This window comes from Rattus rattus, chromosome 14, assembly GCF_011064425.1.
Source record: "Rattus rattus isolate New Zealand chromosome 14, Rrattus_CSIRO_v1, whole genome shotgun sequence".
In the NCBI taxonomy this organism is placed as follows: Eukaryota; Metazoa; Chordata; class Mammalia; order Rodentia; family Muridae; genus Rattus; species Rattus rattus.
In genome coordinates, this window is record NC_046167.1 from 68,213,270 (window position 1) to 68,328,844 (window position 115,575).

Below are 115,575 nucleotides of genomic sequence, written 5' to 3' on the forward strand. Positions count from 1 at the left end.
TACTATGTGTCTATAATTATGGCACTTGGAATGTAGAGACAGGGAGATTGGTAGCTCAGGGTGATCTTCAATGTAGGCTTCTCTGGGTATCATGAAAACAAGGCCTCCAAAAAGGGGTCGGGGTAGGGGCGGGAGCTGGGCTGGCTGTGTTGGTGTGGTGCACAGTGAGGGTGGTACTTGCTACTTTGTAGACTGAAGCAGGGAGATCCCTTGAACCCGTAAACTGGAGGCCAGCCTGAGAGAGGCTGTAAGACCCCCACTCCCCATCGCACGAACAAATTAAAGACCCAACTATAGGGTTCCTGGTGACTTGGGATGACCATCTTAGCTATTTGGGAAGCTAAGGCGGGAGGATCCGAAGGCAAGACTAACCAACCACTCAATGAAACAATGTCTCAAACTGAAAGTTAAGAGGCTGGGGCCACAGGGACAGCCGGGAAGTTAAAGTGTCTGCTGCTCTGGCAGAGAACCTGGGTTCGGTTCCTGGCAGCCACATGGTTCACAACTGTCTGTAAGCTCTACTCCAGGGGATCCATTGCAAATGATTTCTGTGGACACTAGGCACATGTACGGTACACTCACATACATACACACATTCATATACATAAAATAACTAAATATTTTTAAAATTTTATACATTGCATTATGGGGTGTCCAGCCTCGGCCATCTTGATTAACACAGGGCACCAGGAACCAGTGGTTCCTTAGAAGAACCCAGAGCCTTTGGCTGTCCATCCAAACCCTGGTTGGTGGACTGAAGGTCTGGGAAGAGTTGAGCTGTTTCTGACCAGTATCCAGAGCCACTGTGGCAAAGCAGACCTGACCAGGAGCTGAGGCCACAGGACCCACAGAATATTGCTGACCCTGCCAGCCCACATGCCACTGTCCTTGACCTCTGACCTGGAAACCTGCAGAACATAAGGGCATCAGGACAAAGGTGTCCGCAAATTAATACCTGAGCATAAAAAATACCCAGTGTCTTTTTTTTTAGCTCGTGTGTGTGTGTGTGTGTGTGTGTGTAGGTATAGATATACATATACATACATATACGTACACACATGTATTCATTAGAGGGACAGTGTGACTTCTATCCGGTAGATGGCTGTTTATGTGTAAAAAATGATAACCATGGCTTCTGCAGGCTTTCTTTCACCTACTTCTTCAGGCTCTTACTCAGGGTACAACATGTCCTTCATGCCTCCAAAAGGAGAGAGGACAAAGTTAACTTTTCTCAATGGCCACATTCCAAACTGTAGGAGACTACAAGTGCGTATAATTTCTTAAAATTATGTGTGCGTACACGTGGAGTACAAGTGCCCACAGGAACCAGAAAAGGACTTTAGATTTCATGTAACTGGAGCTACAGGGGGTTAAGAGGCACCCAACAGGCATCCTCTCTGAGAGCAGTGTTCACTCTTAATCACTGACCCATCTCTCTAGCCCTCTTTCTAAGGGATGGATGGGATCGCATGGGCTATGGTGTCCATGTAAAGGTCAGAAGGTAACCTGCAGGAGTTGACTTTTCTCCCCACCACGTGGCTCCTGGGGATTGAACTACCAGGCTCTGCGGCAAACACATTCACGGACTGAAATATCTCACGGCAGTGGACGAGATATACTTTTAATTGGCCAAGACGAACTTGGGGCTCTGAAGTGAGTGAGAACCGGAGAGCCTGAGCTACAGTGAACTCAAAGTTCATTTTGAATTTACATTTCGAATGATGTAAATTATGAGGTACCTCCAACCAGGTATGCATTGCGTGCAAGCACACAGCTTCCTGTAACAAACCATTCCCTTCAGAGTGAGGCCTGAGGCCAGTAAATTAGGGTTTTCATTTTTCATTTATTTATTTTTAAAGACAGTCTTCCTACGTAGATCAGGCTAGGCCTCTGTCTTGGGGTGAGTTGCTGGGATTACAGCCCCAAAGGATGGTGAGGTAACTATCTGTATTGCTGAAAGTACATTATTAATATTTTAATATTCTACTATGCAAAACTATATCTGCCTAAAATGTCTGAGTCTTTTTAAAAGAACCCCGGTCATGTGATGGCTTTCTTGGGACCTCAGTTTCTTTCTACTTAGCTCTGGCTATCCCAGAACTATATAGAGCAGGCTGGCCTGCCTCCTGAGTGCTGGGATTAATGGAATGTGTCATCACACCTGGCAGGGCTAGATTTTATGAAACCGATTTGACAAGTTGCTGGCTTCCAAGCGATTGTGATGGCTTTGACTTGGACACTGAACTCCTAACCACAGGATGTTAGGTAAGGGCTCTACCACTGAGCTGTAGTGGGGTTTAGATTTTTGTTTTGTTTTATGAGATATGGGAGGAGGGAGGTCTTGCTATGTAGTCCAGGCTAGCCTCCAACTCCCAGCTCAAAAGCAATCTGTCTCAGCCTCCTGAGTGGCTAGGACTATGATTGTAAACCCAGCAGATGTATTTTTTTAAAAACATGTCTGCCACTTCTGCTTTCCCACACCAGTGATGCCCAGCTGACTGGGGGTTTCCTGATGAGTAGAATATGGGAAGGCAGACAGCTTTCAAGGCAGAAGACCGTAAGGCAACACCCTCCATCTGGAGCTCACATTGTATCTCACCTTGGAAATCAGCCTCCAGGCTATGAGGAAACTGGGAATTGGGAGGTGCCTTGGAAGGGAGACTATTCCCACTAAGACTTCAGAAGGTCCCCACTGACCACCAGCAGCAAACACAAGACCTGTGAGTAACCAGAGCTCAATGACTCCCGTGTCTCCAACAAGCTCAGAGCTCCAGGGGGATGATAATACGTGATCAGTTTCATGACAACCGGATTGGAGGATTTGTTGGGATGGCCAAGTGGACAGTGGTTTCTACCTTAGAGTGAGTTTGTTTATTATTTATTTATTTATTTAGACAGGATTTCCTGTAGCCCGGGGCAGCATTGAACTTACTGTGTGGTTGAGGACGGCCCTGAAATTCATATCCTCCTCCCCCCGCCTCCCAAGCACTGGGATTACGGGCCCAAGCTACCTTGCCTGGTTTGTACGGTGCTGGGGTTATTGAAGCCTTGTTCTGCATGATACTCGAGCATTCCACAAACTGAGTTGCATTTCCAACCCCACTCTGTTTTTATGCAAAGAAAACACATCTACTTACCTCACCTGCAATTTACAGATGAAGTCCTGGGGGCCCCTGCTTCCAGGCGGTGCACCCCTGCCCCAGAAGATCATAACCTGCAGTGCTGATCGTACTTTATTAATATTTTCATAGTCTACTACGCAAAACTATATCTGCTTAAAATGTCTGTCTCTCTAAGAAGAACCCTGGTTGTGTTGACTTCTTTGGGACCGCACCCCAGTAGCAGTTCAATGAGCAGGTCCCGTAACGGCCACAGAGGTCTCCTCCAGGAACGACTGTTCCCCACTGGAGCCCCAGCCTTTAACGTCAGCTAGGCTCCCAAAGGCCCCTATACCTGGAGGTGACTACCCTGGTCGACATCCAGCCGGGCAAATGTTGAGTTGCAGGCCTCTGGCTAGTGGGGTCACCCCGGAAGGTACGCTTTGGGCCTCGTGGGGTTTCCAGGGGCCAGCCCTGCAGAGTTCATTGCGTGGACCATCACGTAGGTGTGTGGAGAGCTGGAGGAGCCACCAGGGCTCGGAGCTCCCATCTTGAAAATCCAAGGGTCTTTGTCCACACTGCGGGGCACACCGGGCTGCTCTCTGATGTCGCTGAGGTCTCTGAGGGAAGAAGAGGCAAGAGCTGGGGAAGAGAGTGATGAGCCTTTTGGGGCTCACCCAAGGCCTTAATGAGCTCAGGCTGGACCACTGCCCAAGGGGCCATCTCCTGTTAGAAGTGCCACCCCCAACCCCTGCCATAAGATCTTCCTGGATCTCAGCTCTCTCATGGCTGCTCCCAGAGAAAAGGAACTTGCTGGGTATGTTTCAGTGTCTATAAGAATCACAGGAGCCCAGCTCCCTGACCAGGACCTGGGGATGTCTCAGGGAGGAAAAGATATCACCACCTTTCCTCGATATGTCTCCTTTGGAGGCTGATCCACCTACCTTCCCTTCTATATCCCCAATTCCCTTCAGCTCCCTCACAAGCCAATTCTCCAGACTGAGGAGCTGGCCCTGCCTACCTGTTGGCCTCCTTCCAATCTCTTGCTTCTGGACTCCAGGCCTCTGCTCTCTTCAGATTGCCTAGCTACCCACCTCTCCTCACATATGCCCCCTCCTAAGGTGCTGTCTCTCCCTCCTCCCACAGATAGACTCTCCTGAGCAGTCACTTCCAGCATCATCTCCTGGCCAGGACACACTCCCAGCCCAATGCTCCCTCTATCCCTCCCCCTATGAGGAAAATCACAGGTAGAAGAAATTAAGCGATGGTCTAGTGGTCTTGTGAACACATGAATGAAATAATAAGAGCTAAGATCACAGGCATGTGATGCCAAGTACAGTTTCCACAGTATTGGGAATTGTAATCCAGCCAGGGCTTCGAGTATGGAAGGCAAGCCCTCTGTTGCCTGAGTTATTATATACTATATTCCCAGTCCTCGGCACAGGTTTCTTTACTGATGTTTTGTTTTGTAACTCTGGCTGACCTGCAGCTAGATAACTAGACCAGGATGGCTTCAAACTCACGGAGTTCCTCTTGCCTCCAGAATGCTGGGACTACAGGTGCGTGCCACCATCGCCAGGTAGCATTAAGTTTTTTTAACCTTACAATAAATGGGACAAACTCAATACCTTCACTTAGGAAGACAGCAAGCATCTGGAAGAATTTAGGATAGTATCATGTACTAACAGCAAGGTCAGAGGGCAGTCGTCTCAATAACAAGGCAGTGTGGGCCTTGCTAAAGGGGCAGATGGCCCAGGTCTAGAGCACCCTTCTACCTGGGAACCCAAGGCCAGGGGCTTTGAAGGTTAGGGGCTATACCTCCAACTGGGCAGAAAGCCCTTTCTGAGCCCAACCCTCTCTCATCCTTCCCTGCTTCCTGCCTTTTGAGCTATACCAACTAGAGCTGACTCTCAGGGTGGCCATCATCTTTCTTGTGGTAGTCCCCCTCTGCATAGAGCATCCAAGTCACCTAGAGCTCTCCCACTCCCCTGGAAAGTGTTCTGGTGCAGTCTCCTCTGAAACTGAAACATTCTATCCTGAAGGTTAGCTCCTTAAGCAGGAAGGTAAACAATTCAAAAGAACTTCAGGAAGTCCCTGAAACTGACAGATCCACTAGGCCCTCCCCTGCCAAAGTAAACAATAAAAGCTTAAAGTTCCCTCATCAGACAAGAAAGCTGAGACCAGACCAGTTGCCTGGAAGGAGCAGAAACCAGCTGAGCTGCCTGAAAGAGGTTTATATCAGCTTGAGTCACTGGGATGGGACTCTCTTCAACCTGCTGAGCTGCCTACTGGCTGTGCAGTGTGCTCCAGGTTCCTAACTTTTGGGAGCTGTCACCCATGTAGGCCTTGGTGATGTAGTTCTTTGAGTCATTTCTGCATTGGTGCACCAAATTGGACTTTGGTGGTATCTGTTCTTGGGGTTTTTGTGTGTGATCCCTATCTGGGATGAGACTTGTGTATTGTGTCTCCCCAGGAAAAGTTCTTCACACAACAGGCAGGTAAACACAATTCCATACACAGTTCTGTAGCCTCACTTGGAGACAACATTCCTCATAAGAATTGGCCAAACATGAGGAATTCTTGGACAAAGAATCAAACTACTTGACTTAAGCAATCCACTCCTAGGATTAGTCCAAAGAGGTTACCTAATAAAGAAAAAAGAGCCAGGTAGACATCTGTAGCTCCAGCAACTCAGGAGGCTGAGGCAGGAGGATTCCTTAAGTTCAGGAATTCCAAAACAGCCTGGGAAACATAGCAAAACCAGAAGCCAGGCAAAAACAATCAAGGATAAGACTTCAGGCTATCATGGTAAACAGGACCTGTCATAAGGCCGAAAGCTGAAGGCAGACCCAGTTTCCAACATGATGGGATGACACAGGAAAATGATTTCTTTGGAAGCATTAGACCTTGTTACATCATACGTGACATGGAGTCATATAAGTGGCCATCTCCATGCCTCAGTTTCCTCTCCTACATAAGGACAGATGCAGTTATAACAATGATGACCAATATTCCCTGAGATCAAATGAGCCCAGGGCAAACAGTATAGGGTACAAGTACCCTCTTGATTCCTGCAGTCAAGGCAGATGAGGTGTGGAACAGCCAAGACCCCAGAGAAGAGCAGGGCTCTGCTGCCTTAGGTGACCTAGTAGGACAAAGAACAGCATCGGGCTGGCCCAGAATGCACATAAGCCCAAGTTCAAAGTACATCAGAAGAAGCCGAGTGCAGCCATGCAGGGCTCCTGCTGCTAAATAAGCCACCAGAGCCAAAGAAAGCGAAGGACTGAGGAGGAGCAGAGGGCGGCCCTCCAGGGCAGACACAAATTTTTCCTGCTGGGCGTGGTGCCAAATGCCTATAATTCCTGCACTTGGGAGGTAGAAACAGATGAATCCTGAGTTCAAGTATATAATCAACCACCTAGTGAGTCTGAGGGTAGCTTAGGCTACATGAGGCCCTGACTCAAAACTATTTTTTTTTCAATGAAATGAACAGAGAAAGAATTAGTGAGCTTACTGTGGCTACTCCACAAGAACACCAGGATCTCAAGTCAGTGCACCACCTGGTAACCCCCAAAATCACAGAAGGTCCAGGAGGATCACTTTGGGCTCTTAGCCTATGGTCAGAACCCCCTCATGCCCCAATAGTAAAGGGACCTAAAGGACTCAACCTCAGGTCAGAGACCATAGGCTTGTCTCTGGCAGTCTGACTCTGGTGCAGTGGTTCTCAAGCTTCCTTTTTTTTTTTTTTTGGAGCTGGGGACTGAACCCAGGGCCTTGCGCTTCCTAGGCAAGCACTCTACCGCTGAGCTAAATCCCCAACCCCTTTTTAAAGATTTTGTTTATTTTATATACAAGTGAGTACCCTGTCACTCTCTTCAGACACCAGAAGAGGGCATCAGATTGTGTTGCAGATGGTTGTGAGCCACCACATCATTGCTGGGATTTGAACTCAGGCCCTTTGGAAGAGCAATCAGTGCTCTTAACCGCTGAGCCATCTCTCCAGCCGGTTCTCAAGCTTCCTAATGCTGTAACCCTTTAATGCAGTTCCTCATGCTGTGGTGACCCACCCCCCAACCATGCAATTATTCTCATTGCTACTTTGTAACTATAATTTTGCTACTGTTACAGATCGAACTATAAACATCTGTGTTTTCTGACCCTGTGAAAGGATGGAGAACAGCTGCTCTGATTTGAATGAGAAATGTTCCCCACAGGCTCGTGTGTTTGAACACTTAGTGCCCAGCTGGTGGCGCTGTTTGGGGGTTATGGAACCTTTGAAGGTACAGCCTTGCTAGAGGAACCACATGACTGGGGAAGCGGGGGCTTTGATAGTTTACAGCTTAGACTTCCAATTTGCTCTCTGCTTGCCTTGTACAGTTGAGAGGTTATCTCTCGGCTTACTCTGACTGCCTCTGGCATCAAAATAAGCTTTCTTCTGGAAGCAGCTTTTGATCGTGGTGTTTTAAATCACAGCAACAGAGAAGTATCTGGTAGAAGTCTCCACAGAAGACCCACGATAAGAATTCACAGCTCAGTGTCTTGTGGGGAGGCCCCAGAGAGACAATGGATTTGTAGTGGTTAATTTTTTTTTTGTTTTGTTCTGTTTTTCAAGACAGGGTTTCTCTGTGTAGCCTTGGCTGTCTTGGACTCCCTTTGTACTTTGTAGACCAGGCTGGCCTCAAACTCTGATATCTGCTTGCCTCTGTCTCTGAAGTGCTAGGATTAAAGACAGGCACCATCATGCTGGGCTTTTGCTGGCTAGCTTTATATCAACTTGACATAAGCTAGAGTTATTTGAAAGGAAGAAACTTCAACTGAGAAGATTCCTTCAGAAGATCTGGCTGTAAGGCATTTTCTTAATTAGTCATTGATGTGGGAGGGCCCAGCCCATTGTGGGTAGGACCACTCCTGGCCTAGTGGTTCTGGGTTCTGTAAGAAAGCAGGCTGAGCAAGCCAGTAAGCAGCACTCCTCCATGGCCTCTGCATCAGCTTCTGCTTCCTGCCTCCTGTTCTGTCCTGACTTCTTTCGGTGATGGAATGTGATGTGAAAGTGTAAACCGAATAAACCTCTTCACCCACATCTTGCTTTTAATGGAGGAGTTTCACCACAGTAATAGAAACCCCAGTTAGGGCAGGATATCTACATGAGACTTCCAGGCTAAACTTCACTGAAGGACAGAAGCCTGTCTCCTCCATTTAAAGAGCCCCAAAACCTGATGCTGAGCACAAAGTCCGGCACACCAATGGCAGCAGCAACCCTGGAGGTGTCCTCTACTCTATCTACCACCAAGGTAGCCAGATTCTAGAGTCAGAAAGGCATGTCCTGGCCTGAAGATACGGCTCAGTTGACGAAGGGCTCACCCAGCATGCACAAAGCCCTGGATTCAATCCCTAGCATTGCACAGACCGAGTATGCCAATTTGCAATTCCAACACTTGGAAGGCAGAGGTAAGTGAATCGGGAGTTCAAGGTCAGCCTGGGCTACAGGAGACCCAATTAGAGACAGACAGACAAACACACAGTCCCACAAAGAAAGACTGTGCTTTTACTAATTCAGGGAAAAGAGAGAAAGGGCCATAGCTGATGCCTATCTAGAGCTAGGAGAGAGAGAGAGAGAGAGAGAGAGAGAGAGAGAGAGAGAGAGAGAGAGAGAGAGAGAGAGAATGTAGAGAGCCAGCAAGAGAGAGAGGGAGAGGGGACTGGCTCTGGCACAGCAGACAGCACAGTAGGAGGTACAGGGTCTCTGCAGTTCTCACATCCCAGAGTGTACACTAGATAAGGCAACTGGGAGGGCGAGAGCACTGGAAAAGCTGAGGAGTTGAGAGCTGAGGCACCAAAGAAGTAGGTGCACCAGGGTCCCCAGAATGTGAGGTGGGCAGTGTCCCAGGACCTGTCAGAGCTTGGTCTGGGGAAAAGGTCCCTGGGCCTCTCTCTGTACCCCAGCACACCCCCACCCTATGACTTAGGTAACCTACGTGGTGAAGCTGTGGTTGTCGTGAGCCTGGCTGTGCTGAATCCCTGGCTTGCCGCCACCACCACTGGAGCCACCACTGCCACCACCGACGACGCTGCTGCTGTTATTGTGGTTGTGTCCCTTGAGGCCCAAGTAGGCAGCCTGTACGGTCTCCAGGTCCTCGCCTCTCAGCTGGTACCACAGCTGAGCTGTCCTGGAGGAGAGAGTTCAGGATGAAGGGAGAGACAACCGCTTGTCTCCCCACAGCTGTGTACATGCAGAAATACCTCTACACAACCCATCTTGGCTCTGCGTGGCGGTGGCCCACTGACCAGCAGCAGGTCACTACAGGCGTGAGAACGGGACACCTGTGCTGTTCGGATGTTAAAAGCCGGGGGTGGGGGGAGTGGGTGAACTCCAATTAAAAAGCAACTTAGCAAACAAATGTGGAAAGTTCTAGCATGAGCAGCTGACTGCTGAACTCTGCTTGCTGCGATTGCCACAGAACAAATGGTGCTGCTCCTTAAAAAAAAAAAAAAAAAAAAAAAAAAAAAAAGGTTTGCTTATCCGTTTATTTTTATAGTGCCAAACAGCTAATACAGGGTTTTAGTTTTTTGGGTTTTTTTTTTTCGATAACACTTTTATTTTGTGGTAGGAGGCTCGTGCACCACAGGGCACACGTGGAGGTCAGAGGACAACTTGTGGGAGTCGGTTCTCTCCTTCCACTCTGTGGGTTCCAGGAACAGAACATGAGTCATCAGACTTGACGGCAGGACCTTTTACTCACCGAGCTGTCTCACTTGTCTCAACAGCACCCTTAACGGTGAATAACATGGTGAGTTTAAGTGTGCGTTTTAACACAATAAAACAGTGAGAAAGAGGAGTCAATTACTGCCAGGTGTGGGGTATACAGGTGTGGGGGTGCACAGGTGTGGGGCTGCACACCTGGAATCCTAGGACCACATCTGTGATGCCAGTGATGCCTACCTGATGTGTAGCCCATCTGTGGCAGCCCAAAATGCCACCAACCCAACAGGCTGGCATATGTGTATGCAGGTTCACTAAGTGTCCCCTGTGTATGGACAGGGAAATGGTGTAGTGTGGGAAACATTTGCTGTGCAACATGAGGACATGAGTTCATATTCCTAGAACTCTTTTTTTTTTCTTTTTTTTCAGAGCTGGGGACCAAAAGCAAGCGCTCTACCACTGAGCTAAATCCCCAACCCCATTCTTAGAACTCTTACAAGCAGACAAGAGGTGGAGACAGGACTCCTGATAGACACCCAAAGTTGTTCTGTGACTTCAACATTCATACATGATCAACTGCATATGCACACAGAGACAGAAAGACTACATGCCTGTACACACACACACACACACACACACACACACACACACACACACACACACAGCCCAGCTATAAGCCTCAGAATCCCAGGAGCCACATATCCATGAGAATGTGTACCCATAGATGGACCTGTGGGACACCCAGACACGGCCAGGGTACCTCACAGCCAGGCACACTCTCGGAAGGACGTGAGGCCACTGTACCTGTCAGCACGCCGCTGCTCACTCTTCTGTACACACTTGAGGAGGCAGCAGGTGAGGAAGGCCATGGACATGAGCAGGATGATGGCACAGCTCACAATGGAGGCGATCACTGCCACCTTGAAGCCAAAGGTCTCGTGCGGCGGCACAGCTGCAAGGGAAAAACCACAGCTCCTGGCAGACCTGCTAGGCCCAGAGTCGTTAGGGTGGGGACCACAGGAAGGTCCATTTTGGGGGACATCATTCAGGCTCTAGTGGCTAAGGTAACGATTTGGAAAGAATATGTTTAAAGGGATTTATCAGGGAAGACATTCTCAAGAAGGGGGCATTTCAGCAGGGTTTGGCAGGGTGAGCCAACAGAGGTGGCATCAGCTTTCACATGGCCCATGCAGGCAAACCTCATCAGGGACCTTCTCAGCCCATCTTCCTGAAAGAAGCAAGAATGATGGATGTGGATAACCTTGTACAGGTCAGCTGTGTGACCGCAGCTGTCACTGAGAACATGCTCTATTAGATTCTCCGGATTATTCTGTGAAGAAGATCCCAAGATTATAATTCAAGCAAGCATATATATATATATATGGTTCCCAGGCCATTTTCAACCGCCCCCAACTCATGCTAACCATCTAGAGTTTAGACTCCAGCTCTCAGACACATGACACGCTCTAGCCAATGGCAGATGAAGGGCTGTGAAATGGGAGACAGCTAAGAATCATCCACAAGATGTAAGGGTGTACCCTTTGTCCCCAGGGGTCTCCTAACCCCATAAGGCTCAATCCTGGGACACCTGACCACCACTTGAATTATGTCCTTGGCAGGTTAGCCCTGCCATTTTCAGTTCTTAGTCTCTCAGAACCTAGTCCTTAGAGATACCCTCAAATCAAGAGATTGATCCAACACAGGATGGTAGAGGAAATACTGCTGTGTATACACGTGCAAGCACCAAGCTATTGGCTGTGCACTAATGTAATATGCCCACCTTCGCTTAGGAAAAGTTCTCACGAGGCCCTAGACAGTCAAGACAGGTTCTACACATACAAGCAGACAACTAGAATATGTGTCTTCCTTTCCTGAGACAGGGGATCCAGGGCTGGAACAATCCTGGCCCTCTGTACTCCCAATTCCTAGAATTCTTGGCACCCAGAACATCCGTCAGGGTTTGCCTGAGGCCTTCATGAAGGAAAAGAAGGGTGGGTAAGGAAGTAGGTAGGTTTGTTTCCCCACTTCACAGATGACAGATAACAGAGCGCAAGCTTAGATGGCACTGGTAACCAGTCAGGGGCCAGGGCAGCAGCAAGGGGTTGAAGCTAGCACTGCATCTGTATTCAGACATGAGAACGAACTGGGGAAGAGAACTGTCAATGTGGGCTAGCCTATGGCTGGGGCAGATGAGCTGGGGCAGCTCAGGAAGGAGGAGGACATACCTTTGCACACAGGGCTTCCTGAAGACCAGTCAGCAGTGCTCCCATTCCAGGCGCAAGTAAGGAGGCCAGACCCCACCATCTGGTGGCCAGAGGGGCAATGGAATATGAGCACAGTCCCCAGTGAAGTGCCATCTCCACGGACAACTTGCAAGGTGCCTTTAGGGGGTGGATGGAGCTGAGCACATGTGCCTGGAGAGAAAGGGGGCTGTGAGCCTGGGGTGTGGGCAGCAGAGGGCAGAGAGGCACTGCCACATCCTTCCAGGAGGCCCTCCAGAGCTGGGGGCTGACCAGCTCTATATGGTCTGTAAATCTATACGGTCTGAGGATTGTGTTATAACAATAAATGACGATACACAATGATTAGCAGAGACGGAGGGAGGGAAAGAGAGAGGAGAGAGAAACATGAAAGGTGACCATTCGTTACCTCTTAATAACTGAAAGATAAACATTAACCCAGATGAACAAAATTAGGAAAAGATATCTCAAAAGTAAACGAAGCTCCAATCCCTTTGATTTGCAAAGAGATCTTACCAATGAGAGTTAAACATGCAATTTACTTTTAAAATTGAAGTAATGCGTTAGCAAGGACTGCAAGAGATAAAACAGCCAGTAGCTAGGAAAACATCCTTACCACATAGCAAGCCAAGAAGCCTCCACAAGGTGGCTAAGGTTTTTATTTCTTTTTTTAAATTAATTTATTTATTTATTATATATGAGTACACTGTAGCTGTTCAGACACACCAGAAGAGGGCATCAGATCTCATTACAGTTGGTTGTGAGCCACCATGTGGTTGCTGGGATTTGAACTCAGGACCTTTGGAAGAGCAGTCAGTGCTCTTAACCACTGAGCCATCTCTCCAGCCCCGGTTTTTATTTCTTAAATTATGCATATACGTATGTGTGTTTGTGTCTGTGTGCATGTGAGTGCAGGCACCCTCGGAGGCCAGAAGGGGCTGATTCTCTAGAGCTGGGCTGCAGGCTGTTGTGAGCCACCCGAAGGATTCTGGGGAACAAGCTCGGGTCCTATACGAGAGTAGCAAGTGCTCTCTTGTTGTTGGTACTCATAGAGGCCAGCTGTGCCCACCTCGCAAGCGCTGGGATCGAAAGTGTGACCCACTTGCAAGTGCTGCTAACCACAGAGTCATCTCTCCAGCCCCAAGGTGGCTGGGATAGATGAATAAAAACGAGACGTGGTATCCCTCTGTGGTACAGCACTTGCCTAACACGTACTAAGGCTCTGGGTTCCATCCTAACATGACACAACAACGAATGATGATGATGAGAACCAGTATCCCTTGGGGTAGAAAAGTGACTCCCCAGGTCGTAGTGACAGCCAAGCCTTCTTGGATAAAGTGTGGTGAGTGTGAAGGTAATGTATTACCTTCACCATGATGCTACCTCCATTCCTGTAACAGGATGTTCACCTCAGAGCCTGGCGGAACGGCAAGAAAGTGAAAAACAGTCACATCTCCAGCAAGAAGCACAGATTCACTCATCAAGGTACCAAAAAAAAAAAAAAATGCTAACACGCAGCCCCAAACTATAGCAAAATGCTATGAAGCAGGGACAGCAATATTGTCCTTAAACAGAGATGCAGAAGGGCCAGGGAAATGCTGGCTCGGTCAGTAAATGCTTGTCATGAAAGCATGAAGACCAGTAACCCAGGTAACTCATTGGCTGTGGGTCACTAGCTGGCAGCCATAATTTGAATTCTGTTTGTGTGTTTGTTTTTCGAGATAGGTTTCTCTGTGTAGCCCTGGCTGTCCTGAAACTCACTCTGTAGTAGACCAGGCTGGCCTCAAACTCCCAAGTGCTGGGCTTTAAAGGTATGTTGCCACCACCTCTGGCTATAACTTAAACTCTTGATTCCAGAGTCTCGTCTCTCTTCATGGAGCACCGCTGTCTCCATAAACGTCAGGGTTGGACTGAAGGACGCTGCTCTCACAGACAAATCAGACGCCACACTACCCTTCTGCCTTTGCAGTATTCTGGAACATGGGAATTCACTATCTCCGTAGCCAGGGAAGTGAACATGGGATTTTAGGGCTGTGGTAGACATGGCCAGGCAGACGCTGGCCAGCCTCCGGGCTCTTCCCCAGGATGCCAGGCAGCCAACACTTCCCAGTCCTCAATTTAGAGTGACAACTTCTGCATTCTTCTGCAGCTGAGTTAGCAGAGTGGAGGCCCACCCTCACCACCTGCTGCTAGCTTGGTAGCAGATAGACAGAGAGGAGGCAGGAGATAGCAGTACCCACAGTGGTCCACCAGAACCCACAGGGGTCCACCTGCACAGCGCTTCGCTAAACAAGGACTTCATCAGAAAGGGTCCTGGCTGGTAGGGGTGGCCAGCAGCACAAGTACGTGCCACATAGAACAGCTATGACAGACCAAAGCCTTCCAAGTTGGGCCAGCCCGGGCTGGGGAACCAGAGATTGACATTTGCCCTTATCATGTGGGGACTTCTTACCCTGTGTTTGTTTCATCTTCTACAGATAGAATACCAGGCGGTGTTTCGAGAGGACTGGACGAAATGTCTGTGGCTCATCAAGGAAACCACTGCCGTCCACTTCCCCTAAATACATCTTAGCTGCAGGGCGGGTGGGGCACCTCGACGGTCCCCACTTGGTTCACGCTATGTCTGTCAACAGCCACATCCGGTGCTTTGGGGAGGGCTCTGCTGGGAGGGGGTGCTTGTCGTCAGCTAGAGACTGTAGGCCTTGGTACACCTCACAGCCAGCCAGTCACGAATCTTAAAAGGCAGATTTCCTGCCCTGTCATTGAGCCTCCTAACTGTGGGGGGTGAAGGGTAAAGCCACCGACCAACCACCAGGGAAAAGAGGACCAGCCAGCCCTGCCACACTGGCTGTCAGAAGCCCAGGAGCTTTTGACAAATTAAAGACGCATGGAGCACTTGTAGTGCAAGCCCAACCCAGAGAGGAATGGCAGCCCCCCAGAACAGATCTGGAAGACATCAGGGTGGAAAGAACAGCCTGGATAGGTAAACTGGGAGAGACTTGGGACAGAGGGGCTTCAATTGCTGCCCTGGTCCCAAATATGGCATTTCTAGCCAGCAATCTAGAGGACTCACGGGTGTAGAGCCCCAGCTGCCAACTACTGTTCTTCTATTACAAGGTAAATAAAGAAGTTTGGTCAAAGGAAAGAGGTGGACAATGAGGATGAGCCCTTCCTCCTTGTGTTACTCAAGGAGACTTCCGGTCAGGGACGCCCAACTTCCTCTAAACCGAGCTGAAGGGTGCCTTGAGAGAGTGGCCCCAACTCGGAGTAGCCCGGTCTTTCCAACCCAAGCCCCCCAGACTTTTCCCCTGTTATGAGAACAGAGGTAAACACACGGGCTCCTGGGTCTGATCCAGCAGCAAGTTTCAGCCCACATTTCACACTGACCGCAGACTTCCCCATCTGCAAAATGGGTTTCTGCCTTACTGGGTCACAGGGAGGGTGGGGCTGTGTGGTAGAGACACAGAGGCAGGGCTGGTTCACAGAATTAGTGCCTTGGTAGACCTCGAGTCAGAGTCTCATGTACTCTCTAGACTACATTGAATCAACTCCTAACCTTCCTGTCTCCCTCCATGTTCCCAGTGAAAGGATTACTGTGTGCTCCCACAGTAGGTCTATACCATGCCAGGGATGTGATCCAGGGTATCATGCATGCCAGGGAAGTACTCCACCAACTGAACTACATCCCTCAGGACTTTAAGCAGTATCTCAAACATGCCAGGCCAGGCTGGCAGTACTTTACACTCTCTCTCTCTCTCTCTCTCTCTCTCTCTCTCTCTCTCTCTCTCTCAGTCTCTCTCCAAGTTCACAGCCCAAGGAACCTCCTTCCCCAGACCCCACTGGGGTCTCTTTCACCCATCCCTGGGCCTGCAAGGCCAGTAAATTCTACTCTGGGATGAACACATCTTTTAGAGGAGGAGGCTTGAGGCCCACAGACTGGGTCAAGGCAAACATGAAGGCAGGCACCCAGCCTTCCTCAGCCTGAAAATAAATGTATGGAAAGTGCCAGGCAGGCAGAGATGGGCTGTCTATGAAGCCCGCAACCCTTGGGTGTACCGGCTAGATACTCAGGAGGGTGAAACAAGATAGTGAGTTCAAGGTCATTGTGAGCCACACAAGGAGACCTCTTCCAGGCACACAACTGCCAGAGAGGCACAGGCAGGTGGATCTCTGAGTTAGAGACCAGCCTGGTCTACAGAGTGAGTTCTGGGACAGCCAGGACCTCACAGAGAAACCTTGTTTCAAGAACTAAAGGAATGAACAAAAAGGTACTTGCTCAGAGAAAGAGAGACGCCCTCCCCAACTCAACTTACAGATCCACAGCTATTCCCAAGAATATCTGACACCTCACAGACTCTCCCCATGCCCGGCATCTAAGAATCAAGCCCCATCTGCCCCTCCAGAACCAGACCCAGCAGGCACATTTCCTCACTGAACTAGAAGACACCCTGGGTTCCTAGGAAGACACTTGGCTGAGCTGACAAATGCTTTGAGCCCTCTCTGTGCACGGCCTCTGAACACTGGTCGCTGCATATCTCCCAGCCCTTCACTGTGTCCATGCAGCTGACCCTCCACCCTCTGGGCATGGCACTGGTACAGATTTTACTTTGGGAACCCTGCAGGCCACTTTTTGTAGAAGTAAATCTTCAAGAGAGTGAAAAGCAACAGAGAACTAAAATGAAATGGCATTAATGCTCATGCGAAAATCACACATGTTCCAGTCTGGCCCTCCAGGCTTAGGGGATGGAGTGAAGGGCAGGTGGGCACAGCAAGGCCAGCCCATGAAGGTCTTCAGCTGTCCCATCTGACCTTTCAACCCAGTCCACCTGCAGTAGCTCTGTTCCCAGGCCCTGCCACCCTGAGGTGCCTATAGCTAGATCTGGGAGGGCCTCAGATCTCCTCCCCAGTCCTTGAGGCCAGCTGGATGCCTTGGGAATGAGCCTTGTTTGTTAATCTTTTATCTGGAACCTTGGACCACAGGCAGGGCCAGCATCTTCTGTCCTTCTTGAGGCCCATGGTCCCCTCACCCTGACCTTTTTAATACATTCATCCCCTTTTATGCTGGCAGAGGTTGTGTGAGTACAGTGAAAGGGAAGGCACGCCTCTGGGCAGAGCCTCACCAGGACTTTGGTAGCCAGGCCTGCGTTCCCACGTGCCAGCGAGTCCTTACATAATTTTGCTCTGGGTCTGCATCTTTCCAAATGCCAAGTGTGAATTGTGAGGCAGGGGCGGGAGGGATGGGATTCAAACTTCTTAAAGGTGACTGAAATATGCATACACAGACGCTCTGACAGCAGGACCCCTGGACACCAGCAGCCAGGACCACGTGAGGTCCTAATACTGAGTATGTAAGGCCCATAGCCTGGCTTAGTGTCCTCAGGGCGGTCGTCTGTTCTCTCTGGGCCCATCTTCCTATGCCCCTGACACCATGGGCCATCTAGGCTGGGCTCCATACCATGAGACAACGTGTTCTCTTTCCGTGGCATAACAGATATTACTCTAACCAAGGAAAATGTATCTCTGAATCTTCTGGGGTGTATATGGCAAGGGAAGGGGATACCATGCTGACTCACACAGGCCATCACTAGGCCTTAGTTTCTCCTATGTAGTAATGGGCACAGCAGGCTGCAGGGATTGAAGCTGAGAACACATCCAAAAAGGCCCACCTGCACCTATTCATTGACCTCCTCTCCTTGTACTTGTCAAGGTCCCTTCTGCGGTTAGCAGGAGGTGGCTTCCAGCCACTGGAACCCTGTGTTCCTGGAAAACCTCCCAGACTAACGAGTTCAGGAGCTGCCCTGGGAACAGAGCCAAACCCTCTATCCAGTCTAGATAGAAGACCAGGGATGAGTGGGGGTTTGGGGGATGACAACACTCTTAGTCCTGCCCTGAGTCCGACCCACAGGAGAACACAGACCTCCACAATACCTCTGGCCTACTTAACAACGGGCCCATTCTACAGATTGTGGGAACCACACATCGCTATTGCTTTATCTCCCAGTTATCTCTGGACAACACCAAACTATCTCCACACAGCTTCAGGCCCCTTCTTTTCCCTTCCCTTCCCAGCCCATTAAGCAAACAAGACCGGCCACAGGCTAAGGAAGTCCCACAGATTATTACTCAAGAACAAGGGCTCTCTCTCCAGGTTCTCCGCTAACCCTGTCCATAGCCTAGGGGCAGGAATACAGCACTCACCTTTTATCTCATATGGGAACTGAGGCATGGGGACCCACGCTTGGAAGCTGGGTGCAAAAGACACACTGCAAGGACTAGATCTTCCCTGAAGCCAGGCAGGGCAAGGGACAAGTGAGATACCAGACTCTCAGACTTTCTCCAGAGATTCCTATGCAATTAGCCTTTTGTTTGCAAACTCAGCAGGGCTTCAGGCCACCCCAGGGCCATGGGATAACCTCAGGCAAGGCCATCCACCTCTCTTTGCTGGTGACACCTACTTCTCCAGACCAGTAAGCAGAAGGTACTCACAAGAGTGTCCCCTCTCCCCAGCAGTACCAGACCAGGTTAGCCTCTTCAAATACAAAGGCACTCACTCACTCCTGTGGAGTAACAGTTAGAAAGCCAAAACTAGCCACACTTGTGGGGCCAGCAATGGGTCGGCATGATGGAATGGTATCAAACGAATCAAACCCACTAAGAGTTTCTCAATCGACTCTTTTCACAAGGGATTGTCTAAGACCAGTAGAAGACACAGTTATTTACAATAGGATTTATAAGTAGCAAAACTACAGTTATGAAGTAGCAACAAAAATAAATTTATGGTTGGGAGTCATCACAGCACAAAGAACTGTATTAAAGGGTTGCAGCATTACGAAGGTTGAGAAGCACCGGGCTAGGGTGAGAGCAATGTGCCTCCAGAACTCAGCTAAGCCCTCCACAGTGACAAGGCACCTCCTGGATGCACAGGACTGAGCTGTTGGGAGAAATGCGGTTTTGGTGGTGCTTCTTAGAGTTAGCAAAGCTGACGTCAGCATTGTTTCTCGCCCTTTTGGCTAAGATCAACCGTAGAACCCTCTTCAGCACACTTAACAACCACTTTCCCTCCTCCTGCAGACCTCTGACCTTTTAACAGCCTAGAAGCAACCCGGGTCCTGGTTGCTGGATAACTTCAGCATCTCCTCTCTCACCAGCTCACTTTCCAATTTGTAAAGTGAGGCTGGAGTAGTCACCAAAGATAACAACTCTCTGCGGCCCAGAAGACACTCCGGATCACTCCCTCCAACCCCCGGCCGCACACCGGGCCAGGTGAAGCCGGCTCCAACTTCCGCAGGCGTCTGGGACTGCGCGCAGCGACCGTCGCTGATACCCTGCAAACGCTAAGGGGTACCCGCCGCCTGGTTTCGACTTAGCTGTCGCCCGCTGGATCGGCGGGAAATCAAGAAGAAAGTTCGTTCTCGAGAAGATCCTGGCGGTGCGATGCACGCCCCCTTCCTGGACAGGGTCCCCAGCACAGCAGCCCCTCACCCTTCCACTTCTCTGTCCGTGAAAAGGGCGCCGAGACCTGCAGCCCCAGCCCTCACCTGTCTGGTTTCCTGGGACTGGCGGCGTTGTGTTCCCTGCACGCCCCCGGGGCCTCGCCCGGCCCCGAAGGGTCCCAGACACTCGGCGCATCCTGAGTGCTCTGCAGTGGTCAGTGGAGCCTGCCGAGGTGGAGGCGGGGCCTAATTGAGGGGCGGGTTGTTGGAAGGCGTGGCTGTCTCTAGCCACACCCAGGGCGCGCCTTCCGAGACACTAGTGATGAACTTTAGTCGGGTCCTGCCTACGACTTGCGGTGGGCCGGGCTGGCGGAAATGGGAACTGGACACCTGGTGGGGCAGAGAATGGGGAGCCTCCAGACTGATCGCCCCGAAGTCAGCGCTTGAGCTAGAGTCCTTCTGGCCGTTTGTCTGCACACCTTTCTTCTCCCCGACCCACCTCTGCACAGCCCGGCCAGGCAGGTGACCTTGGAGAGTGCATGTCCTGGTAGATCACGATCTCCAGCGTCCCCACTCTCTTATGGAGTCAGGGTTGGTTACACCCACTAATATCTCCTTTTCACTTGAACTCACGAGTCACATCTGATGTGTCTTTCTTCGATATCCTTACATTGAAATCAAGCTTAGGTCCGTTCTGCCACGTTGTAAAAGGCAGGTTCATCCACAGAACCCTCTGTGATACCAACCCCTCTCCCACTCCCTCACCCCTACCATACTCCAAGACGCCAGAATTCCTGGCCACATAGCCAGAGATCCCTGTGTGGTTCCCTCTCTGCCAGTGAGAGCAGCTGCCTGTAGGCTCGGGGATGGGACTTAGAGGGATCTAAAGTGCCCCTATTTGTGGGTAGAAGCTGTGGAGGATGTGAACACACACCTACCACCGGGTGTAGCTCAGCTCTGCCCCTCCCCACTTCCCCTGGTGCTCAACAGGTTACTGGGGAGGGGGATGCTTCCTAGGCTTGCAGAACAAAGCACTACAGATTTCCACAGAACAACAGAACCATGTTATCTGGTCATACAGGAGGTGGGGCCAGAGATGGGGTCTGGGCAGAGCCAGAGCTCTTCAAAGTCTCCAGGGAGCATCCTTTTTCTCTAGTTTTATTTTACTTTTTTGCGTGCAGGTTGGCCTGCATGTACGTGCACCTTCTGCGTGCCAATGGTTGGCTGTGTGTCACCATGTGGGTGCTGGGAACCAAACTCAGATTGCAAGAACAGTGAGCGCTCTCAGCTGCTGAGGCGTCCTTCTAGCTCTTGTCTTCTTGGTTCTTTACCCAAGTCTCAATAGAAAGATGAGAATTTCACCCCCAAAGCCTTTCACAGTGACTTGAGCCCTAACATTCCATTGTCAAAGGATAAAGGGTTCAGGTAAGCGCTGTCCATGGGAACCACTTGGAATAACTTCCTGATGGTAGGTTGGAGGGAAGGCGATGAGTTGGTTGTGCCTGGGTTATGACCACTTGGCAGTCCTACCTGGCAGGGTGAGTCAGCTCATCAACAACTAGTCCTACTTCAGGTTCAGAAATGATGGCTTGGAGACACTTTAGGGGTGTGCGTGTGCGCGTGCGTGCGTGCGTGCGTGCGTGCGTGCGTGCGTGTGTGTGTGTGTGTGTGTGTGTGTGTTAGGGGGCTGACTACTGAGCAAGCATCTGCCACCTGCCAGGCCAGCTAATGGGGCATAAGAAGGACTGTCTGTCAGGAAGCTGGCTCCTCCCCCTCACACCTGACTGCCATTGGGCGGTGAGGTTACAGGCACTCTTCATTCTGGACTTCTCCTCGCCTGTGTTTTCTGACTTTGCTACAATGAGTGAGCAGATTGCCTAATCAGAAAATAGAAAATAGGGCCAGCAAGATGGCCCGGTGAGTAAAGGTGCTTGCTGCGTACTTGCTGCATAGGCCTGGCTACCTGCATTCCGCCCCCAGACTCCACCAAGGGTGTAAGGAGAGAACCACGGAGTAATCCTCTCCTCTGCCTCTCCCTCTCCCTCTCTCTGTCACAAATACACACACACACACACACACACACACACACACACACACGTGCACACATGTGCACACACATGTACATATGCTAAATTAAAATTTTAAAACCAGGAAACAAATATGTGAGGAGGAGGAGGAGGAAGAGGAGGGAGGGAGGGAAGGAAGGAGGAGAATGTCTGTAGAGAGGCCAGAAGGCAGCAGCAGACCCTCGGAAAGCTGAAGTTACTGGCAGTTGTGAGCTGCCTGATGTGCATGTTGGGTACCAGACTCAGGTTCTCTGCAAGAGAGCGTCAAGTGCTCTTAATGGCCGAACCATCCCTCCAGTTCTAGGTAACAGGTATTTCTCAAAGCGTCATACTCGCAAACCATCTTAAACATCCCCAAAGCCGCTGTGCCTTGTCAGAGAAGATGTAGACTAGTTAATCATGGTGATCCGTGCCTATGACCAACACTTGGGACGTGGAACCAAGAGCAGCAGGAGTTCTATCTAAACCAGCCTTTATCTGAGACCTTGTCTCCAAAACCAAAACCAAAACTAAAGCCAGAAACAAAACAAACAAAAAATCGGGAGGGAAGGAAGGAAGGAAGCTATGAGATGACACTCATTCGACAGACAGGGAAACCAAGGCTGAAAGAGGGGTCCATCTGGTCCAAGGTCACTTGGCTGTAAGGGTTAGCCTCGTTATAGTGATCTGAAGAGTGTGTCGTGTCCTCCCTCCCTCCCCCGCTCAGCACAGCTTTCCAGAGGCAGCCTTGTGTTTTCATTAGGGGGAGGCTGCTCCCAGATAAGCCGGGAGGTAAGAAGGTGACCTGATAGCCCAGGGGTGACCAGAGGCTTAATACTCAGGGGCCTGTTAAGCTTCTTTGATACCTAGCACCCACGTACTGAGAAGGGCTGGCCTCTAGAGCCTGGTTGCCTCCAGACAAGCGTGACAGTCCCGCCCTCCCTCCCCCTGATGCCTTCACACATGCTAGATCCTCAGCGGCTTAGTTCTTAGCAACTGTGGGGTTCCTGTGCTTCATTCGGACTCTTCCTGTCTAGCTGCGCCTGGCTTCCTGGGGTCCGGGGTAAGGTTCCACTCCTTTGGGGGCTCCTGTCTCTTTCTCCAAGCCTCAGTGAAAAGGACAGTTCGTGGCTAGCCAACTCAATGAAGGTATTCTTTTCTGTGCTTTCTTTTTTTGTGGATCAGTGGGTTTCGTTAAGGGCGCCCAGGCACATATCACAGAAGACAATGTATCCCAGTGAGGGGAGGGGCCTCTAAGCTCCTCCTCTTCTAGGGGGAGGGACTCTTGACTCCTCCAGGATAAGGCTTACCGGGGAAAGTGTCCCACTATCCTCTAAGCCTGGTGAGACTCCGCCCCTGAAGATTACTTAAAGATCCCCCACTGAGCAGTGGCCTGAAGCCCAGGAGAGGGTCTGCCCTGAACAATGCGGTTCATTTCAGATCTTCCAAAACAGCCTTTTACTCTTTCTACATTAATTATCTTGGGTGTTTTGTTATAGTGGTAGAAAAGATGATGATCGGAGAGTGATTTGGCCCTAAGCAAATCTGAACCCCAGCAGCAAATTCCATTAGGAATTTAAAATAGCCCCCCCCCTTGATGCTGTCTCCTGAGCCCCCTGTAAGAAGACCCTGCTCACTGGGGCCTTGGTAGCAGTCACCAGCCTTGCTTTCTCCAGCTCGTCTCTGCAGCCCTCCAAGGTCTGACGCTTTCAGTTTACCCATCTTTGCCTTCCTGTCGAAGCTATTCGTGTGTCTCCTGGTGTGACAGTCTCAGAAAAACCTGTCAGTGTCCTGAGTAACTCGTGGATTCCATCTGGCAAGAGCTTCCACCCCTGATATTTCTGGATTCCCTCTCTGTTCTTGGATCTGAGATGAGCCATGACCCATGACCCACATCCTAATATCTTCAATAAAAATGTCCAGCAACACTTTAAACGTGTGTGGGTTTTTTTTTTTCTTTCTTTCTCTTTTCTTTGTTTCTTTCCCCAACCCCCAAAGGTTTTTCTCTGTAACCCTGGATGTCCTGGAACTCATCTGCAGACCAGGCTGGCCACAAACTCACAGAGATCCACCTGCCTCTGTCTGTTGTGTGCTAAGATTAAAGTCAGGGACCACTACTGCCCAGCCAAACCACTCTCAACAAAGCATTTCCTAATTTAGCAAACTGGACAGGCCGTGGACATGCCCCATGACCTCTTCCTTCAAAGTCTCTCTCCTCTTGCCTAACAGTTTCTTCTGAGATCGAATCATTCCATCCTTTTAGGGAAGCTCTTCAAGAGGGTAAACAACTCAAAATAGCATCAGGAAGTCCCTGAAACTGACGAGACTCCCTAGGTCCCTCCCTCCGGAGTAAGCAATAAAAGTTGAGAGGTCATCTCTCATGAGAGGAAGATGAATTGCAAAGAAGACTTGTGAGACCAGACCAGATGCCGGGAAGAAGCAGATACCAGCAGAGCAGCTTGGAAGAGGTTTAGATCAGCGTCGCTTGGAAAGGACCCTCTCCAACCTATTGAAGGCCCTGCAGGCTGTGCAGTGTGCTTCAGGGTCCCAGCCTTTGTGAGCTGTCACCCATGCCGGGGTGGCCTTTGGTGACGCAGCTGTCTTTGAGTCATTTCTGCTCCTGCAAGTGAGCCCTCACCCATATTCCTGTAAGTAACCCCCAGTAAAACTCATTGGTTCACTAAGTTGGCCTTTAGTGGCATCCATACTTTTTGGTCTGTCACAGGCTCCCTATCTGGGGTGGGTAGACATGTGTGTGTTGTGTCACCCCATGAAGTTTTGCCACACATCACTGCTCAGTGATTGCTACGAGCACTTAGAAGAACCAAGGCCCCATCATCCACGCCTGGCCGAAGCAAGCTTTCTTTGGGAGATGTCCTTCATCACTGTTAATGAGTTCTCCCTTCCACCCACACTGTAAAACTGTTCACCCCAACTTTCCGCCACTCTGGAAGAGCACTTTCCATGTAGTCAGTGCCCGTTACACTCCTGCTAGGACCCTGCAGGCACGACACACATCTCAGCATTTCTGCTAATGCGGCCAGCGTGGCCGAAATCTCTCTGTCCCTCTCTACGCTTTACTGAGTCCTCACCAGAAACACATTAAAATAAATGACCACATTTCAACCAAGATAACCTTTTAAGCCAAAAAAAACAAAACAAAACAAAAACGAACAACAAACAAAAACAAAAACCAACAACAGCAAAAAACAACAAACCAAACCCTTACACATAATTATTTTTAAAGTAGCAAAAAAAGTAATAAAAAATCACATCTTAAAATTACCCAGACCCAAAGACTCAGACAACACCAACACATTTTTTTTTTTTTTTCTTTTTCTTTTTTTTTTTTTTTTTTTTTTTTTTTTTTTTTTTTTTTTTGGTTCTTTTTTTCAGGAGCTGGGGACCGAACCCATGGGGCCTTGCGCTTCCTAGGCAAGCGCTCTACCACTGAGCTAAATCCCCAACCCCACACCAACACATTTCTGTACAGTTAGAACGACAGTTCTGAAGCTCTCAAACACTGCACTGGATTTTACACTTTTAGTATTTATACACCCATCTACCATGGGAGCAAATATCCTGTCCCTCCTCACCTCCCTCCTGGCCTTTCTCGTTCTCTTTTCTTCATGTTGTACCTACACGTACATTTGCTTACATATACTCCTAGGGGCCAGGTTCTGCATGTGAAGAACACACATTTTTTTCTTTCTTAGATTGCCTAACCTTGCCTAGTACATCGGCCTGTTTTCCTGAAAGTTTTGTGATTTCGTTTTTATCAGAGCTGAATAGGATTCCACCGTTTAATAAGTAGTACCTGTTAGGTTTTCTAACGGGGGATAGATGACTGAGGTCCCTGTTTAATATTTCAAAGTGGACCCTGCTGACAGGTTCTCCTAGCAGTCCCTCAGTCCCTGTTCCTGGATCCCCCTGGCTGGCATACCCTGCCCCCTACCCTAAACTCTTCCCCCCAGGGCCCTAGTGGCTTTTCTCTCAGCTGTTCTTCCCCATATAATCAACCATTTTGGTTATTTCGTCCTTTTCCTCTACTCTTTTGATACCTTTGGAACTCCTGGCTGCTGTATCTGGTTCCCCTCTCTCTCCTCTCCCTTCCCTTTCTGCTCTCCACATACAGCCCTGTGGTCCAGTCTGTGGACCTATGACCCAGTCTGGTCCTGACAGCTCTGGACTCTCCCAGATGTATCTGCCCCTGGCCATGCTCTCCCACATATCTATAATAAACTTTCCCCTCCATACCTAGGAGCATTCGTGCCCTTCCTACCCTTTTTTTAATTCTTCTTTTCACTCATTAACAGATTCTATTATATGTTAATCTGTTGATGGATAACCAGGTTGATTCCAGCTGTTTGCAATACACATGAGGTGCAAACATCTCTGTGATAATGTATGGAGGTCCCTGGGAATATGCTCAGGATTGGAATAACCGGGTTATATGATAGTTCAATTTTTAATTTTTTTGAGAAATCTCCAAACTGATTAACACCATAGATGTACTAATTAGCACCTCACCAGCAGTGGATAAACAATTCATTTCTCTCCACATCCTCTCTAACATTTGTGTCAGATTTATTGACGATGGTCATTCTAATTAGAGTGAGGAGGTGTCTCAGAGTAGTTAATTTTCCTGATGACTAGGGATATTGAACACTTTTAAAAGTAATTTTGGCAACTTGTGAATGTGTTAATCCATTTAGTGTTACTATAACAAAATAACACAAGCTAGGTAATTTATTTATTTATTTAAGATTTATTTATTCTATATAAGTACCCTGTAGCTGTTGTCTTCAGACACACCAGAAGAGGGCATCAGATCTCATTACAGATGGTTGTTGAGCCACCATGCAGGTTGCTGGGATTTGAACTCAGGACCTCTGGAAAAGAGTAAGCCAGTGTTCTTAACCACTGAGCCATCTCTTCAGCCCCCTAGGTAATTTATAAACAGTGATGGAGTTCTCATGGTTCTGGAGCTAGAAAATCAATACTTAGATGCTTGTGTCTGACAGGGACCTTCTACTTGCTTTGAAAAGTAGTTAAGAAATCACACAGCCAAAGGAAGGGCCTTATTTCAACCCCTGCCTCCTGAGTAGTGGAATTTAAAGTATCACTCCCACACTGTTAACACTGTCGTTAAGCTTCTAACACGTTGTTCTGTCACTGTGACAAAATACCACAACCGGGGCAACTTATAAAAGAAAGTGTTTCCTTGGGCTTATGGTTTCAGAGGGTGAGAGTCCATGATGGCGGAGCAAAGACAGGAGTGGCAGCAACAACTGAGAGCTCACATTTGATCCATGAGCAAGAGAGAGACAACGGCAATGGCAGGAGTCTCTTGAAATCTCAAAGTATCATACTTCCGGCAGCAGCTACACCTCCTCTTGGCTGGAGGAGAATTGGCACTATTAGGGGTGTGGCCTTGTGGAAGAAGTGTGTCATTGTGAGGGTGGATTTTGAGAGAGCTTCCTCCTAGCTGCCTGAGGCTGCCTGTATTCTCCTGTTTACTTTGGAAGAGTAAGGGAACTCTCAGCTCCTTCTCCAGTGCCACATCTAACTGGACACGCCATGCTTGCCGCATGGTGATAATGGAGTGACCCTCTGAACCAGTGAGCCAGCCCCCAATTAAATGCTGTTGTTTTTTTTAAGAGTTGCTTTGGTCATGGTATCTCTTCACAGCAATGGGAACCTAACTAAGACACCTCTTAATCCTTCACAAACAGCCACCAAGTGAGGACCAAATATTCACATACCAGAGACTTAATGCAGGACATCTAGTTCAAGCCACTTTGAAGCCATATGTAGCTCTAAGATTCTCTAAGCTCCTTGCATTAGTGCCTTTTGCTTTGTTCTAAAGAAGCACATGAAGCAGGTGAATTTTATAAAGAAGGGTGGTTCACTCCACTCTCTATTCTGAATAGAGGTTCAAGGATATGACATCAGCATCAGCTCAGCTCTGGGAGAGATTGATGGTAAGCGTGCTCATGGGAGGAGGTCACCCCTAACTAGGGTTTCACACTTTTTTCCCAAAGATTCACCATGGACCTCCCACCAGGATCTACGTCTTAAAGGTCTCACCCCTATCATCATACTGAGGAGTGGGCCTTCAGTAAGCGAACTTTTGGGGTAGTCAACAATAGCCACATTATCGCATACCTCAAAGCTCTCCTAGCCTCCCACAGTATCCAACTCACGAGCTACCCACACACTCTTTAGCTCCCGTGACAGCAGCCCCTCCATCTCTCCTCCTCCCCTACCCCCACGTGTGTGCCCATAACACAGTCAGCAGCATCCTTTTGTGGGGATGCTGTGCAGGGTACCAGACTTGACAGCTTAGGCTCATAGATGCTTACTCTGTGCACTTAGAACCGTGGTTCTCAGCCTTCCCAACGCTGCGACCCTCACGCTGTGACCCTGTAATGTAGCTCCTCATGCTGTGATGGCCCTAACCACAAAGTTATGTTGCTGCTCCCTCATAACTGTAACTTTACTAGTGTTGAGAACCGTAATGTAAACATCCGTGTTTTCCAATGGCCTTAGGTGAGCGCTCTGACAGAGTCCTTTGACTTTCAAAGGAAGGGGGTCGTGACTGAGAGATTGAGAACTGCTGTCTTAGAGAAGTCTAAAGTTGAGGTTCCTGCTTGGCCTCACTCTGGAAACTTTGGGGATGGTTCTACCCGGGTCTTCCTGGTTTCTGTTGATTCCAGAATCTCCCAGTACTCCTTGGTTTACCGCTTATGCAACAAGCACTCAGCCCACTATGCTACAGCCCAGCCTCTCCTTCATGCCTGTCTCAGGCTCATACAATGGGGCCTGCATCCCTCGAGGTATCCTTCCTCAGTTCCTCCTTTAGACCTTGAGCCGATGGCCTCTTCTCTGACTCTGAGGCCCCGACAGCTGCAAAGGTCCATTGTCACGGTCGTTGACTAGATGAAGAATCACCATCGAGACACTTCTGAACGCGTCAATGCAGTAGTTTTCAGAACAGGAAAGACCCACCCCAAATGAGAAAAACACCACCCCAAGGCCTAGGGTCGTGAACTCAATAAAAGGGAGAATGTGACCTGAGGGCCAGCGTTCATCACTGTTGCCATGACTCCCCCACTAGGACAGGTCATGCCCTCAAAACCTGTGCCAAAGCAAACCCTTCCTCTTTTCAAGCTGCCGTAGTCATGTATTTGCCACAGAAGTGAAAGAAGACGCAAATGGAACCCAAGTCCCTGGCCCTCGGCCCTGTGTAGCCTTCAGGTGAGCCCGGCTAGTGTTTTGGGAGACTCCCTCAGCAGCACTGTGAGCCCCAGCAAAGTCACAGGTCCCAAATGCTCTTCTTCCTACAGGCCCCATGAGATCCGCTAAGATCTGGGCTCCGTAACAAACATTGTCTTTTTGCCACTTTGGTGGAAGTATCCCCAAGTGTCCTAGGCCTCCCTGAAGCCCCATACCTCACAAATCACAGCCATGACCTCATCTGAGGGTCCAGGAAGACAGGGATCAGGGGCACCATCAATACCTTGCACCCTGTATTAGCTTTTGTCCTCATCATCTTGCTTCACACCTCCCTTAACTGCATTCCTGAGCCTGTATTGCAGAGTCTGCTCCTGAGAGCAGCAGGCCGCCCCTCTGGATGAGGGGAAAGGCAGAAGCTGCTTCCTGTAAGGCTCTGCAAGGACAGAGGACTCAGTCTCACACGGCCAGGGTTGCTCCCTGGATCTGGGAGGTGGGCTGCTAGGAGATGAAAAACTGTCTCCCCCAGAAATGGATGGGCTTTGCTGCTGTCAGTTTTCCAGTTGTCCTTTGGAGACAGGACTTGCTTTTCTTCAAAAGGGGCAATGGTTTACACCTTTGAGTTTTGATAAAGAAAGGGAAAACCGGGCTCCCTTTTAGATTGGCGACTCATGAAGAAGGGGTGTGTGTGTGTGTGTGTGTGTGTGTGTGTGTGTGTGTGTGTGTGTGTGTGTGTGTGTGTGTGTGTGTGTGTGGTGTTTGTATAGGTTGTCAGGGCCCTGAAAACTGAGTAGGGCAGGTACGGCCCTGGCAGGAGAGAAAGGGTCTCGTCTTTCACAGGAGTTCTGTAATCCTGGTTTGTGGATGCAAGCAATGTGAACAAGACGAGAGATTCTAACAGACATTGCTGGTCCCTGTTGGCAGCCGCTGTGTGGGGCAGGCCAGCTCCTTGTAGGAGGTCTGATTTAATAGGAAATCAATGTTCTGGTGTCTCTGCCTGAGGTGAGATCAGACACCAACCTCCATGAGAACGTCTTCCTTCTGGATCCAAAAAGGCTTGCTCCTTGCATGGTCATAGGACCCTCCATCTTGGGTCACATGGCCACCCTGAGCCAATCCCTGGCACTGAAGGGACAGTACTTGCTACTCCTATCCCTTTGATGGATGCAAAGTAGGGAACCCAATTCTTAGCATACCCTTGGCTTTCCCAGAATTCAGGAGTGCACTGACACGTTCCCAGCCCCCATCTTCCTTGAGATGTTCCTGAGACCCATTAGGACAGTCTCCTGTTGTCCCATGTCACCTGCTGGCACAGTCTCCTCTTGTCTTGCATCTTGCTGCAGCTGGTTAGAGATGGCAGAGTCCAATCCCGGGCCACCTTATCTTGGCTTGGCAAGCGGGAAAATAAAGCAGAGAGGGAACAAGGTTGGTGGACAGAGTGGGTGCCACCCTGAGACATCTGGAAATGCTCCTCCCCAAGGCAACATCTGGGTATGTGTTTCCTGTGACCCAGCAGGGAGAAGTCTTAGGTCCTCCAGATCCAAGGGCAAACCGATAGGTCGGGAGGTGACCCAGTGTTGTGGGACCACACCATTGGTGGCTAAGAGGCCGATTCCCTGAGGATTGCAGGAGGGTGTTAGAGCTCCTATTTGGGAACAGGCACCCAACTCAGACATCCATGTGCTGGGCAGGCCAGAGAGGCCTGGCATTAGTGGTCTGGAATGTGTAGAATGTTGGTGGGGCTGCTGAGTTCTCCAAGTCTGCCCTGATCTGGCTGCCTCCCACCTGGTCTCACCCAGACCTGTAGGTCTGGCGTCCTGACATACCCCCAGCAACCAGAGGTGGAGCTCTGGTCTGGGAGAAGGAACCACGGTCTGGGTGGGTCCCCTCTCCTCCCCCACCCTCTGTCTTCTCCCCAGGAACGCTCTACCTATAATGATGGATGACCACGGGAGAAGTGTTGTGGGCAGGCAGCCATCAACTGTTGGAGGACTGCCTGGCAGTGCTGAGAAGGGTGGACAGGCTTAGACCCCACCCATGGTCAGCTGGCCTCACCCATGCCTATGAGGAACTCTGCAAGGAAGGCAGTTCCGGGTAGCCACTGGAGGATCTAGCCGTGGGATCACCATGCATGACTACTGACTGGATGCAGACGTCTCCCTGCCCTACCGATCCCTACCTAGAGCAAAGGTAAGCACCTCTCTTTCCTGGACACCCACGGCCTGGACTAGTTGTTTAAAGGCATCGAGAGAGGTCTCAGAGTAATTGGTGCCTAATGCCAAACCCCCAAAGACTGCACAGGTGGCCGAGAGGGTTGGTAGCCGGCTGTCTCTGCAGCTGACCTCTCTTCCCTGGGACTGTGTGGAGGAAGCCAGTGCTCTGGGTATAGTGGGGATAGTTGCCGGGTGAGGCGGTCAGTGGGCTGAGTGCCGACCTAGCAGCTGGGTTTTGCCCTGTGTGGGACCCTTCTCTCCCTGGTTTTACACCATGTCCTATGCACTTGGATGTAGACATCTTTTGTGATGTTGGCTTTAACTGTCGCCTAGACCGGTTTCGCAATCACCAAGACAAACACATGCAGGCCTATGAGGGTATTTCCAGAGAGGTTTAACTAACAGGGAGGACACCCTGAATAAGGGAGGCACTATCTCAGGGCTTGGGGTCCTAGACTGAATGAAAAGGGAAAATGGAGCTGGGCAAGCAGCAGCATTTATCACCCTCTGTTGCCTGACTGGATGCAAGGTGACCAGCTGCCTCAAGCTCTTCGTGCCTTCTCCACCCTGAAGGGCCTTAACCTCACACGGTGACCCTTTGTTCTGATCTTTGTCAGAACAAAGAAAAAGTAACAAATACAAAAAAAATGGTGGGGTTGGGGATTTAGCTCAGTGGTAGAGCGCTTGCCTAGCGAGCGCAAGGCCCTGGGTTCGGTCCCCAGCTCTGAAAAAAAATGAAAAAAAAAAAATGGTAGTGGGAGTAGGGCTGTTGCTGTAGGAAACCTGACCATGTACTTCTGAGACTTTTGGAATGAGCCAGCAAGAAGACAGCCCTAGAGCTCTCCATGAAAATAGAGACTAATAGGCCATGCTGGTGGGAGTCTGTAGAACCAGAATTCTGAGAGAAAGCGAGGGGGGCATGGTTCATAAGGTCTCAGAGACTGGGCTACAGGCCATGTGTGATATTCTGGCAAAGAATCGAGTCTTCAACCACGCTCTGTCCATGCCCCAAAAACTTGTGAGTGAGGCTGAATTCAAAGGAGGATATTTCAAGACAGAATAGCATTTGGCCCATGGCTCGGCCACTGTTGGCTCTTCTCAGTCCACCGTCGAAACGGGAGCGGCAAGACATGAAGTGTGCCGCTCAGTAAGAGAGGGTGTGAGGGGGTGTAGAGTCCCATGAGGCCTTGCTGGAAAAACACCTGTCGTTGTTAAAGACTTAACGCCCTTAAAGGGAAACCTCAGATCATCACCAGGACCACAGAGAAGGTACCCTGAGCTCAAGACTCCACCTGTGAAAGGCTCCCACTTGTAGGCTGCAGATCCATTCGAAAGGAGAGAGCCTGGCTGGTAAATACCCCTGGGGTTTCCTGCTTGAAAACCACCTGGAGCAGCGTTCCCTCTGATTCGGCCACCCTGGCACACCTGTGCCACCATAGCTGCGGTAGAAGGAGGAAGCCAGACTACGCCTGGAGCTGGAAGCAGAACTCAGTGCCGGTTGTATAGGCAGCAGGAGTTTCACAGCCTGTGAGCTTTGTACACTGTAGTCCTAGAGAGCGACTGAAGCCAGAGTACTGTGTGGTGTGGTTGGATGTGAGAGTCCATTGTGCGAAGCAGTGAAGGTAAAGCCTAGAGTTGCAACCCCAGGACTCTGGAGATGCCAGGATGGTGAGAGGGGTCTTGGGGAAAGCTTTAGATACGGAGTGGGGTGGAATGAGAAGACAGATTATGTGCTGCAGGAAGCAGAGGTGCAGGAGAGGGCCTGCCCGAGGCTGTGGGAGCCCAGAGGATGCCGCTGAAGACCAGGTGTTCATTGGCTGGGATAGAGTTTTGCTTTGGTTCAAGCTTACTTTGTTGCACCCCTGACGCTCATTTTTACTCGTTTTATTTGTGTGTGTGTGTGGGCGTGGGTGTGCATGTATGCATTCAATGCACGTAGGCACCCACAGAGGCTGAAAGAGGGCATCAGATCCCCTGGAGTTGAAGCTACAGGCAACTGTGAATTCCCTGTCATGCGTGCTAGAAACTCAACAGTGGTCCTCAGTAAGAGCAGTAACCGTTGAGCCTCTTTCCCATGTCCGAATCCTCACTTTTGAAATGGGATCACTTATCCTGTACCATTGCCTATTAGAAGTATCTAACTTGTTTTTGGGGTTTTTCTGTTTTGTTTGTTTTTATTTCACAGGGGCTTGCAGTTAAAAGATTGCCTGAGACTCAGGAGAGAGTCTTGCACAGATGTGTTGGGAAAAAAAATTGGGACTGTGAAGGGTTTGCAAATTTTTAGAGACTGACTAGATGCGTATTGCTATCTAAAACGAGCCTTTCTAAGGCCGGAATGTTAGAATTTAAAAGAGATGTGCCTGCATGTCCAACTGACAAGGGGCGGACCAAGATGGTTGGTATTGTCAACCTGGCAGGTTTCACAATCACAAGAAGACAAAACGCTGGCCTCGTCCTTAGGGTGTTTCTGGGAAAGTTTAATTGAGAAGAGAAAACCCACACTGAATGTGGACAGCCACATCCCGCAGCTTAGGGTCCTGGAATGAATAAAAGGGAGAGAGTGGGTGGGACGCCAGCATCCAGCCCGCCTGCATCCTGGCGGTGGACAGAATACAGACAGCTCTGCATCCGGGGTTTCCTCACCATGTATGATCATGATCGATCACACCCTCAAGCCATGAGCCAAAGAAACACACTCTTCTGCAAGGTGCTTTCGTCTAAGATTTTTTTTTTTTTCACAGCAACAAGAAAAGTACCTTATACACCTTTCTGCTCAGGTAGCATCAGGAGGCCCCAAGGTACAAACTGACCAGTCCATGTCCTGAGGCAGGATGGGCAGAGGCACTCCCCAGGGGGCAGGGTACGCATAAGCGCCTCCTCAGGCTGACTCTTCAGAGGATGAGCAGTTGGAATCCTTGAAATTCAGGGGCCAGAACTGCTTTGAGCAGGAGGAAGAAGCAAAGGACCGCAAAAGGCGGAAGGCCTGGCCCCGTCCAGTGTGTCTGCCATGAAGTGCGCCCGGCTATGGAAAGCCCCTCCTTTGTTGCTTGTTCCACCTGGGCCACCTTCAGCACTGTCCCCCTCGGAACTGGGTGAGGTCTTCACTAGAGTAGGAGCTAGAAGGCGCCCTACGCGTCTCTCCCGGTGTGGAGGCGCTCTGCTTGCTTTGCTCAGTTTCCTTAAGGCGAAGAAGGACCATTCAGCTCAGAGGGTGAGTGCCAGGCAGAGGTGTTTGCAAGCCATCCTGAGGCAGCCCATGCCCAGTCCAGGGGGCTCTGCCACCTCACCTGCACCCCTTCGCCTTACTTGTATCCTGTCCACCTCACCCCTGCCCCATCCACCTCACCTCTGCTCCAATACACTTTACTTCTACCCCATCCTACCTTAGCAGGACTCAAAACTCAGGCCCCCATTTCACATGAGGCCCCTGCTTCGTCGGTGTGTCCCAATGTCACCTATAACTAGCACCCATTTCTGGCTCTACACCTCTTCACCATGTAATGGCCCCTGATGCCCGCCCAGTTGTCCCCACACAGTGCCGTGCTGATGCTAGAGAGCTGGAATCCTCAAGGATCAGAGCTCCATCCCTGATCTCTACATTTCCTACTCCCTGAGGGGCAAACAGCCCCGTGACCTCTGTGACACCCCCGTAACACCCCTACCCTGCTTAGTGATTCACCCACTACCTACAGCATCGGGGATGCAGAACTACTCTGTGTGGCTTGTGCATTTCGCCACCTTGGTCAGCATTCCTCTACCAGCCACCTGCCTTGAGGGGAGCCCTGTAAAGAATGGGGTGGAGGGTGCCAAGGATGCACTCAATTGCAGACAGCCAGCATTTATGTGCTGATGAACATGGCACCTGCCTAGAGAGGGGCCGGTCTGAAACCTCACAAACCTGTCACACGGGTGAGGGCCGGCTCCCCAGAGTGTCTCTGTTTGGGAATGGTGGGATAAGGAGGCCCTTGCTCCTTGCCCTTTAATGGCTCAGCAGGAATAGCAGACAAGTAATGCTTCTGGAGAGGGCAGGGTAGAAGTGAAGCCCAGAGGAGCAGGTCATGGTCCAGGTCACACAGTGTACAGACAGACAAAGACCAGGTCAGGCCACAGACAGCTCTACCTTTCCCAGAGTGATGTCATACCAGGATGGACATGATCACCCCTGGACAGTGCCCACCTGGCCTCCTTGTGCCTTTGAGGGCTGGCGTCATCACTCAGCCTGCTTGGACGACATTGGCTTTGTAGTGGCGGCTCTCCACGCTCTCACCACAGTGCTGGCGCTGGAGCCAGAAGCCCGACTCTTGTCTAAGACTTGTTGAGTAATCTTGGGCCCATTGCTACTCTTCTCTGGGCCACTTGGTCCATCCTCAGCGGTCACAGGAGTCCTTCTTCATTCCTTCACTGGACGTCTAAGGTCACCCATAAAAGAACACAGGCCAAATACGGTAGTGGGAAGGACAGTAGGAGACTCTGCTCATGGGGTGTCTGTGCTTGCTGGGGTCTGGGGCTGTGAGGCCCCTGGGGGTGTCCCCCGGCTGTGTCCCAGCGTGAGGCAGTGCTCAGAGCTTCCAGCCAGCGCTGCTGAAGCTTTGTGGAGGGGGCACTCAGCCACCAGGTCTGTGAGCCCTGATGCAGCTTCCACACGTACCCAGCCTCCAGCCCCTCCTCGGGGTCAGGCACTGTTATATTACAGCCAGACAGTGGGATGCTATACAGCAGTTTGCCAGCCTGCAGGAGAGAGAGAGAGAGGGTCAGTCAGGCCTCCAGCACATGCCAGTGGCCATCCAAGCAGGCCAACATGCCCAGCCCTACACAGTGTGGATTGTCACTAGAACAAGCCACCGGACAGGCTCTCTCAGGTAGGGGCTGGGAGGAGGCTCTCTTCACTTCAACAGACCTCGCCAGACAGAGGTCTTCCCTCTGAACCATGGCTTCCCTCAGAACCCCTGTCCCAGGGTAAGTGAGGTGAAGTAGCCCTGTGACTTAGCCACGGGAGTTGAGAGAGGAAGGCCAGGAAGGCTCAGTAGGGCCTAAATGCATCTATCTGCCTAAGACGTGTGAATGAATGAAGATGTGGATGGATGAATATGTGTGGGGAGGAGGGCCCAACCTCTGTGTCCCCCTCCATGTCTGTTCTCACTCTGACTGTCTTTGCACGTTACAGGGACCCGTCTTCCATGAATGGGAACAGGGTTATTCTGGGCATTGGGAGAAGTTGAAGCCCAGGTCACATGGCAGGAGAGGGTCAAAGAAATGGTCCAGACCTGCTATGGGCATTTCAGGGCCTTGCTATGGGGCCTCTCTCACAGCGCATAGGCCTGGGCGTGAACAAGGACAGGGACACTTACCTGGCTGCCTGCCAGCAGGTCTAGCACCTGGGGATCTGACTCAGGGATGGCTGCCCACACCTCACTCCAGGCCGTACCATTGTCTGACAGATTCAGGGTTCCGCAGAGCAGGCTGGGCCGAGGATCCACAGAGGGAGGCTTCTGGAGGCAGAAAAATAGGTCAGGGGTCATCCCACCTGTAATGATGTCTTTGTCCTCTGCGGAGGCTTGGGCTGGACCAGGGCCCATGCTTGGAAGGAGGCGACTACCACGGAGACATAGACATAGCCGAGGCCTGCATGCAGGCTGGGGCCAGCTTTATAGGGTCCTAAGGGTCACTGGAGGCCAACAGAACAGTGCATGTGGTCTCAAGTAGGGTTTGAGGCTGGGCCTTCTTCAGAGAGGAAGACCATCCCAGGTTAGGACAATGTAAACGTATCAAGGGGAGAGGGCTGGAGAGATGGCTCAGCGGTTAAGAGCACTGGCTGCTCTTCCAAAGGTCATAAGTTCGATTCCTAGCAACCACATGGTGGCTCACAACCGTCTGTAATTGGATCTGATGCCCTCTTCTGGTGTGTCAAGAATAGTGTGGTCATATACATAAAATAAATAAATAAATCTTAAAAAACAAAGTATCAAGGGGAAGCTAGGCATAGTGATGTGTGTTTATAGTCTCAGCTTTTGGGAAGCTGAGACAGGAGGCTGGCCTGGGCTACATAGCAAGGAAAAAAATATATGACTATATACATATATGTGTGTGTGTGTGTGTGTGTGCGCGCACGCGCACGCGCACACGCAAATGGGTGAATATGGATGGAGGGATAGATAGATAGATAGATAGATAGATAGATAGATAGATAGATAGATAGATGAAATTCAATAGCAATTACAGAAATGTTGGTCACAGGGTGAAGGAACCAAGCACATTACAGCCTTCACCACACAGACTATATACCCCCCACTCACCACATCCACATGTACACACACAAACACTTTCCACATCATACACATGTCCACATACACATCCTATAGACCCTGCTTTCTCTTCTTACGTGCCTTAGCACTATCAACGGGAAGAACACGGTTCTGACACATCCTGCTGAAGGTGGGTCCCCCAATACCCAGTGACCCTCCGTGGCCTTTTGCCACAGCCCCAGGACTCCCAGAGTACACCCGAACATGGAGAGTGCAGAGTGAAGACACGTCAGAGGGTGGGGCCAGCAGGGCCGCACCATCGAGGCTACCGTAGCCTCAGTCCTTGATGTCCCAGGCAGATCTAGCAGCCAGGGTGGCAGGAGCTTTAACAGTTGCTGACCCTAGCCCTCTTGGACCATCCCACAGCACCTTTGGGAGGGAGACTGACGTTAGACTCCCGGGAGATGACAGCCACATGCATGCAGTGTGGACAAAGGAGAATGTGGTTTTCCTGGAAAACAGAGGCTTCCTGTCCCTAAATGTCCCACTATTCCATAAAAGGGACTGTGTCCTTTAAGAAGGAAGACAGGAGAAGCAGTAGTGGTGGAGGGGGAGCTGACCCCACATTTTTAACCCAGCACACAAACACAGACAGACACACAGACATACACATACACATGCCCACACACAGACACACGCACACACACATGCACGGTTCTACCTGCCCTATGTTGAAAGTGGTCCTTCGTAGACCTCCTTCACACACATACACACACACACATACATACATACATACATACATACATACATACATACATACATACACACACACACACAGGGCTCTGCCTGCCCTATGTTGAAAGAGGTCCTTCATAGACCTCCTTCACACACATACACACACACACATACATACATACATACATACATACACGTACGTGTACACACACACACACACACACACACACACACACACACACACACAGAGGGCTCTGATCCCTAAGATGAATGAGGTTCTTCATAGACCTCCTTCACACACACATACACACACATACATACATACATACATACATACATACATACATACATACACACACACACACAGGGCTCTGCCTGCCCTAAGATGAATGAGGTCCTTCATAGACCTCCTTCACACACACACATGCATGCATACATACACACACACACACACACACACACACACACACACACACACACACACACACACACACACACACACACACACACACACAGGGCTCTGACTGCCCTAAGATGAAGATAGACCTCAATGCCTAGACTTGGGGCAGTTTCCTGTTTCACCTCCAGTCAGGCCCAGGATGGACCGACACACGTTTCCATCTAACTCCTAGGTGCAAGTGGTTCCCAGGCTCTGCTAGTCCCTGAGATGTCTTTAGACACGCACAGGCTCCAAGCATTTGCCCTGATTCTAGGCCTGTGGACCACACTGAGATGTCCTCTGCCTCCGACCCGGCCCCAGGAGCCGGGGACACCCACCTCTGCATTCTGTTTGAGCTCGGTGGGAGTCTCAGAGCTAGGACTTGTAGGGAGCAGGGGCTCCTCCAGGAAACACTCTCTGCAGACACGGCTCTGCTTACTGTTCTCCGCCTTGAACTCAGAGCACTTCCTACAGATGACCTGCAAGGCAAGACGGCACCTTAGACCATGCATTCTGAGCAGACGAGGAGGAAAGACCTGTGCGCAGTGGGCAAAGATGCTTGTCCTGGGTGCTGGATACCCCATCTAAGGGCAGAGAGTGGCTTTAGTCCCTCTGAGTGTCCAGGGCCTGCTTGCCTTACCTAGACCACCCAGAGTTCAAAAGTCCTGTATGTAAGAAGAAAAGAGCACAGCCCACTTACATAAGAAGACCCATGACACTGCCATCAAGAAAATGTACATCAAAACCATGGGGGTATGGTCCAGTCAGTAAAGTTTGCTGTTCAAGCAAAAGTTGGGTGTGGTGGCCTTTATAGCCCCAGTGCCGGGAAGACAGACATGAACAGATCCTAGGAGCTCAATGGCCAGCCAGCCTAGTTGAACTGATTAGCTCTGGATTCTGTGAGACCCTTGTTCCCATCCCTCACATTCAATGAGAGACCCTGGTGTCCACATCCCCACACCCTCTGTTCCTCAGAGCTTCGTTCCACAAGCTATCCTTTCTCTCTCCTGCCTTGGTCTTCCCTCTGTCTTGGCACCTCCATGCCTCCTCTCAGCACTCCTCCCCTTCCTTTTCCCTGGTTAGTTATACACCTTTGGCTGACATTATCAAATCACACCAGCCTTGGCTTTCTTTTGGCCAAATGAAGGGATTATTTGATCTCAACACCTTCGAGTCTTTGAAACATGGGCTTTTCCCTGGATGCTCATCCCTCTCTGAATGGCCTCTGATACTTCCTGACTCCAACCCACGCAGGTAGTGCCCTGGAACATGGCCCTCTCCCCACTCCTCCACATTAGCCCGCCAGCCTGCCCGGATCTTCCCTCACTTCAACTGCAACCCAGGTTCTGAGGAAAGCAGCCCTGGAACCTCTTCCATTCTTCTTACCAGAGACCACAGACTCCAGTTGCCTCCCATGTGCTCCTACCTCAGATGCCGTCACTGACACCCACTGACTATCTCCAGGAACGCCATGTTCCTTCTGGTCTTGATGTCTTCTTTAAGCCCATGCATCCAGACTGGAGCCACAGCCTATAGGCTATCCTGTACTCTCCAAATCCCTCTGCTTCTTTATCTGGCCATGCACTCATGCTACCACCCACCCAACCACCTCTCCATCTACCATGCACTCATCCAGTTATCAACCTGCCTGTCCATTATCTGTCTGTCTATCCACTGAACATCCATGTACCGTCTGGGAACTGAACTCAGGACCTCTGGAAGGGCAGTCAGTGCTCTTAACCATGGAGCCATCTCTCCAGCCATTCATCTACCATCTAGCCATCTACCATTCATCCATCAACCCACCCACCCACTCACTCAGCCACCTTCCAGACAGCTACCTACATTCATTATCCTTCCATTGTTCATCCTTGTATCTATCCATCAATCTATCATCCCAACTATCCATTGTTTAGATATTTTTTTTTTTTGGTTCTTTTTTTTTTTTTTTCGGAGCTGGGGCCCGAACCCAGGGCCTTTCGCTTCCTAGGCAAGCGCTCTACCACTGAGCTAAGTCCCCAACCATTGTTTAGATATTTATCTATCCCCCATCTACTGTACACCCATCACCTGTCTATCCACCCATCCATTCATCTATTATTATTATTATTATTATTATTATTATTATTATTATTATTATCCATCCAAAGATTCATTCTTTTATCCCTCCCTTTCTCCACCCTAGCCAGCCTGGTGAGATTTTATGAAAATGTGAAATCAGAGAACACTAGTTTTTACATCCTTTGAATAAACAGCTTCAAGTAATTCTGTAAGATACATGGGTTCTCTATCTCCACCTGCTTCAATCCCTCCCCCAGATGCAACTTTCATATTTACATCTAAAAATACCTAGACCATCAGTTTCCTCCTCAGGAATACATTAACGTTCAATAGTAAGCCATGACTCGGTTGCTCATTTTTGGCAGCAAGGGCTTTGGGGTCGAGTGAGGAGGACTGGAACTGGTACATTTTGGGGATACCAGTCAGCGGTGGCCCCTTATTGCAGGATCCCATCAAACCTTCAGCACCACTGAAGCACTCCCACCACAGCCAAGCCCTCCTTCTCCTGCATTCACGACACCTTACACAAGCACACAACATCACTTCTCTATCACAGGACAGAGACACTGCATCTCATGCACTCCCTGTTGGGGCACCGAGGCGAATGTTGTCAGCCTTGGAGTTGCCCAGAGATTAACTTTTGCTTCAGAGAGAGTTGCATGCTAAGGGCATCTGCATCCGGGGGACAGGGCCTTGGTTTAAATGTGAAATGTCGGGCTGGAGAGATGGCTCAGCGGTTAAGAGCACTGACTGCTCTTCCAGAGGTCCTGAGTTCAAATCCCAGCAACCACATGGTGGCTCACAACCATCTGTAAAGAGATCCGATGCCCCCTTCTGGTGTATCTGCAGACAGCTACAGTGTACTTATATATAATAAATAAATCTTTAAAAAAAAAATAAATGTGAAATGTCCCCCACAAATGTCTCTCAAATGTGAGGACACTTGATGGCTGGTGCTGTTTTGGGAGATTGTAGAAAGCATTGCTAGAGGAAGTGAGTTCCCAGGGTAGGACATGATGTTTGATAGCCCATCCCCACTTCCTGTTTCCTCACTGCAGACTCATCATGGCCAGGTACCCCATAGCCATGGCTTTCCGGCCACAGTGGACTGTATACCCTCAAACTGTGAGAAAAAATAAAGCCTTTTTTATTAAATTGATTCCTGTCAGGTACTGGGTTGTAGCAACGAGAAAAGTAGCTAATGCTGACAGGATCTAGGGGCAGCCTTGCAGGGCTGCTGTGTGGCTCACAGAGCTCTCAAGAAGTGCAGGCCACCCTGCACCCTGCTGCCCACCCACGAGGACCTGTGAAGACTCAGTGGGTGGCCACCTGGCCCCTGTCGGATCTACTCCCTCCCTCCTGCCCCATGCTCACCTCTCCACACAGCTTGCAGCGATACCTTCTCTTGGTGATGGAGTTGAAGGTCTCACCACAGCTCTTACATCCCGGCTTCTCTTTGTCGCGTCTTGTTTTAGAGGACAGCTTTCTGGACTCGATCTACAAGGAGGCAAGTGACCATCATCAGCTTCAGAGTATAAGCACAGGATAGCCCACTGTGGGCTTGAGAGCCACAGGCGTGGACAGTTAGCTAAGGATCCTGAAAGCGGCCACGCATGCCCAGAGCAAAAGTGGCCACTGCAGAGGGCAAGAGGCAGAGCTAAGGCAGCTGCACCCCTTCCTGGCCCCTTTCTTAGGGACACCCCAGTGCATCACGCATCATACCATGCAAAACGGAAGTAAGGTTCCAAGAGGTCAAGACGGCTTGGCCAGTGGCCCTATCTGGCGTGTCTGGGGAAATATTGTGAGGCAAAGCTGGAGGAAAGAGGTGTGGGGAGGATGCATGGATGGCATCTGCTGCCAGAGACTGGGGTGTCACTGACTGCAGCTCAGAATGACCGTGTGGCCCCTAGATCCTGAGTGTCATCCTTCACCTGTCACATGCCTATTCTGTGTTGGACACTTGGGGACAGGCACACCACATGCATCAACGTACATGTGCATCCACATGCCTGTGTGGCAGTCGGATCTACCACAGATGCAGAAGCATCCTAGAGGGCGTGTGAGAAAAACAAGCCAGCTGAAGCTGTGTTCAAATTTTACCTCTTGCTGCGTCTCCTGCAGCACTGCCTTTTTCCAGTTTGCGAGTCCCTGCTCCAAGGACAAAGGTGGGAGATGGCCTTTGACCTCCCTCTGCACCTTGTCCTCGGGTCCATGGTCAGGGTTTTGTATGCAGTGGGTGAAGGGCAGGAATTCCAGACCTGACATGCAAAACCCTCGCTCTCAAGGGCTCTGAGCTTTCCTGCATCTGGAAATGCACCCCTCACCTAGCCTCACGAACCCCCAGACCTATACAAGACTTTCTGACTGTACTCTTCTCTTGGTACTGCTGAGGGCTCCAAGTGTTCATTGAGACAGAGAGGATGGGAGGGTCTAGTGCAAGAAAAAATAACAGCTGAAAGAAGACAGGAGAAGGGAAGCTGCCCGTCCTCAGGTCTGCCATAGCTCTCCACCCTCTTGCCCACTTTCAGAAGTCCGTGCCCCCATTTTTCTTGTGAGGAATCTAAATGTCAAAGTGGAGGGATTAACTGGTGACCAGATAGTCCTGACATGTGGTGGCTCTCAGGGACCTCAGGCAGAGACCCCAGTTGTTATTCCTATAGGGTAGTTGAGAATGCAGGAGGCTCTAGGGGTCAGCAGGTACCATGGTGGGACATTTAGGGATGGAGGAATGGCTGAAATGAGCTGGGGTGTGGCCAAGAGCTCAGGCTCTCGGACCAGTGGGACTCAGCCAAAGGGAAGGCTGTGGAGCAAAGCTCTTTAAGACTGGCTGGGGCCAGTCTCATGGATCCCCCGGGTTCTTTCATTTAGTAAGCTTCATTGGATCAGGAAGGAGTTGCCCATCTTTGTGCTCAGACAGGAGCTCTACTCCCACATCACTCCCATGATGCTGAGGTCTACTGCATGAGGTCATCCTCCATGGGACTTGATCTCCAACCGTGCCATCCACAAGACAAGAGGCCTGGTTGGATGTGCAGGTCGCAGACGATCAGGTGTTGAAGGAATGAGGACACACATGAGCAGCTAGAGCATGCCAACATCAACCCGGAAGCTGTGAGTTCCTCCGTGTCTCTGCTTTGGCAGGTACAGAGTGGGGCCTTAGGAAGAAAATGGTGTCTCGCAGGGAGCAACTGGCTTGTGGGTGATCAGGGCCAGTGCTTTGACATGGCATCTTGGATGGGTCTGTGTTTCACTCGGAGTACATCTGGAGCTCCGGAGGGGGAATTTCAGACTCTGTGAGTGTGTGTGTGTGTGTGTGTGTGTGTGTGTGTGTGTGTGTGTGTGTGTGTGTAGACTTTAGTTAAGAGCAACTGGGTCTTTTACTCTTCTTTTTATTTGTTTGTTTTTTGTTTGTTTTTCCAGACAGGGTTTCTCGCATGTAGCCCTGGCTGTCTTGGAACTCATTCTGTAGACCAGGCTGGCCTCGAGGTTCGCCTGCCTCTGCCTCCTGAGTGCTGGGATTAAAGGCCTGTGCCACCACCACCACCTGGCATTGATTCGGAATGAGGAAGCCTTTGAACTGGGCAAGGGTGCTTGTAAAACTTCCCAGATGGGGTTTGGCTTCTCTTAGGAGAGAGGGGCTGGCAGAGGTTGCTCATTAGAAGACACCTAGACACAGGACACAAACCCAGTACATTGAAGGGATCGGTTTCCTCTACAGACATGCTGAGAAGCAGCCTAGGTCTGGTGCCCGTGGCCAAACACTTCGGATTAAAAAACGAAACCTTGCTTTAGAGCAGTGCGTAGGTTTCCTCTGTGCTGTGCCCTATCATGGCACTCAGTGCAGTTCCACAGACGCCTCCGAACCATTCTGAGCTCACCGAAATCTCGGCTCAGCTAAGCTCTGCTCAGGGAAGGAATCCACAGGGAAGCGCGTGGCCACACTCTGCTGGGTTATCTGCTGCTGTGGATCTGTTTGCTGGAGGAAGGGCTGACTTTAGCTTGGTTTGGTAGGGGAAAAAGGAAACAAGGCATAAGAACTGGACACTGGGCTGCTGTGGGGTGAACGCTGTGAAGCTTCAAAAGGGCCGTTTTCTAAAGCAGACACAGGGAAAGAAAGAGGGGCAGACCGGGCATCAAGTATGTCCATGGTACCCAGTAACGAGACCCTGATCAAGGCAGGCCCTGGGTGTGGTTTGAGGCCTTGACTCTGGGGTTCCCAGCTGTCTCCTCCCAATCAAAGGCGATGGGAAGCCAACAAGAATAGCCTGCATTAGGTCACCACAGAGCTTCCTCTACCAGAGGATAGTACGGCTAGGGTGCACGGCACTGGCTTCAATCCAAAGCCAACTCCACTTCCCTCCAGCTGCATCCTCCTAACCTTGGCACTGACCCCCACTTAGCCCCAGCTGGGAAACATCTCACATATAGTATGACACCCTGCTGATGCCCTTGGGCTGCCCTGGTACCAGTGATCCTTAAACAGTCCCCGCCCCTGCCCCAAACCCCCCTGCTCTGCAACTCCAGGAGCTTGAGAGTTCCCTCACCAGGACCTATGAGCTCAGCACGAACAAAGAACTGTCTTTCCTGGGCCTGGATGCCTTAGCCATGAGCTGGTTACAAGCAATGTCTCCATAGGCCCATCCCAGGGCCGGGACAATTCAGGAACAGAGTCCAAGGCATCATCAGTGAAACGGTCATCGGATCCCCTCCCTGGCTGAAAGGTGTGGGGCTGGCTTGTTTCGGACTGTGTGTTCACAAGCCGCTGAGTCTGGCTTGACCAGGTGACATGCATTCCTCTGGGAGCTCAACTGGTCTAAGGCCAGCCTCATACATCTACATTAGCAGCTCAGAAGGTTGGCACTAGGCTATGTGGTGTGAGATTGAGAGGGTCTCATCTCCCTATGGGGCTTTCTGGATGTAGACAGTGCTGACAGTGGGTCCAGAGACCTGGTCTGGTGGAGCCAGGGCAGGCCAGAACACTGTCAATAGGTAGCAGGAAGCAGGCACAGGCAGACCAGTGCAGGAAGCCACTGGGGTGTCTAGATGTTTATTTCCCTCTCGGCTGCCTGTACCACGTTTAGACTTCCTGACTTCTGGTTTCAGCAAAGCTTATCCTTACGGTGCCTGTCTGCTCTGCAGGGGCCAGACAGCAGCAACATTCCCCTTGGTCTTTCCCCATCATAGCCCTGAAATGTTTCCGCTTCCCCTCAAGCCTCACAAGCATTCTCAAGGTGGCCTAACAAATGGCCATCCTGCAGCCTGAACTTACACAATTGAGGGACTTGGGGAAGCTGTGGTCACAGGGAAGGGGGACAGCAATATATTCAGGCCCATCCTGACAGGCCCTGGCTCCATACTCTCTGTGCACGGGGACCAATGTCACACCAGCCCTCCTCTGCTCTCTATCTCAGGTGGCTTCACCCACAGGCTGTCACTCGATTGCTTCAACCTCACCAGACTGACCTAAGCCTACGTCCTCCTCTTTATGGGAATAAAAACCCAACAGTTATAACCTAACCAAAGCCATATCCTCAGAGCTGCAGCTGTTCTGAGTCCCATTCAGGAGGCTCTTTCCCATCTCCAATGCAAGGAGATCTGGGCTAAACATGAGCAACTGAGAGACAGAGACAGAGCAGAGTCATGGGAGACAGAGACAGTGTGAAAGAGAGACATAGAGACAGAGTGAGAGACAAGAGTAAAGGAAGGGGAGGTAAAGAGCAGGCACGCTGGAGGGGAGGCAGGTGAGCAGGAAAGAACACAGCACTGTGCCCCATGTTAGTATCAATGGACCCAGGGAGAGGAGCCCATGTCTGGGACGGGCTAGAGACACGTTCCCCGGGCGGCACCTGTGGCTCTCCCTAATTCAGTTCATCCAGGACTCAGCAAGATGCCAGGCAGTGTTACCGTTCCAGGCTATAAGTGAAGCCATGGCCCAGAGTTGTCCCCATTGCTGTTGCCACAGGTGCTTGTGAATGCCAAGCCCCAAAGGGATGATGTGGTTCAGGCGTGGGTACTCGATCCACAGCAAGCACAGGTATGTGCCTTGGTCTATTAGACATCCCAAATTAAAATAAAGATATGCCCCCATGTTCCCATGATCAGTCCCAGCAGACGGACACATGAACCCAGCTGCCTGGCCCTGAGAACACAGAGAGAGGAGAGAGCGAGAGAGTGAGAGTGAGCAAGAGCGAAGGAGCAAGAGAGCGAGAGAGTGAGAGCGAGAGAGAGACAGAGAGCGCAAGACAGCGAGAGCAAGAGAGCTAGAAAGAGAGAGTGAGAGAGTGAGAGAGCTAGAGAGAGAGCGAGAGAGTGAGAGAGAGGGCAAAAGAGTGAGAGAGAGACAGAGAGAGAGCAAGAGACAGCAAGAGCAAGGGAGCGAGAGAGTGAGAGTGAGAGAGACAGAGAGTGCAAGACAGTGAGAGCGAGAGAGCTAGAAAGAAAGTGAGAGAGTGAGAGAGCTAGAGAGAGTGAGACAGTGAGAGAGTAAGAGAGAGCAAGAGAGCGAGAGGGAGCCCCAGCAGCTTCCTGAAAACCTGCTTACCGTGGGGGACGAGCCTCTTTACATGGCTGGCATATATATAGAGCTGGCACCTCTTTACTGTACATGCTATCAAGGCGAAATTTACACATAGTGAGCTCATAAGTATTCACACTGAGATCAGATGACACATGTGGTTGTGCAATGTCCCTGTGGCTCCTGGTGGCCTCCACCTCTGGCACTCAAGGCACCAGTACCTGCCCTCGGGTCCTGCCTCACATCTGCACTCCCAGGCTCCAAGAACACAGGAGAGGGCAAGCGACTCCTGGATCCTCACCCTCCAGCCTGCCTTGGTCTCCTCTCCCTAAGTACCTCTTCCTGCTAATCCCTGGATATAAGTCACTCACCCCGGGAGTACTCCCACTGCTGTCGGCTACCCCTGCAGGTTCCACAGGGCCGGCACTCAGGACCTGGAAGAGAACAGAGAATGGTGTGAAGTGGTTTCCTAGTCACGCAGCACACCCTGGGAAGCAGAGGACATTTCCTCCGCCAATCACCCTGTGCCTCGAGGGCTCCCGTATGTGAGACAACTGGTGTAGTAAACGCCGGGGCTCCAGGAGCCACGCCTGGACTGAAAGCGCCTGGGTGTCATAAGGTGAGGCTGACTTGGCCCACCTTAATCCGGATACTGAAAGTCACACAGAGTGGAAGGATGAGGTGGCGGTCCCTACGGATGCTGTATTCACCCTCGTGGTCTGTGAAGAGAGTCTGCGGGCTTTCTAATGCTCCGTGCCCGACTGACTAACAACTGCCTGTTCTGTACCCTTGGTCATTCGCCCTCAGGGAGCTTGCACGGTCCTTCCTTTCAGGAGCTCTGTTTCTCCAAAACACAGAAAAATGGGAGCAGACCCTAAGGGATAGGCAGACCCTCTGAGGACAGGAGGCCAGACAGCTGGAGATGGGTGTGTACTGAGGAGTTAGGGTGCGACGGCTGTTCCCTCCAGATGCACCTGCTGAGTGTGATGGTGAGTGTGAGCAAAGCAGCCAGTGAAGGTAGAAAGAGTGTGTGTAGCGGGGATGGAGGGACACACTCCTAGTTTCTGTCCCAACTGTGTCTTCTCGGGGTTGGGATTTAGCTCAGTGGTAGAGCGCTTGCCTAGGGGAAGGTCCTGGGTTGGTCCCCAGCTCCGGGAAAAAAAGAACCAAAAAAAAAAAAAAAAAGGAATGAGCTATTTTAGGGTTGGGGATTTAGCTCAGTGGTAAAGCTTGCCTGGGCGAAAGCAAGGCCCTGGGTTGGGTCCCCAGCTCGGAAAAAAAAAAAAAAAAATAGAACCAACTGTGTCTTCTCGTTGCTCTGGGGTGACTCCATAGGGGATGCGAAATAAAATATCCCTACCCCTGGTGCTATAGGCAGAGGGCTTTGAACCAACACATCAGGGGTGCAGGGTCATTTGGGGAGAAAATAGAACCACAAAAGACAGCCACTTGCTGTTCAAAGCAGAGTGTAAGAAGGGCACTGTGACCTGAGGATGTCACAGTGGTGAGGTGGCCTGGGAGTGTCACCCAGCCCCTGAGCCCCAGGTTTGGTGAGGAAGAAGATAAGGTCCCTCCGTGCTCATGGCTGCCTTGCTGGGGGTACAGAGATGACAAAACAGCACGAAAGAAACGCTTCCTCTACTTGGATGCTAACCTGCAAGGCAGCAGGTCTGTTGGGTGCCATGGAGCTCAGTACAGGGCCAGCAGGGAACTGTGTGTTTGAGCAGTTTGCATCATACCCCTAGGCCTCTCTCCCTGGCCAACAGCTGACTCCTACTTCCCCCTGTCCCAGGCTGCTGACTCACAGGCTGGTCTGGAGACAGGCTGGGCTCCTCTTCCTGGGTACAGGCACCGCTGAAGGCCCTGAAGGTCTCACTCTTCTGTTTGTGCTTCTCCACAGTGGCCTGGATGACCTGGACACACAGCAAAGCCACAGGCCGTCAGCTAGCCCGGGAAGGACACTGAGAACTCAGGGTCTAGGCGTCCACAGAGCACCCCTGGCCATTTTACCCTGACTCTCTGCCCTGGATCCAACAAGACCAAAGAGACTGGGTCCAGAAAGACAACACGTAGCCCAAGGCCCCCCATGGCCCTTTCCTGTTCCTTACTCATGGAGAAGGGACTCAAACAAGTAAATGCATTAAGAGACTTCTGGAACCTAAAGGCATGTATGAAGGCACCCATGGTCACTGCCTCCCTTGAGATATGATGACAGGCAGTGCTAGGGTTAGGGAAGAGCTCCTGGGTCGCGTGGCCCATGTGGGATGGCCATATTGTAACAACATTAGGATGTAAGCCACACTCAGTGATGCAAGTCTGAACCTCAACCTTCGGGATACCAAGGCAGGAGGGTTGAGGGTTTGAGGCCAGTGTCGGTTCCTGGCAAAACCGTATCTCAAAAACACAAGAGCTGTCCATGTAGCCAGGCAGCAGGGAACTTGCTGAAACAGGTCCCCAGACTCTAGGTTTGACCCACAGGAGGGACAGACAGACAGGACAGACTTGAGAAGCGTCACCTGAATCCATTCTTTCTTCTCTTCTTCGGTCCTACAAAGACAAAATCAGTATGTTAGCGGTGCATCCTTGGATACTCCCTGTGTGCCTCCCTAGCTGCTCACTGCCTTGTAACCGCAACTCCAGGCTGGACAGGCAGTTTCAGTGTTCAGAGCACGTGCGGCCCGACTTCGGCCAGGCTCATTATGCAGATCGAAATCGCCCTGGACCCTGGTGGGTGATTACAAAGCTGTCCCTCCATAGGTGGAACGTGACAGATTGGATTCCCCACACACAGCCAATGAGAGTTCAAGCTTAGAGGACAATGTGACCTGATAGAGCGGACATGCCACACGCTGACCAGTAGCTCCCCACAGAGGTACATCTCACAGGGGCAGAAAAATGCCTCTCTATACATGTGCACAAAGGCTAAGGATGGGGACCGTTCAAGGACAGTTTGCAGAAATGAGACTCGGGCTGTCAGCATCGGACCCTGTGACGATTTTCCAGACAGGGTTTCTCTATGTAACCCTGTCTGTCCGTCCTGGAACTCACTTTGTAGACCAGGCTGGCCTCGAACTCAAAGAACTGCCTACCTCTGGCTCCTGAATGCTAGGATTAAAGGCGTGTGTCATCACACTCGGCTCCTGTTGATGGTATAAGAAATTATGGTTTATTTAACTTATTTTTGTGTACATGTATGGGTGTATGCGGCACCTACAGAGGTCAGAGGGCAACTCCCAGGAGTTGACTTTTTCTTTCTATGCTGCCGGTGCCACCAAAAGATGGCACTCAAGATACCAAGCTTGGCACCAGGTGCTTCTGCCCACTAAGCCTTCTCATTGGTGCCAGTTAATAATATGGGTAGGGGGGGTTGGGGATTTGGCTCAGTGGTAGAGCACTTGCCTAGCAAGCGCAAGGCCCTGCGTTCGGTCCCCAGCTCCGGAAAAAAAAAATAATATTGGCAGGGAAATATGTGAGGTTATAGGATGAATGCTGACACACTGACTGAAACCAGCAAGGTGAAGGACTGCTGTCCTGGTCGGGTTTTTCCCCACTGACACATGGGGGCTTCTCTAGGAAGAGGAACATCAGTTGAGGGAGAGCCTCCATCAGATTGGCCTGTAGGCACGTCTATGAGGCATTTTCTTGATAAATGACTGACGTGGCAGAAGCCAGTATACTGTGGGTGGGGACACTCCTTGGCAGGCAGTCCTGGGTCGCATAAGAAAGCAGGCTGGGCAAGCCATGGGAACAAGGCAGTAATGAGGTTCCACGATTTGAGTTCCTGCTTCTGGGTTCCTGCCCTGACTTCCTTGTGACCTGGAAGTGTAAGTAAAATGAACCCTTTCTCCATACGTTGATTTTAGTCCCAGTGTTTTAGCACAGCAGTAGAAACCCTAACCAAGATGCATGTGATTTGGAATAGCCCTTTGCTTGAGCATGTGTATACATGCTCATGGGTACACATGTGTGTAGAGGGCAGAGGTCAATATCGTCTGTCTTCCTCAGACAGAGGTCAATATTATGCGTCTTCTTCAATCACTATTCACCTCACTTTTTGATGCAGGACGTCTTACTGAACTTGGAGCTCACTAATTCTACTAGGGTGGGTGGAGGGCAAGCCATAGAGACTCTGCCTGACCCCACCTCCACAACACTGGGATTTCAAATACGCACTCCTGTGTCTGGCTTTCTATGTGCGTGCAGGGGATCTGAACTCAGGTCCTCAGGCCACGTACCAAGCACTTTACCCACTGAGACATCGTCCCACCTTTGATTTAAACACGCACGTGCACGCATACACGCCGAACACATTGAAAGTCTGTTGCATTCGGCGAGGGAAGCTATCCCCTATGACCGCAGGTCACAGATGTTCCTGCAGCTGCGGCTGCTGGTGCCATACCGAGTCTGAAGCTCCAGGGACCTTTTTCGTCCTGTTATGATGAATGTGCGGGCAGCATTTGGTTTCGCGACATCTTGCACCTGTAGAACAAGAACACGGACAGAGCAAATGAACACCAGTTACCAGGTTAGCTGTTCTTTAACACACACCCAAGCTCTGTGATCAGAGCTATTAATTAATTGATTAGTTGATTGATTAATTAATTATCCTGTGGAAGTAGCAGAGTGACTCCACAGGCTCCCAGATCTGTAACGTGGGGACACTGAGGCTCAGGAGAAGAGCAGATCGCTGGCCTTGCCCATACAGAGCTGGGCCTCAGGCTCTGTGTTTAGACTGCTGCTTGGTAAAGGCACCTACCCATTAGGCCTCCTTTGTTAGTCCTCCCCGCCTCCCCAGCTAGCCCTGGCCCAGCCTTTCCCTCCAGCATACAGGGCTTTGCCTCCCAGCACAGCCATACCCCTTGGGAGGGATGAAGATCGTATAAGATGCTTGACTCTGTCCTTCAGCAGGTGCTTGAGCCCACCTGGGCAGGTGCATGGTGAGTTTAAAGGTGTGCACTCAGACAGAATTGATGGAGTAGCGTCATGTCCTTGAGGGCTCTCAGATTGAACCCTCTTCTATCAGCACAAAACCACAGGCCAGAGTAGAGTAGGCCCACGCTCCATTCTAAATCAATGGCCCGAGTTTCACTTCTAGATATTTAACTGGGGTCTTGAGTCCTGTCCTCACCAAGTGACAGCCTGCCTGTCTGACCCCCATGGCTGTGAATTTTAGTCCTAGCCTCCTGTTCCCTTCAACACGAGGCTATCAGGGACCTGGCAGAAAGTATAATCAAGACCATAGGGAACACTAGTTAGTATACCGGGGCCTCTGAAGATGCTGCCCCAGAAACCTCTGAGCTGCAGAGGGGGCCATCAAAGTTATGCCTTCCAAAGTTGTACCCCTTCCAAGGCATAAGAGGGGGAGAGCGGGACCCACCCACCTGGAGATCAGAGATGTCCATTTTCTCCCGTACACTGAACTTCTGGCCCATGAGCCTTAGCTTGGGTACGCAGTAGAGCATCACATTGTTGAACTGTAAGAAAGACGTCATGGGGAGTGGTGTCACAGGGAGCCCCTCACAAGGGACCCATATAAGCTTTATTCAGTGTCATAAAGTAAAACATATTTTCTAAAAGATGCACACACGCCTTTAAGCACAACACTCCAGAGGTTTAGTCTGAGCCTATATTGGGCAGCAATGGTCCCACCAGATACCAGAGACTAACAAACAAAAATCCCAGTTCCAGGAAAGGGTTACGTCTTTCGGAGTTGTTGGCCATTGAGATCCCATAAACGCCAACTAGTACAGGTTACTGCTAATGGTTACCCTCTAGAACTTGGTGATAAAATGTTATTTCTTTTTTTTTAAAGATTTATTTATTTTATGTGTATGAGTACACTGTCGCTGTCTTCAGACACACCAGAAGAGGGCATCAGATCCCATTCCAGATGGTTGTGAACCACCATGTGGTTGCTGGGAATTGAACTCAGGACCTCTGGAAGAGCAGTCAGTGCTCTTAACCGCTGAGCCAACTCTCCAGCTCTAAAATGCTATTTCTGCAAACACCACATACTTAGTCTCCATCTAGAACATGGAGAAATCAAGTCAGAACTGACCTAAAAGCTTCAACCCCACTGGATAGCTTTCCATAGTGCTGAAAGATGCTATACACTTTATCAGAGTAGAGACGCGAACATAAATCACACCCACATGTGAACCCTGTAAGTTACAATAACAATTGGCCAGGCAAGATACACCCGCTGGTACAATAGAGACATGAAAGTCATGGGAGTGACCGATCACTTTCTGATTGGACCTAAGGCCCATTCCACAAGATGAAACCCATACCTAGTGCTATTATTCAGCCAAGAAATTGTGGTTAGGTATGTCAAAGGTCCTAGGTTAAAAGAGGAAACTTGCAAAGATACAGTTATTTATTCAAGAATAGATCTGAACTATGAGTGTAAGGCAGTGGTAGGGTGTTTGCCTAGCAAATGTAAGGCCTTGGGAAGAACCAAGAAGAGGGGAAGGAGAAGAGAGAGGAGGTAGGGGAAGCAGAAAAGTAGCTACAGAAAAAGAACTGTGTCTCTTCCTGTATGTAAGGTACTTGAATGGATCCCTCACTATAATTCCTTCCTGTGTTTCCCCTCCCTCGAAACCAGAGCTTGGTTCTGGGGACAGGTGAGATTGTGATGTTTAGCTACAATTCTTTGTATTTCGTTTGCTGGAATCCAAGGTGTATGAAAAAGAATAGAAAGCTGGCAGGTCTGGCTGGGCCCTTCTTTGTATGGATGCCATAGATGCTAGAGGACCAAACAGCACAGGATGCATGGGACTCTGGAAGGTGGAGAAGAACTCATGCTATAAGGAACGTAGATTTTAGATGCTTGCAGAAACCAGGACAGGACTATTAGCAAGAGATAGCCCCCAGAAACCTATCTGGAAGGCTATAGAAGAATCTCCTTCTTGGGCTTCTGAATCTTTCCAGTACTATCCAGGGTCTGAGAAGGTATATGAGGGAGTTCTGTGCCTGGGATGGCAGGCTGGCTCACCAAGAAGAGGTGTCGGTCCTGAGTGGTGCCATTCTTGGCTGATAACTTCTGGATGTTGCCCTCCTTGATCAGCTCATTGGCTGGGTTAACGATGTCCTCCTCCCCACCCAGCTGCTCATACACCTCTAAGAGCTTGTGCATTTTCTCCTGCAAGAGACACAAGACCCAGGGAACTGCTGTGAACCCCGAGGTGTGCAAAGCCAGAGTCCACTGTAGCAATGAAACAACTGCCAGTGAAAAGGGAGGAAAACACAGGGGGACATTTTAGCTGGGTATTAAAGGGTGACTAGAAACTCATTCAGAAACGAATAAATCACAAACCTGTGTTGCTATGTGCTAGGGGCTGTTCTACACTAGTCATATTTTAATTATTTAATTCTGACACATACTCTTATGAAGTAAGTGGCATGGTTATCCCCAACTTAAAGACAAGGAAACTTATGCACGCAGGAGTCAGTTGAGTCGCTATGACCCAGACTGGGCCAATCTACATGTTACTTTCCCAAGGCCTGGTTGGGGATCATAATGCCCAAAGTTACAATGGGGACAAGGTTAGCAGCTCATGCCCCTAGCTCTTGATCAGAATTCAACACTACTCAAAGTAGAATTGAGCCCGTAGGGACTTTGACAATAGCAACATGGGCTGGGGCAGGACCTGCTAGCCCTGAGGTGTCCCGTCCTTTGACTTGTGATTTCTACTTGGGTACTTAAAAGCAGGCAGGTCTGTTGGGCCCTTCTTTGTATGGATGCCATAGATGGTAGCAGATCAAACAACACAGGATGCATGGGATCCTGGAGGGTGGGGAAGAACCCATGACCTTGCAGGAACTGTCAGGTATATAAAGGATTCAGATGTCATCCTGACATGTCCTGGGGAGGTGGGGCATGCATCTGGCTTGCACTGGGAAGGTAGGCATATACCTACCTGGTCTGTACAGAGGGAGGTTGAGCGTACACTTGTTATTACTAGGTGGTACTAGGATATGCACCTGGCATGTCCTGGGGAGACCCCTTATATGGTCTACTACCTCACTCTCCCTGTGTATTCTTCGCTTCCCTACAGCAGCAGTCTGAACTCACCATCTTCCTAATGGCAGCATTGGAGTGGTCAGCAGCTGTAGAGATGAGTTCCAAAGACCCTGCATGAGGAGGAGAACTAGTGAGCCTGGGTCCGTGGTAATGCCCATCTCACGGGAGATGTTCACACCGATGATGTCATGGCTTCCAGTGGGAGACCTTGTTCCTGCACTTAGCCTTTCTCGGTGTGCCCAGACTGCTCCAGAGGTCTGGCACAGAGAAGGGACAAGGCCCAGAACCATTTGCTGAGCCTGCTGGGGCCAACACCAAATGAGACACCCCCCACACACACACACTCTCTTACACAGTTCCCAGCCCTGTGCTGCCCACCAGTTACATTGGTCATGACTCCCGAAATAGGAGCATCCTCACTTGAGGGGCCCGTTGCTGGGCCTAAGCTCCGGATGGAGCCAGTGTTTGGCAGTGCCTTCCCCAGTCTTTCCATGTGACAGGAAAAGGCTAAATCACTTTCAAAGTCATGAGTCTCTCTCCCCTCTGCCTTCCTCTGTGTGTCTCAGCCCAAGTTTCTCAGCCTCCTCCAGAGACCACCCTCCCCCCATCAGCCTCTTGGCCACCTTCACTTACTCTCAGCATCCTTCCGGTCCGGGGCATCCCTGGGGAGCCGCTTTAAGTAGTCCTTGAGCAGCAGCTCATAGCGGGGGACCCTCTGCACAGGCTCCAGCATGTGATGCTGCAGGGTCAAGTTCCCGCACACCTCCTGCTTCTGTGGGGACAGAGAGCACACGTCGGGTCATCGTAGGGTCTCGCCCCTGTTACTGGCCACCGCAGTCCCCGGAGGCTGCCTGGGGCCTCCTGATTTTCAAGACACGATTGGCACAGACCACATCTCGTAGCTGGGGAAACTGAGGCTCAAAGGTGTCTAACGATAGAGGAACCAGAACTCTGCATGGGCAGGCTTGGATTGAAGAAAACAAGTGCCTCCTCTCACGAGAGTCCCCCTCAGGTCCACCTCCTCTCTGTCAGGTGGAGGCTAACTGTGCCTAACTGTGCCTAACTCTCCTGGTATTGGTCCTCATGCCTTGAAGCTGCTGGGCGTCCTTCTGCAGAGTCCCTGCAATATGAGTGACAGAGAGAGCAGGCGGCTGCTGCAACCCTACCCCTGTACTGCCCCTTGCTCTCTACATCTCCCCTCCTCCCTCCAGATTCCAGCTCCCCTCTTGCCACACTTCTGTGCCTTCTTGCTGCATGCAGACGGTGCACATCTTCGTCCTGCACGCTAGCTCATCTGCGATGACTGCTAGCAATCTCTCACCTCCATGCTCACCTTGGGCTCTCCACCATGCTGCTGGTCCTTCTGCCTCTGCCACTCTCTGAGAGCTGAAAGAGCCTGCCATTTCTCCCACTATCTGAAGCCCTGCCCCTAGCAACTTCAGGGCCCCAGACACCCACACTTCCTTGGGCCCCAGAACAAAACTTCTGGTGGAGGAGGACCCAGAACTGTCTAGGGTCCAACAGGGTCTGGGGATCTGAACTCAGGTCCTTGTGTTTACACTGGAGCACTTTGCCCACCAAGCCATCTTGTCAGCCCCTAAACAATGAGTTTTTGTTTTGATTTTTGGTTTTTGGAGACAGTTTCTCTGTTTAACAGAGTCATGGCTGACCTGGACTCTATTCATAGACCAGGCTGGCCTTGAACTCACAGAAATCAGCCTCCCTCTGTTGGGATTAAAGGCATGCACCACCACCCCTAGCTTTTTTTTTTTAATGATGGTTGTGCTTAAGTTAAAAAAATCTGAGTGTTGGTGCTGGAAAGATGGCTCAAAGGTTAAGAACACTTAAAACTTAATTCTAGCAACTACATGACTGGCAACCATCGGAAATCTAGTTATGGAGTTTTCTGACATCCTCTTCGGACCTCCTGGGGTACCAGACAGACATGCACACAGTTCATGGACATATATGGAGGCAAAACACTCACATACATAAAATAAAATTAAAACAAAACCCTGAGTGTCATGTGTTCACTTGAGATCCCAGTGCTGGAAAGGCAGAGATAACCATGTATCATTGGCCAGTTAGCCTAAGTCATTGAGCACTGGGTTCAAAGAAAGACCTTGCCTCAAAAAAAATTAGATGGGAAGAGAGAGAAGATACACGACACTGACCTCTGACCTTGACGTGCACATACACAGATATGAGCTATGATGGTTTGCATATGCTTGGCCCAGGGAGTGGCACTATTAGGAGGTGTGGCCTTGTTGGAGGAAGTGTGTCACTGTGGGTTGGGCTTGGAGACCCTCCTCCTAGCTGCCTGAGGATGCTCAGACTGTTCCTGGCTTCCTTTGGATGAAGATGTAGCCTTCAGCTCTGACTGCACCATTCCTGCCTGGATGCTGCCATGCTCCTGCCTTGATGATAATGGACTGAACCTCTGAACCTGTAAGCCAGTCCCAATTAAATGTTGTCCTTTATAAAACTTACATTGGCCATAGGGTCTGTTCAAAGCAATAAGACCCTAACTAAGGGGGTTGGGGATTTGGCTCAGTGGTAGAGCGCTTGCCTAGGAAGCGCAAGGTCCTGGGTTCGATCCCAGCCCCGGAAAAAAAAAAAAAAAAAAAGAGAAAAAAAAAAAAAAAAAAAAAAAAAAAGACCCTAACTAAGACATGAGCATATGCACACATATATACTTAGGCATACATCACACAGACAGATTGTTTCAAGCAAGAATAAAGGGAAGATGTGGGATGGTTGGTCCCAGGGCTTCAAAGCATCTCCCTGCTTGAGACTTAAGAATAGAGGCAAGAGGGGAAAAGGACTTTGCTCCAGTGAAACTCACACAGAGGCACAGCCCAAATTGAGTCATGAATAAACCACAGATAAGCCCAAAGCCAAGAGGTAGCCAAGGGCAGAGCCTGTCCTAGAGAGGAGAACTCACCCTGATAATGAGAACAGTGTGTGTTTTAGTTTGGCTTATGAACCTCAGAGAGAAAAAGGGCAAAGAAAACTTTCAAGTGCATTACTGGGATAGCTGGTGGCCGTGTGGGCTGTGAAGGGACAGTGCTGTGACAGCCGCGTGGGAGTTCTTGATTCCAATCACCACGTGGGCGTGTGAGAGACGCTCTCCCTCAGTGTCTGCAGATGAGTTTCAAAAGACAATGGCCGTCATATGTGCTTAGAGATCAAGGGGACAGAATGTAACGTCCATAAGTTTTGCCTTCGTGTGGTCATTCCTGGGTATGCTGTATGCACTGGCTGAAACTAGATCTCACCCAGGCTTGCTTATCAGCCCCAGAACTACCTGTCTCTGTGACCCTACCCTCAGCCCCACGTACTAGGGTTCAGACACAGGCCACCACGCCTGCCTTTACCTTGTGTTTGAGATCCAAACTCAGGCTCCCTCTAGCCTTAAGTTGGTCACCTTACAAACCCTTGGTAAATGTTTGAACTTCTTTAAGGATTATAATTTAAAATATGCTTTGGATTAAGCAAAGAAATTCTCCAGAGACCCAGGGGAATGTGATGGTCATTTGACCCCATTTTATTTTGGTCTATGCTTCCCAGCCTTGGCCACCGACATCTGCTAAGGAGGATTTTTCTGTTGTGGGCCATTCTGTGCACTGTAGACCTGCCCCAGGTTCTACCCTCCAGGTACAAGAAGCAACATCGGTGTCAGTAGACACAGACCAGGTCTTTGTAGAGAACTCTGAAATGTGCTGAGGCCAAGATTTATTGTTATTGCAGTGGTAATGGGTTATTTTGGTTTTTTTGCTTGTTTTCCTTGGACGTGGTCTTACTGTGTAGTGCTGTCTGGCCTAAAACTTGCTATATAGACTGTTCTGGCCTCAAAGTCACAAAGATTTGCTTATCTCTGAGTCCTGAGAGTAGAGATTAAAGGCATGTGCCTAGCCTGAGACCCTGTCTGTGGTGGTTTGAATATGCTTGGTCTATGGGAAGTGCTACAATCAAGAGGTGAGCCGTTGGGGCTGGAGAGATGGTTCAGTGGTTAGGAGCACTGGCTGCTCGTCCAGAGGTCCTGAGTTCAATTCCCAGCAACCACATGGTGGCTCACAACCATCTGTAATGGGACCTGATGGCTTCTTCTGAAGACAGGTACCATGTACTTATATACATACATTAAAAAATTATTAAAAATTAAAGGGGTTGGGGATTTAGCTCAGTGGTAGAGCGCTTGCCTAGGAAGCGCAAGGCCCTGGATTCAGTTCCCAGCCCCGAAAAAAAAAAAGAACCAAAAAAAAAAATTAAAAAATAATAACAAAAGAGGTGTGACCTTGTTGGAGGAAGTGTGTCACTGGAGGTGGACTTTGGAGGACTCTTACTATATGCTCTGTCTCTGTCCAGTATGGGAGACACAGTCTTCTTCTGGCTGCCCTCAGATCCAGATGTAGAACTCTCAGCTCCTTGGCCAGCACCCCGTCTTCCTGGGTGCTGCCATACTTCCTGCTTTGACAATAATGGACTAAACTTCTGAAACCATAAGCCAGCCTCAATTAAATATTTTCTTTTATAAGAGTTGCCTTGGTCATGGTGTCTCTTCACAGCAATAAAATCCTAACTAAGACACTAACTTAAAAAAAACAAAAAACTTATTGAAGTTGAAGGAAAAGTGTGCACGGCACACTACCTGGATGGTGTGGATGACGTCCTTAAACTGCGGAGAACGCTGGGTCCACGTGCTCACTAGCCCCATTGCTCTGTCAAAGTTCTTGACGTACTCGCCATACATCTTCAGGAACGGAGCCAGTTTCTGCAGGATGTCTCCGAGACGAGGCTTTGTATCCCTGTGTGGAGAAGCATGGTCACCGGATGAACAGTCTAGGTGGCATGGTGCTGATGCCTCGTGCTGTGGTCCTAAGCACACTGGTCACCCTCTCTGAGTGCTTTCACCAAACACCTTGACAGCACAGGCTGAGGACCAGTGACCATAGAGAAGAACTTAACGGCAGTGCTGTCCTTGAGGGGCAGGCCACAGTTATGAAAGATGGCCAGTGAAGTGTCACTCTAAATGAGTGGAAATGGTGGGTCAACACACTGCTACCAAAGCCAGGGAGAGAAGAAGACTTTGCAGGACCAGTGATGAAAACTTTTGAGTAAACAAATAAACTCTAGGAAGCCAACACCGTAATCATGATTGTGTAGTTATTTCTTCCCCATTAAAACATCCCCTCCAGAGGGAGAATCCTTAAGACCTAGGAAGTAAAACCTACCAGGCTCAGGAAGTAACCAAAAACTTCAGGAAGCTCCTGAAACTTACAAGATTCACAAGGCCTCTTCCCAAGATCATATAAGCACTAACAATTGCATGGGAGAGAATTTTCATTTCACCAGGCTGCCCTCAGGCTGTGAGAAAACTCTAGGAATCCAGCTTTCCTGAGTCCTCCCCTGCTGTGGCCACCTTTAAGTCACCTCAGTAAATCTAGTGCTTAAGTAACCCCAGTAAACTCACTGCTTCAACAAAGCTGGGATTGGGTACATTTATTTATTTATTTATTTATTTATTTATTTATTCATTCCTTCCTTTCTTTCTTTCTTTTCTTTTCTTTCTTTCTCTTCCTTCCTTCCTTTTCTTCTTATTTTATTTATTTATCTATTTATTTTTATGTTTTGGACTGTAACTGGGGCCCTATCTTGGGTGAATAGATGTTGTTCACAGGAAAAAACAACATTGTAGTTTCTGATCTTAGAACTCTCTTTTGGAGATTTATCCTTAGTAATTACCAAAACCAAAGGGGAAAAAAAGGCACAGACACAAAGCCACCACTTAGTGCTCCTATGAAGCTGTGCACAGGGTTTGGTTTTACGACTTGAACAACTGGAGATGCAAGACAAGAGGCCAAGTACCATCATCATCACAGGACTGGGGCGATCCTGTGCGGGCTTACGGTAGGGTCTCCAGGACAAGGAGGGAGAAGGCCTGTGCTGCCAGACATGGACTTTGTCACCAAAAGTCCACACCCAGTTCTAACTAAACACCGGGAGGACACAGTGCAACTTGCTCTGCATAACAAAGTGGCCCAGCCATAAGCCCCGCAAAGGAAGGTAGGCAACAAACTTCAAGCTTCCTGAAACTCAGGGGAGCGTAGTAAAAACTGTGGGCCTCTCCCGTGTCATTGCACGAATCCTGGCTTGCAGCTTTTGATAAAAATTGGGAAAAGCTGAGGATCACAGAAAAAAGAGGCACCTGGAACCACTCCTTGGGAGTGGTTTTTAAAAGCAAAAGTAGCTACAGACAGAGAGAGGAAATAAAACACCACCACTGTTCAGTGCTTTCCCTCCAGACCTCAAATCTCATCTAGATACATAAACCTTAGAGACATCAAAGAGATACCAGTCAAGGTCACCACCCAGGAAGAGGTAGGGCTGGGGTTGCCTGGAAGGGAAGGGAGGTACCCAGTCCTCCATGAGACGGACCCCACCCCAAAGAACCTGCCAGGCTTCCAGGCAGATGAACTCCTGGCTTTAGGGGCCCTGGGGGTCCCTGGACCACACTTACCACTCCTCCGTGATCCTCTTCTTCAGTCCAGGCAGGAGGAACTGCCCATGGAAGCGGTAGATAGAAGAGATGTTAGAGAAGATGCCCGTGGTGACTTCCGGAGGGATCCCTGCTTCTGTCAGCTTGGCACAGAAAACCTGAGCACAGAGAAGCCCCACAATGACCACTGAGTAGGAGCGACTCAGACGCCTGCCACGTCAGCGGGCTCTTGGGCCCCTTTCCCTTTTAATTTAAAATTTGTATTTTACTTTAGAGTGTGTGAGTGTGTGTGGTGTGTGTCTGTGTAGTGTATGTGTGCCTGAGTATGTGTGGTGTGTGCGAATGGATGTGGTGTATATGTGTGCGTAATGCATACACCTGTGTGTGTATAGTTTTATGTGTACGTAGGATGTGTGTGTGGTATGTGTGTGGTGTGTGTGTGTGTGTCTGTGTAGTATATGCATGGTATGTGTGAGTGTGTGTGATGTGTGTGAGTGGATGTGGTGTATGTGTATAATGCATACACCTGTGTGTGAATATGGTGTATGTGTGTGTAGTGCACATACCTGTGTGTGTGTATGTGTGTAGTTTTATATGTGTATAGGAGTGTGTGTTGTGTGTGAGTGAGTGTGGTGTATGTGTGTATAGTTTCATGTGTGTGTGAGTGTGGTGTGTGTGTGTAGTGCACATACCTGTGTATGTGTGTGTAGAAGCCAGGGGAAGACAGTGTCCTGCTGTCACTCCCCACCACATTCTCTTGAGGCAGGGTCTAGAACTAGGTTAGCAACCAGCGAATCCCAGCAGCCCTTCTGTCTCGCATCTCCGTGGTGCTAGGTTACAGGTGTGCACTTTTAAAGGATAAGGATCTGTTTACTTCATGCTGATGAGTGCTCTGTCTGAGTTATGTCTGTGTCCCGTGTGTGTGCCTTGTGCACCAGAGCCTCTGGACCTGGGGCTACAGATCGTCGTGAAAGCCCTATGCTGGTGCTAGAGACCAAACCCAGATCCCAAACCAGACAGATCCTCTGAAGAGTAGCCGGTGCTTCCAACAGTTAGCCAATGCTCCAGCCCCGAAGCGGGCACCCGAACGGGTGGTTTGAAGTCTGGGTGTGGAGAGAACCTGATTCCCAGCCTATGATTACCTGGTCCAGCAGGTGCAGCCGCTTCACGTAGGCTTCCTCCGTGTGCAGGAGCTCCTGGGCAATGTGAAGCAGCTTCTGTGGGTCAGAGCCCTGCAGAGAGAAGGGTAGCCACTTAATGGGAGAGGCGCGCCAAACGAGGGGACACCAGGATGCCCAGGGGACGGAGAGAGCAGGAGGAGGCTCCTGGTTTTCAGATGTGGTACTGGGTTCTCTTAGATGCTGTTTCCAAGGATGGTTCTATAAAAAGCACAACAGTTTCTGCCCATTTCCCGAAGGCTACTGCAGTCTAGATGGAATGCTTACGTTTCTGGACCTTTAACTAGCGAGCAGCCATAGTAACCACATCGGAGTCCACTGCACAGCTGGGGTGCAGCTCAAACTGAAGAAAATTTGCCTACCGTGCACAAACCTGGGGTTCCATCACCAGTAAAACACACACACACACAACACACACACACACACACACACACACACACACACACACACACACACACTAATGTAAAGTGACATCAACAAGACATTGGGCCAACAAGCTGCAGATCCTCCACAGAGACACAGATGGTATAGTATACAGACCGGATCATGTGTGAGGACTGTAGACACAAACTGAACAGCCACAGTACCTACAAATACACTCCAAGGATGGAAGCCCAGGAGAAGGTGGAAGATGCCTGTCTTAGTCCAGTTGTTTGGCAGATAACAATACCTGTGCTCCTCCCACAGCAAGGCTCCTCCCACAGCAAGGCTCCTCCCACAGCAAGGCTCCTCCCACACCAGGGCTCCTCCCACACCAGGGCTCCTCCCACACTAGGACTACTAGGCTTGCAGGGCAGAAACCGAAAACTCAGACAAGCACTGGTATGTCTGGTTCCTCAGAGGTCTACCCACGGGGATTTGGGACTGTGGACTCTGTCTTCCATTAGTAGAGAGCAGAAGAATCCAGAAACGGAGTGTGAAAGCCACGGAAAGCAAAAGCCAGCAGCACATTAGAGTTCTAGTCAGGCACATGCCTGAGACTCTCAGCTGTGCTGATGGGTAAAGGTGGCCTAAAGCTAGCGCACAATCAGGAGAGGTGGTTTCTTTAAATGTCCCCATTCAGCCAAAACTAAAAGCAAGAAACAAAACTTATAAACCATACATAGAAGCAGAATATGGTCAATCAGAGGACGAAAACAACCCCCAAACTGACCCTAAAGAAACAGATGGGGGGGGGCTGGAGAGATGGCTCAGGGGTTAAGAACACTGACTGCTCTTCCAGAGGTCCTGAGTTCAAATCCCAGCAACCACATGGTGGCTTACAACCATCTGCAATGGGATCCGATGCCCTCTTCTGGTGTCTGAAGACAGCGACAGTGTACTTACATATAATAAAGAAAAAAATATTTATAAAAACAGATTTGGTGGCTGGAGAGATGGCTCAGCAGTTAAGGACACTGGTTGTTCTTCCAGAGGTTTTGAGTTCAATCCCCAGCAACCACATGGTGGCTCCCAACCATCTGTAATGGGATCTGATGCCCTCTTCTGGCTTGCAGTTGTACGTGCAATACTAACAGACATTAAAAACAAAAAAATCTTTTAAAAAAGACAGACAGATCCGGGGCTCAAGGGATTGACTCAGTAAAGTCCTTGTCATGTAAACACAGAGCCCAAGTTCAGTCCTCAGCACTTACATAAACAGCCAGGCATGGTGGAATGCTATTGTAATTCAAGTACCGGGGAGATAGAGACAGCTAGATCCTTGGTGCTCTCTGGCCAGCCTACCCAGATCCCTGTGAGAAACACTGTCTCAAAAAACCCCAAGGGATGGTATCTAAGGAGTGACATCAGGTTGTACTCTGGCTTCCACACACTAGAACACATATGTGCATGTACCTGTGCACACACAAAGAGATCTATGAGTTTCCTGATATAAAAAGCCCATATACTTGTCATAGAGGTGCTCAAAAAAAAAATCTAAAACTAGATAGAGTAGGAACAAGGAACACCATCAACGGGGATAAAAACAAAACCATTAAAAAGAATGAAGTGGACATTCTGGAGTTGACTGGCCTGCAGAACTCATAGAGAGGGTCGAAAGAAAAAGCAAACTCGGAGAGAAGTCGTTCAGACCGGTAAAGTTGCTGTGATCTTTCTTCTCTTTGTTATGTCTCTGTGGATAGGTGCCTTGCCTGTTTGTGCCCGTGCACCTGTGCATGCAGTACCCCCGGTGGCCAGAAGAGGGCATTAGATCTCCAGGACTGGGGTTACAGAGGGCTGTGTGCTACTGTGTGGGTGTCAGGTATCAAACTAGGTCCTCTGGAAGAGAAGCCAGTGCTCTAACCGCTGAGCCATCTCTCCAGTGCCACATCCTGCCTCTTTTTTTTTTTTTTTTTTTTTGAGATTTAATCATTTTTATTTTATGTATATAAAACTTTTGCCTGCGTGTATACATGTGTACCAGGTGTGTGTCTGATGCCTGAAGAGGCCAGAAAGAGGGTGTCATATCCCCTGGAAATGGAGTTACTTATGGTTGTGGGTAATGGGAACTGAACTCCGGGTCCTTTGCAAGAGCTCTTTACCCACAAGCCATGTCTCTAGCTCCCCCAAAAAGTCACTTAAAGTCAGAATCAGTGGAGAAAAGCAAAAAAGAACGGAGAAAAGCATCAAGACTCTAAAAGTGTCGACTTTCAGGATACCTTCGGGTAGACCAAGATCTCCGTATGGGGGGTCACAAAGGCTAAAAAGACAGAAAGCATTTGCAGAAATGATCCCTGAAGACTTCCTCCATCTCAGGAAAGAAGTGGCCACACAGGTTCAAGAAACTCAAAGAACTCCGTGTAGAATAAGGAACCAGCCACCTTGTTCATGCTTATAAGCTGAGGCAGGAGAGTGGTGAGGTGGACGCCAGTCTGGGTTACACAGAGAGACCCTGTGACAGTAACAAAGGAGGGGGTACACCAAGGCACTGTATGATAAAAGTATCTAAGTCACAGGCAATATTAAAGGTAAGAAAGCAATATAAGAGAGGCAGTCAAGGGCTGGAGAGATAGCTCGGTGGTTAAGAGCACTGACAGCTTTTCTAGAGGTCCTAAGTTCAAATCTCAGCAACCACATGGTGGTTCACAACCATCTCTAATGAGATCCAATACTCTCTTCTGGTGTGTCTGAAGACAGCAGCAGTGTACTTATATATAATAAATAAATCTTAAAGAGAGGGAGAGAGAGGGAGAGAGAGGGAGAGAGAGGGAGAGAGAGGGAGAGAGAGGCAGCCTGTCTCATTTCCAGGTGCTCCCTCAAGGGATGTTTGAGGGCCAGAGGGAATGGACTGATAGTAAGCATGCTAAGAAGAAACATCATCAGCTGAGACTATGGTATCAGGTGAAACTCTCCTTCAAAGACAAAGAGAAATGAAGATTTTTCCTCAAAAAGACGGGACAAATGGCTCAGCCATCAGGAGCACTGGCTCCTCTTGCAGAAGAACAGGGTTTGATTCCCAGCTCTGACACAGTGGCTCAAAACCATTTGTAACACGGTCTTCTGACCTCTGTGGGCACCAGGCATGCATGTGGTCCCCATACGTACATTTTGGGCAAAATACCCATATACATAAAATAAGATAGAATTTTGAAGAATTTTTTAAAAATGGTTTTAAAAATCAAAGGCTGAGGGAGTTTATAAATACGAGACCCACACTTAAATTAAAAATGGTAAACGGAGTCCTAGAGAGATGGTTCATCAATTAAGAGTTCTTGTTGTGCTGGGACCGAGTTCAGACCCCAGCACAAATGTTCAAAGCCAAGTGTCTTGCCTACATCTGTAACAGACCCAAAGGGGATGGAGACAGGAGAATCACTGGGGCTTGCTGGCTTTTTTTTTCCTGGAGCTGAGGACCAAACCCAGGGCCTTGTGCTTGCTAGGCAAGCGCTCTACCACTGAGCTAAATCCCCAACTCCCCTGGGCTTGCTGACCTTAAGTCTGAGGAAGAAAATATGGGTCCAGTTCAGGAATAGACCCCAACTATCCTGGCTGGTTTTGTGTGTCAACTTGACACAAGCTGGAGTTATCACAGAGAAAGGAGCCTCTCTTGAGGAAATGCCTCCACGAGACCCAGCTGTAAGACATTTTCTCAATGAGTGATCAAGGAGGGAGGACCCAGCCCATTGTAGGTGGAGCCATCCTGGGCTGGTGGTATTGGGTTCTGTAAGAAAGCAAGCTGAGCGGGGCTGGGGATTTAGCTCAGTGGTAGAGCGCTTACCTAGGAAGCGCAAGGCCCTGGGTTCGGTCCCCAGCTCCGAAAAAAAAGAACCAAAAAAAAAAAAAAAAAGCAAGCCAGTAAGTAACATCCCTCCATGGCCTCTGCATCAGCTCCTGCTTCCTGACCTGCTTGAGTTCCAGTTCTGACTTCCTTTGGTGATGGACAACAATGTAGAAGTGTAAGCTGAATAAACATTTTTCCTCCCCAACTTGCTTCTTGGTCATGAAGTTTTGTGCTGGAATAGAAACCCTGGCTAAGACACCAACTAAAAGGAAGAAACCCAGAGTGATAGAGAAGGACCCCTGCTGTTTTCTCCTGATCTATGTATGTACAGGGACATGCAACCCCCTCCCCCAAACACAGACACACATATGCCAACAGTAACTAAATAAGTAAATACATCTTTGTGTGGGAGGGAGAAAGGCAGAAGGTGTCCCTTCGGGTAGAAACGACGAACGAGGCTGAGGATGCATTGGTTGAGTGCTTGCCTGGAGTGCAGGAATCTCTGGGTTCAATTCCAACCCCACATAAACTGCGTGCGGGTATGATAGCACAGACCTGGAATCCTATCACTTAAGAGCCTAAGGCAGGAGAAGTATTCATTTGGGGTCTCAGAAATAATAATAAGAGAAGCTCTCAATCTCTCTTCGATGGTCTGTAACATAAACAGTCCATAACGTACAGGTGAGTCTGAGACATCAGTAACACAAAGAGGGGGAGGTGAGGAAGACCGGGACCCCGAGGCATCAGACCAAATGTAGCTTTAAAATGTTTTAGTAACAACGGCGGTCACTGCGCGGAAAGCATCTATGACATGCGTGCGCAAAAGAAAAATGGAAGGGGTCAACCTAGGTCACTACAAAAATCAGTGAAACAAATGCAGAGAAAGACGGTGAGAGGGGAGGAGGAAGTGGGAAAGCAACAACAGCAAACCTACGCGTGGCCTTCCCGTCCTCCCCCTTCAGTAATGACTCTGCGTGTAATCATGTTAAACTCCTCAGGGGGGAAAAAATGCACAGATCAAATGAACCAAAGAAGGCTGAAGCCGGGTGTGGTGGCTCTTGCCTATAGTCCTAGCCAGAGGCCTGAGCTGAGACAGCCAGGCTATGAGGCAAGTTCCGGGTCAGCCCCGAAGTGTAAGGTGAGTCAGCCCCTCTCTCTCTTCCCCCTCTCTCTCTTCCCCCTCTCTCCCTCCCTCCTCCTCCTCCTCCTCCTCCTCTTCCTCCTCCTCCTCCTCGCCCCCACAACCATCCAAGACAATTGATCAGAGTAAGCAAACAAACAAACAATTACATGTTTTGTTTTGTGAGACAGATCTCCGGTAACTGAGGCAGGCCTCAAACTCCCTGTATAGCCGAGGGTGAACTTAAGCTTCTAATTCTCGGATTGTAGGTGCACACTATCACGCCGCCTCCTCCCTAAATATGTTATTCACAGGAGACTCATTTTGTTTCTTTACATATAAGGACATACAGGATAAAAGTGGGGAAAGACAGAAGAAGACATTCCACGCAAATAGCAACACTTCTCCCAAAATGCCTTATTGATAGCGAACAAAATAGGGCGTTGGCCACTGAAACTGATGACCTGACTTTTATTCCCTGAGTCCTCCATGGGGGGAGGGGAAGAACCCTCCACAAAGTTGTCCTCTGACTGCCCCGCCCCCTCCACACGCTAAGTAAAAAAAAACCAAACAAACATGTTTTTATAAATTTAAAATAGTTACACAGATCATTATAAGATCATTTTTTTTAAAAAATCACCAAAAAGATATAACAATTAGTGACGTGACCGGTGACTACTGGATGGAGAGCTAACCGGAAACAAATTCCTAGCTAGAAGCTTCAGTACCCAGCTTTCTGTAGTGGTCAGAACATCTAGACAGAAGATCAGTTAAGAAAAGCCAGGCCTTGGAGGACAGCATGAGCAGTGGTGCCTTACAGAACACTTCACTCTGCAACAATGTAACCTAGGGCGAGCAGGACCAAGCCCCGCCGCATGAAACTAGTCTTAACAAATTCAAAAGGGTTGAAACTACTCAAAATGTCAATCACAATGGGATAAAGCCAGGAAATGGAGAGAAACTCCACAGATGCGGGCAAACCAATACAAATACACTCAGGAGGCAGAGACAGGATCCTGACGTGAACGAGTTAGCTACACTGGCCCAATAGAAGCACTGTAAGTTCATGGACGGATCCTGACTCAATAAAGTGGAGAGTGGTCCAGGAAGTTGCCTGGTGTTAGGGCCTCCACGTGCACACCCACACCTGTCCTTCCTCACACCTGTCCTTGCACCTGCACCGGTGTGTATGCCCACACACCTGCGAACATGCACACACTCAGACACTTAACAAAGTCCAGTTTAAAAAAAAAAAAACTGCTGAGAATGCAGCCCAGTGGTTATCCACCACCAACAAGGCCCTGGGTTCCATCTCCAGCACCAGAAAAGATAGAGAAACAAGATCTTAAACCAACCTAACCGTACACATTGAGAAACTAGCAAGAGCAAGGGAAGGCTAACTAGGCCCAAGGCTAGGCCAGACGAAGGAAGGAAGTAAGAAAGATCAGAACTGAGATAAAAGACGAAGAATGGAAAAACAATTTCAAAAGAGTAACCGAGCCTAAGCTGGCTTTCTGAAAAGCTCAAGAAAACACACACACTTCAGCTAGAGGGGGCTTAGAGAAAGAGAGGAGGACCGGTTATTAAAGTCAGAAACGGAAGAGGAGGTGTTGGCAAAACTTGTGACGTGAAAAAAAAAAAAAAAAAAAAAAAAGGCTACAAGAGAATGAGCAATTTTGTGCTAACGAGCTGTACAACCTAGAAAAGATGAGACACGGCTTCAGTGGTGAATTCTGCTAACTTTTTAAAGGAGAACTAACTCTCTTACTCTCTCTCTCTCTCTCTGTCTCTTTGTCTCTCTGTCTCTCTGTCTCTCTGTCTCTCTCTCTCTCTCACACACACACACACACACACACACACACACACACACCCCAATGAGGAAGAAGCCACATTCAACTATGGTGGTTATCAGGGATCAGGGTGCCCCCCAAGCCTTTTCTGGTAGACGCCGCCATCCCAGGAGTCCCTGTGTGAAGTGAGCATGCGGGCACACTTCCTGAGCACAGGGTGTGGGTGTTACACACCACAAATCTCTAGCCCTGCCCACGTACCCTGTGTTGAATGCAGAGGAAGGACGGCTTACCTGAGTCGAGCTGACATCCTCCTCAGGCCTACACGGGGTGATCTTGGGGTCAGGGTCCTCGCCCACACCACTGTCTTCTCCCTCCTGGGGGTTGTCCTGTGGGGCCCGGCTGTCCACAGCTACCTCAGGGTGTAGCCCTAGGATGGCAGGGCTTGGAGACCCCTCACTGCCCTCCTCACAGGGGAAGTTCTCACTGGCCACACTGGAGGATGGGCTTTCAATTCCACTGTCTCTGTTGGGGATCTTCACAGCTCCACTTGGCTCCCCCAAGGAGCTGTCCCCTGCTGAGGCTGAGCTGCCTTGAGCCCCTTGGGGAGCTCCTGACCCGAAGGGAAGTGCTTGAAGCTTCCCTAGTGGGGAGCTTCTGGGTCCAGCATCAGGTACCCCAAGAGGGGAAATGGCTTCTTCTTGGGGTGTCGGGGAGCTCCTACCCAATTCCATCTTCACAGTCAAACCCCCTGGGCTCTGCTAGGAGGCTGGCCAACGGCTTCCTGTTGAGGAAAAGAAGCTCAGCTCAGTACAGGCGTTGAAAGCAACCCTCAGAGAGTCAGCGTCAGTCAGACTGGGCGACTGGGGCTGTGTGGGAAATACGACTTCACAACACCCAGGTGGGTCCTATCAAGACCCAAGTTGGGTTTTGAGGGACTAGCAAAGGGAATGTTTTATCGAAAGAGTAAGGTTTTTTAGTTACAGTAAAAAGTAATGGGCTGAGAGATGGCTCAGGGTTAAGAGCACTAGACTGCTCTTCCAGAGGTCATGAGTTCAATTCCCAGCAACCACATGGTGGCTCACAACCATCTGTAAAGAGATCTGATGCCCTCTTCTGGTGTGTCTGAAGACACAGTGTACTTATATATAATAAATGAATAAATCTTTTAAAAAAAAAAAAAGTAATCCTAGGGCTGGGGAGTCCGTGGGGAATCCTGTGCGTCAGCTGAAGGGTGACAACTCCCATTTACGACACGCTTGAGGCCCTGAGTTCAGATACACAGCACCGGTATTATAAGCTGCATGTGGCGCTGACCGTGCCTGTGATCCCTGAGCTAGGGGTGGGGGGCGTGGAGACAGCTGGATCCTGACAGCTTAGTGGTCAGCCAGTCTAGCCAAAGGAATGAGTTCTAGTGAGAAACCCTGCCACAAACTATAAAACAGGAAGACACAGACACGATCTCTGGCCTACACACACACACACACACACACACACACACACACACACACACATGTTTGGGCTCACCCCACCTCCATACACACAGAGGTAATCCTGTGGAACAGTGACAAGTTCCTGGCAGCTATGAGCTGTTTAACGTACTTTAAAAAGTAAATAAATACGTAAACAGTGAAACGTCAGCTGAAGGGTGACAACTCCCATTTACGACACGCTTTTGTGTCCCCACAGCTTTTTAAACCCTGATGCTCCCCCCGGGATGAAGCCAATGTCCTGATCACTACAGACAGTTCACACAACACAGAGACAGAGTCAGGAGTCAATTCTTAGAACTCAAGGAGTTCATCAACAGCTCTGAGGAGGGTCAAAGGTGAGCCCGGACGAGAGGGAGACAGACAGACCCTGAAGTCGTCTTGACAATAAGGTGCTGTTTCAGAGGAACAGGGTGGGGGTGCTCGTAACACTTACCTGTTGCCCAACGCTGTTGCCCAATGAGGCCGTCAGGGATTAATGAACAGGCACCGGCTTCCTCTGGGGCTTTGGTTGGGAGTTGCCCAACAGAGGCTAGAACAGTCTGTTAAAATGTCTTGTCCAGATCACTGGAAGTGGAGTTGTTTAGAAGGTGCTGGAAAAGAAGAGAAAATGGTGTTTGGAATAGAGCAAAGCACCAGTTTTAAAGGAAGGAGCTGAAGAAAGATGTCTTAGGCCTCCGCCCACCATAGCAGACCCAGGGCAGGACGACAGGCTTCCCCGGTGCAGATGGAGGGCACAGAATGGCCCACTGTCAGCTTCTAAGACCAACCGTGTGACCCAGAAAGGCCAGGAGGATACCAGTGTCTGTGCCCTGTGGGTAAGTGTGGGTAAGCTGTGCCCTGGAGCCAGGAATTAGCAGGAACATTTAGGAGAGTTCAGTACATGCCATCCTCCCCAGCCCACACAGTCACCCAGCCACACTCCCAGCACTCGCTGTAGAGCCCCCACGCTCACACGCAGTAGGGATCTTAAACACTCACAAGCACAGCGGCTATGCTAATTCACGAGGTAACTCACACACATTCGCACTCTGCGAGATACACTCAGTGACATGCTCACACGCGGGCCCACCGGACACACGCAGTCAGCACACTCGGTTCCCGCACCGGACCCTCGGTAGCGCGGTGCACACACTGGCTCTCACATACTCACTCTCTGTGTCTGACACTCCCGGGGCCCCGCAGTTTCTTTCCTCACTTCCTCCTTCTCCGGAGAGCAAAGTTAGAACCATGGGTGTAGACTCTTATCCTCCAGCTACATCTGACTGCCTTGCCTCCAGCCACGCACAGTCAGTAGAGTCCCCCGAGCTCTGGGAACCAATAGGCCACAGGAGCAGAACTCCTCCCACCCACCTAGACTCCTGAGTGAGCTAACCTTCTCAGGGCTAAACTACCTTGGGATGGGTTTTTCTGTTAGTGACTCCAAAGTCACTACAGGAAGACATTTTTCATTGGCTGGCGTCACTTTTTTTTTTTTTTAAAGGAAATAGCTTTATTATTCAGGTTACTATATAACTGTGCCTCGAGGCCAATGAGTCTTATGTGTCCAAACATCTGTAGTGTCTGGACAGTAAGTGCATTTGCCTGTTAAATTCAACTAGAAAGTGTATTGAGCATGCTCCAAGACGGTAGCAAGCTAAACAGTAACTAGACTGGGTGTTACATTCTTAGCAGGCCTGCTGGACAGAAATATCGGACTTCCAAACAGAAAATACATGTTTTTCTACATTCTTCTCATAGCATGGGAGATAAACAGAATGTTTCCAGAAGTTGACATGACACAGCAGTAAAAGGCTCTGTCTGCAAGGAATGTGAGCTGAGTTCGGCCTCGGCGTAGTCAGAGGCTGAGATCCGGCAGAGTAGAGGCTCGCCTATCTCTAGGACAGGGGAGTTACACTTTTTTGGGGGGGGGTGCCATAGTCAACACTGGGTGCCTCCTTAGGCACTCGCCATCTTGTTGCTATGCATGGCTAAACCTGGAGCTCAGTTCAGTTGGACTGGCTAGCCAGCAAGCCCCACACACCGTCTTGTTCCATCAGCCCAGCACTGGGAGCTTGTCTCCCGCCACACCTGGCTTTATATGTGGGTCCTGTGGATCCAAACTCAGATTCAAGAACCTTACCAAGTAAGCCATCTTCCCACCTCATCTTTGTTTTCGAGACGAAAGTCTCATGCACTTCAGGTTGGTGCCAAACCTGCCAAGTAGCCACGACTGGCCTTGAACTCCTGACCCTTCCTGCCTCTACCTCCTCCCAAGTGCCAGGATTCTGGAGGTGTACTATCCTGCTCAGCTCAGAAACAAGGATTATTTTTAGCCGGACCAACCAGAAGTGAAGAAGAACATGCCCATTGCAAGCGGTTTGCTACAAGCCTAGTGGTGGCGCACACCTTTAATCCCAGCACTCAGGAGGCAGAGGCAGGCGGATCTCTGTGAGTTCAAAGCCAGCCTGGTCTACAGAGTGAGTTCCAGGACAGCCAAGGCTACACAGAGAAACCCTGTTTTGAAAAAAACCAAACAAAAGAAATGGTTTGCCACAGGCCTCAATATATACCGCATAAAGGAAAGTTGACGAGACGCCATACACCAGAGATGGGAACCATGGGAAGAGACCTCTCATCTCAGATTACTGCCTAGGGACTATTTGTGAGCCAGGGAGCAGGAAGGGGGCTCTAAGAGGTGGGAAGAAGCCCAGTTGACCGACCATAAAGTCTGACTGGCATTGACAGGAACAAGCTCCACAAAGAAGAAAGCTTTACAGAAAATTACCCAGAGATCCTCAGAGATGCTCCTATGTTGGGTTCACATGAGAGGGAACAGTATGATCCTGGACAAAGGCCACTTCCTTCAGGGGACCGGAAGGAGCATTTGCAACACCACACAGGGCAAGGTTGCCTGTGACCGAAGTCTATCCGAAAACCGCAGATCTACAAGGTGTCAGTCAGGTCTGGTACTAAGGAGAGCCTTATCTCAATGGTGGGAGATCACTAACATTCCAGTGGCTTCTACCATCCCACGGAACAAGTCCTAACAGGAAGGCCAAACTATTTACAATTTAATTTCCTCCTTGAAGAAAACTCTAAAGTATCTGGGACCCGGCAAAGTAAAAACCACAAGTGGCTGACATCTAATCAAAAATTACCAGACAGGTCTAGGAGATGCAGCTCAGCTGGTAGAGAGCTTACCTAGTGTGTTTGAAGCCCCGGGTTCAGTCCCCACCACTCTATAAACTGTACCTGGTGGCACAGCCCTGTCCCTGTAATCACTCAGGAGATAAGAGGGGAGAGTATGGAGTTCAAGGTCATCCTTGGCTGTATGGGAGGTCAGAGGTTAGTCTAAACTAAGTAGACCTTGCCTGGTATTTTTATATGTTTTTGTTTTTTAATCCCTCCTCCTGAATACCAGACACACAGAGAACCAGTCCTGATGGAAAAAAACCAAACCAAAACCTCAATCAGTCGAAAATGACTCATAGGGCCATCGAAACATTATTAGGTCTGTTATCTAAGGACAATGACAAAATCACTGTAGGCAAGTCACTTTGGGTCCTTGCTTCAGGTTTCTCCTTGGCTTAACTTGATGGCTTCACACTGAAAACCACCAAGTCCATATCATCAAGGAGCGAGCCCCAGGGCGCCTTAGTCATGGCCAGGTGGGATGACCAGACCCCAGTAAGATTAATGCCACCTCACGACTCAGAGGTGCCCGGGAAGGACGAGTGCTCATCTTGGACTCTCAGCCTAGGAAGGGCTCTAGAAGGGTTCTTCCTCATCTGAGGAGAACATGGTGGGGTGCCTCATGCCTTGGTATTAAGGTGGGGGATCAGTGGGACCTTAGAACAGGGCAGGGGCATGAGGCCAAGCTGAGTGGAGAAGACAACACAGTATCTTTTTTTTTTTTTTTTTTCCTGAGACAGGGTCTTCCTTTCTATAATCCAAGCAAGTTTTCAGTCTCCTCAGGGCTGGGATTGCAGGCATAAGACACCATGCTCAGAGGGAACAGTTTCTTTTGAACCAGGGCTTGAGAGTTGGGGGACTTCTGGGAATTGATACCAAAATGCCAATGTCTCAGAACACCTGAATTTACTCCTTGTGGAGAACCAGGAGGAGTGTGGCCCACAGAGGTCAGAGCCAGGTAAGGAATATCCACCAGCCTGTTTTCGAAGCCTCAACAGACAGCTTTGACCCCTGTGCCAAAGCCCTTGTCCTCCAGTCTTCCCTTACAAGGGCAAGGCCCAACTGTGTAGCCTGTCACCTAGGGATGAGGCTAGGGATAGTGGATGGTGGCACGGCATAAGGGGCCATCCTGCTGGCCTTGAGATTATCACAGATTCAGTGCATGACTTTAGGTAAATGAGGGAACGGCTTCCTCATGGGTGACTTTTCTATGCTAAAGACATCAACCTGGATGAGAGATCCAGAGACAGAGGAAGGAGAAACAGAGTTCCCTGCATACCCAGGAGGGTCAAGTTACCAGAGGCTCCAGTAACAACCCTGTTCTCATAGGAAGGTCTGTGCAGACACCCTTGGCTCTCACCTCAGGCGAATCCCCTAAGATCTCACTGAGTAGTCTAACAGTCTACTGCTCACAACCAATACATCCATCTTTGGGGCAATGTGGCCCTTGTTATCGCTAAGGTTTTGCATGAGGCATGTTCCTGCTTTTATGCCTTAGTACCCGGAAAAAAAAGGCTTCACTCGGCTTCCCCAGGAGTAACACAGTGATGGTCCTGCACAGATTCCTGACGCCGGGACAGCATACAACAATCTTACACCCAGATTAGCCATTCCGTTCATTTTTAGAAGCTGTACTAGGCAACATGGCACTTCCTTCTGATGGGTTACTGTCGCCTGAAACAATTCTAGGCCACTGCGACACACGGAGATCCCTACCCACTCAGCTATGACAGGACACAGGGAAACTAAGTACTAAACAAAGCAATAATTTTGGCCTGAAACTAGATTGACAGAGAATCACAGGTCCAGGAATGATTGAGGGTGGGCCATCAGGACTGGAGAACAAGGACGCGGAGCTACCACCTACACAGGGCGGCTGTGTTTGGACGTCAGATCTGGGAACTTTTTCTTGAGATCACAGGCTCTGCTTCCTGAATGCCACACCTAACTCATTTAATCTTAAAACAAAATAATACTACTATTATATTTATTTACTTATTTATTTGTGTGTGTGTGTGTGTGTGTGTGTGTAAGAGACATAGCCAGCAACTAACAAAATAAAACTATTATATTTTATTATATTTATTTACTTACTTTGTGTGTGTGTGTGTGTGTGTGTGTGTGTGTGTGTGTGTGTGTGTGTGTGTGTGTGTAAGAGACATAGCCAGCAACTTTATGGAGTTGACTCTCTCCTCCTTCTGTGTAGGCTCCTGGATGACAAGACATATGCAGCTTGTCAGTCTTGGCTGCAGGTGCCTTTACCTGCTGAGTCATCGTTCCGTCTCACATTTAATCTTCCTACCTGTATGTTTACTCAGTATTTTTTGTTTACTGTGTGTGTACGTGCATGTGTGTGTGCAGGGGTGCATGTGTTTGCATGTGTGCCGCAGTATGAGTGTGGAGGTCAGAGGATGACTTGTGGGTGTCTTCCCTCCTTCCACCATGAACTTCCTAAGGACAGAACTCAGGTCATCAGGCTTGGCGACACGTGCCTTTACTTGCAGATCCATCTTGCAGGCCCCCAGAATTCCATTCTTTAAGTTCAGGCTGCCTTCACCACAAGCCCTTTGGCTCAGTATACAATCCTCTCGCTATTTGGGATGATGTTTGGCAATTTCCATTGTAAAACATAATGAAACAAGACAGAAGAGTAAGATCTTCTTGATAGCCTGAAACAGACAATGACTTTTGCACATCGCCGTCCACCCCGACCCCCCTACCCAGACCCCTTAGCACTGATATTCCCCCAGGAGCCATCTCAGATGTTCTGCACTAACTTTTCCTCAGTAGGGAATAGGATTGCTCACCCCTGTTTTTATCCGACTCTCACACAGGCTTCTCCTCTAAAAGACACCCCATGACTCCCACACGTTCCCATCCTCCTCTCCTCTCTTATCCAGAGCCCCCATCTGGCTCTCATCTAACCTTTTCCTCCCTATACTCTGCTCTCCTCCTCATCCTTTCTTCATTGGCATTTAATTAAAAGAGACTCATTTTTTATCACGTGACCCTCAGCCAGGCTCATGAGACTTGGGAGATGTTTTGGGTGAACAAAAAAATGGTGGACTAGGAACCAATGTGCCAGTGAATGTTTAGAACCCTGCTAAGACAGCTACATCCACATGCAGAAATGTTCTCTCACTGCATGCAAATTTTAAAAATATAAAATTTAAGTTCCTTGTCATTGAGATCATGGAAGGTAGCATTCCATCGAAAAGCAGTCCTTATTAGGTCAGGCCCACCCCATCACCATGCAGGGGACAACTGAAACAGGAAGAACAGACCATGACTCAAGTGTCAGGTAGCATGACACATAACCAAATGTCAGGAGCTAAAAGCTAAGACCTAAATCTGGGAGGACTTTGGAGGTCAGTCATGAGGCAGAATACAGGGTCTGGGTTCTGTATAAAGTAAATACAGGTCGCTCTACCTCATGCGACCTGAGTGTCCATGCCGTTTCACCTCATAGACCCAAGTCACTATGCTATCCCACTTCTGAGTATCCAGGTAACCTCGGAAGATCTGAGTAACCATGGCCTCTACCTTTCAGGACCTAAGAAAACAGGCTATCTACTTAACAGGACATGGAATCAGGCCATACCACCTCATAGGACCTGAGGGTCAAGGCTAACCCACTTACAGGACCTGAGTCCATATCATTCCACTTTATAGAACCTGGTCGGACAGTTCACAAAAGCTGAGTGTCCATGTGAGGGTAATAATTACAAGGAACTTAAATATTTTCTATCAAGAGCATGGCCACAGGAATTCGGCCTTTGCAATGTTGTTTTGTAATCTGCCCTACCTTTAAAACTTTTTTGTTTACTTAAAGGCTCTTCCTTATTCCCAAACCATAATGGCCAAGGCAGAGGACCCCTTTTCTCGTCTTGTTCATTTTCTTTGCACTGATTCTTTTCCTCTCATTTTGTATTAGTTCTTTGAGAATTTCATATAATGCATTTTGAACATAGACACCCCTCTCCCCCAACTCCTCCCACATCTACACCTTCCTACTCTCTACTCACTGAACTTTGTGTCTTCTTCCTATTTTAACCTGTTAAGCCCAATTTGTTCTGTTCATATATTCTTGGGTGCATGGCCTTCCACTGGAATGCTGTCAGCTGACCAGGGCTACAATTTCAAAGAAAGCTGACTGTCCTTCTCCAAGCAGCTACCAGTTATCAATAACTCCTTGACTAGGGGTGGGACTCAGTGCCCACCACCCCCTCCATGCTGGGATTTTGTCTGGCTTCAGCCTGCATAGATATTGTATACGCTGTCACAACCATTTTGAGTCCATATGTACAACTGCCCTGCTGTGTCCAGAGGACACTGTGTCCTTGTAGCTATCTGTGTCTCTGACTCTAACATCTTTCTGCTCCTTCTGCTGTGATCCTAGAGCCTCAGAAGGAGGGAATGTGATATAAACATCCCATTTAGGGCTGCATATAATGGAATAGGAAGGATTAAGTTGAGAAGAGGGTTAAGAAGACAGGGTAATGGAGGGAACCGCAGGAAAGGATAAAAAAACACTAAAGATCTTTCAAAAGCTACATATGAAAGCCTACTGTATAGGCTTCTTTAAAACACACACACACACACACACACACATATGTACACACATACACACACACACACACACACATATGTACACACATACACACACACACACACACATATGTACACACATACACACACACACATATGTACACACACACACACACACACACACACACACACACACACACACACACAATGGAGCTACCCTATAATTGGGTGACAATACCCGTACTGGACACTACAGGATATCAAGTAAAAAAAAGACCCAGTGCCCACAATGGGTTATCTCTTTTGGAGTTGTTGGCCAGTGAGGCCTCAACTACCTGCAAACATCACAGGCTAATGTTATTGGTTACCCTACAGAATTTGATAGTAAGACCCGATTGGGGCTGGAGAGATGGCTCAGTGGTTAAGAGCACTGACTGCTCTTCCAGAGGTCCTGAGTTCAATTCCCAGCAAACACATGGTGGCTCACAACCATCTGTAATGGGATCTTATGCCCTCTTCTGGTGTATCTGAAGACAGCTACAGTGTACTTATATATAATAAATGAATAAATCTTAAAAAAAAAAAAAAAAAAAAAAAAGACCTGATTGCTGAAGAGATCACATACTCGAGTCATGAAACATATAAGGAAAAAAAAAAAGCTGGTACTGACCTGGAAGCCTCACCCGCACTGGCTAACTTTCACAGTGCTGGGGGTTGCTAAGTTGCGACTGGAGAAGGGAAGTAACCATCAGTCACAGTCAGCTGCTCCCTGTGAGCTACAGTACTGACCGGCCTGGCAAGACATGCTCCCTGCTGTAACAGTGGCACCGACATCATGGGAATAACCAAGTACTTTCTGATTGGATTTAAGGCCGATTCCACAAGATGAAGCCCATACCTGGTATCCTTATCGGTCAACAACCTATGGCTAGACACGCATCATAGGGCTTCAGGAAGAATCTACTACTATTATTTTGTCAAATAGATATTGTAAAAAGCGGAATCCTGATGACTTACTAGACCCCATAGATGAATATGGCTTTCACCCCTCATCAGAGAAGTTTCTACTTACATTAGGTGGCATAATTGGAGGCCCAGAGACTTGCACCGGATTTTAAACTAGCCAGTGTGGAGAAAGATGGTGAGGCTGAATCCCAGCCGTGGGGAAGAGACACCGTGCCCTTGCATTAGGATTGAAAACCTGCTCTGTGTGCTTCCCACCCAGAACATCACCCTTTCGCTTTGTCAATTGTCTGTGTGTTCTTTGTGCGGTATTGGTGAGGAATCTCGGACTCAAGATTTCATTTCCAGTACAGATCACCTCACCTCATAGGACCTGAGTGTCCTGATCAGCTGGCTTCACGGGGCCTGAACATTTAATCATTCCCCATTTCTAGGGGCTCAGAGACAGGCAATGATATTGGAGTAGGGAAAGGCAGCAAGCATGGAATTCCAAAGCCGGCCATGCGGGGTACACTCTCTGTGGCAGGGATCACAGGGGCAGGTGTTGGGAGGGAGAACTGTAGGATGTCACACAGGAGAAGGCAGGCAGGTACAAGATAGAACGAGGCCTGTCATTGGACGAGAAGGAAGGATGGGCGGGAGAAAAGTTTTAGAGAGAGGAGGAGACTGGAACCAAAGGGGAGGAGAAGCAGTGGAGATAACATGGAGGCTGATGTTAAGATTTCTCTCTGCACCTTTACAGGTTGTTATGAATGTTCTTAAGGGATGGATGTGTATAGGGCTTTGTATGTCTAGGTGGGTGATTATATCTTATCAATTGGTTGTAAGTTAATTGTGTGGATGTATTGTACATTGAGCATTTAACACATAAGTCTGGTTATGGGTTCCATTTTGCTGAGTAATGATTTGCTGAGTGTTGGGAGTGTGAACAGCGTTTGTGACAGGAAGCCGGGCTAGTCTATAGAATGCTTGGGGCTAGCATGGCATGGGGCCACGCTAGCAGAGCCTGCAGAATGCTTATGTGAGTCTTAGGCGTGGTAACAACCGCCGAGGGGACAGAGTGTGAAAGTGGTAACAGAGAAACAGCTAGAGCAGGCAGATCCTCAGGAGTGGGAACTCACAGGAACCAGGACAAGTGTCACCTTTTTTATAATTTTTTTTCTTTTTTTCCGGAGCTGAGGACCGAACCCAGGGCCTTGCACTTGCTAGGCAAGTGCTCTACCACTGAGCTAAATCCCCAACCCCCTTTTTTTATAATTTTACAGCAACAGAGACCAGCAAATCAAGTCTGATGCCAATGTAGACCGCAGCCAGTGGGCCCAGCCCCGTTTGAGGAGTTTTTGAGACAGGGGCTCACCAATCAGCTATTTAAGGGAAAGTCAGTATATGAGGTCCAGATGCCACAGAGACAACCTGTTCATGGTCATGGGGGAGGCTTCCTAGCACTGGAGTCAGAAAACCAGAAGGAAGAGCAGGCAAGACCTCAGTATGGTCACATGACAGCCTCACTGTGGTGCAAGATATGCAAGATAGGCTGCAGTCAGCTTGCCCTCGGGGCACCAGGTTGCTGCCCCCATTTTACACAGGATCTGTCCTGTTGCATTCCTCCACACCAGTCCAGATCTGTCATAGCCAACCCCCCACCACCTAGACGTATCTGGGGTGCAGAGGATGCTGCACACAGAGGGAAGTGGCCACAATGAGCGAAGGGCCTTCTTACTTCTCATTTCCTTCCTGGACTAGCTTGGTCCCTGCCTCTCCCCACCCCCCAACCCCGTCTGTCCCCCTGGCCAGAGGCAGGCAGAGATGGGCCACGCCAGCAGTGACCAGCTCTGTGCATTCTTCTGTCCTTGTTCATTGTTTTGGGCACACGTCCGTCTCAGAGCCTCCTTGTAGTTACTAGAACAGTCCACAAAGCCAGCACCATCTGGGTTTTATATCTGCCCAGTGCTGATTTGACTTCCTTCCCAGTCGCTTTATGACGGAGATAGAGACGATGGAGAAATCGCAATTTCTACCCGTTATGGGGAGAATCTCAGTCAGCCTGCCCAGGGCCCATAAGAAGGTGCAGTGTGACGGAAACTTCTGGAACATGCATCAAGATACCCCCAAGTCCCTGTTGTAACCCATGGAGCTGGCTTTCATCACTGAGCAGCAGGGCCAGGTTTCTCCTCAGCAGCGAGGCTTCTGAAGACAAACCCACTTCAGCGCTAATCTCGTAAAGTGCTCTTGACCTCTGTACACAGAGTTCAGTGTGGCTCTGGGGCCCCTGCACGTTGGGAGGTACAGATCCCTCTAGAAACAGAAATCAGCCTCCGCTGCTACCCAGCAGGGGCAGAAGCAGGCTTCAAGGGGCCTGTGGCAGCCCAGTGGAGACAAACCACTTCCTCCTGTCCTTGCCGGAGCTGGCCCCACCCCCAAACCAAGCGAGTTGTGTGTTAGCAGCTCAGAGAGTTTATGTGGGGAGGACCATCCAGTCCATTGACATAGGCTTGGGGGGCTGGGACGAGCTGTCAAGTGCTCTGTGCCTGTTTCGTCTCTGACAAAAATGGGGGCTGGGAAGATTCTCAGTAAACCACATGTGGAGTCAGACCAATGAGGGAACCTGTCTGAAAAAACAAGATAAACAGGTCCTGGAGGACAGCATCTGAGATTGTCTTCTGGCTCCCCACATACTTCCCCACACGGATGCAATCACATGCATACGCATGCACGAAAGGCTGGCAATGACCACCTTAGGTGTGAAGAAGGCCCAATCTATTTTATTTTTGGTTTTGTCTTTGTTTTTTTGTTTTTGTTTTTTCCAAGAGACAGGGTTTCTCTGTGTGGCCCTGGCTGCTGTGGAACTTGCTTTGTAGATCAGGCTGGCCTCCAACTCAGAGGCCTCCCAAATGCTGGGATTAAATTAGTGCACCGCCACCACCAACCCCGGCTAAGAAGGACCGATCTACACTGAGGTACAGCCACATAGGCTCTAAACCTCAGCGTGCTTGGCATCCTTAAGATGCCACTTTACAGAATGGGAAATCGAGGCAGAGTCTGAGAAGGAAATCGAGGCAGAGTCTGAGAAGCTGTCCAAAGCTAAGTTCTGGGGCTCTACAATTGCCCACTGCGCTATTCCTGGCATTTTTTCTCACCAGGGCCTCCTCGACAGTTGTCCACCCTCTGCAGCACTCACTGACTCCCAGAAAAATGGAAACCGGTTTGCCATCCACATTGACAGTGACTCCTGCCCTGCACTCCCCACGGGTCCCAGAGCCCGGCTTTCATAGATGCCTTGCCTCTCTGGCTTTTGTTCCACATAGCGTATAGCATCATAGTGTTATCATAATCGAGTCATTCCATCGGTGCTGCTGTGAGCCTGCCCTACCACTGCCGGCCCCCTAAGGTGCTGTACCACTGCCTAGAGCTGCCCAGGCAAATCCCAAGGAGTCCTTAGAGGGCTTAGCTCTCTGTCCTAGCAGTGCCCGGCTAGACAGATCTGTTATTATCAAAACTGTAGCCTCTAGAAGATTCCAGAGCCACACAGCCTGGGAAGGCCTATCCTCCACTAAGTATTCACCTTGGAACACCTCTTCTGCCCAAGCAGAAAAACACCTTTCTCCCCCGCCCCACCATGCCCCGCCCCAGGCACCCTGCACAGGGTCAGCTTTGGATCTGTACACCTTCCTGAGCCTCCCAGGTGGGGGACAATAGTCACTGACAGACTGCCCATATCCTAAGTTTGAGCTACGTCCCATCTGCCAATAGCATGTCCAGCACTCTGTAGTTGCAGAAGCTTCTCATGCCCATCCATAGTCACTATCCCCTCGCCAGTCTGAGCCACTGGAAGGCAAAGGCATGAGAAGAAACACCGTTAGCACGCCGCAGCAACTTCCTGCCTTGGAAACATCTGTCTCCCTTGAACGGTTCCTGTTTGGTTTCCAGTCCTCTCCCCTCCCAGCCTCCCTATGTAGCCCCTTCACAACGCAAGACAATATTTTAGGGTTTCGGCAAAAAAAAAAACCCACTCACCCTTCTTCCAAGACCGGTCTGCGTCTCCTCCGGGGCTGAACTCATGCAAGAACAAAAACCCAACTTCCTCTTTCTAATTTTTGCAATATTGGTCACAAAACAGTGGCATATTTGCATTTCCGGAGCAATGACGCACTGCGAGAGAAGGCTGGTCTGCCACTGGTGGGATGACTTCGAAAGCGTAATCCTTTTCCGTGACCTGGCTCAACCATGCCAGGCTCCGGGCTCAGAAGTAGCAGCCAGGACTGAGCGTCCGTTTAACGAGTCGCCGAGTGAGGACACCTCTTGCATCCGGTTTGGTGGGCTCCACGGAGCAAACCTGAGATTAATGCTGTTTATGGGAAAGAGGACATCGGGGGACAGGCGACCCAGACCTTGGTGACTACAGAAGGTTGGAAGAAGCACACCCCACCGGTGACATTGTTCCAAGAGACCTGGGCAACCTCTGGTGACCTTGTGGATGAGGAAGGCCCCAGCAGGGCTGAGTTCCGCCTCTTCCAGTCAGCCCTATGGGGAAAGCCCCCTCATTATCTCAGGAAGTCAATAAATAATGGGGTCAGGGGCTACCCTAACATGCATAGAGGCTGCAAATTTGACTCCATCTCAGTAATGCCTTCTTTTTTTAAAATTTTATTTTTCTTGAATATTTCATGTACTTACATTTCAAATGTCATCCCCTTTCCTCCCTCTCCCATACCCCCTCCCCCGGCTTCCAGAAGGATACTCCCACTCCCACCCACCCACTCCAACCTCAGCACCCTGGCATTACCCTACATTGGGAAAACAAGCCTTCACAGGACCAAGGGCTTTTCCTCCTATGCCATCCTCTGCCACAATGTGGCCGGAGTCATGGGTCCCTCCATGTGTACTCATTGGTTGGTGGTTTAGTCTGTGGGAGCTCTGGGGTGGGGGTGGGGGTTGGTTGGTTGGTATTGCTGTTCCTCCTATGGTAATGCAAACACCCTCAGCTCCTCAGTCCTCTCTATAACTCCTCCACTGGGGACCCTGTTCTCAGTTCAATGGTTGGCTGCAACCATTAGCCTCTATATCTGTAAGACTCTGACAAAGCCTCTCAGGAGACACCCCTATCTGGCTCCTGTCAGCAAACACTTCTTGGCATCAAAATAGTGACTGGGTTTGGTGGCTGCATATGGGATGGATCCCCAGGTGGGGCAGTCTCTGGATGAACTTTTCCTGCTCCACTCTTTGTCCCTGTATTTCCTCCCGTGAGTATTTTGTTCTCCCTTCTAAGAAGGAATGAAGCATCCACATTTTGGTCTTCCTTCTTCTTGGGCTTCATATGATCTGTGAGTTTTTTTTCAGTAAAGCCTTCCTAATCTATCCCAAATTTTGTGTTTATTTTAGGTTTTGTTCAGACAGTCTCACCAAGTAGTCCAGGATTCACGGTGTCATCCAAACTCATTTGAATTTATACTGTTTCAGTCTTTCAAATGCTGGGATCGCTATTATACACCACTGTCCCAGCTAATCTTAAATTGTGTGTGTGCGTGTGTGTGTGTGTGTGTGTGTGTGTGTGTGTGTGTGTATGTGTGTGTGTGTGTGTGATCATGAGCGCATGTGCGTGCATGTGGAGGCCAAAAGTCAAAGCTAAGTGTCTTTCTCAATTGCTGTCCACATTATGGTGATGATGATGATGATGATGATGATGACAACGATGATGATGGTGATGATGATATTTGTTGCTAATTCAACCTGGGATTAATCAACATGTCTAGCTTGGCTGGCCAGCAATACCAAGGACCCCTTCTGCCTCTGCCTCCCCAGGATTGGGTTTATATGTATCTCCCACTACATCAGCCTTTTCCCACAGGTGCTGGGGGGTTGAACTCAGTTCCCCATGCTTAGACTGAACCATCTCCTCAATCCTCTAAATGCCTGTTTTAATTAACTAATATTTTGTGTGTATATGTCTGTGCACGTATGTATGAATGTGCCCATGCATGCATGAATGTATATGTACCTGTATGCACTTGCGCCTGGTGGCCAGAGTTCAGGCCCAGGCGGCATCCCTCAGATCCTGTATCCATTTTTGTTCTCGTTTTATGTTTCGTTTTGTTTTTAAAAGCAGGGACTCTCACTGGACTGGAGCTTCAAGTAAAAGCCAGGCTGGCTGGCTCGCAAGCCCCAAGCATCTGCTGTCTCTGCCTCCCCAGTGCTCAGATTACAAGTGCACGAAGCACCCCCGGATTTTTTTATGTGGGCCTTGGGGAGTCAACCCCAGATCCTCATGCCTTCAAGGCAAGCGCTGTCCCCTTCCAGAGGCCGCAGTTTGAAGTGATACAGAACTTCTGCGGGTTTCTTCTGACTGTATACAAAAGCAATAGGCAAGAGAGGGCAAGAGTTCCAAGAGTACAAACCTTAGCTCACAGGAAGTGTGTCCTTAGCAGGATGGGACTACCCAGGATTCTCCATTCTTCTTCCTTAAAATGTTTGTGCCTGGCCCAGAATCCTTTGCTTCACTCCCTGAAGGGCCACATCCCCTGAGGAGGCAGCCTTCAGCCACCCAGATGCTTCTAGCTCAGGCCAGGAAGCCCAGCACCTGCCACCCAGCATAGTGCAATTGTCCTTCCCTGGCACATCCTGAGCCTGGAGGCTGGCTGTGGGATTCCCTCAGGACTAGGACCAAGGCCAACCAGGAACACAGAATCAGCTGAGGAAGTGAAGATGAACCCGGGCCTGACAGGCCAGGTGGGAAGAATGGAGAGAAGAGCTTCAGAGCAGGTAGGGGAGAAAGAAGAGAAAGAGCTCCTAGGGCTTAAAAACAAAACAAAGGGGTGGGCGTGGTGGCCCATGTCTTTAATCCCTGCACTACTTAGCACTCAGCACTCAGCACTCAGCACTCAGCACTCAGCAGGCAATGATCCTGATCGCTGTAAATTCAAACCAGCCAGGTCTACATATCCACTTTCAAGCCAGCCAAGGCTACATAATGAGATTCCGTCTAAAACAAACAGGAAAAAGAAAGATTCCAGAACTGAGGCCTAATGTCCTCTTGTTCCTGAGTAGGAGGAAACAAGGTCTCTACTTTATATAACACCCTTAAAAAGAACCCCCACAGTGGTCCAGTGATGACTACATCCTGATCAACTCTTCTACTGTGAACGACCCATAAATCCTAGAGTCCAATGCGACCTGTAGAGGTGACACAGGTGACCTCCTAAGTCATACACAACACTGCGGCAAGGCAGAATCACCTCCATGTTGGATGGGTGTCCAAGCAGCTCTGAGGAGACGCCTATGTGGAAGAAACTAAGACCCCAGCCAACAGCCAGCACCAGCTTGTCCTGACTGACTGACATGGGATGATGCTTATCCCAGCCACCATCTGACTGTAGCCAGAGCCAAGCCATACCCAAATTCCTGAGCAGTCAAACGAAGCAGAGTTAATAGATTCACGTGTGTGTGCGTGTGTGTGTGTGTGTGTGTGTGTGTGTGTGTGTGTGTGTGTACAGGGACAGTCTAAGTCTGCGTGTGTATAAGACATATGTATGTGCACCTGTGTGTGCACACATGCATGTACTCAAGTGTGCACATGCATATGGGGGCCAGAGGCCAATATAGGGTATCTTCCTTTATTACTCTCCACCTAACCTTTTATATCACACCTTTATTTATTTTGTGTGCTCGCGTGCGGGTGCACACGCGCCACCGTGTGCACGAGGAGGCCAGACGACCACTACGGAGGTCGGTTCCCTACCGTCTACACTATGAGTCCTAGAGAGGACTTGTCAGTCTGGAGAGGAAGTGGCCCCCACTTACACCCCACGGTGTTTCTATCAAGTGTCCTTCAAGGTCTCTTTTGGGGGGGATGAGCTGCCTCCTAAAACTCCGTGACAAGGAAGAGAGGCCAGCGGAACAGCCCGAGTGTGAAAACATTTTGTCCCTGAAGACAGACAGAAGTCAGCGATCTCAGCAGGTCACTACTGTCTGTCACATGATGTAAAAGAGCCCATGGTGGGAAGAGGAAACCAGAAGTTCAGCCATGGAGAGAAACTCAGCCAGGGACTCCAGCTGACTGCCCCAACCTTTCCAGTCCGTGTCTGCTGGCTATCGTGGTCACTGGATTTGATGTCGCCATCGCTCAGAATGTCACTCCATTCCTTCACTCGGAAGCCTCACCTGAGCAGACAGCATTCGGTTCTAACTCTGTCTATGTAAATGTCAGCTGACTTCCCCAGGAGGCATTATTCCCAGCTGATTTCTGCTGAATGCTTTCAACACCTATCTGTCTGTCTGCCTATCTATCTATCTATCTATCTATCTATCTATCTATCATCTGTCTGTCTGTCTGCCTATCTATCTACATTCCTACCTACCTACCATCTGTCTGTCTGTCTGCCTATCTATCTATCTATCTACCTACCATCTGTCTATCTACCGCCTGTCTGTCTGTCTATCTCTTGCTATTTTACTTTGGCTTGAAGTATGTGTACTGTACTCACCTACTGTGTAGATCATTTTCCAGACCATACAGAACATCCCAAGGCCACTGGCTGGCCGGTGAGCTTCAGGGATCCACCTGTCCCCTTCCCTCGCTGGGACTCACACTGGGGTTACAGATGTGAACCACCCAAACTGGCTCTTACATAGGACCCTAACCACCCACTGAGTCAGCGCCCAGCCCCTACTACCGTTTTAAGCTGCTAAGTTCTGGGTGATTTGTCTGTCTGTCAGCAGCAGATACATTATACAATATTGTTATCAGGAAAAGAGCGAGGAGGTGACCTAAGGAAGACGAGTTCTCTGGGAAGTAAAAGATAGACGCCCGTAGTCCATCTTTTCTAATTATTTCAACCTAGAGCACATTAGACCACTGGCCCGACAGATCCACAACCCGAAGTGTTAGCTGTGTGTCCCTGAGACAGAAATAACTTAGGGGAAGGGGGATCTATCTGGGCCAAAGGTTTCAAGGGACACAGTCATCAGTCCATGATAGCAGTAGGAATGTGTCAGAATGCTTCTTATAGCGGCTGAGCAGGAAGCAGAGAGGGAGTGACTGTAGGGAGCCAAGGGTAATACACCTCCAAGGGATGCTCCCAGTGACACCTACTTCCTCCTCCTAGCTCTCGCCCCCTAAAAGTTTACAGTCTCCCCAAACAACTCCACCAGGTATGAAAGAGGAATTTTAACACGAATGAGCCAGGCATGATGACCTGTAATCCCAGTGCTATAGAAGTAAAGAAAGGAAGGCAAGTTCAAGGCTATCCTTGGCTACATATTGAGTTTGAGGTCAGCCTGGGCTACATGGGACTCTGTCTCAAAGACTGAAACAAACACAGGAACTTGTGAGTGATATCTGGGATTCAACAAACCGTAACACTGTGGAAACAAAGGCCTGCTTATGCTATTCAATCCCAGCGACCCTGAATAACTTCACAGTCAGAGGCTCCTGGAGGAAGGCTACATGCCTTCCAGCCTTCCCTCGGCTGCCCCTCAGAGGTGTTTTCCTCTTTTTATATACAGCTCACAGCACAAGAGGCCACTCCCAGGAGAAAGATCTCCTTTCCTGGGCCCCTAGTCTGCCTATGGGATTCCCCAGCCTTGCTCACTAGGAAGGCTAGAGATGACCTAAGGAGGCAACAAAGCAAAAGGTAGAGACTCTCCTGTTAATCCCAATAGAGTTGAACAGGGAGCATCTTTGTGTGTGTGTGTGAGTGTGTGTGTGTGTGTGTGTGTGTGTGTGTGTATGTCCATATGTGTTTGGATTCAAATATGTGCATATGCATATGGAGGCCAGAGGTCAATCTCAAGTGTCATTCCTCAGGAGTTGAACACCCTTTCTCCCCTCTTTTTTTTCTGACATAGAGTCTCACTGTGTAGTCCAGATGGTCTGGAACTCTCTATGTAGACCCTTGAACTTACAGAAATCCATGCGCTTCTGCCCCCAGCCCTCTGAGTCCTGGGATTAGAGGTTTGTGCCCAGATCATCTTTTCTGTTTTGACATAGTCTCTCACTGGCTTAGAATTTGTCCAGTAGGTTAAGCTGACTGCTCAGTGAACCCCAAAGATCCAATAGTCTTTACTTCTCCATCGCTGGGATTATAAGCTGGTGACATCACGTCCAGTTGTGTGTGTGTGTGGGGGGGTATTGTATGTGTTTATGTGGTATGTGTCTTAGGGTTTTACTGCTGTGAACAGACACCATGACCAAGGCAACTCTTACGATGGACAGCATTTAATTGGAGCTGCCTTACAGGTTTCTGAGGTTCAGCCCATTACCATCATGGAGGGAAGCATGGTAGTGTCCAGGCAAATGTGGTGCTGGAGAAGGAACTGAGAGTTCTACATCTTGATCCGACTGTAGCCAGAAGAGGACTGTCTCCCAGGCAGCAGCTAGATGAGGCTCCCAAAGCCCATCCCTACAGTGACACACTTCCTCCAACAAGGTCACAGGTTATAACAGTGCCACTCCCTTGGCCAAGCATATGCAAACCACCACAGTATGTATATATGCACATACAGAGGAGTGTGTGTGTGTGTGTGTGTGTGTGTGTGTGTGTGTGTGTGTGTGTGTATGCGTGTGTATGTGCAGGCACACATGCATGCATGGAAAAGTCATCAGTCAGCATTAGGTATGTTCCTCAATTCCTGTGTGTGAGTGTTCTGCCTGTTTGCATGTATGCCCATGCACCACACATGTGCATGCAGTGCCCTCAGAGGCCAGAAGAAGGTGTTAGACTTCCTAGAACTGGAGTTATGGATGCCTGTGAGCCATCACATGGATGTTGGGGACACAACCCTCATCCTCTAGAAGAGCAGCAAGTGCTCTTAACCACTGAACCACATCTAGCCCCAGCCTTTTTTTTTTTTTTTTTTTCTCCTCAGACCAGGTCACTCACTAAACCTGGAGCTGATCAGCTGGCTGGCCGAGGAGCTTCCAGGGATCTCCTTCCCCAACACTGGAGTTACAGACACACACTGCCACATGTGGCTTTTACATGCGTGTCAGGGGTCTAAGCTTAGGCTCATGCTTGAAAGACAGGCACTTTACCCACTAAGCTATCTCCCCAGATCTGAGGACTGAACTCAGGTCCTTGTACTTGCAAGGTAAGCACTTTGCAGCCTGAGCCATCTTCCTAGCCTTGTCAGCTTCTGGGACCAACAACTAAAGATCCACAGAATGGCAGTGTAGCCCCAGGAAGACCAAAGCCTTCAGGGGGCTGCTCTCTGTGGCTGTGTAGGGGGTGAGGAGCTTTCAGTCATTTTCGTTTTCTTCTCAAAGTTCCCCAATAGCTCATACATTTTACAGAGACTACTCACAGTGTTTGTAACCAAGAGAAAAGAGAGAATCCATTTAAAAGTAAGAGCACAAAACTTCTGGCTGCTCACCCAAGACTTCCAGCCCCAAAGCGCTTGTGCAATGAGAGCCGGTCGTCTCGGTGTCTGTTTATGTATGGAAATTTTAATTCCCACCCCACCACCCCTAAATTTCTCTAAGGAAAAATGCAGCCGAGAAACCAAGAAGGGGGAGATGCTGAGAGAGAGTCTCTTCTTTGGAAACATTCCCCCCCCCCAGAAAGCTTTCTAGGTCATGTCATACTACAACGGGATTCAGGTCAAGAGAGAACAATGTCTCCCAAACTGACATAATTTTACCACTGCTGCCCTCTCGTCTTGGGAAGTGACTAAAGGCTGCTCAAACCTGTGTGCAAAGGTCCGTGTGTGAAGTCAAGCTCATTGACCTTGGATGGATCCTTCCCTCCAACTAGGTCATGCATGCAAAATGCTGGAATCAGAGCAGCTAATTAGTCAGACTTCTCTTTACCTCCTGATCTTAAAAAAAAAAAAAAAAAAAAAAAAAAAAAGGCTTTTAAAATACTTGACAGTTTAGTCATCTTAGCCCACAGAGCGTTTAGCAGTGAATCGGAGAGGCAATACCAGCCCAGAGCCTCAAGCGAAGTGGCATTTTGAGAGCGTCCCAGACAGAGGGCATAATTACAGGGTGACTCTGGCAGTCACTCCAATAACATTTGAGCGCGAAGTGGAAAAGTGAAAGCAATTGTTTTTTTCCTACCTATAACAAAAAGCTCTGATTCGTCTGCCCTTCATGCGAAGTGTACAACTGGTGCCCCCCCCCACTTCGCTATAAGAAAAAAGGCATTGATGTATAAATAGTGATCCATAAAGCCTAAGGCATAAAAGCGGTGGCCACGCCCCTACTCCATCAGGCCTTGAATAGACCATAATTCAGGCATTGTTCCGGTGCAGCTGCACAGCGCCTGCCAGGAATATACTCTAAAGCCTGAGTTGACTCCGGGACCTGCCTCTGCTCTCAGTATCCTCCAGACATTAAGTCCTGCCCGATGGCTATTTTATTTATTTATTTATTTATTTTTACCACCATTTGGCCCTAACCTTTACTCCTTGGTCCTTACTCCCAGCTCCTCCATAAGCAAAAAGTACTCGGGGTTCAATAGCAGGTGTGTACTTAAAGGGTTGATTTTTACCAGGATGAGGTCGAGCTGGGAAGCTGGGAGTGTGAATAGCGGGGAAGAAAGGAGCTGTCAGTAGCTAAGGATGCCCAAAGCAGTGCTATGCGAGCTATCTAGAAGGAGCGAGATGAGGGAGGGACGGAAGGAGAAAGAAAGGAGGGGAGAATAGATTCTATTAGTTCTCTAGCTGGTCAGCAATTGGTTAAGCCCCCCAATACAGACTCAGGGTTCCTTGGACATAGGAAGATTGAAAGTTCCTCAGCTGGGCTGGGGACGTAGCTCAGTCCGTACAGTGGGTAGACAGTGTTTACCCAGCATGCATTAAGCGCTGTATAAACAGGACATGGTTGTAGGCACGCGAAACCTCAGCGCTTGAGAGCTGGAGACAGGAGGATCAGGAATTCAAAGTCATCGTTGGCTACAAAGCAAGTTTGAGAACAGCCGAAACGCCACAAGACCGACACAGAGTTCCTCAGCAGGCGGTGGAAGGATGGCTACTCACACCCTCACTGGCCCACATGGGACTGTGACAGGCACAGGCGGCTGCGATAGGCACCAGGTCCTGGTCTGAAGAGGGCAGCATAAGTCTCTTCCCTATTTCGGAACACATCTCTGCAAGTAAGTTTCTTACCTCTCACTGGACAGTTGGTCACAAAAGAACACATACGGGGGGCCTCTGACTTAGCTCAACATTCCCAATCAATGTCTGAGTGTCACCTCCGTCCCTGGGAGACACTGTAAGGCCTCGCGTTGATCTGAAGCTCCAAGTGTAAAATGACAATGAATCTACCTACTTACTAAACGGACACCCATGTGTATGGTCTCCCCAAGGCCTGGAGCTGGGGAGCTTTTCACAGAACCAGCTGCCAGCTGCTCAGGGCACAAATGTACCCTTGGCTCTTCCTCTCCACAGAAAGCCGTCCGTAGGTGATCCTATTACAGTGGGTGCTCTGAAAACCCCAGGTCACATATGTGTGACCCAGTCTTCTGGAGCAGTGTAGAGCAACAACAGACTAAGAGTCCTGAGGTTCCCCGGGAATCTCACCAAGGGTCTGAGAGACCAGCCCTCACTCACAGACAAGGAAACTAAGGTCTCTTCCCCAAACCTGAGTCCAGGAGCCCAAGAATGATGAGATGTCCTTGGGGCCCAGCTCGACCCCGGAGCAGAGACTCAGAATCAGTTGCCCAGCCTGGATAAGCCTGGAAAATCCTGTTTTTCAGGCCTCAAAGTCAGATACCCTTCAGCGGACCACCCCTTCCCTATCCCAGCACAAGGTCAGGAAAGGAAAAGCCATAAGTTGTAGCTAAGATCAGCTGGCTGGGTTCACCACTGCTGAGCTTCTGAGTATAAGATACAGCCCATAACAACCTGCTCAAACCCTTAGTTTACCACATTGAACCCTTGCCCCGCCACGCAGCCCCATTACTCACACAGATAAACACACATTGTTTCCACCTCGAGCTAATTTCAGCCTATGGTGCCTGTGTTTTCAGTCGTTCTGGAAAATGAGCACTCTGTAGCTGCCTTAATTTACAGGCTGACACGGAACAGTGCCTCTCAACCGTGCTAATGCGGTGACCACTTAATACAGCTCCTCACGTTGTAGTGACCTCCAAGCCTAAAATCATTTTCATTGCTACTTCGTAACTGTGATTTTGCTACTGTTATAAATCGTGAAGGGAACATCTGATAGGTAACCCCTGTGAAAGGGTCCTTTAACCCTTCGAAGGGGTTTCAGCCCACAGGTTGAGAATGGTGCATCTTTTTTTTTTTTTTTATGGCACTGGCTCAGTCAGTGAGCACTTTCGCACTTCTTTTTTTTATTTTATTTTATTTATTTATTATATATGAGTGCACTGTAGCTGTCTTCAGACACACCAGAAGAGGGCATCAGATCTCATTACTACAGATGGTTGTGAACCACCATGTGGTTGCTGGGATTTGAACTCAGGACCTCTGGAAGAGCAGTCGGTGCTCTTAACCACTGAGCCATCTCTCCAGCCCGAGAATGGTGCATCTTGTGCATAAAACTCATACAGTTGAACTGGATACTGTAGGATGTGTCCATAATCCCAGCACTTGGAAGGCAGAGGATTAAGAAATCCAACTCTCGGGTTGGGGATTTAGCTCAGTAGTAGAGCGCTTGCTTAGCAAGCTCAAGGCCCTGGGTTCGGTCCCCAGCTCCGAAAAAAAAAAAAAAAAAAAAAAAAAAAAAACAAAGAAAGAAAAAAAAAAAAAAGAAAAAGAAATCCAACTCTCAACCACATATAAATGTGAGGCTAGCCTTGGCTACAAGAGGCTGCTTTGTCTCATTTAAAAAAAGAGAGAGAGAAAGAGAAGAGGAAGGGAGGAAGGGAGAGGTGGAAGGAGGTGTTAGGGAGGAAGGGAAAGGAAGGGAAGGGGAGGGAAGGATAAGTGAGTGCGTCTACAACACCTTGGAGTAGCCAGGGTTCATACTGCATAGCCCTTTGATAAAGTTTTCCCCTTATTCACCTCAAAAGCAAGTTTCTTTCAATGCTCCTCCAATTCCCCACAGAAAATCCAAAGGCTCCCCTTGCCTCCTGGTTTATTTCCACTTTCATTAGAGTGACTTTCAGACAGAATAGCACTAGAAATGCTGACAAAAAGAAAAGACACTTGTCACCTGACATGGGGTCCCACCGTCCTGAGGTTCTTACAGGCAACACTGTATTATTTAAGCACACCATTTTCCCTTCCTGTCCATTTGAAAACAAAATTAGAAAAAGTGGGCCAAGGGCAGAGAAATTGTATCAAAACCTGTTTATTGTTCAATAAACACCCAGATAATTCTGCATAGGAGCTAGGGACCCCAGCATCCCAGTAGACAGCCACAGTGGCCTCATAAAAGCTTACTCCGGAGAGGGCAGTGGATTGACTAAATCCCTCTTCAAATTACACACCCTTCTCTTCCTCAGAAAAGTCTTGCCAGTTCCACCCCCTTGGAAGTCAGTCACACAGACCCCAGACCCCAGCCCAGGTCCCAAAGCCACTTCAAATCCACGGTACTTACTGACTTCCTTTGGGAATGAGAGATGAGAGTCATTTTAAAACAAACAAGAGGAATTCGTGCCTTCCGTAGCCCCGGAGTAGACAACCTTGGAGGCTGGCACACTTTCAGAGGGTCAGCTTCCGGAGGAGATCAGCTGGGTCCCGGAGGGCAGGAAGCTGGGGGTCTCCTCAGAGATGTCAAGAGCCGAGCTGTGCTTCCAGGTCCTGATCAGCCCCTCCTGGGGTCCTGTGGGTGGTCCTGTCTCCTTGGCAGCGCCCTTGTCTTTTGCTGGCCACAGCTGCAGAGACTGAACCCTCACAAAGCCAGCACGTGGAGAGCTGGGGAGGCAGGCAGGCGGGGCTCAGCCTGGGATGCCACAGACTGGTCCCCATAGCAACAGGGCAAGGAGCTAGGCTGGTGGTGCGGAGCTGGTGGTGAGTGGGGCCACTGGTCCCGGAGGAGCAGGAATCCACGTGGCTTTGGGCTCCAAGAGGGCGCAGGAGGAAAGGCTTCTTGTCTAGACACCGTCATCTGTCTACCATTTCTGACAGACTCTGGGGGTCCTGAGGCTGCAGGGATCTTTAAACACTTTTTTTTTTTTTTTTTTTTCTTTTTTTTTTTTTTTCGGAGCTGGGGGGAACCCAGGGCCTTGCCTTTGCTAGGCAAGCGCTCTACCACTGAGCTAAATCCCCAACCCCAAACACTCTTAATATAACAAAGAACTCCTTTTCATGGCTTGGGGACACTTTAGTCTGTGTTTAGGGAAGCTATAGTGAAAAATGCACATTTTCTTAAGGAGATCTTTATCTGGATGCTGTGCCAGGATGTATACACATGTGTAGCATAAAGAGTGGGTGATGTGCACACTGTGTGCTGTGTAGGACACATCTCATGTAGGTCTGTGTTTGACATGTGTGTGACATGTACCCATCTGTGGTGTAGGTATGTAGTGTGTGTATTATGGTGTTGTGTTTTGTGATTTAGGAATAAACCCGAGGCATCCCACAGTCCTGAGCGCCCACCAGCTGACCAGAAGTCATGAAGCAGTAGCTCCGGGTGGCCAGTCCCATCCAACCATTTGCCTCCAAGTCCAGAGCTTCTCGGGTTTTGTTCATTTGTTCGTATGCTCCCCGTCTGATTACACCTCTGGAATTCACTAGAACAAGGCCAAAGTCCCACAGATGTTCCTGAATGCTAGTGACAGGACAGAAAATCAGACACTTGTATATCTAAGATGCTACTTGTGAAATTAAATTTAAGTGCAACGAAGAGAAGCCATTCTAAAGACAAACATCTAAAGATGTCCTCCGAGGAGCATCTCGGGGGCCTGGGAGCGTCACAGGGGCTGGCTCTTGTCCCTCCTCTCTGTGGAGATACCTGAGTTCTCCTTCTTTGATACTGGAGGAGCCTGTGTCTGATGCAGGGCTCAGCTCACAGCCGTTGCCTGTCATTCCGGTGGGTACTCTATCTGCATACACTTTTTATTCTTCAACCAGGATCTACCCCACATGTAGACAGTCTTTGTGCTGTTGATTCCTATGCTCCCACTGCTGCAAGACTCTTTCTACCCAGTCCTCCTGGTTCCTGGTCTGTTCTTTCCTATGCCTTCTCCACCTTCCCCCCATGCATGGGAATGGATAGAAACCAGTAATGAGGAACTTCTTTTTCCCCAGGATGCCAGGTTCTCTTCTCCAGCTCTGAACCACAGGCCCACCCGGCCTTAGCTGGCAACCAGGATGATGACCACAGGTAGTGACTCATTTTTACATGACCACACTCTTTTAAAGAGGGATGGGGAACTTTTTGCCAGCCTAAAATACCTCACACCGCCAGAGCATACAGACCTACGCCTCTCCAGATCTCATTCTGTTTGTTTAAAGGTTTATTTAGCCAACTGTTTTTGTTTGTTTGAGACATGATCTCGCTGTGTAGACAACCTTAAATTCTGATGCTTTTGCCTCCATCTCCGAGTGCTGGGACGATAGGCGTGTGCCACAGTATCCATTTATGCGGTGCTGGGGATCCAACTTGAGGACCTCTGAGTCCTAGGCAAACACTGGACTACACCCTCACATCCAGATCCAGATCCCTTATTCTTTGTGACCACGTTTCTGATTTGTTCTTGAGTGTCATGTTAGAGGCGGGGAAACAGTGATCTGATGACCTGTACCCCAATCCCAGAGCTGTAGCTGCCCACAAAGTAGTGGGGTCTCCTTGGGTGTGACCCTACATGCAGTGTTAGGCTTCAGGGAGGTGCTTGGCCCCCTGAAAATACTTCCCCCTCAACCCTTCCCCCCGGAGGCAGCTCTGGCTTCCAAGCTGTCATGTCCCCATCTGGCCTCAGCTATGTCGGGAAAATCCCTGAAAATAACAGCATTGGCTTGAGGTCTGGGATGAATGTCTTTGTCTCCTGAGGAGCCCTTCTTCCGAAGAGCTGAGGCACTGCATGTCATGTGGTCACCCAAATAACCAGAGGGTGACACAGTAACACAGGGAGTCACTTAAAATAGGCAGGATGGCAGAGCTGCGGTTGGCACTTAGAAAAAACAATTTCTGGAAATGTGGGGCAGGCACAGCACGTGGGGGTGGGGGTGGGAAACGCTCTCTCTTTTTTCTCCTGCTGTGATGACAAACAGTAAATAAAAAAAGAAGGGAAAAAAAAAAAAAACCCAGGACGGAAGGGAATTTCCTTTGTTTCTGGAACATTCATAATGTTACAGGCCCTATTCATCAATGGTTTCATTTAACTGCCCAAATTCACATCATTTGACACCAAACTAACCTGCCTTTCCGGAAGGGGAGAAAAATGGCTGCTTCGATGTGGCTCAGTTGGGAGAGTGCTTGCCTGGCCTGCAGAAAGTCTTGGGTTTGAACTCCAGTACTATACACATCAAGAACGGGGCACACTGCATTATCCTGGTGTTTGGTGGAGACGCCGGGATCAGAAGTTTGAGGTCATCCTTGGCTATCTCATGAGTTGAAGGCTAGCCTGGCCTTCATGGGACCCTGTATCAAAACTAAGGAAAAAGCTTGCCTTGCAATTCCTAAAACACGGCAGTGGGATAGGCAACGCAGCAAAGGTCTCTTTTCAGGATTCACTCCAAATTCTACTCCCCAAGAGAAGCCCCAGCGGTGCTAACCACATGTCACACAGAACTCCCCGCTCCACCCCGAGAGGATCCAAGCCTATAGTAGACTTTTAGTTCAAAATCTAAATTTGAGGTTTAAGGAGTGTGGGTTTCCCTGTGCACACAGAAAAAATGTGGGGCATGTTTTAACTCCGAGCTTCATCTGCAGGGTTTGAAGAGATCTCAGCAGCTGGGCCACACTGATGGGACCTTTCTTCTTTGCTACAGAAGGAAGAAGGCTAAAGAGTCCTGTGGACAGGGGGCTGGCCCAGCCTCTTTCCTTCCTCCCCTTTTCTCTCCTCCTCTTCCTCCTTATTATTCTCCTTCCCTCTTCTTGTTCCTCCTCTTCCTTTTCTTCCCCTACCTCTCTCTCTCTCTCTCTCTCTCTCTCTCTCTCTCTGTGTGTGTGTGTGTGTGTGTGTGTGTGTGTGTGTGTGTGTGTGTGTTCAAGCAGGCACACACACACCAGAGTGTCCACGCAGAGATCAGAGGACAACTTTTAGGGAGTCAGTTCTCACCCTTCACCTTGTTTGAGACAGGGTCTCTCTTTTCTACTTCTGGGTTGTGAAGTGCAGGATAGCCAGCCCTTGAGTTTCCAGGCCACTTTTCTAGCTCAGCCTTCCATCTCCAGTGAGTGCTAGGGTTATAGATGTGAGGAGCTGGTGTACACAAAGTATTCAGTGATTGATCCAGTAGGCAATTGTTTGATTTTTTTTTAAGACTATTTATTATATATGAGTACACTGTAGCTGTCTTCAGGCACACCAGAAGAGGGCATCAGATCCCATTATAGACGGTTGTGAGCCACCATGTGGTTACTGGGATTTGAACTCAGGACCTCTGGAAGAGTAGTCAGTGCTCTTAACCACTGAGCCCTGACTCCAGCCCTGATTTTCAATATATACATATATTTTGTTTCTGTCTTTTGTTCCCTTATACAGAATGCAAATTCTGGATTTTTTAAACGTAGCTCAGGTTCCTCCTGCCTCAGCCTCTTGAGTAATGAGAGTCCAGCTATACACCATCACGCCTTCCCAAATTCTGTTTTGCAGTGTTTTCCTCTCTAGGGTATCGTTCATTCCATCTTGTGTCGGCACAGGCTGAGGATATGGCTGGGAGGTAGGATGCCATTTCTGGCCTGTGAGCCTCGGTGGGTCTGATCCATTGTATATCTCAGGGTAGTGTCCCCGTGCTGAAGGTTGCTCCCAGCTCAACAGATTAGCTTGGGAGGAGTTAATGGCACCATTCTCTTTGTCCTCTGAACCAGAGCCATGGGTGGTGACCAAGGATGAGGGCCCAAGCTGAGTGTGTTAGGCAACCTGAAGTTCCCATTCGTCTTGGCAGAATACTTATCCAGCCCTGAGTTCCAAGGCACCAAGTAAACCAGGCACAGTGGTAACCCCAGCTATGGGGAGGTAGAGGGAAGAGAGTCTCGGGAGTTCAAGGTCACCCTCAGCTGCGTGAGTTTGAGGCCATTCTGTCTCAGAGGAAGTGAGCAAGAAATTCTGGGGCTGGAGAGATGGCTCAGTGTTTAAGAGCACTGACTGCTCTTCCAGAGGTCCTGAGTTCAAATCCCAGCAACCACATGGTGGCTCACAACCATCTGTGATGAGGTCTGATACCCGTCTCTGGTGTATCTGGAGATAGCTACAGTGTAGTTATATATAATAAATAAATAAATCTTTTAAAAAAAGTAAATTCAGGCAGATAGCTTAATGAAAGTACTTAATGCACAAGCCCGATGAGCTGAGTTCGGATCCCCAGGATCCAACGCAAAAAGCTAGGTGTGGTAGCACAGAGCACAGTCTACAGTACAAACTCCTTGTGGTAGAGAGAGCACTCGTGCCAATGTAGAAACCAACGCATGCACATGTCGGCTGGAGGATTAAGGAAGCAAGAACTGCAGAGAAGGCAAATTGAAGGAGGTGGTTTTCTCTGAGGAAGAAAGGAGAGGCTGGGGCCCGGGGAGTACATTGTAGGGAACTGTGGATTTCAAAATGACATCCTTCTTAAAGCCTACAATAAAAATGACTCAGTGTTGAGAGAGAGAGAGAGAGAGAGAGAGAGAGAGAGAGAGAGAGAGAGAGAGAGAGGCAGAACACTCATCAGGACACAGTCTTTGTGGGAACAAACACTTCCAACCCAGGCCCCAAGTTTTCCATTATAGAGTGTTTTTCTGTATTGTGTGTTCCCAGGCTTTTCTCTCCTGAAGACGTCTACCCACAGTAAGAACTGGATAGTGGGTTTTGTTTCTTTTTTGCTTTCTTTGTTGCCTTAAGTTTCCCTTTGATGAAGACGATAAACAAACAGAAAGGTCTTTCCCTGTCTCTTGGTGGAACATCATGTGGCCAGCACTCTGGAGCCTTGGCCCATGAGTCCAGAGATCTGGTGTCTACAAGGGTTGTTTTTGGAGACGACACCATTCTCCTAGAACCTCACACCCCTCTTGGTCAAACTCAAGAAGGTGTCCCCATCGGCCTCTTCTTTTCCTATACAATAGGCATCCTGAGCCAGGCCAGCTGCACCCTGATCCTACTGGCAGCATCAGGGAGGCATCCTGTTCTGGGGCCAGGGGCCCAGCTGCTCTCAGACATGGCTGAAATAAAACCTGTTCTCCAGGTTCCATTAGCTGGATCAGTGACCTTCAGAGACCTTCTCTGCCAGGTGCTAAGGGCAACTTCTGTGGCCCGCTGGGCTCTGTGACATGTGAATACTGGCCAGGCTGTGTGTGCAGAAGGGAAGAGGCTCGTTCAAGCTCCTCTCTGCACCCCCCCCCCAGGTCTCTCGGCTCTTTGAGCTGCTTCTCATCTGCAATTTAACATTACTCGAAGGCAATGTAAAGATGAACGGGCGGGGCTAGAGAGATGGCTTGGCAGTTACGAGTACCTGTTACCCTTACAGAGCTCACAGGTTTGGTTCCCAGCATTCTGCAACTCCAGTTCCAGAGGACCCAAGGCCATGTTCTGGACTCCTTGGGCATTGCAGTCATGTGTACAAATCCATACCTAGATACACACTATACATACAATTTACCCATTTATTCATTTATTTATTTACTTATTTACTTTACATCCTGGTCACAGCCCCTCTCCTCCTATTTCCCCCTCCCATGGCCTCTTCCCCATGCCCCTCTCCTCTTCTCCTCTGAGAGGGGGGAGGCCCCACCCTGGCCCATCAAGTCATCACAGGACTAGGTGTATCCTCTCCCACTGAGACTAGACAGGGTGGTCCAGTTAGGGGCACACAATTTAAAACAAAAAAATACATTTAAAAAATAAGTTTTAGGGCTGGAGAGATGGCTCAGTGGTTAAGAGACTGACAGGGTCCTGAGTTCAATTCCCAGCAACCATGGTGGCTCACAACCATCTGTAATTCTGATGTCCTCTTCTGGTGTGGTTGAAGACAACTACAGTTACTTATATGCATAAAATAAATAAATAAATCTTTAAAAAAAATAAGTTTTATTCATTGTACTGGCTGGTTCTGTGTCAACTTGACACAAGCTGGAGTTATCACAGAGAAAGGAGACTCCCTTGAGGAAAGACCTCCATGAGATCCAGCTGTAAAGCATTTTCTCAATTAGTGATCAAGGTGGGGAGGGTCTAGCCCATTGTGGGTGGGGCCATCCCAGGGCTGGTAGTCCTGGGTTCTATAAGAGAGCAAGCCGAGCAAGCCAGGGGGAGCAAGCCAGGAAGTAACATCCCTCCATGGCCTCTGCATCAGCTCCTGCTTCCTGACCTGCTTGAGTTCCAGTCCTGACTTCCTGTGGTGACTAACAGCAATGTGGAAGTGTAAGCTGAATAAACCCTTTCCTCCCCAACTTGCTTCTTGGTTATGAAGTTTTGTGCTGAAATAGAAACCCTGACTAACACAATCATTAAGGATGACTTTTATGTGTTTACATCCTGCAATACCAGGTATTTTTTAACACATTTGTGAGATTGATGTTGGATGTCTTCCTCAATTACTTTCCATATCATTGTCATCATTTTGGTGGTACGAATTGACCCTAAGGCCTTGAACTTGCTTGGCAAATGTTCTTCCAGCCCCACTTTATTTTTGAATCAGGCTTCTCACTGAACCAGTTCGGCTAGACGAACAATCCCCAGGGATTCTCCTGTCTGCCTCCCCAGCGCTGGGCTTTCAGGCATGCACTGTTATATCTGACTTGACGAGAAAATTATTAAGAGCATTTTAGACACCAGAAGGTGTCAGAAACCGTCTTACCAGCGTCCCATCTCTACCCAAGTTCTCCAAGTCCTCCCGTTTGTCAAACCCAGGTGGGCTCCTAGTTGAGTCCCCTAGGGCACACGCCTCTAGATCCACTTGGTCACTGGTTTTGGAAGGGTTCTTCAGGTGCCAATAGTGAGTTACACAGGGCCACACCCACTTGGGTGTCCCGTCAATAACCCACTTCCCCTCTGCTGTCTGTCCACAGCCAAGCCACTGGTCGTCGCTTATAGATCAGCCGAATCCCAAAACAAGGGCTCTTGGCATTGTGCAATCCTTCCACCAGTGCAAGGAAAGCAGCCCGCAGTCATCCCGGTGGACATTCTGTCTTAGTAGTCATGGGACAATGGCCTTGGAGTCAGATGTTAGCCATTCACTGTAAAATAGCTATCTCTAAATGCTCAGTGGGGATTGCTCATGGGGTATCAGCACTGTGGCCATAGAGCTTGAAGACCCCCAGATGACCCTCTAGTCATCCTGTGGGTGTGCTCAAGCACCCACTTGCATCCCTCACAGGATGTGCCTTTGAATTGTGGAGCTCTTCTTGGCCCTGTCTTCCCTAGAGTGTCTCTTTGCTGTCACTCATGCGTCATGGGGATTCAGATTTCAAGATTATTTTAGGTCTCTCAGGCTTCATGGAGTTCCAGTTAATGTCCACTTGCAAGCCAGTAATTATTTTGTCTCTAACAATAATATTACATAGCAACTGACAAGGGCCTTGTCCAAAATTCCAATTCCAGTGCTCACCACTAGGTGGCACTCATGGACTCCTACCATCAACCCCAATCTAAGGGCTACCTTTGTTACCTTAGTGTGTGTTTGTGTGTGTGTGTGTGTGTGTGTGTGTGTGTGTGAAGTGTGTACCACATGATGCTCTGAAGAGAATTTTTTTTTGATAGTAACATTGCGATGTCTAATATTCTCATGAATTAGTGTGATCATCTTTCTGACTGGCAGGCATTGTACAATGTTTCAAATTAGTGGCATGTAATGACGCCCATGGGGTTATGTAATTCTGTACATTCTCATTGAAGTGTAGCCAGTTAATATGGGCTGAAGAGCAAGCTCGCATGTTTGCCACCTCACAACAGGGAGGGAGGAGGTCTCTAATCTGATGTAGCACCCACCCCACACACAAGGTCAGAGATAACTGCAGTCACTTTGCAGAGGTCCATTCAAACATCCCTGCCCATTCTCAGCTCAGTGTCCCCAACCAGCAGCCACGACTTCCTCATACCTTTTCCATCCAGCTGGAGCCGGGGTCAGGACTTCACCAACAATCACAGTTTATAGGCGTCCCACATCCAATATGCCAACCCCTGGGAACCTCACGTACACATCAGCAGGTATTTGTACCTTTAGGGGGTTGAGGGTGGGGTTCCCATCGTGGGATTAGTGCCTTGCAGTCAGGGACTCCCTGAAAGCTTGCTCCCCCCTCCGTACCCACTTCTCTATCCACCTCCTTTTCCTCTTCCGATTGTGGGACACGTAAAAGAAATGTACTCGTTTTTTCTTGTCTATTTTTTTTTGTGCTGTCTTTTCTATGCAGAGATTAAATAAGACAGAACTCTGCTTTAAAAAATTGTAAAGAAGCCACTTGGCAGAAATTCAAATTCCTCCAGGGTCAGAACTTTTCTTTGAAATCAAAATACTCGTGCAAGGTTGCACTTAGGGCTGAGATTTCCACCCTGCTTACCAGCCACAGTGCTTTACCAGTCATGTACGGATGAAGCCTAGCTCTGACGACTCAGAGCAAGGTACAGGACTGATGCATACTGGGACTAAAACCCCAGTGGGACCCATGCTGGGAGTGCTTGATACTTGATCTGGCACAGGTACCAGCCCTTCTGCAAGAATAAAACCTTTTGTCTTGATGAAATACTCCGAATTGTGTGGTCATTTTATTGAGACTCATTTCTACCCTCGGATAGAAGCCGGAGAAGACTTTGATGATTTTCTGCTCAAACGCAGATCGTGGCCAATGGTAGAAGCCATCTTGGCTCCGAGGATAAGCTGGCAAGTCTTTGGCTGAATGCTCAAACTGTGAAGTCACAGAGGCCAAAGCCCGGGAAGCAAGGCTTAGGCATAAAAATAAAACAAAAACAGCCACACATCATCAGGGAGACAGAGTTTGGGAACGAACACACAAACAAAAACACTCTCTGAGTTGGTACAATGCTAGATTTAGGACTGCCAAGCATTTCACAAACACTCAGAAAAAAAAAAAAAAAAAAAAAAAAGCCAGAAGAATTGTGTCCCATTGTCCCCAGACTCTGGGTTAACAGACAACACCTTCAAGGCAGCTATTCTAAAGAAGTTCAAAGAGTGAGTTTTGAGAAACATTGAGTAGCTGAAAGATATGCATGACAGTAACAATGCAAGGAATAGGGAAATTCAACAACGATAGATTATGCAGAAGAACCAAGAGGAAATTCTAATTTGGGGATTGAGAAAAGCCTAAGGACAGAAGAGGAGTGCTTCCTAAAGACACCGAAGGCAGGACGAACAATTGCCAACTTAAAAATGGGTCAATAAAAATTGACCAGTCTGAAAACAAAAAGAAACAGAGATGGATAGCAGTTTTCCCAGTCAAGAGAGGCACAGGCTGTCTGTAGCCAGCATCAGCGATTTCCATAAATATTTGCTTTGCTGCCTTTGGGGCATTTCCAAAGCACTCAGTGCGCAGGGCTATGGCATTTTGTTTTGTTCCACTGCTTTGATTATTTTCTCCAGACTCACAAGTTTTCTTTGGGGGGAAAAGACTTACTAATCTCCTAACTGCATTGCATTAAAATTGATGATTATGGGGCTGGCGAGGTGGCTGGGTCAGTAAGCAGCTTTGCTGTGCAAATGTGAGGACCGGAGTTCTGGTCCCCAGTGTGTCTGGGGCTGGCTGTACAGCCAGTCCTGATGAATTGAGGCACTGCAGGTTCACAGCCGAAAAGAAAACTGAGGGCTGTTGAGAGAGACACCGAAGTGGAAACTTAAGGGTTCTTTGGAAAGTCGGTTTGGATAGTGTTTTGCTGGGGCAAACTTGTGAAGGAACGTTTCGTTAAAGTGGTCACAGCTAAGGCAGACTCGTGAAGGAACGTTTCCCTGAAGCAGATACAGGAGAGAGGATGCTCTGCTAAAGCAAGCACGTGAAAGGTCACGTGACGGAGGTTTCTTCGCTAACGATAGGCATGGATTGGTCTGCCTTCCATTGCATAATTGAGCTGCATTTGTGGGGACTCCATAGAGAGAAACGCACCAAACACTTCCGGTGCTGTGCTGCAGTCTATTGCGGATTCTGAGGACTCGGGCTGATTGGATGCACGTGCTGAGACGAGGCACATGGAGGACACGTGACGTTTGGAGGGCATAAACAGGACTCCACGGAGTGAGGGAGACAGAGCTTGGCTTGTGCAACACTTGTGGGTCTTGAGTCCTCATTGATCTTCCCTTCCCTGAGAGAGAGGCACAGCCGAACTTCTGGTGTCCCTCTGGGTCCCTCCTACTGATCCTAGCTAAGGCTGAGGCCTGGCTGACTCTGCTAGGTCGTGTCATCGCTGTTGCTAACCGGGCTCTACCAAACTGGACCGCTGGTGCATCTGCGAAGTGTTTGCAGTGGATCGAGCTGCCGCTGTCAACCTGTGAGCTGCACTGCTGATTTCCAAACAACAGAGATGGGAGCTGCTCCAAAGAACCTTTCTAAACAGGCAGGTCACCTCTGGTGGGTGGTGGGCTATAAGGGAGGTTGAAGTGTTTTAAGAACAATCATTAAAAATAAAATTTGAAAAAATTAAAGTTACGAGACACTCGATATTGACCTCTGGCTTTCATTCATGTGGGGACACCTCCACATGAGCACATACCAGCACACTCATACGTAGACTGCAAATAACATTGCTTGCAATTTGATTGATCCATCTACTTATTTTTGCAATACTATGGGTTAAACCTAAAGCCTTATGCCCAGTAAGGAAGCTCTCTACAACGATACTGTGTCTCCCACATTCTGTTAACTTTCAAGCCAGAGACCCACTGAGCTGCCCAGGCTGTCCTTGAACCATATCAGTCGCCCAGGCAAGCCTTGATCTTTTCATCTCTTGCCTCAACCTCCCAAGTGCTATGAATTATGGGCATGTACCACCACATCTAGATCCAAATTACATGTTTATTGCAAAAATTCTATTCTACTGTAACTGGAGAGATGGCTCAGTGGCTAAGAGTGTTTGCCGCCCTTCCTGAGGACTTGAGTTTGGTGTTCAGCAATGATCTGTAACCCCAGCTCTGGGGGATCTGGCAGCGTTTTCTGGCCCCCTTGGGCACCTGCACACACATGTGTCCTACAAACTTAAGCTTATCCCTGGCTGGCTTACAAATAAATGAGACTCAGATTATGGTTATTTTATTTGGCTTTGACAATTACTAGGAGGTAACCCCTAATCTACTTTTCTAACTGCCGGCCTGACTATCTCCCTAGCTGTGTACCCCAGTTACTTGATGTTTCTCCTGGCCATGCACTCATGGTCCATCTCCCCTCATGGCGCCTCCTCCTCCATCCCACCTTGTTCTCCTTTCTCTTTCCTCTGCTCCACTTAACCAGGTTACTCAAAAAAAGCACCTACCTCTAACCCCCTCCAGTTATTAGCTGTAGCCATTTTTATTTAACCAGTAGTTTTAAATTAAGGAGCAAGGTTTTGCACGACATAAGGAAGCTGGTAAACGTGAGAATTCACTCATAGACCTAGACCGTGGGGTACAGGATTTAGCATTACAATACACAGCAATGGTCAAACCTCAACACACATCACACACACACACACACACACACACACACACACACACACACACGCACGTACATACGTACGTATAAATAAAAATAAATCTTAAAACAACGATCTTATTTTCACTCATTTTATCCCTCTGTACCCTGGGTTGCAGGGGCTGTCAGGCTGAAAGCTATGTCTCCCAGTGGCCTTTCCTTTTAGAATGATGGCTATGGGTTCTACCAGTAAGATGTGGCTCCCAGTAGGGAGAAGGAAGAAGGTACTACTTGGTGGTCTATGATGTGCAGGCTCTGGCTGACGTAAACCTCACAGGGACTTGTCTCACTGAGCGCTCGCTCCTCCAGCTGCATGGGTCCAGGCAGCTGTGGCCTTGGACATGGTGCTCTGTAGGTTTCCTGTTGCAGAGTTGAGATCCCGCTACGATACCCGCTTCTGTGGCTTTGTCCTTTCATAATTAACCCCTGTGTTAAATCTTCCTCTGTCTGCAACACCAAGAATTATTTTGACTTCTGAACTGCACAATTACACTTGATAGGAGTGTGTTACTTAGCCAGGTAGGAAGTCTTTGAGGCACTGGGAGGCCTGCCCATTGAAGGGAAGACTGAGACCCTGCCCCTTCCTGTCTCTTCTTAAGTTCATGAGGTGAACAGTTTCATTCTATGTGAACTGTTGCTTCATTGCGGGCTCCAGAAGCAAAGGGCTCAACCAGTTACGGTCTGAAACCTCCAAAAAGGTGAGCCAAAGGAAACCCTTTCACTTTTTTTTTTTTTTTTTTTTTTTTTTCTCTTTTTCGGGCTGGGGACCGAACCCAGGACCTTGCGCTTCCTAGGCAAGCGCTCTACCACTGAGCCAAATCCCCAACCCCACCCTTTCACTTCTTAAGCTGAGTGTCTCGGGTTATTTGTTACAGCGACAGAAAGATGACCCACCCAGGAGTCTCCAATAAAGATTTAACAAATGCTTATTTTAAATGCTTGTGGCTAAGACAAAATAGATTCTCAACAAACTGTAGCTACATTATTTTTTCTTTTGTAACTTTAGTGCGTGAATGCATGATGTGCTACACAAGTACGCATGTCCATGTAGACGCTAGCCCTATTACATCAGCCCCCCTCTGCACACATAGGAGCTCATTTCATCCCTATTGCTTCCTCACAGACCCCATTAGCAATTGGAGCGTCTATATGATTGTGGCAGGGGGATGCAATTCAGTCCATAGCAACAGGAATAAAAGCTATCAAGTGATGGTTGGTAGGTGAGTAACAATCTCCTCACCCATTAAAAATTAAAGTCAGAGTCGTCATACTTGCAAGGAAAAGTGCTTGCTATTAACCCCAGCTGGCCTGCAACTCACTAAGTAGTCCAAGCCGGCCTCCCGTGCCTGCTTTGGTATTTTCAGTACAACTATCCACAGCTGGGGCTGGAGAGATGGTTCAGTGGGTAAGAGTGCTTCCCGTGCAAGCATGAGCACTTGAGCTTGAATCCCCTGAACCTATTTACCTATTACCCTAGTCCTCAGGGGTAGAGGCAGGCAGATCTTAAGAGCTGGCTTGGCTAATTTAAAATATATAAATACAGCAGTAAAAGAAAATAGCAGTAGCGAAGGTTTTGGCATGCCGCTGGAACTGTGTGGCTCAGCCTGTGCCGAACTTAAAGGGAGCGGGCGGTTAAATCTGCAGAAGCATCCTTGCTGGGCAGCTTCTATTGGAAGATTTAGTTATGCGTGCGTCCGCTGACACTCCACTCAAAGCTCCCGTCGCTTTCTAACTCCCAAGCTACCTTTGGCTCCCATCCGTCCTCTCGAGATCGTCTTGGTCTGGGGATCTGAGTGGAAGCCTCAGGCAATAGTTAGTTACCATCGTGTGTCCCCTTCAAACACTATTCATTTTAGTTGATGCCAGTAGCTTAAAACTGGCCATGGGATGAAGTCTTTAAAGGAATCATAAAATTGTATAAATTGGGACTTTTTTATTACTTTGAGGTGTGCAAGCATCTGCCTATATGTATATGAATACACTGCCTGTGTGCCCGGTGCCCTTGGAGGTCAGAGAGTGTCTGATCCACTACTTCTGAAGTTACGGATGGTTGTGAGCCACCACGAGGGTATTGGGAAACAAACCCAGTTCTTCTGCAAGAGCAGTAAGTTCTCTTAACCACCAAGCTATCGCTCCAGCCCCTGGAACTTTACTTTTTAATGGGTGCTGTCTTAGTCAGGGTTCTCTAGAGTCACAGAACTTATGGGTAGTCTCTGGATAGTAAGAGAATTGGTTGATGACTTAGTCTGTAGTCCAGCTCTCCAACAATGACCAGCAGCAGCTATGGATGGAAGTCCAAGGATCTAGCAGTGGCTCAGTCCCACAAGGCAGGCAGGCAGGCAGGCAGGCAGGCAGGCAGGCAGGCAGGCAGGCAGGCAGGCAGGCGAAAGAGAGACTCTTTGTTCTTCCAATGTCCTTTTGTTAATCTCCAACGGAAGGTGTGTCCCAAATTAAAGGTATGTACCATTATGCCTGGGTCTGGGTCTTGCTTTGTCTTAGGTGACCTTGAACTCAGAGATCTCCTTGCCTTAAGCTCCTGGGATTCATAGCCACTTTGCCTCAAGATCCAGGTCAGAAACTTGTATCTCCCAGCCTCAAGATCAGGATCAAAGGTGAGCCTTCCAATTCTGGATTATAGATCATTCCAGATATGGTCAAGTTGACAACGAGGAATAGCCCCACTACAGGTGCATAGATTGTTAGACACCTACCCAAGTATCGTTTGATAACTATTATTCTTTTGCTATGGTTTGATTGGGGTACCCCTGCTGCAATCATGTAGAAGTTCTGATTCCTAATGAAGCCGATGAGGAGGTAATAAAGATTAAATGAGCCCATGTGTAGTGAGGGGCTGATCTAAGAGGACTGATGTCCCTCTAAGGAGAGAAGGTGGGGGCTGGAGAGATAGCTTAGTGGTTAAAAGAACTTGATGCACAATCATGAGGCAAAAGTTCTGGTCCTAGCACCCATGTAACAACCCTGGTGCTCCATGAGCATCTGTAATCCCAGCTTGAAGGAAAGCAGAGACAGGATAATTACCGGGGCTAGCTTCTAATGTAGCCTAGAAAAATGAGAGATCCAGGTTTCAAGGAGAGACCCTAACTCAAGGGAACAGGTTAGAAGGTTGATAGAGAAGGATGCTTAATATTTTCTTCTGGCTACTGCGCGTGCGTGCGTGCATGACACACTGTTATCATCCCCCTTTTAAACTGAAGGGGATAACAGAAAGCTGTTTCTATTGTATGAGAATAAGTCCAGATTCAGAAAGATTGCTGTTTATGAACTGGGAAGGAAGACCTCACAAATCATCTTGGGTCACGCTGGCACCTGGGTGAGGCAGGACTGTGAGAAAATAGATTTCTGCCTTTTGGACCCCTATGGTGTGATTATGGGCATGAGCAAACAAACGCTCACAGTGGTGCTCATGTTATTATTAAAGTACAGTGTTGGTGCACAGGAGAGCTTCTCTTCCTTCTCTCCTCTTTTTACACCCACCTCAACCCTTCATGCTACCACCTCATCCCTCACCTGGGATGAACATGTGTTCACTATGGCAGCCCTTGGGAGGCAGAGGCAGAGGCAGGCGAACTCTGTGAGTTCAAAGCCAGACTGGACTACAGAGTGGGTTCCAGAGACAAACTATTTAGAGAGACTATTAAAAAGAAAAAAAAGGGGGGGAGTTGGGGATTTAGCTCAGTGGTAGAGCGCTTGCCTAGCAAGCACAAGGCCCTGGGCTCGGTCCCCAGCTCCGAAAAAAAGAAAAGAAAAAAAAAAGAAAAAAAAGAAAAAAGAAGATTAAAAAAAGAGAAAAAGAAAGAAAGAAAGAAAGAAAGAAAGAAAGAAAGAAAGAAAGAAAGGGGAAGAAAAGAAAAGGAAAGGAAAGGAAAGGAAAGGAAAGAAAAGAAAAGAAACTTCACTCCCAACTCTTTCTTGGGGTCCTCACACTACACACAGGGCCTGCAGAGGTCCAGGATACCCAGGATACACACAGGGCTCTGAGGTTGCAGCTTGTGATGACATCTCTGTGTTCAAGGGCTGAACCCCAGTCACAGAATTTCTCCCACTGTTTAAAATTATCCTTTGAAGGAGAGATTTTAAGTTTGGTGATTCATATTCTGTGTGTATATGTATCTGTGTGTGTGTGTGTGTGTGTGTTTCTCTGTGTCTCTGTCTCTGTGTCTCTGTCTCTGTGTCTCTGTCTCTGTCTCTCTCTGTCTCTGTCTCTCTCTCTCCCACCCCCACTGCCCAGGCTCAGATGTCGTACTTACGAAACCACTCTTGATCCAAGGCCACAAAAATCTAGCCCTCTGTTTTCTTCTGGAGTAATATAATGCTAAGTCTTTAATCCTAGTTGGGCTAATTTTGCACCTGACACGAGGTGGTTCCCACTTTGCTCTTTGATATTTATTTTTTCTAGAACACTCGCTCGCCATAAAGGCGTGGGTTAGTTTCTAGGCTCTCAGTTCTATCCCGTTGATTGATAAAGTTCTAGAAAACAAACAGAGCCACCTGGGATTCAGATAGGGTCCATGTTGAATCTGAGCATGAGTTAAGCAGTAGGTCAGAGCTTTACAAGACAAAAGGTTCTCTGTGAAGCCGAGAGAGGCACTGGCGGACAGCCTAACTGTCGGGTGATAGTCCCAACGGGCTGTCTCATCCAGAGCTATCTTGGCTTAAGCCACAGGACCCCATGCCCCCAGATACATGAGGAAAGATGTGGAGGGCAGGGCAGGAATACCCGAGGGAGAGAAGTATCCATCTGCTCATCAGCCAGGAGTAAGTGTGTGTGTGTGTGTGTGTGTGTGTGTGTGTGTGTGTGTGTATTGGATTCAGGTCATCAGTTTTGGAACAAGTACCCTTACCCCCTTACCTCTTCACCATCTCACTAACCCAAGAAATTAATTCTGAGGCCCAGGCCTCGTAGCAGGATAAATAGTCATAAGGATGTTAAGGTCTCCAGTATTACCATTAGGAATGTGTCCAAGCGGGTTGGGGATTTAGCTCAGCGGTAGAGCACTTGCCTGGCGAGCTCGAGGCCCTGGGTTCAGTCCCCAGCTCCGGAAAAAAAGAAAAAGAAAAAAAAAAAAAAAAAGGAATGTGTCCAAGCTCTCCAAGGCCTGACACAGGGGTTTGTTGAATGAGTGGCATTTAGGTTTAAGCCCATAACCATTGCCATCCTACATCATGGATGTTCAGGAACGCTATGTCATGCATGGTTCTTCTAGGTCAGTCAAGCATACCCAAGCAGGTTGCCGCCTGAAGAAGAGAGAGCACTTTGCTCCCAGGCCATCAAGGGGGTGGTCACATGGACCAGGACAGTGCTCCAGGCAGCAGTGAGTACACAGAGCCTGATGTCCTGCTCTGTATTGGTTAAGTCCTCGCCGGTGTCTTTGTGCAGGATTGGCCAGTTTTGTCTGGGATGCCTGACACACCGGAGCCTTTGTTCATAATCGTACAGCAGGTCGATGGGGAGAAATTCACTCCTCTTTGCCCCTAAGTGCCTCAGTGGATAAGAACACTGCATCTCTGGCTAGTAGTAGTCCACGTTCTTCTCTACCAGGCTGCCTCCATCCTCATGTACATCCTCTGCCTCATCACCAGAGGGCACACATTTCCAGGGAGTGGTGCTGGCTTAGGCCAAACTATGAGAGGAATCCCTTGGGAACCTGGCTGGAGCCCTAGATAGGGGCTAGAAAATGCTGGGCCTTGTCAAGGTTCCCGCCCTCCTGGAGCTGACATTCTACGGTGGCCCGCCCACCCTGTAAGAATACACACACCCAAGGGAAGGAAGCTACTAAAGCCCAGAAGAGTAATCAACACTCCAGTGGATGTGCATATGCAGACTTGGAAGTGGTTTCGACATCTTAACTTTGTTTTGGGAGGGGAGGGGGAAGAGGAGATGTCAGTGATTCAGGCAGAGGTGATGGGCCATTGAGACAGGCAAGTGACTCTCATGCAGTCACTCTCATGCCTCTTTGCTGAGAGGCAGGGTGACAGCCTTTGGGGGCATCATGAATGGATGAGGGGGTGGGCGGGAAGTCATACCAAGGACTTGGTAACGGGCCTCAGTTTCCTCATTCATAAAACAATGGTGTGAACCGGAATACTGAGAACGCTGAGTGCACTGGCACAGGTCAAAGACTGACGCAGGGGGGCTGGAGAGATGGCTCAGTGGTTAAGAGCACCCAACTGCTCTTCCAGAGGTCTTGAGTTCAATTCCCAGCAACCACATGATGGCTCACAACCATCTGTAATGGGATCTGATGCCCTCTTCTGGTGTATCTGAAGACAGCTACAGTGTACTTATATATAATAAATGAATAAATCTATAAAAAATATTAAAAAAAAAAGACTGATGCAGGGAGCGCTAAAAAGGGAGTCTCTCATCTTCAAGTGTGTGGGGGGGTGTCCACCCACATCATCCTTGAATGTGGAGTCCTCTGGATCTCTCTCTGGTGTCACCTCCTCAGAGTATTTCCTGGTTGCCACACTTCTACCAGTGACAACAAGATCCTAGAAACCTTCTTCTGAGCCCTAACTTAGCTGGCTGGCACTGTCCCTGCTGAAGGAAGCCTACAATGATTGTGACCCACCATTTGTCTCCCCAATGTGCCTGGGATCACCTTTATCTTCAAGTTCAAAGTTCCCTGGTCAGGTTCTCAGTAGAAACTCATGGCTCTCTCCCTCCCTACTCACACCTGCCTCATAGGTTCAGGTCAGGGTGGAGAGGTTCCCAGGCAGCCAGGATAGGTGCAGGTACTGAAGAGCTCTGCCCTTGTTGGAGCAAGGTTTGTTCCAAAACATCCTCCCTCACTTAGTGTGAAGAGATTTGTGGGCCTGATATATGGGCCTCAGTGTAGAGCCAGGACTCTCCTAGCAAATTAAGCTGGTTGGCTCAAGAGAAAAGGTTAATAACAGGTGTATTTATACAACTCTCTCTTGTTTTTGAGACAGGGTCTCTCTATTTAGTCCTGGCTGGCCTGGAACTTCATATATAGATCAGACTGGCCTTGAAATCCTTCTACCTTTGTCTCCCAAGTGCTGGGATTAAAGGTGTGCTCCACCACACAAAGTTTATTTACTACACAATTCTTGTGTTGGCCCTAGATTTTCTTTTAATCGTGTGTGTGTGTGTGTGTGTGTGTGTGTGTGTGTGTGTGTGTGTGTGTGTGTGGTGAAGTGAAGTGGGTTCATATTCCTGTGTGTACACACAGGCCCCACATGCACTGGGAATCAGAGGGCCAGATCTAGTTGTCAGTCTTTGTCTTCCATCTTGTTTGAGGCCGGTTATCTTAGTTCCCCCACCCCCACCCCCCCAACTTCATGCACTAGTCTAACTTCAGGGGATTCTCCAATCTCCACCTCCCATCTTGCCTTGGGAACATTGGGATTATAGACTGTGCTTTATGTGGGCTCTGGGGGTGCAAATATAGGTCGTTGCTCTTGCTGAGCAAGAACTTTATCCTCTGAGCCTTCTCTCCAGCTGACCTCTGTGTTTTATGGTGGTCCGCAGCTGTAGGGTGTGGTGTTGTGGGGGCGGAGGGTGTGCAGTGAGAAGAGGAACAAGCTTGTTCTATCCAAATCACCATGCGAGGAGGGAACTTTTATTTAGACATACAGTGAAGAGTACAGCCATGTCCCGCCGAAAATCGGGGACAGACAACATTTAAACACACCCATGACATTATGCTCACGGAGGTGCTTTCATTTCTATGAAAGAATATCCTAACGGACAAAGGGACAAGAGGAAGGAAGTAGTATCCGGGTTTGGGCTCCGCTGAGCCCCTAGCGTCAGATTGTTGGTATCCTTTTGGCAGTGCCCGCGGCCCGCCACAAGTCATTCAAATCCCGCATAGAGCGCGCGCCACACAGTCTCACCAACTAAGCTCTGACGTTGTAGGACGAGAATCTTATTCGTAGTCTCCACAGCTCAGATCGCCATACTCTATAAAGGATGGGAGCACAAGGCTGGAGGTTCTCCGGGTAGCTG

General features: G+C 49.1%; 2 protein-coding genes across 2 annotated transcripts; both read right to left on the reverse strand.

The window, feature by feature from the left end:
- Nucleotides 1-3,215: 3,215 nt before the first annotated feature.
- On the reverse strand, nt 3,216-19,692 carry Susd3 (sushi domain containing 3). The gene is made up of 5 exons (XM_032884630.1): nt 19,577-19,692; nt 12,024-12,212; nt 10,603-10,750; nt 9,074-9,265; nt 3,216-3,718 (listed from the first exon to the last, which is right to left on the reverse strand). The coding sequence occupies exons 1-5, from the start codon at nt 19,665-19,667 to the stop codon at nt 3,523-3,525; spliced, it is 816 nt and encodes a 271-aa protein (XP_032740521.1). The 5' UTR covers nt 19,668-19,692; the 3' UTR covers nt 3,216-3,522.
- Nucleotides 19,693-34,239: 14,547 nt separating this feature from the next.
- Nucleotides 34,240-84,075, reverse strand: Fgd3 (FYVE, RhoGEF and PH domain containing 3). Its single transcript, XM_032884640.1, is given in 19 exon segments — nt 34,240-35,487; nt 35,490-35,693; nt 36,314-36,454; nt 38,720-38,860; nt 41,817-41,939; nt 47,328-47,390; nt 48,762-48,869; nt 49,473-49,503; nt 51,356-51,435; nt 52,338-52,430; nt 53,951-54,097; nt 55,031-55,089; nt 55,613-55,751; nt 59,631-59,787; nt 61,500-61,636; nt 62,621-62,710; nt 70,061-70,551; nt 71,694-71,850; nt 83,957-84,075. Coding segments are annotated over 17 exon segments (2,202 nt in total). The 5' UTR covers nt 70,502-70,551; nt 71,694-71,850; nt 83,957-84,075; the 3' UTR covers nt 34,240-35,439.
- Between the last annotated feature and the right edge of the window lie 31,500 nt (nt 84,076-115,575).

Bases quoted from the DNA above. Each gene is read 5' to 3' on its own strand.
- Susd3 (XM_032884630.1), bottom strand. From the start codon at position 19,667: ATGCGCCGAGTGTCTGGGACCCTTCGGGGCCGGGCGAGGCCCCGGGGG. The intron at 10,751-12,023 runs GTATGTCCTCCT...TTTCCCTTGCAG, and splicing joins AGGAAGCCCTGTGTGCAAAG to CTGTGCCGCCGCACGAGACC. The intron at 3,719-9,073 runs GTAGGTTACCTA...TTCTTCCCTCAG, and splicing joins GACAACCACAGCTTCACCAC to AGACCTCAGCGACATCAGAG.